The following is a 139437-nucleotide window of genomic DNA, read 5'->3' on the forward strand; positions in this document are numbered from 1 at the left end:
GACGTTCCCAGCATCTCCCACGCACTGCATGTGAAGCCCTGTCCCTCCCCAGGGCCCCCCAGCCCCCGGCCCCTGCTGCTCTGGAAGTAGGGGAGCAGGAGCCCTGGTGGTCTCTGCAGCGTGGAGCCCGGTCAGCCAGAGGCCATGTGGTAGGGCCTCGGGGTGCCAGGGCCGTCTGCCCGCTTCCGAGCACTTCTGGGCAGCCGCCGCAGCCCTGCCCCCCTCTGCTAGAGGGGCATTTGGGCGGGAGGCCCGCTCAGGGTGGGTTCCCACACCCCGCCCCCCGCAGTGGACATTCATCTGGCACAAAAGGCGCGTGCGCAGCAACAAACTCATTCTCCACGGGCCGCCGGCGCTTTGTGCGCTGAGCTCCAGGCCCCAGAGGCCATCTGGGGAGCAGTCGTCCCAGCGGGCGCCTTTGAGGCCCCGGGAAGCGGCGGCTCCCAGGCAACGCCCTGGCAGGCCCCACATCTGGCCCTCCCTTGCCTTCCTGTTCCCACAGCCCCTGTGCCCCCCACGCTCTGGCCCTGGCAGGAAAGGTGTGGAGAGGGCACGAGGGGCTGCCTGCCTCCCTGCCCCACCCTGGGCACAGCGCCCTCTCGAATGCAGGAGCTGCCTCTTGAGCCTTGGTTCTTCATCCGTGAAAGGGGCTGGTCGAGTCCCAGCGCGGCAGGCGCCTAGGACGCCAGGGTTCACCCAAAGGCTTTGGAGCAGCCTACTGTGCTCAGCTGCTGCTGGCCTGGTACCCCAGCCCCCCGCACTGCCAGGCTGCCTCTGCCTCCCCTTCCCTTGTATTCAGTTTCCTGGGTCACCATGGTCAGGCAGCTAGGTGTGGTCCTGCCCCTTCCCAGACTCCATGCCAAGAGAAGATGCACCCCCGCTCGGCCTGTATGCAGTAGGTGTTAAATCTAAGTGTGCAGTTCCCTCCCAGGCTGCCAGCCCTGAGCACCCCCATGTCTGGCCTCAGTCCTACACAGGCCTTGGGCCTGCCACTTTGTGGGCACAAACAAGACTTTCTGTTGACTACCATGGGGGGCAGAGGCCTGGGTGTCAGGTGGGCTGGGCTCCCTGCCCGGCTGCCAGCTCTCGCGGGCACCTGGGCAGCTGGGCTGGTGGGGTGCAGGGGCAGGGCGGTCCAGGGCCTCCTCTCAGGGGACTCTTCCTGGCTAGAGGACCTCTGGGGCCGGAGCTGGGAGGACAGGATCACTGTGGGGGTGCCCCTGCCCTAGCCTTGCGGTGTGGGGGGGGTGAGTCCTTGAGAGTGTCCTGCAGGCCCAGAGATAATCCCAGCTTTTGAGAGGCTGTGAGAGGCTGGCCCAGGGATTTTCCCACAGCCCCACATAAAGGGCCGGGCGCCAGCTGCTCTCCCACAAAAGGGGCCCCGGCCATTCAGGGTCTCCAGGTGGGCGGGGCCAGCAGAGCAGCAGCCACGGGCTACCTGGCCACCCCCAAGCCAGACTCGTTGACAGTGAGATGCCTCCTCCCTGCTGGCCATGGCGGGCTGAGAGCCGCACGCTGGGGTACTTCCAGCCTGGGCACTCCCGCCCTCAACTCCAATTCCAACCCCCCCCCAGCCCATCCTGCCAATCAAGGTGAGGGGCCCTGTGGGCGGCGGCCGGGCCAGGCCTCCGCTCTGGCCTCTGTTCCCTCCTCTGAGATGTGGGGCAGTGCTTCTCTGGGCTAGTGGGAGAGACCTTCCAAGGTCAGCTGTTTAAGTTACCAGGTCATAGGAGGGCTGGGGGTAGGTCCCAGCCACCAGGAATTAGGAGTCTGCAGCATCAGAATATGAAGACTGGCTCGCAGGAGGGAGGAGGCCTGGGTGCTTCCTGGAGGAGGTGGCTGCTGGGAGCTGGACTATCAGAAGGTGCAGGAGGAGGTTAAGGGGTCTCTGGGAGCAAGTGCCCCTGTGCAGGCCTGGTGGTGACTCTCCTTGATGTTTCTGGGATTGCCCCAGCCAGGTGGGAAGCCCAGTCAGATGCAAAAAGCTGGAGGCCCAAGGACAGGTCAGGTGGCCAGCCAGTGGCCAGCAGGGTGCTGGTTCTGTGCAGAGCTGGGGACGGGAAGGAGCTGCTCTGGATCTAAGCCCTTAGGGATGGTCCCTCCTCTACCCTCTACATCCTGGGTAGGCAAATACACTACTGAGACCCCCTGTGTGGTTCCTGGGCTAGACTCAGGGGCAGGGAGCCTCCCAGACAGAGCCCCACGTGTCCCCCAGCCGCCCCTCCCTCTCAGCACCTGCTGGGGCGGGTGCATCATTATCCCAGCCCAGCAAGGGGAAGGGTTGTCCAGCCCTGGTTACTGATTGGCTGCTGGGCGTGGGAAAGTGCCAGAGCCCACCCCTTTCCCCCTGCCCCCCCCCCCTGGATGCATAAAGGCACATCTCCTCTGGCCTCTGCCTGATTGCAGTCTCTTAGCATGGCTGGGAGTGGAGACTCAAGCCGGTTCGGAGGCAGGGCAGAGGCCACAGCCCTGCGGGATCTGCCGGCCCTCCTTGTCAGCTTGCAGTCCCTCCTCCTGGACTTTGTGGGCAGGCAACCTCCCCAGGGAGCACCACACTGCAGCTTGGCAGGGTTCATGGCCTGGGTGTCTCCCAGGGTGGCCGGGCCTGCGCCTCTCTGGCCTCTGGCTCCCCGGCTTGCTCCCTGGCTCCCCTTGCCCTGCAGCCTGGCCACCACAACCGCCCAGGAGGGACTTCGGGAAGTCCTGGCGTGCTGCGGCAGCCAACAAGAATCGGAAGAAACCCAGAGCAACATTGGAAGAGCCCCCACTGCTGCTCTGAGCAGCCCCACCCACAGCAACTCGCTGGCGACGGTCCGCCTTACCAGGCCGTCAGAGAGAGTGCCCTGGCTGGGCCGCATGACTCCTCCTGCTGTATGGATTCTGCTTCCCCCTATCTCCTGCCCTGCACCTGGGCAGGAGCCAAGCAATGCCCCCGTGTACAGGTGAGCTGCAGTTCCCCACAGGGCTGCAGTCTTCCAAGTGAAGGGGGGGGGTCCCGGACCCCGGCTGTGTGTTACAAAGGTTGCACACTGCCCAGGTTGTGCTCGCTGGGGGTGCAGGCCAGGGCCTTGTGGGGGTCGAGGGGGAAGGGTCTGGACGCAGCCTTGTTAGGCAGCTGCTTCCAGCCTGGGAAGAGCGCCATGCTCTCTGTTAAAGTGGGGCTGGGGTGGACAGAGGCTGTGCCCCTGGAGGCCATGGCCCAGGGCCAGGCGCTGCCGGCCATGTGGGGCACAGTGGCACCCTGGCGGGTTGTGGCATATCTCTTGGGTAATGAGCATCCAGGGTCTATTCCTCAGAGCTGGAGTGCTGTGCAATTTGAATAAAAGTGCGGGTCTGCAGTGTCTGTCTGAATCTCTGTCCCCTGCTGAATTCGACTGCAGCCTCTGAGATTCTGGGCTCCTGCTCAGAGCGTGGGGCCAGCCTCATGCCAAGGGCTTCCCTGGGCTGAACCCCCAGCCTGGCCCTGGTCGAGGCCCGGCCCCTCCCCCTGGATCCTAATGACTGGGGAGATGCTCTGAGCCTGGGGCAGCTCCTTCTCCACCCTGGGCATGTCTCAGGAGGCTTGGTTTACCCAACATCTCCCAAGAGACATACAGGGCATCAGATACCCCTGGGATCGTCTCTCCAATACCCCGGAAGCAGTTCATTTTCATTTCAGAAATGGACCTGCAGACTCAGGGACCATGTCAAAGACACAGGGCAGTCAGGGCTGGGCCCACAGCACTGGGCTCACCCTGGAGCTCTGTCCACCTCCACTGTAGCGGCCCCTCAAATACCATCTCTTCTTCCCATTTATTCCTTGGATAAGCACTGCTCTCTCCCAACCTCCTGGCCTAGCTCAGTGTCCCCCATTGGAAGCCAGGACCAGAAGGGGAGCCTTCGTGTTTTCCTGGGGAAGGGAAGATGACATTCTTAAAGGTATTTATCAAGGTTGATCTCACGAGGGCCTTCTCAAGGGACCCAGCAGCCAACGGTGACCAAGGGTTGGGCTTGCTGCACCCTGGTGGCTCCCAGCTGGCCCTGCAGCCTGGCTAGCTAGAGGAGGCAGGTCCATCTCAGTTGGGCAGGTTGCCCAAAACTGCCAGGGGGCGCACGTTGGCTGCGGGCAGCAGCGGGGATGGGGAAGCTCGGCCTGGCTTGGCCATTCCCCGCCAGGTTCTGGGAAGTTGACTGGGGGAGACGGAGACACAAATGGGAAGTGTTTGGGAAACTCCCTGGTCTCCTGGAGGTCCCCAGGGCGCAGACTGTGACCTGCTTAGGGCAGGGGAGACGTCCTTGTTCTTTCCAGAGAGAACCGGTCAGCAGCAGGCAGAGGCCTGAGCCGTCTTGGTGCCCCCACGCCCTCTGTGCTGAGCACAGCTCCAGATCACGGGGTCTGAGCTGCACCTTCTGAATTAATGGGTTCTGTTTAAACCATCGGTTAGCTCTGAGGGAGAGGACAGCCGGCAGAGATGCTGGGCTTCATAAATGTGGGCTAGACAGACAAGGGCTCCTGGGATGCGAGGCACCCTCAGGCCCCGCCGGCTCGGGGGCTTCCCACTTCCCCTTGGGGAAAGAGATGCCCCACTGAGCAGCAGCGTGCTGCAGCTGGGACAGGTGCCTTCCCCCTCCAGGCCTTGTTGGGGCCCCTGGCAGGGCTGGGCCCTGGTTGGGTCTTCCTAGGCCCTCTTCAGTCCTACTCAGGGGCAGTTGGTTGAATGGCTGACTGATGGTCTCAGGAAGCTGATCTGTTGTCTGCAGCAGTACTAGGGAGGGTGGGTGTGGCCACATATCTTATTTAGGGGCAGTCTGAGGGCTGGTTCCTGCGGGCCTTCCGAGGACCTGCACTGGGCAGGTCTGGGCTGATCACTGAGTGATCGGCCACGTCCACTGCAGAAGCGGCTCCTCACAGCTTGGGGCCCAGGTTCCTCTGAAGTCACAGGACCCATGCGCCAGACACATCTGGCCTGAGTATTCAGCTCCTCGTTCAGGACCTGCTCACAGCGATTCTCCTCTCAGGGGATCATAAGCATGGCCTTGGGGGGCTGGGAAAAGAGCTGGGAAGCCCAGGCTCACTGTCACTCCATGGAACTAGGAGGGTGGGACCCCTACCCCTAGCGTTCCCCTTGCTGGACTCCTCCAACTCAGTCCAAGAAGGAGATGGAGTGGACCCACCATGCCTCGTCTTAGACAATCTCCTCCTCCTCCTCCTCCTCCTCCTCCTCCTCCTCCTCCTCCTCCTCCTCCTCCTCTTCCTCCTCTCCTCCTCTCCTCCTCCTCTTCCTCCTCTCCTCCTCCTCTTCCTCCTCTCCTCCTCCTCCTCCTCCTCCTCTTCTTCTTCTTCTTCTCCTTCTCCTTCTCCTTCTCCTTCTCCTTCTCCTTCTCCTTCTCCTTCTTCTGTGGTGGTCCAGGGCATTCTATCTGAGCTACATTCCCAGCCCTATATATATTTTTTTGTATGTGTGGTACTGGGGATGGAACCCAGGGGCATTCTACTTCCGAGTTACACCCCCAGCCATATTTTTTATCTTTATTTTGAAGCAGGGTCTCAGTGAGCTGAAGATGGCCTCACTCAGTAGCTGAGGCTGTCCACGAACCATGATCCTCCTGTCTCAGCCTCCCAAACGCTGGGATTACAAGTGTGCGCCACCACACCCGGCATTTATTTTTTATTTGGAAAGAGAGTCTCACTAAGTCGCTGAGGGCCTCACTAAGTGGCTGAGGCTGGCGTCGAACCTCCAATCCTGTCTCAGCCTCCCAAAGTACTGGGATTGCAGGCGTGTGCCGCCATGCCCCTGCCCACTCTGCGGGTAGGAGTGTGTACGGGAAAGTGGAGTTGACCTAGAGCCAGACCGCGTGTCCACCCTCTGCTGCTGCGGCTCCGGGCTCTGGGCGGGCCCTTGGCCTCTTCCAGTGTCTCTGCCTTGTGGACCCACTGGTCAAAGCTGGTGCACAGCGGTCATCCAAGAGACTGGGCCATGACCCTTCCTCTCCTGGGACACAGATACAGGTTGTCTCCTCTGTCCCTGTCCTGCACCCCACTCCACATCTGTGCTTGCCAGCATATCTTGAGGGAAGCACCTCCTCAACTTTGCTGGATCCCAGGCCAGACGCATCGGACAACGCGCCCCATGAGGACCCCTAGCCAGAGCCTCAGGAGAATTAGCTGGTGCCCCGGGAAACTGGGGCCGCTCCGGAAATACCAGTTGAAGATTTGGGGGATTGACTCAGCGAACAAGTAAGTAGAGAAAGGAGAGAATGAATGAGGGAGGGATGGGTGCAGGCATGAATGACTGGATGGCGGAGGGCAAGTGTGCTTCTGGGTGGTCTCCTCTCTCAGCGGGGAACAGCTAGTGCACAGCCGAGGTTAGGGCATGGCCAGACACCACCACGTGACTTTATGGCGTCAACACTTTTCTTTGAAAATGAAATGCAGCCGGTCATGGTGGCACACCGTGTACTTGGGAGGCTGAGACAGGAGGATCGCAGGTTCAAGACCATTCTCAGCAACTTAGTATGACCCTGTTTCAAAAAAAAAAAAATAATAATGCCCCTGGGTTCAATCCCTCAGTACCATAAATGAAAAAGAAAAGAAAAGAAGAAAATTAAATCCAACTGTGTCTAAATAAAAAAAAAGTGACGTTGAGTAGCGTTTTTGTTTCCGCCATGATGAGCCAGTGGAAAGATATGACCCTGGTTCCTGTCTTTAAGAAGAGACCTTTCCGCAGTACCGGCACCCCAGCCCCTTCCTGCTCCTGCTGAGGGAACCCGGGAGGCAGCACCTGCTGGGCTCAGCGGGAGTCGCAGCAGCCAGTCTGGTCTGGGCCGTGTTGCTGGCCTCCAGTCTGGTCTGGGCCGCGTTGCCGCCTCGGAGGCCGGGCTGGGCTCGCTCTTGGTGGCCAGCACTGGCCGTCTCACATCTGTGGGGCAGATGTACCAGTTCTCTGTACCAGGTGCTGGGGACACAGGCCACCGTCCTGAGGGCCTTGCATTCTGACTGGAGACGGTTCTGGGCTGAAGTGGGTTCCTCCAGATTCATACTTGGAGCCCTAACCTGGCCTGTCCAGAGCCGGGGCCTTTAAGGAGGGGATTAAGGCCAAGATCATTGGGGTGGGTCCAGGTGTCCTTATAAGACACCCCCAGAGGCATGAGGGACAGGCGTATAGACAGACGGTGTCTGTGGCCAGGGCCAGGGCCCAGCCCACATTCGGCCCCAGGGCCCGAGGCCACGAGGCCACGGAGGGGAGCTCTCTCAGCTCCCTGATGGTGCTGTGCTGCTCTGAGGCAGCTGAGCCATGCCCTCCCAGCCCTCCCACCCTCTCCAACCCTGCCTACCGCGCCCTCCATCTTCTCGTCCCTCCCAAGTGCTCTGCCTTCTGGAGTTTCACATGGACACGACCATCAGGTGCGGCCCCTCTGTGCCTATTTCTCCATCGTGTTGGTGTCCAGAGCTATGTGAGCTATGGTGCGCGTCCGTCAGCCTGTTTGCCTGTCGACCGTGTTGGAGTGGTTTCTGCAAGGGTGCCGGAGCTGCTCCGGGGCCCTGCTGGGCTCCTGAAGCTGTTACAGTGAGAGATGTGGCTGCGGGCTCTTGTTCTGAGCTAGGTATAGACAACACTGCCCTGAGTTCTTTTGCTGTAAGCTTACACAATTTTTATTATTATAAAGATGGAAAGATAGAATATAGATTAAAGTAAGCACTACGCCATGAAGGGTGACATAGTGGGTGACTTGAGAAGAAGTCACCAGAGGTTTCTGGATACAGACTATCTTTATCATCAGTCTTCTGACCCTACTAGATCTGCCCTTTCTCCAGGGCAGGTCTTTTGAGGTGAGGATTCCTTCCCATAGACCTGCTCTGTCTTCCGGTACAGACCCCACGCCTTTTGTTTCACCCCAAAATGTGCCAATTGACCATCAGAGTCTGGGGTCTCTTAAAGGCTCGTGGCATCCCCCATATCCTCGAGGAAGTTCCCTTCTTTTAGACATGTAAAACCCTGGGCTTGTGGGCTTCCTCTGTTCTCCTGCTAATCACCCTGGTGCCTGGGTCCTCTGCAGCCCTCTCCCCGAAGCTTCTAGTTTTCTAATGCCAAAGTTATTTTCACATATATTTTGAAACCATTTCCTAATACTGGCACATTCATACATTTGCAAGCCCTTTCCCAAAACGGGTACAGTGTTCAGTTCTCAGGCAACACAAATTAAGATGCTACACACTTCACGTGTGTGTGTGTGTGTGTGTGTGTGTGTGTGTGTGTGTGTGTGTAAAGGGGATTGAAACCAGGGCAAGCTATCTCTGAGCCATACCCTACCAGCACTATTTTATTTTTTATTTTGAAACAGAACCTCACTAAGTTGCCAAGGCTAGTCTTGAACCTGCGATCTTCCTGTCTCCGCCTCCCAATGACTGGAACTTTAGGAGTGCACCATCACACCTGGCTACATATTTATTTTACCTAGGGATGGAATCAATGGGTCATGTAGCAGGTGCGTGTCTAACTTTGTAAGAATTTGGCAAACGTTTGTTAAACGTGGCTGTACCGGTTTGTATTCTCAACAGCAGGTCTGAGGGTCCCAGTTACTACACACCTTTGTAACTCTTAGCCTGGTTTCACCATCCCGCTAGGTGTGAAGTGGTATCTTGTGGTGGTTTTAATTTGTATTTTCCTAATGACTAATGATATGGAACATCTTTGCATATGTCATGTGTGTCTTTTCCGTGAAGTCGGATCTTTTGCTTTTTTTTTTTTTTTCAGTACTGGAGATCGAACCCAGGGGTACTCTACCTCTGGGCTATACACCCTTGGGCCCATTTTTTATCCTTTATTTTGAAACAGGGTCTCACTAAGTTGCAGAGGGCCTCACTAAGTAGCTGAGGCTGGCTGTGAACCTGCGATCCTCCAGCCTCAGCCTCCCTAGGGCTGGGATTACAGATGTGCCCCACCATGCCCGGCTCCGCTTTGATGTTTTTGTGGCTGTTTCTAAGTTCCTTCGAGCAGATCTCCAGGGGCTCTTGCCCCAGGGGTAGTCTGGGTCTCTCTGGGGTCTGTGCTGACTGCTCAAGTGGCTGGCAAGGTCTACACTGGCTCTCAGAACTCAGATGTGGCCAGTTCACAGCTTCCTTCTGTGTTTACGCGTTATATATTTTTTACACACACGGCTTATGATTCCCCGGAGACTCGGGGGCCCTGTGAAGATCTCTGGAGCTAGCTGTGTGTGTGTGACTGAGGACTGAACCCAGGGGCGTTCTACCTCTGAACTACACTCCCAGCCCCATTTTATTTCTTATTTGGAAACGAGGTCTCACTAAATTGCCAAGTCTTGTTTCTAATCTGTAATCCTCCTGTCTCAGCCTCCCAAGTACTGGATCACAAGCCCGTGCTGCCATGCCCAGCTTCTGGAGCTTTCTGTCTGTTTGGTTCTCTCCTTTCTGGAACTCTGCTTGCAGAGTCCACGGGTTCAGCGCTCCTAAGCTCTTGTCTCGTCCTCCTTAGCCCAGCAGGGGCTGCTTGGCTCCTCGGCCTGCTCCCAGCCTCGTGCTCTGTTAGCGTGTGACCCTTCTCCTGCGGATCACACGCATGCTTGCTCAAGTTCTGAAAACAGTCCGTTCAAGCATTTTCAGTTTCTAGCTTTGGGAGTAGGAGGGTAAATCCAGGCTATAACTCCTTCACGGCTGGAAACATAAGTAACCAGTTCCCTTTTCTGTGTATGTGGTGCTGGCATTTGAACTCAGGGCCATTCTACCTCTGAGCTATACTGCCAGCCCTATTTTATGTTTTTATTTGGAAACAGGGTCTCACTAGGTTGCTGAGGGCCTCACTGAGTGCTGAGGCTGGCCTCAAACCTGCGATTCCCGTCTCAGCCTCCCAAGTATGGGGATTATAGGCATTCACCACCGCCTATAATCTGTTCTGTTTCGATGAGCACTGAGGTTGTCTCCAGTCTCCTCTGTCACACCCATCTATTGGTGCTTGAATGAGTACGTTCCTGGCTCAGATTGTGCAATGGTTCAAGAATCTTTAATATATTTGCCTTTCACAGGACAGGCTACCCGGTGCACACCCTCCTGTCAGGGCACGTGTCTCCGCTGGGCCACACGGGCCTTTCCGGCTGGTCTTGGTGCTCCTCCTGGGAGCACTCTCTTCCTCACCCTCCATGACTAAGCACCCTCGTCTTCCTGTTTTGATCTGCTCAGCTGTTCTCCTCTGTCCAACAGACACCACCCTTCCCAGTCTCTGCAGGTGGCTGGCTGTGCCTGCCCAACTTGGAGTCCAGGAATCCTGAAGTCCCCAACGGCTTCCCAGGGTGCCCCACTGTTCACCCTCTAGTGACTGAGGTCAGGAGGAGCCCTCCCCCACCCTCATCCAGAACCGCCTCCTTGGTCTGAGACACGGTGGTGGTATGGAGCAGCGGTTCAACGCGACAACCACTTCTTGGGTCCAATATTCTTTTGCCCACTGGGGCAGAGGCATTGGCCTGGCTCCCAGCTCCCGTGCCTGGCTGTAAGGCGGGCGTTGATGGTACCTAGGGTTGTGACTGTGTTCTAACCTGGGCTCATCGTGATGGTTGAGAGTCCGAGTGTTCAGGGAGCGTGCCCGGCCTGGGATCCTTCTGGGTGCCCGTGTTGTTGATCCTGCAGGAGCTAGGGGCCGTCGGAACGGGTGTCCAGGCAGAGCAGAGACACGTGGCAGTGCCAAGAGGGAAAGGAGCTGGAGTACCCAGGGGCCTGAGGGGCAGTGTCTGGACCATGGGGGAGAGGAGCTGGAGAGGCTGAGGGGTGGGTGAGGATTGGAGTTGGTGAGGGGTGCGGCCCCAGGGAGCTGCTGAGAAGACTCAGTGCTGTGTGGGCACCAGAGAGTGGGGGGCAGGTACGGGCGGGGCCCAGCAGGGGCTTCCGGGGTGGCAGATGTGCCAAGCGGGGAAGATGATGTGGAGAATGTGACTGGACCCAGGGTCCTGAGTCTAGGAAGACCACCTCATCTTGGCCAGGAGCTCACCACGGGGCCAGTGGAAGGGAAGCCCAGCACATGTGAACTTAAGACACCGTGGGACATTTGAGCCAGCAACTGACACGCGCCCAGAGCTTGGGGCCCAGGGCCTGGGCTGGAAGCTGAGGCCTGGCGTCACCCGTTCCGCTCTGAGGAGCAGGCCGAGCGTCCAGCAGGCCACTGACGCTGGACAGCCCCAGGTGCCTTGGCTCTCTCAGAGCCCCTCTGACCATCTGGCCCGTGCCCAGGCTCTTTATTCTGTCCGCAGGAGTGGGGTTGTGCAGTTGCCAGTGTCTCTGCCTGCCCCGCGCCCTGCAGGTCTCACTTGGGCATCCTTGGAACACCTGGCGTCGGGTGCCCATGGTGGTGAGGTGTGCCCTCCAAGGGGCCTCGGCGGCCCCGCCACGGGGCCTGGCTGTTTGCAGTGGGTGCTGTATCTTGCTTGTTTCCGCAGCTGGAAGCTTGCAGCCTTTCCTTGAGGTCATTCCACTTTTGCCCTCTTGGGGCCGCCTGCAGCGACTCCAGCCCTGCCACATGCCGCCTGACTTCCCAGGCCTTCCTTTGAAATCTGGGGAAAGACTCCGCGGCCTCTTCTTTCCCAGCAAAGCCAGCATTCCGTGAGCTCCGACTGCCAGCAGGAGAGGTAGCCGTGCCTGCTTCAATCGTTGCTGCTGGTCTTTTCCAGTCACAGCTGAGAGCCCCCTGCATCCAAGCCACGGGGAGGAAATCGGAATGCCTCTCTTCAATGACCACAAGCTTCCCTGACCACACGCCTTTCTTCTTTATGACAACCCTCAGCTGCCTTGACGTGTCCTCTGTGCACTTCTAATCTCCGCTTTCAACTCCCTCCAGCCATCCTACTTTCTTTCGCAGCACCGTCTCTGGACCCCAGCTCTCCCCATGCCTTTCTGGCCAAACTGCACATCTATAAAGTCTCCGCTTTGCTTCCTGCTCCTGAAATCCGGTGTTTCTGTACCCTTTGTTAGCCCTTGGGCTTAATTTGTTGAAATCCACTGGACAAAAACCCAGTAGGAGGAGACACCTGGATCACTCTGAGAAGCATGAAGGTCACTGAGAAGGAGACCATGGAGGGAGAATTGGCTTTCATCATTGCGCAGGTCAGAAGCAGAGCAAGAGGGCCATGTATAATCCCAAGACCGCGTCCCGGGGCCCCTCCTAGCAGCCAGGCCCGGCTCCCAGCACGGCCTCCGTGTTCCCTTCAGGGCCGGGGGCATTATAAACCCAAACTCTTATACCAGGTGAGAGGCCGGCTGTGGGGCTTTGGCTTTACAGCCTGCTCCTCGATACACTCCTGGGCACCTCCCCATCCTACGGATGAGAGGCCGGGAGGGCAGGCACCAGGCCTCTGCCTCTGAGCCTGGCACAGAGCAAGGGAAACTGAGGCTGGCCTTGAAGCAGAGGAGTGGAGGGGGCTCCAGCGTGCCTTCGGACCCCTCCCAGCCTCCAGGACTGTGCTCAAGCCCTTGATTCCCGCCAACCTCCCACCTACTCCTCATGCCCATGCATTCCCGACAAGAGGCGATGTCACGGGGGATTTCCAGATGGGCTGTCCCGCAGGAAAGTCAGGCGAAGGGAGTGACTTGGATGGATATTCCTCCCCCCTCCTCTGTCCCAGGCACGGAGGCATGAGCTGGGACTCTGGGAAGACCCCTGGGTCCCTGGGAGATGGGGCAGGCTCAGGGAGAGCTTTCCAGTGGCCTGGCCTTGCTGTGAGGCTGTGACTTGACCCGCTCCCTTCTCAACTTGCCCCTCCTGCACAATTGCAGCCCCCACCAGGCTTCCCCAGGGCCCAGAGGCTGTGGCAAGCTGGATGTTCCGGGAGCCCTCATGGGCTCTGGCTGGGACAGGAGAGGGGGCCTCGTGGTCTCAGGTCACCACGGGAAGGTGAGACCCAGGGCGTGGGCTCCCGCTGCCCCTGCTAGAGGGGTCCCAGAAGCCACACGGAGCTGCAGCCACTCCTGTCTGCTGATGCCCCAGAACCTGGGGCTGACAGGCAGCAGGCGGCCCAGCAGGTGACAGCCAGAGTGGGGTCACCAGCACAGGGGGAGACCTGGGTCCAGGCTCCTCTGCTGGTCTCGCTTAGGTCACTGATGGCCCCGGAGCCCTGAACACGCCTGGCTGGCAATGGAAAACATCTGTGCTGGATGAACAAGGGGCCTGGGGGGTGGAGAGTGGCTGAGTGGGTCAGGCGCCCTCTTCTTCTTCCTGCTGTGGTGCAGACAAACCCTTTCCCTGAATTTGCACCAAGGGTCCATGGTGAAAGGACAAAGTTTGACCACACCAGAGACCACCTTGTAGCCAAGACATTTATTGGAGGGGCCGGTATGAAAGGAAGAAGAGAGAGAGAGAGAGAGAGAGAGAGAGAGAGAGAGAGAGAGAGAGAGAGAGAGAGGCAGAGAGACAGAGGGGGAGAGAGAGAAAGAAGAATCTGGGAAGAGAGGGAGCGCGTGCTGGGGTCAGGGTTATATAGGGGCTTGGGGTTACAGATTGGGGCCTCATGGGCTAGGAGAAATGCCCTTTGAACTAATTGGCTAGAGTCCCATGGGAGGGGGTCGTGCGGCCAGGTAATTGGCTCAGGGTCAGCGGGGAATGTCCCTTTCACTGATTGGCCAAGGGCACCAGGAGGGGGCAGGTCTCCCAGGTAAGTCACCAGGTGCGGTCAGAAGGGGATGGTAGCTTAACTGGTCAGACCAGGGCCTTTCAGGAGACTTAGCTTATGGGGGGGTTCTGAAATAAGAACCTAATTCATCTAACACATGGCTTAAACTGAGCAGTCCGCGAAGGCCTCAATAAGAGGCGACATTTCAGCAGAGACTGGCACAGAGGGCGCCCTGGGCATGGCAGCTGGGCCCCCCCGGTTCCTCCTCATGTGCATGTGACGGGACAGGGCCTGAGTCAGTGGGACAACCCCCTCCATGCTGAGCCTGGCCCTCCCCGTGGGAGCACCTGCTGGGAGCAGTGGCTTGGAAGCCTGGGTGGGGGCTTCTGGGGGCTGTGCCAGGTGCTTGCTTCTCTCCTAGGAATCCTTAGCCCCGCTGAAGAGCATCCCTGGTGGGGGTGGGGGGTACGGGGATGTTCCAGTACCCCAGAACCTGCTGTGTGCTCCGAGGCACCTGTGAGATGGCTGGGCTTCTGCAGTGCTCCCCAGAGCTCATCAAAGAAGGGGGTGCCCCATCTCTTCGCTGGAAACCCCCTCCTGGTGCTGTGGGCAGGGGCTGAGTGCTGGGACACAGGGGCAGGGCGCCCCCTCACAGGCCCACAGCCTGGGCCACGTGCCATCAGTTGCACTCTGTCTTCTCTCAGGGCTAACATGATCTACTCCAATTTGTTGTTCGACTAGGGCAAAGGCCTGACCGTTTACGAGTCCTCTTTTGGTTAGGATGACTTTGGGAATTCTGGGAAGCAGCTCTCAGGATTTGCATAAGGTATTTGCAAGTCCTTGAAGAATCTCCTTTCAGCAGAAGTGAGAGACTTGCTCTTGGGTTTGGGCTCCTGGGTTTGTTGATTAGTAAACCGATGGCTTTGTGAAGCTCTGGTCCTTCTTATTTCTGAGCCTTTGGAATTTCAGGTATTTGTCACCCCTCAGGAAACTCAGGAAACTCAGGAAATTAACTTTTTTCTACCGAGGCCTTTTCCCTATCTGCCTATTTCCTTTCTATCTCATCGCCACACTCAAGTTTGCTTTTTATCTTTTGGAAATTAATACCAGAGCAATTTCCCAATACCGGCACAGCCACCTCAAAGCTTTGCAGGCTGGGGGTGCCAGCTCTTCATCAAGGATGGAGGCCAGCAGTAGCCCCTGTCCTTGAGGGCTAAGGAAGCTTTGGCTCAACAGGACAGCTCTGCCCTACCTTCCCTGTGAAGCTTCACACCTGTCTTGCCCCTCCCCAGCCCCCAGGGTGCCCAGAAAGCACAGGGAGTAACCACTAGGATCCTGGTGGTTGTGGCCAGTGCCACCCAGTATGACCCCTGCCAGGGCAGAGTTCCCCTGGGGACACCTGGACACCCCAGCTGACCCCAGTGCCCAAAGCCTGTGGTGCTGGGAACTTCCTAGTGGGCTGTCCCTGTCCCCTGGACACTGCCAAGTCCCACTGGGGCCAGGCGGGACAGGGGTTAAACCCTGGAGAAGGACCATGAACCTGTCAGGACCAGAAGGGGTTCTGTTTGTCCAGGGCCAGGTATCCTGCTGATTGGCTCACTGGATTGGGGGCTGGGGTTGGCCTCAGGGCTGATGAGGCCGGCCCAGGGCTTAGGGCACCTGCTAAGCCCAGGAGGGTTGTGACAGTCTGGCCAGAGGGGGCAGTAACAGTTCACTGACTTTACCAGGTCTGCAGAGGGGTGCTGGGGGTAGGGGGATGGCTTATGCACCCTTCCCAAGGCTGCTGGGTTGCCTTTCCTGAACCGCCTTGCCCAGGTCCTTGCCTTGAGGGTGGCAGGGGGCTGGGGCACCTGGCAGTGGGCTGGGGTGGCCCAGTGGGAGCCACGGTGGGGAGCTGAGGTTTAATGAGCCTGAGTTTCCACAAGGGAGACAGGAAAGGCCTGGTCATGTGCAGAGCTCCCATCCACCTGAGAAGTGGGCGCAAAGGCAGCCCTCCTTCCCAGGGGACAGGTGAGCAGCCCCTTGGGTGCTCAAGGGTGGCAACGGGTTGCCCTCCCTCACCGCAGGGGCTAAGGATGGTTTCTACTCCCTGGCACTAGTGGAAAGAAAGTCGCCCAGTGGCAGAGCAGTGCTCAAGAAACAGACCTGGAACTTGTAAGGGTGCCAGAACTGGAGCGGAGCCCCATGTGTTCTTAGATAATTTTTAGGAAAAAAAAAAATAGCCAGAACTATGCTGTAAGCTTAAGCAACTTTATTATTCCAAAGGTAGAGAGAAGGGACAGAATTTTTATAAAGCATTACATCAAAGGGGTGTATCAGCGTGCCTTGAAAAGAAAACACTGAAGCCAGGCGTGGCGGCGTGTGCTTGTAATTTGGGAGGCTGAGATGGGAGGATCGTGGTTCGTGGACAGCCTCAGCTGTTACTTGGTGAGGTCTTCCGCAACTCAGTGAGACTCTGTTTCAAAAAATAAAGAATAAAAAATAGGGCTGGGGTTGTAGCCGGAGGTAGAATGCCCCTGGATTCCATCCTGAGCACTAAAAAAAAAAAAAAAAGAAAAGAAAGAAAGAAAGAAAAAGAAGAAATAAAGAAAGCAAATAACACTCTGAAGTTTTTAAATACAGGACAGTTTTTTTTATAAAGACTCATGATCATCCATCTTTGCTTAACCAATAGTCTTCTGGACCCAGCGTAGGTCTGATCGGCCTATTAACTCGGTGCAAGCCTTTTGATATCATGAGGATTCACTCTCTTGAGTCCTGTTTCTTCCTGCAAGTGTGGGCCCACCCTTGTCTCCAGTGCAAGCCCAAACCTTTGTTACAACCAAGATGTGTTACTGGATTGTCGATTGTTGAAGTCAGGGGTCACATGGTATCCACCTTCTTTGAGGAAGGCCTGTACCATCCTGCCTTGTTCTTGGGGAGTTTTAGCCTATCTGTTAGAAGTTACTTATTATATAAACTTGTCTTTAAAATATGAAGGCCCTGGGCTATAACACTTCTGTGTACTTGGCAATCACTTTTGGTGAGGGGACCCTGCATTTTAATAAGCTGCCTGAGTGTCTGCGCGGCACCCGGCCCTGGCTACTTTTACATTTTGAGATTAATACCGAAGCAATTTTCCAATACCAGAACATTCCCCATCAGAACCGATATGGTAGAATAGAAGAAATAAAATTTTAGGTATAAAGGAGACGCATTGGGAAGGGAAGGAAGATAAAGTTTTAAAATCTGAAATCTTGGCTGGGCATGGTGGCGCACGCTTGTAATCCCTGCGCTTGGGAGGCGGAGACATGAGGATTGCGCAGGTTCGAAGCCAGTCGCGCGCGCTGGTTTAGGAGACCCTGTTTCCAAATAAAAAAGTATAATAAATAGGTCTGGGAGTGTAGCCCGGAGGTAGAAGGGCTTCCAGGAACCCCAGTACCACCAAAAAACAAAACAAAATCTGAAATCTTCAGTTAACAGAGCTTGGTTATTTTTTATTATTTTATTATTTTTTTTTTAATTTTTGGTGGTACTTGGGTTCCTGGAAGCCCTTCTACCTGTGGGCTACACTCCCAGACCTATTTTATATTTTTGAAACAGTGTCTCTTATATCAGCACGGTTGGCTTTGAACCTGCGCGATCCTCCTGTCTCCACCTCCCAAGAACGGGGATTACAAGCGTGCGCCACCATGGCTGGCTAAGCTTGGTTATTCTTAAGAAGTCAGGCCCACACTTTAAATTAAAATAGGATGGCTCAGGAAATTTCTGAGGTGATTAAAACCTGAGAACTTCACCCTTTGTCAAAGTTCTGATCCCTTCCAGGAAGATTCCCCAAAAGTCGCATGTTTTATTAACAGAGCCCCACATCCCACAGCTCCTGACTTCCTGCCTCCTGCCCCCCACCCCCCATTATCACTTATTGTGAACCAGAAAGCTTCAAAGAAGGAGCCCTCCATCCCATGTGGCCTGGCCACTCCTTCTCTAGTAAGCCCTATAAGAAAGTAAAGCTCTCAGCAGCTCTGGGCATTTGGGGGGCCATCGGGGTATTATTAGGCCGTTCTGGGCCATTTTGGGCCATTTTGGGCAGCTGTGGACAAGCTGGGCAATGTCTGAGCTCTTGGCCTCTCTCCCCATGGCCGCTCTCACGCTCTCTTGAGATTCCCCTTAACACGCGTACCCTTACTCTGCTTGATCAAAATCCCTGCCTTTTTTTTTTTTTTTTTTTTGGTACTGGCAATGGAACTCAGGGGCATTCTACCTCCGAGCTACATCCCCAGCCCTGTTTTTTTTTTTTTTTTTTCCCCTTTATTTTGAAACAAAGTCTAATTGAGAAAAAAAATCTCTGCCTTTATCTTTGACTGGCACGTGTTGAAATTCTTTTTGCCCCAGAAGTCAAGAACCCACAGAAGTTGTTGCGCTGTTTATGAAGAGCCGCTTCCTTTAGTCAGGGAAATCACATGGTCCTGGCATGAACTTTGCCTCGGAGGAGGGCGGGGGTGAGCTCAGAGAGAGAACTTTCATTTTGGTGAAGCTGAGGCCGGTAGCTGGGAACTCACTCTCTGCCTGCGCTGCCAGGTTGCTGGGAGCTGCAGTGGGCCCTCTGGGTGCGCACTAGGCGGGGAAGTTCATGTTCACCGGGTGGGGGGATGCTTTCCTAGAGGGGGGCCGGATGGTGCAGGAGCAGACTTGATGGGCATCTCTGGGGCAGGCTCGGTGGCTCTGGGTTCCTGTTGTGTAGGGCTCCTCTTCTTGGCACTGCCTGCTCCTGCTTCCTGCACAGCCCACCCTGAGCCCTGACATGGTCCGTCCAGCAGGACCGAGTCCTCCCTTCTCGGCTGGGACACCACCTTGACCCCCACCACTGCTGATGGTACCCTCACATGGTGCAGCTCTGTGTGTGGGCTCTGACAGCTTGCGATGTCGCTGTGGGTTCTTGTTCTTAGCTGGTTTAGAAAAAAATAGCCAGAACGGCACGGCTGCAGGTCTAAGCCAAGTTTTATTATTACAGAGAAGAGTTATCCAAGCACTGCGTCAGAGGGCTGTGTACAGTGGGGTGCTCAAAAGGTAGACACTGAGGTCTTTGAACACATAACATTTTTATAAGAATGTATTATTTCCCTTTCCCCATGCTGTCTAGCCAATAATTTTCTCTCCCCCCGCCCCCGTTATCTCTGCTGTGTGACTTTTTCTGTTGGCCTTATTATTAATCATCACAGAGACAGGCAGATTCAACATCACTGATCAAAATGTGTTACTTGGTTAGCAAGGTCAGGGGGCTGCATGGTAGAAGCCCGCTTTGTCTTTGGTTTTGTTTTTATTAAAGTTTAAAGCATGTATTGTCCACCTGCGTCCTTGGTGAGTTCTCAGCTTCTCCTTGTCTCTGTCTGCTAGGAGTTATTATGTTGAAAACTTGTTTTATAATAGGGAAAAGAAAGACACGGGAATATAGTCTTAAAGTGTGAAGGTTTGGGCTATAACTATTTTTGTTATTAGTAATTAACATTGGGTTAATATAGTTTGCTTTTTCATCTCTTTAGTTTAAACTGTTGAGAGAATCTATATGATTTTTTTTCTAAGTGCAGGTGCCTATGTCTTTAATATTCAGTGTTTAGCTGGGCTAACAGCCAACTTTTTATTATTTATTTATTTATTTTTTGAGGTACTGGGGATGGAACCCAGGGGCATTCTACCTCTGAGCTTACACCCCCAGCCCTATTTTTTTTTTAAAAAATTCTTTATTTTGAAACAGGGTCTCACTAAGTTGCATAGGGCCTCACTAACCTGCGATCCTCCTGTCTCAGCCTCCCAAGGACTGGGATTATAAGCTTGAGCCACTACGCAGGGCTAGCTTATTCTTATTGTTAGCAGTTAATACCTATTAGCAATCAATACAGGTCCAGTCCCCAACATGGGCCTCACCTGGGGACTAGACAGCCCTCCCTGCTCTCTGGCTGAGTTTTACTCTCTTTTTCAGATACTGGCAGCGATGAGGCTGTTTGTAAGTTTCAGCACTGATGGGACTGGTCCCTCTGTTGGGGCTCCTGGGCCCCAAGTGTCTTGAGCAGAGGTATGGAGCCTCCGCTAGCCTGGGGACCTTTTCCCTGGAGCCAGGTGCCTGGAGATACAGTCCTGAAGCTGGTGAGTCCCCAGTCCTGCCTTGTCCCGGGCCTCCCAGCCCCTACTCTAACCCCTAGTCACCAGGATCCTGTCCCCAGGCTCCTCCCGTCACCTGTGTCTGGGCTCTGAGCTCTGACCCAGCTGCCTGACCCTCTGGGGCTGAGCCAGTACCTGGGTCAGGGAGGCCCCAGTACCACGTGGTGCTTCTGTGGCCTGGGGCTCTGGGCAGCCCAGGGCGGGGTGGGTCCCGGTTGGGGGCTGGAGCAGAGGCTGCTCTCCACTCACAGCCTGCTCTGGGTGATAAACATGTTTGTGCAAGGGAGATGGCGCCTGAGGGCTGAGGCTGGTGGGACCTGCTACCTTGCCGTGGCTTTCCTTCCTGCCGACCACCTGCGTCTCTCCTGGATGAGAGACCCCGAGGGCTGGCCCATGCCCCCCTGCTCCCTCCCTCAGGGGCTCGGGCTCAGCACAGACCAGCCGTGAGGCTGGGAGGGTGTCCACCCCGCGGGGCTCAGGGGAGGGTCCCTGGGGAGGGCAGACCCAGTTGCAAGGGTCCCATGTTGTCAGGCAAGGGAATGCAGGCTGGCCCAGCCCCACCCACTCTAGGCTGTGGGGACTGCCCCCAAGGGTATTCCCTGACCCGTCCAGGGCCCAGCTGGGCTGCCCCTCCCAGAGCGTGGCCAGCATTAGGGACAGCTACTCCCCTATTGCACAGAGCCCACAGGAGCAGCGGGCAGCCCCTCCTTCCTGTGCCGCCCCCTCCCCAGGCGCTGTACCTCTTTCTGCTGGAATGTCCCCGGCGGACCTGAGCCCAGCCCCTGTGCAGAGAGGAGGAGTACCCGGTGGGCACAGAGTGTTGCCCCCAATGCAGTCCAGGTAGGAGTGGTGGTGGGAGGGCCTGCCCATTCTGTCCTGCCCCAGCCCCTGTCCTCTGTGGCCATAGCTGTGGCCGGCATGAAGCCCCTGGCCCAGAGGCGTACTCCTCGAAGGGCTCAAGCCCTGAGGGCAGTCCTCTGCAGCCTGGACTCCTCGGCCCAGGGGCCAGTGCAGGGGTCAGTGGTCACGGGGCCAGGGGATGGAGAGGGCCCAGCATGACCGGAGGCTCAGAGCGGGGCCAGGCCTAGGTGTCCTGAGCCCTGCATTGTTACGGTGAAAATGTTACCAGGGCCCTGTTGGGCTCCCAAACTCTAACAGTGAGATGTAGCAGCGGGTTCTTGTTCTGAGCTATGGTAAAAAAAAAACAACAGCCCAAACTCCTGTAAGCTTAAGCAATTTTTTTTAATTATTACAAAGATGGAAAAATAGAAACAGATTAAGCACTGCCTTAAGGGAATAAATAAGTGGATGACTTGGAAGTAAGTCACTGAAGGCTTCTGGATACAGAACCTTTCACAGCAAGTCTTCTCTGGGGCAGGTCTTTTGACGTGAGGATTCCTTCCTGTAGGCCTGCCCTGTCTACAAGCCTTTTGTTCCACCCCAAAACATGTTAGTTGATGATCAGAGTCTGGGATCTCTTGAAGGCTTATGGCATCCCTGCACATCCTTGGGGCAATTTGCTCATCTTTAAGATGTAGAAGACCCTGGGCTTCCTCTATTTTCTTGCTAATCATCCTTGGTGCCTGGACCTCTGCAGGCTCTTTTCCCTGTCTGAATGCCTGTCCACATTCAAGCTTCTGGCTTTTTTAATACCAAAGTTATTTTTGAAGCCATTTCCCAGTACCAGCACATTAATAGAAGCCCTTTCCCAATACCGGCACATGCATTCTGCTAGAATTCCCTGGAAGGCAGCGAGAGGAAACTTGTGTGGCCCATGGGGCAGTCCAGGCGCCCTGGAGTCTGGGTGGTTGGTGTCATAGCTCAGGGTCAAGAGGGTGCCACGGGTGGTTCCTGCGGGCCCCCCCCCACACTGAGAAGCCCCTTCCCTGGGCTGCAGGGTACCACGTGAAGCAAGCCTGTGACGAGCTGAGGGGCACTGTGTGTCAACCCTGCCTCCCAGGGACCTACACGGCCCACCCCAATGGCCCGAGCCAGTGTCTGCCATGCTGGGACTGTGACTCAGGTAGGACCGCCAACCTGGCTGGGCAGTGGGGATGCCGGTGCACACCCCACCTCCACGGGCACACCCTGTGGGGCTGGGCTGGTGTCCTTGCCCCCCCTCCAGTCACTGCCACCATGGTGACTCACAGTGAGAGGCCCAGGTCAGAATGAGCACAAAGCGCGTGCTCCACCTGCAGGCCAGGGCTGGCAGCACACCCGCGGCCCCACACCCGGCCTCCAGTCCTGGGGCCTGTGGGCTGGGGAGCAGGACGCCCGCTCACCGAGGGAGGCTGCAATCCCTCAGTGTCAAGGGGTTGCGGTCTGGGGCTCAGACCTCAAGCCGCCCCCACAGATATCTGACCACACGCTGCCCCACACGCTGCATGGGGGAGCACCGTCTGATTGTGTTGAAGGTGGTGGCTTGGGGAAGGCATAGGCCTGCTGTTTCTGCCACACAACCGACCTGACTCACACAGATAAGAAGAGAGTCTGAGTGTGGCTGCCAGGGTGGTGGGCCTGGGGCTGCTCCTGCCTCCGGGGACCCGGCTCCGAAGCTGGCACTGCAGTTCTCAGTGCCCTCTCTGGGCTGGTCTGAGCAGAAGGCCTCAGTTTCCCCACAGGCCAGGCTCCCCTCTCAAGGAGACCTGCTGGCTCCTCCTGCTAGCCCGTTCCCTACCTGCTGCCCGGGCCCTCAAGCCTGTGGGATGAGACCACCCAGGTCAAACTGGCATGGGGGTCTAGGTTGGAGCAGGGTATCGGGTGCCCTGAGGTGCAACCTGTCGCCCAGTCTGCCCATACCCTAGGCTGAGCCCACAGAACCCATTCAGTGCGTTCCCTCCAGCCGGCCCGGCAGCCCATGCGGCCCTCAGCTCTCTTTTGGCTTCCAGCCATGGGCATGGACACCAGGCAGAGCTGCTCCAGCACCCGGGACACCGTGTGCAGCTGCCGCCATGGTTACTTCTGCCAGGATGAGGACAGGGACCACTGCAGCATGTGCTGGCCCCACACCACCTGCCCCCCAGGCCAGAGGGTGCAGACGAGAGGTGAGTGGGCAGTGGTGGGCACCCTGCCCCGAGCCACCCACTCCCCAGTGACACCAGGGCCAGCCAGTTCAGGGATTGTTGGAGGTTCAGAAACCTTGTCCAGCCCAGACCACCCCTCCCAGCCCTGTGCTGGCAGCAAGAAAGGAGAGGAAGGCCACGAGGAGGGGGCAGGGAGGGAAACCAGCTCTGTGGTCACCCCCAAGTCCTCCTGGCTCCTGCTGGGCACCAGCCAGCGAGCTCGGTGGATGGGCTGGGCTGTGGATGCCCCTGCTCACCTTGAGCGTGACCCCAGCTCCCACCCAGAGCCTGGCCAGGGCAGCCCCCAATATGGTTATGGAGAGAAGCCAGGGACCCCTGGCTCCTTATATCCCTGCCTCTTGATGGTGTTAACACAGGTCCTCAGTGGTCAACACAGCTCCCAGGATTCTCAGTGGGTGTTGGCCACCTTCCTGGGGTCCCTCCACCAACCAGCAGAGCCCCAGAGCTGGGGGGACCAAAAGAGACAGACCCCAGGGAAGCCTGGCCCCTCGCCCTGCCGGGAGCCCATGGCCCCTCTGCCCCCTCTCTGCCTCCCAGGCACCCTCAGCCAGGACACAGTGTGTGCTGACTGTCCACTGGGGACTTTCTCACTCAGCAGAACCCTGGAGCAGTGTCTGCCCTGGACCAAGTAGGTGGTCCTCAGAGCTGCACCTTGCCCTGGGGAGGGGGCTTCTCTGGGAGACGATGGTCCTCCCTCAACAGAAAGCACCTCAGGCCCTGCCCTGGGTGGCACCTCTGTCAGGAGTGAAAGTAGCTGGGAGCCTGTAGCCCACAGATAACGGGGCCTTGGCACATGGACGGATAGCTGAGCCCAGCTCCTGGAGGCTCCGGGGCCCTGCTGGGCAGGATGCTGCGGAATACTCCACCTCTGTGGTCCTGGGCGCCTGGGCGATGGGGCCCTGGGGGACTCTGACTCGTGGATTGGAGTGGGAACAGATGCAGGGAGCCTGGACCCCTTCAAATGCCAGCCCTGGATCTCAGAGCTAACCCGGGTCCTTGGGTGTCTGGGGGTGGGGAGCCTGGGTGCCTGGGAGGAGGATGCAGGCCCTGCCTTGATGCTGGCCTGTGCGCTCCCTCTCTCCAGCTCTGGCCGCGCCCTCTACCCTCCCCTGTACCCCTGGCCTCTCTTCTTTGCTGTCTCCTGTTCCAAGTGTCTGGCTTCCTCTTTCTCTCTCTCTGCTTCCCCAAGAGGCTTGGGAAAGAGGGACAGACTTGAGGTCACACCCCAGAGCTACCACCTGCCTGAGCTGCGTGCACCGGGACTCTTCTGGGGTCGGGGGAGGCCGCCAGCTCCACGGCCTTGTCCCTCGCTCCTCTCTCCTAGATGCAGGGCCTGGTTGGAGGTAGAAGCAGAATCTGGGACCAGCAGCCGCGACGTCTCCTGCTCCTTCTCGTGGAACTTTTATCTTCTTTTGGTCATCCTTGTCAGTACTCTGCCTGTGTTAACAATAATATGGATATGGATGAGAAGGAAGAGGCGGACTGGTAAGCGACACCACCCTCGCCATCGGGCTCCAGGCTCCGTAGCCCCAGGCACAGTCCAGGGGCCCAGGCACCACACACAGAAATGGAAAGGGGCAAGGTGGGCCTTCTTGGGCCCCGAGTCAGCACGTCTGTGTGTCCTCGCACCAGGATCCCCAGCTGCTGGGTGTTCTGGGGGCCTCAGGTGCGGAGGCAGGCCAGGTGTGGCTGGGGGTCATAGGAATGGGGGTCCCTCCTCTCCCCGTTTCCACAGATTAGGGTTAAATCAGTAAGTCATGGGCCGTGTGTGGCACATGTTATGCCCCTGGGGGACGGGCCTGACCAGGAGGCGTGCCCACAGGCCATCTGGCCTTGTGCGTCCCAGGGAGGGCCAGTCTCTGGAGCCTAGACTGTGGGTCCCTGCCCTGACACGAACACCCTGTGTTGCAGGCCCGATGGGCACGGCGAAGGCTGCTCTCCAGGTATGCTTATCTGCCCCTGCTCCGGGTGAGTGGGTGGCCCGGGTCCTTCTCAACAGCAGTGCTAGCCCGAGAAGCACAAGGCCCCTGAGCGAGGGCCTTCATTTTGCATTTACCCGGCAGTGGAAGAGGAGGGCCAAAGCGGGAGAGCCTGCGGTTACTGAGGCCCTGCAAGACCCCCCCCGTATCACCACCGTGGCCGTGGAGGAGACAGCGCCAGCTCTTTAGATTTCTAAGACAAGCGTTGCTGAAAGCCGCCAGGTACTTGGCGGGCCTGTGGCACCTGCCCTGGGCTGACTCCAGCCTCCAGCAGCAGGAGAGATGGATGGGCCCATGGCTCTGGGCACTGGCGAATACCACACACTGCCCCCGTTCACCGTGCGTGGTCCGAGCCCTCCCAGCCCTGGTGTGGCCCAAGCTCCCTCCAAGGGCCCAGCATCATGGAGAGACCGTGGCCCCGGCCTCACGCCCCGCTGCCCAGCCCTCCTGGCCCGAGCCCAGCTCTCTGCCATCCTCCATCCTCGGCTTGCTCATCTGGAAAGTGGACCATGGGCACTACCTCACAGGGCTGGGGCTGCACTGCGTGGCCATGAATGTGGCATTAAATGACTGTTTCATGTTTGCCTTTCCCGTTTGTCCTACAAATATAGATATATTTTTGGTTAGCTGTTGTATCACTCTGTGAATACCTTATTTCTCGCCAGACTCTCATTTACAGGCGGTTCTTGCTCGCCCCATGGTCGGGATGGTGGCGCCGCTCGGGGACGCTGTACCTGCGCCGCGTCTCTCCCTTAGCGAGCGGTGCCCCGGCAGGAGGGGCCCCTCTTCCGGCCTCACACTTGCTGGTTGGCATCACGATGTCCCGATTTTGCTCGTTTGCCAATATAGTCATCGATTTGGGCCCCGGTGTTCCCATGGACATCCTTTCTGGCAGGTTTCTGGATTCTTCTGACATTTCCCACCATCTCATGAGAACATCTTTAACTTCTGGCCCAGGAGGATGCTCTGGGCTCATCTTGCTCTTCCCCCGCCCCAGGCCTGGCATCAGCCATTTCTCTAAAGAGCCCTGGTGGCTTTCATGGGGAACAGCACTCAGGGGCCGACAGTGGGGGGTAGGTGTGCTCCTAGTGACGGGCTAGCCCAGTGTCATCACAGACAGACCTGGGCACCCTCCTTCCACACGTGCAGAGATACAAAGAGGCGTGGCAGCGCACACTTGCAATCGCTGAGACAGGAGGATGGAAGATTCGCAGCCGGTCTCAGCTACTTAGTGAGGCCCTCTGCAACTCAGCGAGGCCTTGGTTCAAAGTAAACAGCAGCAGCGATGGGCTGGGGTGGAGCTTGGAGGCAGGACGCCCCTGGGTTCAATCCCAGCACCACACACACACACACACACACACACACACACACACACATACACACACACACACACACACGTGTGCATACAGACATGCGTACAGATGTACTGATAGCGGTCCAAACGCAACTTCACAATGGTATCTGTGGTTCCAAGCACACGTGGCCGTGGGCATCTCGACTAACCCTTTCTGCCTGTGTATCTCTTTGCCCGACAGAGCCCGGCTCCTGTTGCCCAGAGCACACTTGCCAGGAAGCCTCAGAATTCCTGCCAACCAGCCGGGCTTCCAGATGTGCTCATGGGCCTCTCTGGCTTTATGACTCGTGGTCCAGATACTGTAGACAGGTCTGTGGATTCATTTTACTTTTTGTCTCTTTTGGCATGGTCACTTCATTCATGTAAAGTATAATTTTACTCATTGCTTGAGTTTGAATTCTGTTTTGCAGGAGTATCCCCCATTCTTGTTGACTTTCCCTCTAAAAAAGCTGGGGATGGATGTAGCCTGGAGATAAAATGCCCCAGTTCTGCAAAAAAGAAAGAAAAAAGGAAAAGGTGCTTAGCATGGCCAAAGTTCTCAATGAAGAGATAAGGACTCAGGGTTGAAAGTCTAGTCTGCGTCTCAGTGGCTCTGACCCTTGGCCCTGAGGAGGCGCCCCAGGAGCCTTGGTCCAGGCCAGGCGGGTGGACCCTGAGCACACCCCCCCGCAGGCAGGGAGGAGGCTTTCCTCTCCGCTGCTGCCTCCGTTCTTTGGGAGGAAGTGGGCTTTGGCCCCACCTACTCTGAACAGACAGACTACAACTCAGAAATGCGTGTAGAGTGATCTTCGGTTTACAGTAAATGGATGAGAAGATACAGAGATACAGAGATTCCCCACAAGCTTGCTGTGAAATCGATTGTTAACCTCTTCCTCCCAGACGTGATGAAGTCACAGTGTCCTTTGGGAAAATGCAAGCAAGACCCCAGGGGCCACCTGCCAGGTGAGGAGCGAGACCCCCAGGGGACCACAAGGATGTCCTCTGAGAGCTGGGCATGGTGGTGCACACTTGTAATCCCAGCATTTGGGAGGCTGAGACAGGAGGATGGTGGTTTGAGGACAGCCTTAGCTACTAAGTGAGGCCCTTTGCAACTCAATGAGACCCTGTTTCAGAATAAAGAATAATAAAAAAAAAAAATAGGGCTGGGAGTGTGGCTTGGAGGTAGACTGCCCCTGAGTTCCATCCTAGTACTGCAAAAAAAAAAAAAAGAAAAAAAAAAAAAAGAATGTCCTCCGAGCTGGCACAGGTGTGCCCTGCCTGACCCAAGCAGGCGACACGCTTGCTGTGCTGGGGGACCAGCTCCATGTGGGAGAGGCAGTGCTGCTCAGAACTTGGGGTGTCTATGGGTCTGCCCATGGGCAAATGGGCAGTGTAGAGTGTGTGTGTGTGCGTGCGTGCGTGCGTGTGTGTGTGTGTGTGTGTGTGTGTGTGTTGGTGATCAGTCGGGGCTTACTTTGCTTGTGCTCAATACACGCTCGACCACTAAGCTACATCTCTGGTCCCCTGGCTCACACTGTTGGTGTGTGTGTGCAGTAGACGTGAGGAAAGCCACCTGCCTTCGCTGGAGGCCTCTGGAGTCTGCCCAGCTGGTGCGGTGCCCAGGCTTGTCTCTAGTGGTGCCCATCTCAGGCCTTGCTGGAGGGGGACGGGGCAAGGGCAGGTGCAAAGAGGAGTCCTTTGGCACCCTCGGGGCCGCGGTGGGCCTGGTCTCCTGCTGCCTGGGGTGAGGGGAGCTTGCTCAGATGCTGAGGACAGAGCGTGTGGTCAACAGAAATGGTCTGTTTCATGGAGGAGGCTCAGAGGAGGTGCAGGTGACTTACCCAGCGCGACTCAGCAGGAGGCGCACGGGCCAGGACCCCCTGCCCTGCACACACTCGCTTCCGGCTCCTGAGCACGGCGCCCCTGGTGTCTGCCAAGGCCCGTGAGAGCAGAGACACAGGTGTGCAGGAAGGCCTGCCCAGTAATCCGGGGGAGAGGCAACAGGAGAGAGACGGTGGGTGTTGACGGGGTGCCAGCAGACAGAGACAGAGGAGGGGACTCACTACGGATACCACGTTGACGAAAACAGAGGAAAAAAGCATAAAAGAGCCACAGATGAGGATTTCCTGGTGGTCTGCCACCTGCCGTTCGGCTCTTTCACTTCCCAGAATAAGGAAAAATAGCAACAAGAGAGCGGGATGGCCTTGTTGTGAGATAGCGGTAAGAATGTTTCCCCAAACTGGTGAAAGACTTCCACCCATGGACTCGAAGGCTCCGGAGGACTTGTGCTGGCCGCGAGGCTGGGACCGGACCGATTCACCCGCCTGTTGGTTTACGGTGAAACCCAGTCCCCAGCGTGGGGGGTTCGGAGGAGGTAGATCATGACAGCAGTGCCCTCGTGATGGATGGGATCCGAGCCCTTATCACAGAGCCCAGAGAGACCCTCACTCTGTACTGGTATTGGGAAGAGAGTTTAAAAAGTATTAATGTGTCAATACTGGGAAAGATGTCCAATCTTAAAATATGTCTTCTTTACTAAGAAAGCCAGGGTTAAGCTAACATGTCCTTGCATTCCTAAGAACAATTTAACACATTTTGGGGGAGAAGACGAAAGGTAAAAGCCTGTGTCTGGAGACAGAGATGCCTCCCTCTCAGGCCATAAATCTGGGCCTGTGTTTGGAGACAGAGATGTCTCCCCCTTTCAGGCCATAAACCCAGCTGGAGAGATAACAGAAGCAGAGCCGGGGCTGGCGATAAGGTGTAACATGATCTCCAAAAATCAAAGGGACCTGCTGGACTTAGACAGGATAAAAAGTCAGTGAAACGGGAGTTCTTTGGCATTTTCGTTCGAATTGCCCCCCTGTGTCTCCTCCGGCACAGGGCTGTGACTATCTCTATATTTCTATCTTTTAATAAACTTCTTTAAATCTGCAGCAGCTGTCCAAGCGATGAATACTTATTCTTAGCTTAGGACAAGAATCCACGGTTTTTCTGTTTGTCTCTGTGTGTCTGGGGGTGGTGGGGGGATTATTTCACACCACACACCTTTCCCCCCCCAACCTATCCCCTGCAACAACTCTTCACCGCGAGAGGTGTTTCACCTGTGAACCAAGCCCTCGCCAGACACTGAATCTGCCGGTGCCTTGAGCCTGAATGTCCCGGCCTCCTCCAGAACCGAAGAGGGTCGATTTCCATTGTTCATAAGCCACACCGGCTATGGCTGGGGATTAGCAGCTGGAGTGGACCCATCAGCAGAAGGGACCAGCTAAACAAAACTGCTGACGTCAAACACATGCAAGCAGGCCGCCCAGGGCAGTGACCCCAGCGAGGCCACTCTGTGAGATCTCCTTGGCTTCTCATGCCCGTGAGGTCTCCGTTTGGAGGGCCTCTCTCAGGCCCTCCACGTCCTGCAGGTGTGCCAATAACGCGAGGCCCTGAGCACCCTCCACCAGAAGCCGCTCAGGGTTGAGTGTGCCCTAAGAACTCTGGAGAGACAGAGAGAGCAAACTCTCTACTGCCACAGCAGACTCGGGCTGCCCAGCAGCAAGGATGCCCAGTGTGTGTGTGTGTGTGTGTGTGTGTGTGTGTGTGTGTGTGTGTGTTTTCACGCGCGTGCGCATGTGCAGCCCCCGCTGGGCCCACCCCTGGACTGTGGGGCAACACACAGAGGCCCAAGCTGCCTACAGCACCACAAAGGATGAAGTCCTTTGTCTCTGACCCAGGAGCCCCGTGTCCTCTGTCAGCACCCGTGCCACGGTAACGGGTTAGCGTATTCCCACACGGGGCAGCGCCCTCAGAGGAAACACACTTTCTTGTCTTCCCAACACTCACCTGAGCACACAACTACTTCTGGCCAACGGCACGTGAGCAGAAGTGCTGTGTCCCAGTTTCTTCTGCCTTACCTTTCTGCCAGGAGAAAGGCATGTTTCAGAGAGCCCTGGCTCCCTTAGCCTGGATTTCAGAATGAAGGAGGCAGAGGAGCAGAGCCTGCTGCCACTGAGCAGGAGGTCACATTTGGTTGCTGATTGACTGAAGCTCGGGGTCATTTGTTACTGAAGCAAAACCCAGCAAAGCTGACTGATACACCATGGGTAGACAGGTTTGTGGATGGATAAAAGGAGCTGTCCTCTGAGGATGCTTGTACTTTTCTATTTATATGTTACACTTTAATAAAAGTGGATACATTTGCCTGTTTACCTTTAGTTGGATGCCATGTTAAAATTAAAAAGATGTCACACCAGTCAGGCTTGGTGGTACAGTACTGGGGGGTTGAGACAGAAGGATTACAGGCCAGCCTCAGCAACTTAGAGAGACTGCTTCAAAATAAAAAAAGAAAAGGTCTGGGGTACTTGGAGGAAGAATGTCTCTGGGTTCAATCCCCACTAAAAAAAAAAAAAGAAAAAAAAAGAAAAAAGAAAGAAAGAAAAAGGGAAAAAGAAAAAAAGAAAGAGGAAAAATAAGAGAAGATGAGGACTGGGGATGTAGCTAAGGAATTTGACAAAGACCGTATTAAAATTGCTCTTCTCCCTTATAATTTAGCTGCTGTGTTAAGTGAGGTTAGTCAAGCACAGAGAGAAGGGACATCTGTTTTCTCTAATATGCCCAAGCTAGGGAGCAGTGGTAATACCAGAGGGCCTCCAGATGATGGAGGGGAAATCTCAGCAAAGCTTGGATGGAAGGGTAGGAGAGGAAGAAAGCTGAGGTTGTTCAATGGAGGAGCTCCATACGAGTATGTGTAATAGCATAAATACAACACGATTAACCTGGACACTCTCTATTGGGGGGGAGGGAGAGGGAGGGGGAAGGCATGAAGCACAATGTAAATGTACACCACTCTCAATATGTTCCACTTATAAAAAATAAAATTAAAATAAATAAATAAATAAAATAATTTAGCGGCTGTCCCCCAACTTCCTATTCTTTGTCCAATGAAACACATCCCAGCCTCTCGGGGGCCGGGATGGAGCTCAGTGGCAAAGCATCTGCTCTGCAGGTGTGGCGCTCTGGGTTCGATCCCCGGTTCCAAAAAAGACAAAAAAAGAACCCCTTAAAAAAAAAAAAAACTAAGAACAAACAAATGGCCTCTCGTTTCTTTGGGTCTTCATTGCCTTAGGAGTGCTCCCATGCCCCATAAAAATTTGCAGTAGGCACAACTGAATGTTTTTCTCCTGTCGATCCATCTTATGTCAGTTTAATTTTTGAGTTCACCAAGGATCCCAAGAAAATAGAGGTGTTTTGCTAAGAATCTTGCTAAGTTGCTGAGGCTAGCTTCAAACTTGTTGCTTGGCCTGTGGGCTTCCTGTTCTGCTCCTGCAGTAGAAGGTGCTGCAGGACCAGGGGCAGCAGAGGGGGGCCTTCCACCTCTTAGGTACTGGGGGTTAAACTGTACCCCAGCTCCAGCCCCTCTGTAGCCGCAGCCGCCGCCTCCTCCTCCTCCTCCTCCTCCTCCTCCTCCTCCTCCTCCTCCTCCTCCTCCTCCTCTTTTTCTTGTACTGGGGATTGAAACCAGGGGCATTCTACCTCCGAGCTATACTCCCAGCCCTATTTTATTTTTTATTTTGAAACAGGGTCACCCTACCTTGCTGAGAATCTTGCTAAGTTGCTGAGGCCGGCTTCAAAGTTGCCATCCTCCTGTCTCAGCTTCCCAAGTCCTGGGATCACAGGTGCACGACACTGGGCTCTCACTTTCTTCTGAGATGGCTGCCTGCTTCCTGGCTTCTGAGAGGGCGGCAGCCCTCCTCCACAGACCTGCCTGTCCTCTGGCTGCTGCGCTGCTGGCTTCTGGAGCTGCCGCCTCTCCCCCAAGGCCCTGGGTCCTCGTTCCTGCTCCTGCTGCTCAGCCTTCCTGCTCTTCCTGCCTCCTTTACCTGGGAGGTGAGTTCCCTTCCCCTTTGATCTAAGAGGGCTCCTGCTTTCCTGTCTGGATCTTCAGCCCCCACGGCTCCTGGGTCAGTCCCAGGCGCCCTCCTCTTTACCATCTGCTTTACCATCTCTTCTGGGGATCCTGTGGGCAGTGTGGTGAAGCCCTTTCTTCTTCTTGCTGGGCCCCTCTGCAGGTGTCTGCGGCTTAGAGGAGATGCCGATCCCAGCGGCAGACACCCTCTGCCTGTCTGGCCGGGCTGCCCTGGTGGGATCTGCTCGGGGTCAGGCCGGGCCTGGCTCTGGTCCGAATTCAGTGACATGAGAGGTATCACAGGGCCAAGTGACAGAAGGAGCAGGACACCCGCCCCAGGAACCACATGAGCAGCACTTTTAGTGTGGCCTGCCCTTCTCTAGGTCCATCCAACCCCAAAGTTTGGGAATTAAAAGCTGATATGAACCTGGCATGAGACGGACACTATTTCATGATTAAAGACAAATCGGGGCTTGTCCTTGAGACAACGCTACCAGGGATTTTCAAGTAGCGCCCCAACAAAGTAAAGAGTAGGCCGGCTCAGGGCACTCTGCGCAGGCGCTCTGCGCTCAGAAAGCCGCCCCTCTCTGCCTGCGGCGCCATTGGCCAGCGGCTCATGCATATGCAAACGAGAGACGCCCAATTGCATCCGGTCCTCTGCTTTGGGACCGGCGTCGGGAGGCGGGGTCGAGCCGATCTAAGAGCGTACCGGATGGGGGCGTGGCCCGGACCCCGCGTGACCTCTGGGGCGTGGCCGGGGCGTGGCCGGGGCGGGCCGAGTGAGTGAGCTTGGCCCAGGAGCTGAGCGCAGCGGGGAGATTGGGCCGCGATCCCCGGCATTTGACGGTCGCCATGAGCACCGTGGACCTGGCCCGTGTGGGCGCCTGTGTCCTGAAGCATGCTGTGACCGGGGAGGTAGGCCCGGCGGTGGGGGGTCCTGCGGGGTCCAGTGAGGCCGGGGGGGGGGGCGCAGAGCCGGGAACCCGCGGGCGCGGGGAGGAGGCCGGGCCGCCCCTGACCGCGGCGCCCGCAGGCGGTGGAGCTGCGGAGCCTGTGGCAGGAGCAGGCGTGCGTGGTGGCGGTGTTGCGGCGCTTCGGCTGCATGGTGTGCCGCTGGATCGCCCGGGACCTCAGCGGCCTCCGGAGCGCCCTGGACCAGCACGGCGTGCGCCTGGTGGGCGTGGGGCCCGAGACCTTGGGCCTGCAGGAGTTCCTGGACGGAGGCTACTTCTCCGGAGGTGCGACCCTTCTCCCACACGGGCGGCTGCCCTGGCCAGCCCTGGCCGGCCCTCTCCAGGTGCATGCGCAGGGGCCCTCCTCTCCTGCAGCCTCCCCGCCCCATATTGTGCCCCGCATTCCTGCTTTTCCGGCTCCGCGGGTCACCTCTGGGTCTCAGCCCCTCCTGGACAGTGGGGACACGGCCCTACCCTACTACTCTTGGTCCTGGGTGGCGAGCTGGGCAACCCTAGTGGGCAAGGGAGGGGAGTCAGGGTGCACGATGGCGACCCTGGGTGTGGCCAGAGTGGGGCCTAGGGTGCACTACTGTGGCTTCCCTTTGCAGAGCTCTACCTGGATGAGAACAAGCAGGTTTATAAGGAGCTGGGCTTCAAGCGGTAAGCTGTGTCTGTGGGGGGCAGTGGGGGGCAGAGGGGCCTGGTGTCCACCGACCCCTAATTCTTGCTCTGCCCTCTGCTCACTCTGCCCCAGGCAAGCTGACCCTAGTGTCTTCTTGGTGTTAGTGCTTGTAATGGGTTTTCCCACCCAGGCCTCCACTCAGCGGGCAGCACCCAGATGGCCGGAGGGGTTTGGAGCCCAGTCTCTCTCAGTGGCTCTCCCAGCCCTCTGGTGCTGCACACTGCCAGCCCTGATTGGCAGCACCAACTGAGCCCGATCCCTGGGCACACTCAGCCCGACCTGCTCCTTATGCCCCAGATCTTCTGTGGGGCCCCGGGCCAGTCATTCCTGGGCTGGGTGCCCTTTGACTCCAGCAGCTGCTCCTGGTGGGGCTGGGTGCTGACCCAGCAGTCTGGTGCAGGTTTTGAACTCCCGGTGAGGTGAGTGGGTGGGGCAGGGCCCGATCTGGAGCTGGTCTGTGCATCTGCTGGGGAACAGGGCAGCTTTGGGGCTTGGCCGACACCAGAGTGCGCGGACCAGAGAGCCGGTGTCTTTGCAGGTACAACAGTCTGAGCATCTTGCCAGCCGCCCTGGGGAAGCCCGTGCGTGACGTGGCGGCCAAGGTTTGTGATGGCTGGGGTCACACAGGAGGTGGGGGGTGGCGGGGCGTCCTCCAGGACGGACTGTGGCCCTGTGATCTTCCTTCCAGGCCAAGGCTCTTGGCATTCACGGGAACCTGTCTGGGGACCTACTGCAGAGTGGAGGGCTGCTGATTGTCAGCAAAGGTGGGTGCAGAGGGGCTCCGGGGCCGTGTCCTCCGTGCGAAGGCCTTGCAGAACTTGGCGCTGCACCTTGGCAGTGTGGCCCGGCCCTGCGTGTGGGCTTGGCACGGTGGGGCTGTGGCTCGGCTGGCTGGCCTCCCCTCCCTCCTCCCTGACACTGGTGTCAGGTGTGGTGGCCTCCCAAGGGGCCCTCACCACCTGGCTGCTTCTCCAGGTGGAGACAGAGTGCTGCTTCACTTCATTCAGAAGTCCCCGGGCGACTATGTCCCCCAGGAGAACATCCTGCAGGCTCTGGGCATCTCTGCAGAGGTCTGCAGCAGTGAGCCACCCCAGGTGAGCAGAGAGGAGGCCGCCGCCTGCTGCAGACAGCCCCCGCACTCCCCTGGGGCATGGGTGGCCCTTGGAGGTTTGTGTCATTACGCCCTTGGCAGCCCCAGGATGTATGTTACAGGAAGGCAGTGTAGCCAGCCCGGCAGAAAGAGCTGGGCCCTCCCTTGCGGGTGGTGGGCTGCACAGGGCTGTAGGGTGGAAAGAAGGCTATCTTCTAAGAGGGCTGAGGCGTCCCTGCTGGGCTTAGGGTGGTCCTGTGGTTGACCTGGAGGGAGGGGAGGGGCCCAGGTCAGGCTTGCTCCTGTGTTTAGCATGCCCCCTTCTCTGTTTGGGTGGGCGGCCCCTGGGAGTGTGGCCGGCCTGACGGGGCTCCTTGTGCCCCTGCAGTGTGATGAGGAGGTGTGCAGGAGGTGATAGCCCTGACCTTTGTGGAGCTGGGGGTGTCTGGAGTGCCCTCCTGGAGTGCTGGGCCTCGGACCAGAGGAGTCGTGGCGCTGCTGGGCCAGGACTCTGGACCTCAGCTTGCTCTCGGGGCAGCAATGAGTCACTGAAACTAAAGTCCCTAGCTGAGCGTGGTGCTGCACGTCTGCAGTCCTGGTACTTGAGAGGCCAAAACAGGAAGGTTGGAGGTTCAGGACCCGCCTCAGCAATTTACTGAGGCTCCCAGCAACCAAGTGAGATCCTGTTTCAAAATAAAGAATAAAAAGGGTTGGGGTCGGAATGCCCCTGGGTTCAATTCCCAGCACCACACAGAACAGAACAAAATAAACAACAAAGCTGGTTTCTCTGCAGTGTGTTTCTTCCCTGGCTCAGCGCCTAGAGGGGCAGCCCCGAGAGGGCGCGGTGCAGCCTTCCTGCCGTGATTTGCTGCCTTCTGGAGGGGACTTAGCCTCCCTGCAGACTTCAGGCCCCTGACACGCTGGGCCCAGGGGCACACTCAGCTCTCACGCCCAGCCGTTCCTCTCATACGGCCTCGGGTCTTACCCACTTCTGACTGAGGCCCAGGACGCAGGCCAGGGAGATGGAGGGGTGGGACAGGCTGTGGCCCCAGATCCCAGCACAGCTGGCGACATGGGTAGGTGGGAGTGTTTGTGTTTGGGGGACCTGGGGGGATGGTTTTGACTCCACCTGGTAAACTTGGTGGACCTTGAGACTCAGGAACCATGCCCTGCGGCAGAAGGTCTTTTTGTGTTTTTGTCCAGAGAACCATTACACTCTACTGGAGCAGCCTGCTGGCTGGCCTGGGAGTCCCGTTCCCAGGATGGGATGCCTAATGGGTCCAGAGCAGGACTCACCAGCTCTCCCTCCCATGTGGGGGTGGCGGGGCCCCCTCTGTCCCCCCTTCCTCCTGTCTCAGGACTCTTTGGTCCCAGTGGGCTCTGATGACCTCAGCACTTCTGTGGTCCAAGCTAGGTGACCACAGTGTCTTCTTGCCCCTCCCACCTGCAAGCCAATGGTCGTTGACCAGTGCAGACAGGTGATGGGCCCCTTTGCAGTCCAGTCCCTCCTCTGGCTTCCAGCTTCCCCGCGGCAGTCCCCAGGCCCCTTCAGCCCCTCGGCCACCTCCAGCCTCAGCCTCAGCCTTCCCCCCACCCCCCCAGCCAGGCCCCCGCCCATGACACATCTGAACCTGAAGGTCACGGCCAGGCCCCAGCCCTGGGAGGCCTGCCCGGAGCTCCCACCTGGCCTGTGTGCCCGAGGATACTGCCCCGGCTTCCTACACAAATGAGGCAGAGGCAGCCGCCTTTCAAGTGTTTACTTAGCTCAGGTCTGAAGCTTGTAGACATTTGGTAACAACTCGCTTTAGAGAGCAGGTGGAAGACAGTGGACCGCGTCTACAGGGCTGCGATGGGCCCTGACCCTCGTGGGTGGGTGCAGAGGGGGCACCGTGCTGGGCACCACTCGCCTGGGTGCCAGGTGGTGACTGCGCTCCGGGCTGGCGCGGAGGGTACAGCAGCCACCCGGCACAGCGCTCACTGGGTCTCCGTGCGCTGTGCCCTCTTGGTGCGGACACTCCCGGGTGGAGTACGGCGTGGCTGAGCCTTGGCTACCAGACTCGGCATCGCTCCTTGGGGTGCATGGGGGTTCCTTTGGCGCAATGGAAGGCCTTGGCGAAGGCAGCCAGGTTCTGCAGCGAACCTAGCACCCTGCAGAGGGGCGATTAAGCGGGGCGGCAGAGACGGGCTCGGGGCTGGGGCTGGGGTGAGGGGCTGGGCAGGGCCACTTGCCTGTACTCGGGGCTGGGGCTGGGGTGAGGGGATGGGCAGGGACCACTTGCCTGTACTCGGGGCTGGGCTGGGGTGAGGGGATGGGCAGGGCCACTTGCCTGTACTGGGGCTGGGGTGAGGGGATGGGCGGGGCCACCTGCCTGTACTTCAGGGGACTGTGGACATCGGTTTTGATGGACTGGAGCGCGAACTCAGGCCGGTAGGACCCGCACCACACCTGTGGGAGCATGGGGACGTGGCTACAGGGCTGTGGGGCTAGAAGGGGCCCCGCGGTCGGGGCTGGGTTGGGGAGCAGTCCCCACCAGCCCAGGCTGTTCTTCCTGGGTGGGGAGAGGGAAGCCTGCAGGCCCATTGGTCAGGTTCTGGGGGCTGCCAGCCCGTGGGGGGCTCTCTGAGGTCACGGGGGTGGAGTCGTGGTGGGGCCAGGGCAGTGGCTGCTACCTGGGCATAGTTGACGAAGAAAAGCTGCTTGTAGGTCAGATCCAGCCCGGGCAGCTGCTGGTCCCTGCCGCCTTCAGCTCTCCACTTGAGGTAAGCCTGCGGGCCAAGTGGCTGCTGGGCCTGGCCAGGCGCGAGCCAAGCCTCTGGGGTCCTGCAGTCTCCATGGAGTGGGGGTCTGGATCCGGGGCCTAGCCCAAGTGGGGGCGCTGCTGCTGCAGCTGAGGACACTCAGCACCTCGATTCCTCAGCGTCCTTGCAAGTGCTCACACCAGCAGGGTCTTGTGGGGCCTCGGATCACCCACCCTGAGTGAGCTGGTGCCCAGGGCTCACCCGCTTGTGAGGCTTGAGGGGTTGCTGGGGCTGGTGGACATGTGGCCTCCCCACCAGCCCAGGCTGGGAGGCGCCTGGGGGCGGCGCTCCTCCCTGTGCAGTTCCCCTGTGCACGGGCCCTGGCTGCTGGCACCCACCTTGTACGCCTGGCGCACCCCACCGTTGTCCGCAATATTCTCCCCGAGAGTGCTGAACCCATTCACCTGCACACAGGAGACAGGATGGGGGCAGCCCCGGCCAGGCGCCCGCTGTCCCATGGTGTCAGGCCGGGAAGGAAGCGCGGGGCAAGCACAGAGCTGGCGGCACTCACGTTCTGCTGGTCCGCCAGGTCCCAGGAGTAGTTGCTGTACTGGTAGACCATGCACTCCGACTGCTCCCGAAAGTGCTGGGCCGAGAAGTTGCTCCACCAGTCCAGCATGTTGCCGTTCTTGTCGAAGTTACGGCCTGGCGGGCATGCGGGAGCACCGTGCCCACCCCGTCCAGCAGAGGCTGGCCCAGGGTCCCGCTCTCCTCACACCTCCGCCGGCCAACCCCGCATCGGGAGCTAGCAGTTCCCGGGCAGAGACCAAGCCCCGCAGAACATCAGGGGGCTGGTGGGGATACCATGTCGAGGGGCCACTCAGCCCCCACGGAGGGCCAGCTCCCGTGGTTTCCTATGCCACCATCCCCTCCCAGCTCTGGAGTCTAGGTCCTGGGGTTCCGAGCACTGGACACAGGGCTGCCCTTGGGAGGTCCCGGGTGCTCCGTGGAGGCTCAGGGTGCGCGTGGCCCGCGGGTGCAGTGCTGACCTGGTCCCCGGGCAGCCCTTACCGTTGTCGTCAAAGCCGTGTGTGATCTCATGGCCGATCACCATCCCAATGCCCCCAAAGTTCAAGGCCTGTGGCTGCTCCTTGCTGAAGAAGGGCGGCTGGAGGATCCCAGCTGGGAACACTGTCCCCAGGAGGGGCAGAGAATAAACTATGAATGGGCACATCTGTGTGCCAGCCCAGGTGGGCACCTCCAGGCGTCCCGTCACCTGCTCGCGTGGCCTGGGAGGTGGATGTTAGGACTCCCGCCCACTCGCCATGTAGAGATGGGGAAACAGAGCCCGAGAGGGCAGGGCCAGATGTGGGGCCTTGCTGGCCCCCTTCCCGTCTTCTGCACGGCCCTCGGGGAAAGGCCCTTGTGGGCCCACCTGCGTCCCTCCCGACCTCCTCTGAGGGGGAGAGGCTGGGCCTGCCCTGCTCTGGGGACAAGCCGGGTGCCCCTGAGGAAGGGGTGGGTGGGGGCTGCGCGGTGCCTCTGGAGGGGCCGTGATGGGCAGGGGGAGGGGGTAGCGTACCAATCTGGTTTCGGTTTGGGGAGTAGAACGCGTTGACCACGGCGGCTCCGATGATCCAGCTGCAGTGAACATACAGGTAGCTTGGAGCCCGTGTCTGCAGAGGCCTTCCCTCGGCCCTCCCTGCCCTGGCTGACCAGGGCTGCGCCCAGGAGGCCCCGTCACAGTAGTCTTGCCCAAGCAGGGCCCTGGCTCCCCTCTGAGACCCCAGGAGCAGGGCAGGCTGGGGGTTTCTGGGACAGGCAGGTACAGTGTGCCTGGCTGGGGGCATGGGCCAGCCTCAGTGGGCACACAGCCCCCTGCCCCGCGGGGAGCCCTGCAGGCCACACCACTCACAGATTCTGGTCCACCTTTTCCCGAAGCTTCTTGAGGCTCCTCTGGGCGCTGGCCCTGAGATTCTGCAGCCCATTCTCAAAGTACAGGTCCTCCGAGAAGTTCAGCTACGGGAGAGGGGCAGTCATGGCCAGTGCTGGGGCTGGGTCCTCGGGGGCCAGGGGAGGGCTCGAGGGTGGCTGGGAGGGGCCTCAAAGCTGGCCAGGCAGTGGGGCATGAAGCCTCCAGGGTCTGGGTGCAGGCGTGCGGGTGGGTGGGGGGCACCCTGGCCCTGGGTCGATGTCACTCAGAACACCCTCCTGGCCCTTTGGGACCTGTTCTCCCATCCACAGACAGGTGGTGCTGGAGTGGCCCCAGGGCTTGGGAAGGTGGCCGCGGGGCACCTAGCACAGGGCACCCCTCTGGGCCCGTTTCCCTGGGGTAGAGGGTAGGCACAGCTGCGGGGCACTGTGGGTGGGGCGCACGCTGGAATACTCCTCGTCCAGGTGCACGTTCCGCTCCTCCAGGATGTAGTCGGGGTAGCCGATCTGCTCCCGGATGTTCATGGCCTGGGGGAGAGGGCGGGCATGTGGGAAAGGGTAAGGCCCTCAGACCGCCCTGCGGATACCAGGGCCTGGCAGCCAGGCCCCAGCGGGGTCATGTGATTGCTATTTGTCCCTAGGTCCACAGGACAAAGGGGATGGGGCCTTGCCCCGGGGCCGCTGCGGCGACATTGGTTCCTGGGGTGGGGGCATTTCCCAGCCCTGGCTGCTCTTCTTTCTTCCCTCCACCCTCAGCTTCCCTCTCTGGCTGGGGGTCCTGACCACAGGACTCCCGCGGGGACTCTGGCCCCCGCGCTCACAGGACACTCACCTTCTCCCGGGCCTTCTTCTTGGACTCCTCGTCCATCCAGCTCAGCTCGTCCAGGGTCTCCACGAACACTGTTCGTACTTTATTGATGAGCTCTCTGACCTGGGGGGGCACCCTGTGTCCCAGGCTCTTCCAGGGGACCCGTGGCCAGCATTTCTGGGGCTTTTCTGCGGGGCTGGTCTGGAGCACCTCTGGGCGAGGCTGCCCAGCTGGGGGCCTCCCGGGGGTTTGGCGTTGGTGTGGCAGTGACCCCGGTTCAGTCCTTCTGATATTTGGATCCTTGTAAGATGAAGGGATTCCCTACGTACAATTGTGTGTGTGTGTGTGTGTGTGTGTGTGTGTGTGTGTGTGTGTGTGCGGTACTGTGGATGGAACCCAGGGGAGTTCTACCTCAGAGCTATACCCCCAGACCTATTTTTTACTCTTTATTTTGAAACAGGGTCTCACTGAGTTGTAAAGGGCCTCACTAAGTAGCTGAGGCTCTCTGAGAACTGCTATCCTCCTGCCTCAGCCTCCCAAATGCTGGGATTACAAGTGTGCGCCACCACGCCCGGCTCCTACCTGTACAATCTGTGCCCTCCCTGGGGCGCCTGCCGTGTCCAGGGCTGGGGGCCAGGGGTCAGGCATAGGGTGGGCCCCCTTTGGCCTCCCCCTATCTGGTGGGCACTATGGCTAGTTTGTGCCACTCTGGGTGCCACCGGGCATGGACCTCTGCTGAGGGCTCATGGCCTGGGTGCAAGCGGGAGTCACAATGTGGGCAGGCCGCCGTGACTCGCTTCCTCCAGTCATGGGCCGGTGCCCCTGCAGGAGGCTGTCCCAGGCAGCAAGGCACCCACCATGTTCTTGCTTTCTCCGGGGAAGGCCTCCTTGACGTAGAGGAAGCCCACCGCGCTCTCCATGTTGCTGTTGACGTAGCTGACGCACTCCCGCCAGCGCGCCTCCTCCACCGTGGTGCCGTACAGCGCCTGGCGTGTTTGATGCCGGCTTGCTCACTCCGTACTTCCCAGGATCTGCTTCCCTGGGCCCTAGGTTCATGAGCTGAGCAGACCTCCCACAGCCCCTTCGCCCCACGCCTCAGGGTGCCCAGCAGCCAGAGGGGCCACGCCCGACTCAGAGACATCCCTCTGCCTGCTGCCAGGATGCAGGGGGCGGCTGTGGGGTTTGAGAGCGCGCCCACCCAAGCTGGGAGCTGGGCCCTTACTGGAGGGAGTGCTCCTTACTGGAAGCAGTGCGGTGGTTCTACTTGGCCCTGCCCTCCCTCGATCTGGGGCACGCTAGGGACCATGCCCATCCTGGCCACCAGTGCCGGGGCCCGTTTCCCAGCGCTCCGTGGTGATAAGGATGCCTGCCTGCCATCCCCAGCAAGGCGAGGATGCAAAATGGGACCCTGTCCCCATCAGACCTGGCCCCAGATGCCAACCGGCCCAGAGCGGGCTCCGCCTGTATCCAGCTGCCCCTTCTGGGCTGCGGGATTCCCTGCGTCAAAGAGGCAGGCGTGGCACCCTCTCTGGCCCAGCCTCTGGGCCTCCTGCCTGCTCCTGCTTCTCGGCCTCCACACTGGACGTTTCTGCTCCCTGGACCTTCGTTGCCTCCAAGGGCAAATGCCGCAGCAGCTTGCCGCCCTGTCCCCGCTCTTGTCGCACTTGCTGGTTTGAATGGGGCAGGCTTGGGCTATCCCAAGAGGGCAGGTGTGGGATGGTGGCTCTGCCCCCAGCGCTGGCCTCGCTTAAACCGAATGATCGAAGGCCTGGCCCGGCCAGGGCAGCAGCCTCCACCGTGGGGCGCTCACCTTGCGATAGTTCACCCGCGCCTCCTTGAATCGCCGGCTCAGGCTGCTGATGCGGTCCAGCACCAGGCGCCAGACCAGGTAGTTCTGCATGGTCCTGGGGCGGGAGGCAGGGAAGGGGCACAGGTGGGCGCTCTCTGCCAAGTGAGGGGCCATGGCCCGGCTGGCAGGTTCTGCCTTGTGCCGAGGTTTGGGAGCAGGAGAGGCCTCTGAGAATCAGCCTGCCTGTCCCCCACTGCGTGGTGCCCTCACACCTCCACCGCGGGCCCCACTGGTTACTGAAGTGCAACCTCCCCGTCCCTCGCCCCCTGAGAGTATGTTCTGGGTGTGGTCCTCGCTCTTGAGCTGGAACTGTGTGTGGAGGAGTGGGGCAGAGATGCTGAGGCCCCGGGGCCCCTCCCCGGCCCCAACCTGGCAGAGTAGATGCTGATGATGTCTTCGAGATTCTGCAGATAGGGGATACCGTAGACCACCACCTCCTCGTTTGGCCGCAGCTCTATTTTGACGGAGGACAGCACGGTTTGTATGAAGAGAGTCCAGTTAAATCCCTGGAGGAGGAGGAGGAGGGGTTGGAGAGAGACCATTCCTGGGCATCCAGGAAACCCAGCCCGCGGCGAATACTCAAAAAAGTGGGAGAGGACTTGCACGCAGATCAGGAAATAGTGGTGACCTTTCTGCGGGGCCTGCAGGCTGAGAAAAGGGCAAGTGCAGATGCCAGTCGGTCGGAGAGACTGTGATGGTGAGCATTTCTGCAAAAGCCCAACTCAGTCAAGAAGACAAACGAAGCAGAAGATATAAATAGTTCTAAGGCAAAATAGACTGAATCCTCAATTTGAAGTGTTCCACAGAGATTCCCCGGTGTGTCTGTCCATAGCATGCATTTTTTTTATTTTGCGGCACTGGGGATGGAACCCAGGGGCATTCTACTTCCGAGCCACACCCCCCCCCAGCCTTATTTTTTATTCTTTTTATTTTGAAACAGGGTCTCACTAAGTTGCAGAGGATTCACTAAGTAGCTGAGGCTGGCTACGAATCTGCGATCCTCCTGTCTCAGCCTCCCAAGTACTGGGATTACAAGTGTGCGCCACTGTGCCCGACTTCATATCATGCATTCTATCTGACTTTTTTTTGTGTGTGTGGTACTGGGGTTACTGGAAACCCTTCTGCCTCTGAGCTACACTCCCATACCTATTTTTATATTTTTTTTTATTTGGAAACAGGGTCTCCTAAGCCAGCGCGCACGGCTGGCTTTGAGCCTGAGCAATCCTCCTGTCTCCGCCTCCCAAGCGCAGGGATTACAAGCGTGCGCCACCATCCCCGCTCTATCTGACATTTAAAAACATTCTGCCGCCGGGCGTGGTGGCCCATGCTTGTAATCCCGTGGTGGCCCATGCTTGTAATCCCCACGCTTGGGAGGTGGAGACAGGAGGATCGAGCTGGTTCGAAGCCATCCGCGCTGGCTTAAGAGACCCTGTTTCCAAATAAAAATATTAAAAATAGGTCTGGGAATGTAGCCCAGAGGTAGAAGGGCTCCCAGGAACCCCAGTACCACAAAAATAAAATAAAATAAAATAAAAATAAAAACATTCTGTCAATCTTACTCAGACTTTCCAGGGAGAAGAAAAGAGGAAATCCTTTTCAACTTGATTAATGAGGCCAAGAGAAGCATAATGCCAAAATAAGAATGTTATAAGAAAATAATAACCAGTGCCATTTATGATCAGATCCAGAAATTCTAAACAAAGTATTAGCAAAGAAAATTTGGCTATACCAATATAAAATCACAATCATACACACATAGCAATATAAAATCACAAGCACATTTATTTAAGGAGTAAAGTTGAATGCCACATTTTAAAATAAAACCAGTATAACAAACCAGCACAATGGAATAAAGGAAGAAAATTGCATGATAATTTTACTAGATGCAGAAAGGGCATTTAGTAAAATGTGTTAGTTGGGCATGGTCGCACACACCTATAATCCCAGTACTTGGGAGGTAGAGATAGGAGGATCACATGTTCGAGGCCAGCCTCAGCAATTTAGTGAGACCCTGTTTCCTAATTTAAAAAAAAATAGAGCTGGGGCATAGCTCAGAGGTAGAACACCCACACACACAAGGAAAATCAATGAATATCTGTTGCAGTGCCAAGCCTGAGGGCCACCCAGGCAGGCACAAGTCTGGCTCAGACCAGAGTGAAGCTAGCCTGCCCTAGCAACGACGCACACACAAACTGCACCGCCACAGAGTTGGATGGGGAGGCTGTGACTGCCGTCTCCTCTCGGGACCATCACTCTGTTCACTGTCATGACTTCGTGGCTCCATGCAGTAAGGCACAGGGCGGAAAAAAAATCAACAGGGGTCGGCAGGGAAACCTTCACACAGTCCTCACAGATGACACGATTTCGTGTGGATACAGTCTGAAAGGATCTACAGATAATCGTGGGAGTGATAAGCAGGCTGAGTGGAATTGCTGTCTACAAGGTTGGCATTTCTGTGTGTCAGCCACAAGAGCGAAGATAAATCACACAAGGGTGCCATCTGCAATAATATAGAAAAAGCAAACACGGGAGGATAGACCTCCTAAGAGCTATGCGAGACCCTGGAATAACCGCAAGACCCAGAAACTCAAGAAAACATAGATAAACCTTAGCACATAGCAGACTCGTGGGTCGAAGACTCAGCGCCAAGGGCCAGCCTCGCTCAAGTCATGCGCAGATTCAGGGCAATTCCTATCAGAGTCCCAGTGGGTGTTCTATGGAGTTGGCAAGTTGATTCTAAGTTTTATCTGGAAATGCAAAGGTCCCGGAAGAATGAAGACAATCTTGAAGAATGGAGTTGTCAGTTGTCAGACACTGAAGCTTATTAGTGACCTGTGGCAAAGAAGGTGGCGGCCCAAAGATAGACAGACAGACAGACAGATGATAGATAGATAGACAGATAGATGATAGATAGACTGACCAATGAGACAAGAGCTCAGGAGCACGCACGCACACACACACACGCACACGCACAGGCACAAACACACCTGATGTACAGTGGCACACAGGCCAGCGGTTAAGGCGAGTGTCTTATCAACAAATGGTTGTTGGCTTATCTGGAATCCGTACAGAAGAAGTCCCTACATCTCACCATATCTGCGAACTCAACTCAAGGTGAGCCAGGCATAGTGGCGCTCACCTGTGATCCCAGAACTTGGGAGGCTGAGGCAGGAGGATCACAGGTTGGTGGCCACAGCAACTTAGGGAGGCTCTCAGCAAGTTAGCAAGACCCTGTTTCAAACGGAAAAATAAAACAGGGCGAGGGGTGTGGCTCCGAGCTTCACTATCACCACCAACAGGATAACTCAAGGTGGATGGCAGGCCTAGACGGCCCTGAGGGTAGGCAGAGCTTCTGAAACAGAGCACCAAGAACACTGGCCGCAAAGGAAGGCTGCTACGCCTTTGATGTTGATAAACTGGACTGTTTCAAAACCTCCTTGCAATCGCGCAGGTTCGAAGCCAGCCGCGTGTGCTGGCTTATGAGACCCTGTTTCCAAATTTAAAAAAAGTATAAAAAAATAGGTCTGGGAGTGTAGCCCGGAGGTAGAAGGGCTTCCAGGAACCTCAGTACCACCAAAAACAAAACAAAACAAAACCTCCTTGCATGCCGGGCGTGATGGCGCACGCTTGTAATCCCCGCGCTTGGGAGGTGGAGACAGGAGGATCGCGCAGGTTTGAAGTCAGCCACGCTGGCTTAAGAGACCCTGTTTCCAAATAAAAATTATAAAATAGGTCTGGGAGTGTAGCCCGGAGGTAGAAGGACTTCCAAAACTCCCAGTACCACCAAACAAACAAACGAACAAACACCTCCTTGTAAATACAAAAACAGCCGGGAGAGAGAAAGCCAGGCTGACCCTGGGGAGGATGCGAACACCTGGCCAAGGGCTAGCATCCAAAATAGATACGCCAACAAGAAAAGGCAGACATTTCGCAAACAACTGGGTGAGACCTCACACGAGAGGCCAGCCGCTGGGCAATCTCCAGGAGTTGGTGCCAGCATCAGCAACGCTGAGTTGACTCCAGATGAAAAGACACCATACACCCACTGGAAGGGCCAAGGAAAATGGTGGGCGTCACGTAGGCCTGGAGTGTGACCTTGTGAACGACTCTGGAGAGAAGGGTCTGGCGTCACCTACGGCAATCGAAGGCAGCACGTCTGCCCTGGGCACCACTCCTGGTACACCGCGGAATGCACCATGGGCCCAGACACAAGGGTCAGAGTGACCGAGCTTCATTACCCAGGAAAGTATAGAACTGGACCCACCAGTTGATTGCTAATAGGGGCAGTATTAATTGCTAACAGGAACACGCTTTCATACTCAGACAGAACAATAAAATCTTTCTTTCTCTAAGCTGTCAGCCAAGAGCTGCAGCCAAGGTTGACTCTGGTCAGCTAAAAGTTGACTATTATTCCTATTAAACACTGAATGTTAAAACACAGACACCTACACTTGGAAAAAAGAACTATATAGACTTTTTTTTCCTCGGGTCTGGGGATGGAACCCAGGGGTATTTGACCTCCAAGCTACACCCTCTGCCCTATTTTTTATTCTTTATTTTGAAACCGGGTCTCACTGGGTTGCAGAGGGCCTCACTAAGTAGCTGAGGCTGTCCGCGAACCATGATCCTCCAGTCTCAGCCTCCCAAATGCTGGGATTACTATATAGACTCTTAACAACAGTTTAGACTAAAGTTAAAGGATAAAAAGCAAGCTATATTAACCCGCTATTAATTACTAATAACACAAAACAATTATAGCTCCCCAAAGCTCCATACTTTAAAGGACTATATTCCTGTGTCTCTTTTATTATAAAACAAGTTTTCAACATAATAACTTCTATCAGGGAGGAGAAGCTGAGAACTCGCCAAGGACACAGGTGGACAATACATGCTTTAAACTTTAATAAAAATAAAGCCAAAAACAAAGCGGACTTCTACCATGCAGCCCCCTGACCTTGCAAGCCAAGTAACACATTTTCATCAGCAATGTCAGGCCGCTGTCCCTGTGAGGGTGGGCAAAGGAGGCCAAGAGAAAAGGCTCACACAGCGGAGATAACTGGCTGGCCTGCACCTGCTTTTGGTGGGAAAAGAGGACTACTGGCTAAGCAGGATGGGAGGAAGGAGATGATGCGTTCTTATAAAAAGTGTCCTGTGTTCAGAGACCTCAGTGTCTTCTTTCAAGGCACTCCACTGCGTGCCTCTGATGGGGTGCTTCCACTGCTCTGCCCCTTTCTACCTTGTAATAATAAAACTGCTTACGCTCGCAGCAGTGCATTTCTGGCTATGATTTCTAAACGAGCTAAGAACAAGAACCCACGGCGACATCCCAGACTGTTAGGGCAGCCCAGGTGGAGTGAACTGGGACAGGAGGTTCCGTTCCTTCCTGCACTGTCGTTCTCCCTGGCTCGGTTTCCTACATGGCTGCTATGCTCAGACCTGCATAACTCCTACCCCTCCTGGGGAGGAGGCCCTTGGAGCAGTGGGCCACTTGGGCAGAGCCAGAGTGGGCTGAGCCACCACAGGGCTGGGGCCAAGGCGGGCAGGGCCCACGTGGCTTTCAGGGAGGGCGTGGGAGCTGTCACCCTGGGGGTCAGAGAGAGCGGCCTCTGTTTCCTGATAGACTGGCGTTACCAACACATCTCATGGACAGGATGGGGCGGCTGTCCCGGGTGGCAGGTGGTGCCTGCTGTCCTCCTGGGATCAGCTATCACGCCACAGGTGTCTGTGGCATGGTTCTTTCTCAGGCTGGAGCTGCAGGAGAGGGCAGTCCCTACCCGGCCAGCGCGAGCCTCCGGAGTGAGCCTGGGCCTCACCTTCAGGTCAAACCTGTACTGGAGCTCCTCCAGGTCCATCCTGTGGTATAGGGCAGTGACATCGTGCCTCTCCTCCTGGGGCGCCGTGGCCTGCATGGGGGCTGGGGGTCACATAGGGGTGGGCAGCCGGAGCCCGGCCTGAGACCCCTGGCCCCGGCCCCAGCCCCGCCTCACGTTGGCCAGGTGCGTCTCCAGCTTCAGCACCTGTACCATGTCCTCCTGCACCAGCTGGCTGTCCTTGGGGAGGTTCAGGTCGTTCCGAAGCATGGTGGCTACCGACATCATGAACTGCAGGTAGGCCTCCTGCACCTGGGCCAAAGGACGGTGGGTGGGGCTGGGCAGCCTCCGCCGCCGGGGCCACCACGGAGCGCTCTGTGGGGTGGGTGGGCGCGTGACATGGCGCAGGCCCCAGGAAGCTGATCTACCAACCTCAGCGGGGCTCTGGGACTCAGGCAGTGCTGAACGGGAACTCCCTGTCCCCTAGACCATGAGCACACTCCTGGAGGCACCCCGCATAGGGTCTGTGTGCTCCCCACACCCTGGCCACCACACCAGACCGCTCAGGGCTGCACTCTGGTCCCAACTCCACCCCTCTGTCCCGGTGGCCCGTTTCCCCCGCCTAATGGGAAGCTGACTGCAGGAACCAAGAGCCAGGGATGAGACGGAGCACTGGGCCCAGCAGGCCCCGCGTTGTGGGAGGGGGCTGGGCCCAGCATCTGGGTAAGGCCCCGCTCACCTTCTGGTTGTTGCCCTCATTGAAGTAGTACTCGCGGGACGGCATGCCCAAGGTGGGCTGGTCTATCTGGAAACACAGAGGGTGTGACCCTGGGCCAGGGGCTGGGGCTCCCACAGCCTGGCTGCTCCTCTACCCCCGGACCATGCCTAGCAGGACACTGTGTCCCTACAGGGTGGCCGTGGCACCGTGCTACCCTAGGAGCGCACGCCTGCAATGAAAGCCAGGGAGACGCGGCCTGGGGAGGGGCTGGAGCTTCCTGCAGGGCCTTCTCAGAATGGCGCCCACAGACGTGTGTTTCCCTGAGCCTTCCAGCTGTGGCTGGTGCATCCCTTTGAGGTCAGGCTTCCTGCTCTGGGGCCAAAGGCTGCACTGTCCAGGAGAGCCAGGCTGGGCACGGCTGCCCCACTGAGCAGAACACGGTCCAGGAGCCCCAGAGGAACCCTACTCAGCGCAGCCTGTCCCCCAAGCCTCAGACACATACAAGGGCCAGAAAGCCCAGGCCCTGGGAACACACTCAGGGTCCCCTGACCCCTGGCCGCCACTCTGGTCTGCTCAGGCCCCTGCGTTGTGAGCTCCTGGCCCCCGGGCGCGGCTCATACGTAGATGATATGGCGGCTGGAGTTCTGGTCGTCGTTCCAAATGAAGAGGTCGATGAGGACACGTCTGTTGAACTGCGTGTTCAGCACAGCCAGCTGCCGCTCCAGCTCCCAGTGGGGGCCTGGGGAGTCAGAGCCCACTCTGGGGGACTGGCAGGCCCCGGGGTTTCCGCCCAGCCCATGGCAGAGCCTGCTTCTACTTTGTAAGCCTGGAGCTCTAGGGCGCAGGGGACTGCCCAGCCCAGGGCCACGAGCTCACAGCGAGCCTTGGGGGCTGTGGTTGGCAGGTATGTGGTTGGCACATACGTATGTACAGATGTACAATAGGAGCTCAGAGGTTTACATCATATACACATGAATGCAAGCCACAGACTACTCCATGCATCACTTCAGCGCCCAGGTTGGAGGTAGTCAGGGAGGTGGGGACTCAGAGCCGGGGAGCCCCTGGGCCTGGGAGACTAGGGGCCCAGGAGGGACGCCTCTGCTGAGCCGCAGGGACAGCCCAGGAAGCCCTGTCATGATCTGCGCTGGCTCCCTGGCTCAGGCTCCCGGGACCCTGAGGTTGGCTCTGGCAGGGATGGGCTTCCTGAGAGCTGCAGCTGGAGGGGTGGTCAGCGGCCTGGAGCCAGGTGTGCAGCCTCCCTTGGAAGGCCAGGGCCCCAAGGAGTCCCAGGCTCAATGTCCACTTGTGTGTCCAGAGGCTGCCACCAGGCCTGGCCTTACCTATGGTCTCGTTCCACTTGTCCATGGCCACTGGCCAGCCTCCCACCACCTCTAAGATGTCCAGCAGGGGCTGAGAATCTCGCTTCTCGATCACACCTGAGAAGGTAAGAAGGGCGGCGGTGGTTCCCCAGGCTCCATGACACAGACCCAGGGGTGCCACATGCCCAGTACACGCCTCACACCGGCTCAGCAGCTTAGACGGCTGGACACTGGACACAGGCCTGAGAAGGGGCTGGCGCTTGACAGCACAAGTGCCCTGGGGATGGGAGGACGGGGGCCTGGGAGCTGGCAGCAGGTGAGCCAGCCTGGGTCAGCAGCAGGCCAGGCCAGAGTGACCAGCTACTACCACGTGAAACTCTAGGCAGCTCTGGGCGCACTGGGGGGTGGGACATCGCAGCGGTGAGGCTGCTGGCGGAACGTAAAATACAGCTCCTCCTGGGTGGTGCTCATTGAATGAGCAGCTTGGGAGAACTGCAGTTAAAAAAAAAAAAAGTACGGAGCCGGGCATGTGGCGTAAGCTTGTAATCCCAGGCTTCGGGAGGCTGAGACTGGAGGATCATGGTTTGTGGCCAGCCTCAGCTACTTTAGTGAGGCCCTCTGCAACTCAGTGAGATACTGTTTCAAAATAAAGAATAAAAAATAGGGCAGGGGGTGTAGCTCGGAGGTCGGAGGTCGAATGCCCGTGGGTTCCATTCCCAGTATTGCTAAAAAAAAAAAAAAAAAAAAAAAAAAAAAGTACTGAAAGCTACTGTGGAAATAAAGGAAAGCCGCCAAGCAGAGCGGCAGCGCCGGGGCCGGGCCAGCAAGTGGCTCGGCTGCAGGAGAAGAGGAAGGTGCCGCTGAGCCCCTGGGGACACCGTGGGGGCTGAGGAGGAGCAGGCCTCTTGTGGACCAGGGTGGGAGCACTGTGGCTCTCTCTGGAAGCAGAAACAAAAATTAGGGCAGGTGTGAGCCATAAACCAGCGCGGGGGTGAGCATCTGACCTGGGCCGGGTGGAGTTCTGGGCGCCGGCTGTGGCTCAGAACTCTGTTCCTGTACATGGACTGACCGCAGTCCTTTTGTGTATTTGGACTCTCAGGACAAAAACCAAAGCAAGGTGGGAACACAGGCGGCGCCTTTGCCTGGCAGGTGTCCACCAGACACGCCAACTTTCCCTTTCCGTGGGAGAGGACCACGGCGTGCCGGGCAGGGCCAGGGAGACTCTCCCACAGAGCCAGGCTCCAGTGGTCACACAGGTTCATCAGAGCACACTCTGCCTCCCAGGAGAGCTCGGCTGGACTGCGAGCCCAGCACAGGACCCCAGGTGCTGGTGCCCATGGCCAAAAGAGCTTAGTAAGAACCAGTACTGAAAATCTGCTCGCCACACACCTCCAATGCGCGCGCGCGCGCACACACACACACACACACAAATGCACATACACACACGAGACAGAAACATACTACACACATCCGCCATCCTCATATATACACATGCACACGCATGTATCCAGGCACAACACACAATCACACATCCACCACATACCTACATACACACAAAGGCACACACATGCACACACATGCACAATGCACATGTGCACACGAGGTACACACATGAGCATATGCACACATACACAATGCACACGAGCACTGCCTGTGTACACATACACTAGGAACACATAGGTATACATCATATACACATATAAATGCATGCCCTTACACATAACACACACACTGCACATGCCTGCGCTGTTTACTCATACATATGTGCACGCAGTTCACACACACATATGTGTATATACACACACACACACTTTCATGGACTTGCAGGCTTTCTGCTGTGCAGGACTGTGGCCTGGGTGTGAGCGATGTCACAGGGCAGCGGCAGTTACTCTGCTTCCCGGGGGCCATGGGGGTACAGCCCACAGCCCCGCTGTGCCGCAGGGGCTGCCGGGGTCCCGGGGCAGGATGGGCCCTGGCAGGCATGGCACCCGCTGGCCGCCCTCCGCGGCCCTTCCTGGCCACTCACTCTCGTTCATGCAGGAGCGGTACAGCATCTTGGCCTTCTCCACGGCCGGCCGGTCATGGACAGTGGAATTTTCCAGCACCGCTGCGGGCAGAGGAGGATGCTGGGCAGAGGCCTGAGGTGGCGGCTGGGGCCAGGGCCAGGGTCAATGGTCCCATAACCCCTGTGGCACCCGACCGGGGGGGCCCTCCCCGCAGCAGCTGGGCCGGCACCCCAGGGTTCCCAGTCCTCAAGGAGCTGGAGGCGGCCTCAGGGGGCGACACCCGGCCAGCCCAGGGAGGGCAGGCGCGCTCTCCACCTTTGAGGATGACCTCCAGCTCGTCCCGAAGGATGTCGAAGACGCTGTAGCGGGAGTTGGTCTCGGGGATGACGTGGCGCCGCAGCCAGCCTCCGCACGCATACTGGTAGAAGTCGTGACAGGGGTCGCTGGCCGGGTCCATGTTCTGCAGGATCCGTGCGGCTGCTCGCCCCAGGGTGTGGAGGAGGAAGAGGGGAGACCGAGCTGCAGATGGCCCCACAGTCGCTCTGGGCCTAACAGTCTCAGCCCTGGGGACTGGCTGTGGGAGATTCAGCTGCTGCTCTGTGCCCTGGGAGAGCGCGTCGCCCTCTCTGAGCTGCACTGGGGCCAGGAGCAACGGAAGTCACCGAGCCGAGCGGAAGCTCTATTTATATGCTCCTGTGGCTTCTCTGAGCCTCATTCTGGGGACTCCAGGTGTTAGGCCCAGGACCTGGACGATGGGTGCAGAGGGCGCCTGGCCCCGCCGAGGGCTCCGCGGTGGCCTGCCTGCCAGCTGGCACCCAGCACTCATGGTGCCCAGTCCCTGGGGAGGGGTGCTCTTACCTACCATCTGGGGCTTGTTAGGGGGTGATGCCGTGTCCTGGGAAACCAGAGTTTGGTGCTGGGGCTGGGGGCTCATGCTGGACCCCTCCTGGGACCCCCTCCAGGACCCTCCCTTGAATCCTGCTGGCCCCGGCCTGGCACCTTTGAGGCTGGGGCCTGGCAGAAGTTGCTCCGTGGGCTGCGGACCCAACAGGGGCAGACCCTCTCTGTGACCGCTCAGAAAATCCATGGCCTCAACTTTAGATACATTCCCAGAGAAAACATAACATGCTCATTTGGCCTTTCTGTAGCCGCAGACCAGAGCGCGGGGTCCTGGGAATCGGGGTGCAGCCCCTGGGCTTGGCAGCTGCAGGAGGAAGGCTGGCCCCGGGAGCCAAGGTGAGCCAGCCTTCCACCCCATGGTGCTCACCCAGCCGGGATGCCTTCTTTGGTCTCAGGCCGGTCTGAACCCCCAAACCTTGAGCAGGGCTTCCAGGCGTGGGGGAGGGGCTCACCTGCCATCACGCAGCCAGGGGTGGTGCAGACTTCGGTGGTCTTCCTGGGTTCTTGGATGGCTGCAGGCAGGAGAAGGAGTGGGGCGGGTCAAGGCGGGTCAAGGCGGGTGGGCGTGGCAAGGCATCGTGATGGGCGTGGCTGGGCGGGCTGGGTCGGTCCTCACTCCACCCGCAAGGATGGTCTAGCCCCTGCCTCCTCCAGTCCCTTCCAAGTGTGGCCTTAAGTGATGAGCGTCTATTTTGCTGCCCTGCAGTGACCCAGGAGCCTACAGCGGCCAGGGCCTCGGGCTGGCCTTGCCCCCCACTTTGCCTGGCAGCTCTCATGCCGTGGAGACCAACTTGCCGGGCCGCCCCCACCGGCCCAGTCCTACACCGGAGCACCTGTCAGGCCTCCAGGGTGGCGCCCAATGGTTCCCCAGGGCCAGTGAGCACCCCGCCGCAGCAGGCGCTCCCTCCCGTGGCAGGCCCAGTCCGAGCCCACCTTTTTGAGACTGGGTGTCAGGGAAGGCAAAGGCTACCTCGGGGTTCTCGTTTTACAATGGTCCTCTCTTCCTGGGAGAAGCGCAGCCGGCTAGAAAAGGGGGGCAGCTGCTTCCCTGGGGAGAAACACAGTACTCAGCTGCCTCCAGCCGCGGCTCCAGGTCCCCGGGGCTACCTGGACACCACGGGGGCCCTACGGTGCAGGGCTGCTGCGACCCTCACCCACAGTGAGGCTGGCCGCCAGGGAACCCGAGCCTTCTGGGGTCTGAGTGGGAGGAGCCTCTGCCCGCCCACAAGGCCCCACCCATCCTGCAGGGCCACACCCACTCCAGGGCAGCTGCTCTGCCTCCCACCAGGGAGGACCGGTAGTCTCAGTTAGGGTAAAGGAGGCCCTTCCCAGCCAGGCTGCCCCACCCTGCCCTGCCCACCCTCCCCAGGTGTAGTTGTGCAGCTGGTCAGCTTGGGGCTGGTCAGCTTGGGGTTCTCTGGGCTACATGTCAGCTGGCTGGAGGGGGCTGTGGGGAGCAGCAGGGGACTGCGGGCCAGGCCTGGCCTCCTTTAGACCTGGCTCTGGCTGGTCCCCCCCCCGCCCCCCCCCCCCTCCAGGCACACCGTCCTGGCAGGAAGGAGGGGCTGAGGGAGGGAGGCTCATCTGCTCAGCCCCAGGCCAAGAGAGGGCTTAGAAGGTGCTGGAAGCCATGAAAAGGTTGGGTACCGTTAGCGGAACCTTTGCCGATGTTAGGAGCCAGCCGTGGCGCTGGCTCTTGGCTCAGGTTTGAGGCCTCGGGGAGGCCCACTAGTGGGAACTGGAGGACGCTCTGCCTGATGGTACCCAGAGAGAAGTCTTCAAGCCCAAATCTGACTTCAGAGTAAGACAGCCTCTCTCAGGCAAGAACTGGAGGAGGAAATGGAGGGGCGAGAGGGTGCAGAGCCAAGGCACCCTCCCCCCAACTTCAGGAGCCCGGAACCTTGTGCTTCCGAGGCCCATGCCACAGGGAAAGAGTGGGCTAGGGCCAGGTGACCTCGGTGGCAGGGGTGAGCAGGGTGGGAAGGTTCCTGCAGGTGGCGGCTCCCACCTACCAGGACAGAGCGCTGCAGAAGCTAGGGTGCCAGGGCTTTGAGAAGCCCCCAGGGAGCTGGGGGTGTGAAGGCACCTGAAGGGACCCGATCAGGACGGATGAGCCCTTCCTGGGAGAGGAGGGGCAGACACACACACAAGGAGAAAAGGCAATTAAACGGAGAAAGGGTCAGCTTGCTTTCCCCTTCTTTCCTTCCTTCCTTCCTTCCTTCCTTCCTTCCTTCCTTCCTTCCTTTTTTCCAGTACTGGGGATGGAACCCAGGGGCACTCTACCTCTGAGCTACACCTCCAGCCCTATTTTTTATTATTTTAAATTGAAACAGGTTCTCACTAAGTTGCAGAGAGCCTCACTAAGTAGCCGAGGCTGGCCATGAACCTGCGATCCTCCTGTCTCAGCCTCCTTAGTACTGGGATTACAAGCGTGCACCACCACGCCCGGCTAAGGCTCGTCTTTTCAATAAGTAGCCCTAGGTGTCCACATGTGTGAACCGACTCAGGCATAGACCTTTCGCCTTACTCCAAAATTAACTCCAGATGAGCCACCACACGAGCTTCAAATGCAATACTATAAAATGTCTGGAGAACACAGAAGACCGTATTTGGACTTTTAAAATGTGACATAGTGCGCCGGGCGTGGTAGCGCACGCTTGTAATCCCCGCCTTGGGAGGCGGAAACAGGAGGATCGCGCAGGTTCGAAGTCAGCCACGCTGGCTTAAGAGACCCCGTTTCCAAAATTAAAAATAGGTCTGGGAGTGTAGCCCGGAGGTAGAAGGGCTTCCAGGAACCCCAGTACCACCAAATAAATAAGTAAATAAAAAAAATAAAATGTGACATAGTAGCATGGTAAAAAAAAAATAAAATTACAGATGAAAAATTGATATTAGATGTTATCAACTTTAAGAACCTCTGCTCTGAGAAAGACCTGTTCAGAGAATGAAGCCGTAAGACGCAGCCTGGAAGAAAGTGTGCAAAGCATACATCTGACAAATCAACAGCAGGAAAACAATATGGATGAAAATGGGTGGAAAGATCTGGAAAGACAGCAGGGAGAGGCCGCCACGCGCCGATTGGAATGGCCGAGCGAGAGCCAAGCCTGAGGATGTGGGCCGGCGGTCAGGAGCAGGGCCGCAGGAGCGCCATTGTCCTGGGATGCAAAAAGTGGGTCAGCCAAGGGTGGTGGGTGGCACAGGCCCAGCGTCCCAGTACCAGGAGGCGGAGGCGGGAGGATTGCAGGTTTCGGGCCAGCCTCAGCAATGTAGCAAGACTCGCAGCACCCTACCAAGATTCTGTTTCAAAATAAAAAAATAAAAAGGGCTGGGTGTGTAGCTCAAAGGTAGAATGCCCTCAGGTTCCATCCCCAGTCTCCCCTTTACCCCAAAAAGGTACAGTCGCCTTGGAAGGCATTTTAGTCTTCCAAGTCTACCAAACTAAACATACCCTGAGAATATTATCCAGTAATCAAATCATACCCCAGGTGCTGCTTGCTCAAGTGATTTACACACACACACACACACACACACACACACACGCAGCAGCGATTTTTATAATTTCCATCAACTGGAAGCAACCTAAATGTCCTTTAGTAGGTGAATGGAAAAATAAATGGTGTCACATCCACACAATGGAATGTTATTTGTTCAGCAATAAAAAGAAATAAGGTATTAAGCCACAGAAAATACAAGGACCAACTTTAGATCTATATTGCTAAATTAAAAGAAGACAGTCAAACGAAACTCTGTGTGACGCAATTCAATATGGCACCCTGGCAGGAGAGGTGATGCACTGCACAGCGGGTGCTGAGAGGCCGGGGAGGGTGCCGAGTGGGCAGAGCACAAAGGATGTTTTTAAGGCGGTGAAGCTATTCCGTATGATACTATAATGGTGGACACAAGGTACTGGGCATTTATCAAAACCCATAGAACTTTACTGCACAAAGAGTAAATCTTACTATATGCAAATTAGGCAGCCAGGGATCCCAGAATGAAATACAGAAGGAGGATATGGGACTCTCATGAATGTACAATCTGACCTCACACTTTGAAGTGGGTTAGGGGCTAAGGTGCTCGACCAAGCGGTTCTGGGCAAGAGTGGAGACTTGAAGACTAAAGGCAGAAGGACCTGCCCCCAGGTGCTGTGTCATGGTTGGCAAAGCGGTTCCTCGTGGGAGCCCAGCTCAAAAGCTCTGGACACCATGCACATCCCTTGCAACTGAACGAGGCCACAGAGGCTAGCGTGTGGCCAGGCTTGTTGCTGCTGCAGCAAGGAGTCAGGACAGCAATGCATGGTGAGACTCGATGGCTGGAGTTGGAGACATCAGCCCAAGCTCACACTCAGATGAGACAGCTACATACAGAAATGTTTACGGGCCCGAGTGTATGCACAGTGGGTGTATACATGTCTCCTGGCTGCAGCTGAGAGAAGCCAGAAGAGGCACAACCAGGAGCAGTGACGCGGCAGAGAAGCAGGCAGGTCTGAGGTTCTAATATCATTATCCAACAAGAGAAGGTGGGTTGATTCTATAATTGGGGCAGAAAGAGACAAGATAACCCGGAACATTGTGTGTGTGTGTGTGTGTGTGTGTGTGTGTGTGTGTGTGTGTTTTACTGGGGATGAAACCAGTAAACTAGTTGGAACCAGTAATACTAGAACTAGTATTCTAGCTCTGAGATACATTCCCAGCCCTATTTATTCTTTTATTTTGAAACAGGGTCTTACTAAGTTGAGGAGAGCCTCACTAAGTTTCTGAGGCTGCCTGTGAACCTACAATCTTCCTGTTGCAACCTCCCAGGTATTGGGATTACAAGCATGTGTCACCATGCCCAGCTTGATGCATCTTATAGTGCCAAGATGTAAGAAAGTGAACGCTCCCCCCATGAGATCCCCTGGTATAGCCGGGCGTGGTGGCGCACGCTTGTAATCCCCGCGCTTGGGAGGCTGAGATAGGAGGATCACGCAGGTTTGAAGCTAGCCTCAGCTATTTAGTGAGGCTCTCAGGAGCTTAGTGAGACCCTGTTTCCAAATAAAATACAAAATAGGTCTGGGAGTATAGTCTGGAGGTAGAAAGCCTCTGGGTTCCACCCCCAGTACCACCAAAAAAAAAAAAAAAAAAAAAAAAAACCCCTGTTATGGTCTAGATATAGACTGTCCCCAAGAGCTCATGTATTGGTGTTGAGAGTTGATATAATTAAACCACAAAGGTTGTAAATCCATCAGTGGATAAATCTATCAAAATGGATTGATTGAGTGGTAATCTAGGTAGGTGCAGTGTGGCTAGAGGAGGGGTGTGGCCTTGAGGACTGTGCTTGTAACCTTGAATTCCTTTGCTTGCTGTCTTGCTTCCTGTCTTCATGATGTAAGAGCATAGTTCTCTCTCTCTCTCTCTCTCTCTCTCGTTCCTGCCCCCTCCTCTGTGCTTCTCTGATGTAATCTGCCTTAAATGGATTGAACCCCTGAAATCTCCAGACATGTGAGCAAGTCTTTCTTCCTCTAGGTTGTGACAGTCAGTTGTCTTGGATTACAGCGGTGAGAATGCTGATTAAAACACCCCAACTTACAGCGCCGGGACTAGGTCAAAGGGCCATATTGGAGAACTGATGACGTTCTTGATGGCCAGAGATGAAGATTCTATACAACAAAATAAAGTAGAACTGGATCATAACCCAAAGTATTAAATAGATATCCAAGAGCCCACGCTGATAGAAATACTGGGTAAAGAAATAAATAGGAGAGCCGGGCGTGGTGGTGCACACTTGTAATCGCTGCGCTTGGGAGGCAGAGACAGGAGGATCGCACAGGTTTGAAGCCAGCTGTGCTGGCTTAAGAGACCCTGTTTCTAAATAAAAATTATAAAATAGGTCTGGGAGTGTAGCCTGGACGTAGAAGGGCTTCCAGGAACCCCAGTACCACCAAAAAAAAAAAAAAGAAAGAAAGAAAGAAAGAAAGAAAGAAAGAAAGAAAGAAAGAAAGAAAGAGGAGAGGCAAATCTCTCATACAGAAGAATTGCACATACTATATGCAGACACTCTGCCCTGTGAGTGTGAGCCCAACTTCCTTCTTTTTCTGTGATTAGTGCTGTTAGATTTCCCTCTCGGAGGAATTTAAATTTGAAAAGGAAAACCTCCTGTATTTTGTAGACACACACGGCAGTAAGGAGCTGTTACTTCTATACTGCCTCGCACATTTCAATATCATCTTTTTGTTCCGACACAATCACAAAATGATCATCTCTGCGACATTTAACCAGTAACAGAAATTTCAGTCTGTACCCAGTCCAGGTTGGACGACATTCGTAGAAAGTCACTGCACTTCAGGGTGCTAAACGGTTCATGAGAAAACTGTGATCGTCCTTATTTAGAAGCGAAGCTTTAAAATGTTTAATGATGGCTCAGTCAAATGCATATTATTTTCTATACAGAGTTTAAGCTACCAAACCTAATTAAATTTGGTAACATAAGCCGGATGTGGTGGTGCTTGTAATCCCAGCATTTGGGAGGCTGAGACTGGAAGATCGCGGTTCCCGGACAGTCTCAGTTATTTAGTGAGGCCCTGTTTCAAAATAAAGAATAAAAACTAGGGCAGGGGGTGTAGCTCGGAGGTCGAATGCCCCTGGGCTCCATCCCCAGACCCCCCCCCACATACACACACAAAATTGGTAACATACTTTTTCTTATCAAATTGATTAATAATTGTTTATTTGTTGAAATGAACTTTCTTCTCCCACGTCCCATGGAAAACAAGGACAAATTTTCCCTTTGGTTTGTACTTTTCTTCAGTACCGACCCCAATTCCCTCGTCTTAAGTGAGGTGAGTCTATCGTGACTGCCTCCAGTGGGTCCAGAACACCAGGGAGGGAACAAAGTACTTAATGACGCAGAAACAAGACAAGTGCCAAAGACCAGGCGACTGCGGCTGCATCGACAGTAAAAGGGCATACTCTTGATCTGTAGTGATTCTCCATTAACGGTGTCACCTCAGCCTAATAAAAAAAATCATAAAATTCCCAAGTAAGGGGAAGTCCACAAAAACCTGGCCGGCACTCTTCAAAACCACCAAGACCGCACAAACCAACCAAAGCTGGGAAAGTCAGAGGAACTGGGACGGCCACGGGTCGCTGAGGAGACCTGGCCATCAGGGGTGATGTGGTAGGAACCCGAGCAGAAGGAGGACACGAGGGGAGGCTGCGGACTCTGGAGAAAGCCTGGGCTTTGTTTCCAGTAGTGCACCAACCCTGGCGCATTACTTGGGACAAATGTTTTCTGCTGACTTAAGACATGAACAGTAGCGGAGACTCGACGTGTGGCATGTGGGGACTCTCTGTCTTTGCAATGGTTCTATAAATCTAAATGTGTTTTTTCAATTGTATAATATTACTTAACTACAAACAGAGGATTGAGACTTGTGGGACAATGTTAAACCACTTGACAAATATGTATCTAGAGATTGGCTAGAGTTCCAGAGAGCAACACTTGAAGAGATCATAACCAAGAAATTCTCAAAATTGGTAAAAGACACAAGCCAAGAAGTACAGGACACATACAAAGAAAACCACGCCTACGGCACATACGCAAACTACCGAGAACGGTAGGTAAATTCTCAGAAGCACTCAGAGTGACAGCGGTACTGTGTCCAGGTGAGCAGGAGCGAGGGTGATGGCCAGGGGCTGAAGGAAGAGATCCTTCATGCTTCAAAGAGAAACAAGTCACCGGCCTAGGATTCTACGCCCAGAAAGAAGAAATATTTTCAAAGATGAGAATAAACTAAAGACATGTCAGGCAAAATCAGAGAGAATTGGTCTCCACCAGACACGTATTAGGAGAAAGGACATGAACCCAAGTGGACACCCAGTGTGGTGATGGGCACAAGGAAGACAGAGGGACCAAAGGTAAACGGAGGCTTCTGGAGAGCCCGGCGAGGCTCTGACTAGTCACGGGAGACTCTAGTCAGAGGTCAAGGGAGGAGTTTGACTTTAACTCGCTTTTGTAAAACCACCATTTTGTAACCTTGCGTGCGCTTCTATTCTTTTTCTGTCGGTCTCCGTCTCCTGAGAATTGCAAATGCCAACCTCTCCCTGGCATCTCCTTCAGCTAACGGGGAGAAGACTGTGTGGCTAAGCTCCCACCAATAGGCGTCTTGCGCTCAAAATAAAATCCCCAGCAGTTTTCCCCCGTGGTGTTCTTGTCTACCTGCCTATACTGGAGGCAGGATCCCTTGTTTTACAAAAAGTAAGCTCGCCTTGCTCAGCCACTTTTGAATATGTGTCTTTTTTTAAGATATCATGGAAATATATTTATTTACTTTTTGCGGTACTGGGGATGGAACCCAGGGGCATTCTACCTCTGAGCTACACCCCCTGCCCTATTTTTTTTTGTGTGTGTGTGTGTGGGTCTGGGGATGGAACCCAGGGGCATTCGACCTCCGAGCTACCCCCCTGTCCTATTTTTTATTCTTTATTTTGAAACAGGGTCTCACTGAGTTGCCGAAAGCCTCACTAAGTAGCTGAGGCTGTCCGTGAACCGTGATCTTCTGGTTTCAGCCTCTCGAATGCTGGGATTACAAACATGCGCCACCATGTCTTGCTCCTATTTTTTATTATTTATTTTGAAACAGAGTCTCACGGAGTTGCAAAGGGCCTCCCTAAGTAGCTGAGGCTGTCCATGAACCGTGATCTTCCTGTCTCAGCCTCCCAAATGCTGGGATTACAAGTGTGTGACACTGTGCCTAGCTATGGAAATATATTTCTGATAGTCAGAAGGCTGGAACTGATTGCTGGAACTGAAGAAGGGAGTTCACATCTCCACAGCTCCAATATGGCGGCCATAGCTTCCTGATGGAGGGACACGCTGGGGGCTCGGGGGTCATTAGGCAGTGCCGCTCACCAGTGTCCTGAGGACACCAGGTTCTGCTGAGGCAATAGTTCCAAAGCCAAGTTAGAAGAGAGACTGAATGCAGGGTCATTCTATCTATAAGCTACACCTCCAGCCCTTTTTCTATTTGTTATTTTGAAATAGAGCCTTGCTAAGTTGCTGAGGCTGGCCTCGATCCTCCTGTTTTAGCCTCCCAAGTCCTAGAATTACAGGCACCCATCGCCACACCGAGCTTGCCCTTAATCCTCGACTCACAGTGTCTCACTAAGCTGCCATGAGAAGCTGGCGGGGTCTGTCAGAGCCCCTGCCTGGCTGGGAAAACCGCTGGGCGGTGGGGACCGGCACCAGTCCCCAGGAGGTGCAGAGTTTAGACTTCCAGGCCCCCTATTGCCATTCAAAATCTCTGTTCTTCCAAGAAAAAAAAGCAGAGCAGCAAGACCCCGGGTGTGAAGGCCCCCGGGTGAAGTGCTCCTTTGTGGCTAAAACAGTTCAGCAGAAAGCCCAGGAGCAGAAGACTGCAGGATCGCTTCTCCTTCTTAGCTTCAGAAGGAAGGGTCTTCCCTGAACGCCTGGCGGACGTGTAGCTTCTCTCCATTCTTTCACAAGTGCTGAAATAACTTCTAGGACATGCCAGCTGTCTTCACTGATTCTCTGTTTAAAAAAAATCGTTTCCACTTTCCTTCTGAAGGTGTTTTTTCCCCTTAAATGTTTCCAAATGTCTTGATTTGAGGCCCTAAATTAAATAATTTATGTCTCCTCCTCCCCACTCCTCCCCTCCCCCTTATCTGTCTGTCTGTCTGTCTGTCTATCCATCTATCATCTTCCCTGCTCTCCCCAGATCTACAAAGAGCTCTGTCTGGTGGAAAGCCCCGTGATCCCCGAGCCCATAACCACAGGCTGGTTGCCACGCAGGTGTGGGGAGTAAGCGTTGTGTCCCGTGGCCAAGGAGACGCCTGTGGAGACTCAGCTGGATGCAGTCCCAGGCTGGTAGCGTCCCCAGGTGCGAGTAAAAACAAACATCCTCTCAGGGGGAAACGTTCTCGGTCCACACAACACAGGAGGAGTCCCGAGGACACAGCCAATGTGGACATGGGTTTATGTTTGTGAAAATCTCCGAGGGGTTTGCACGTCTCTCTGCTGTGGGCAGCTGGCGTGGCCCGCTCTGGCCGGCGGAGTGAGCCCGGTCCGCGGGGTTCTCTTTCTGGCCTCGGCCCCAGATGGGCTTGTGCGCTTTCACTTGTGTGCTTGAATTCCTGCCGCTTCCAGAGAGAAATGTGCCAGATCCTCATGGTGGGTGCAATTCCCAGAAAACATAGCTGTCGCAGCTGAGCTGGACCTGGGTCAGCTAACCCCAGCCCAACCCTGGGTGTGGTTCATGATCAAAAACTGGTGCTTTAAGCCACTGGGTTTTGGGGTGGTTTGAAGGCATCCATAGCTCACTGATGCAGGACGTAAGAATGTTTGAAATTCTTAAAGAAAATAAATGAACTAAAAATAAGGGCAAGTAATGAGAAGTAATATATAAACACACACACACACACACACACACACACACACACACACACGAACACACATAAACACACTCCCTTTTTTTTTTTTTGCGGTACTGGGGATTGAGCCCAGAGGCATTCTACCTCTGAGCTACAAGCCCAGCCCTAGTTTTTATTTTTATTTTGAAACAGGGTCTCACTAAGTGGCAGAGGGCCTCACTAAGTAGCTGAGGCTGGCGGTGAACACGCCATCCCCCTGTCTCAGTTCCCCGAGTACTGGGATGACATGTGTGCACCACCACGCCCGGTTGAACTCTGGTTTTGAAGCCTCCCAGCCCATGGCTTTAGTGAAGGCTGCCTGAGCTGACGGCCCAGGGCCAAATCTGGGTTTTTAACAGTTGCCCCAGGTTATTATGATAATTAGGCAAATTAGTAGCGCCGGGCATGGTGGTACACACCTATAATCCCAATACTTGGAAAGCTGAGACAGGGGGATCGTAGGTTGAAAGCCAGCGCCAGCAATTTAGCAAGACTCTCCACAAATAAATAAGACCCTGTTTCAAAATAACAAATAAAAATGGGGCTTGGAGGTCGAGCGTCCCTGGGGTCACTCCCCAGCACCTTCCCCCAAATTGCTTAGTAGTTCATTAAGTTAAATACATGCATACTCATTTTTAGGTAGAAATTTCAGTTCTGCTTTCTACCTCGGACCTCAAAAGCCACAGCGGAATATCACTTTCTTCCTCACAACAAGAAACAGCCAGATAGATGGTCTGCAGAAATCACCACCTTCCTGGATCCCACTCAAAAGTCATGGTTACAAGATAACCAGGAAGAAGGAATTCCAGGGAGCATGGAGCCCCTCCAGGGAGGAGGGGTGTGGATGGCGCCCCGTTTGGCCAGGCTCAGGAGTAAGAGATGCCCCCAAAAGATGGGAAGGAGAGAGTGAGCTATGTTTAACCATGCTGTGGGCTGGCACATCAGCTGAGGTGAGGGGCCCTCCGAGCAGGGGGCTCCCGCGCACGCACATGCTCTTCCCATTCACCAGGTGTCTACAAGAAAACAAGGCTGGGCCTCAGAGGACTGAGTGATGGGAACTGGGCCTTCCTGATTGCTAATAGGGGCAGTATTAATCGCTAATAATTACGAGCTTTCATACTCAGGCAGAACGATAAAATCCTTTTCTCTGTCTCGAAGCTGTCGGCCAAGAGCTGCGGCCAGGGTGGACCTCAGTCAGCTAAAAGTTGGCTGTTAGCCCAGCTGAACACTGAATGTTCAAACACAGACCCCTGCACTTAGAAAAAGAACTATATAGACTCTCAGAACAGTTTAGACTAAAGCTAAAAGATGAAAAAGAAAGCTATATCAACTCAAGATTAGTTCTAATAACACAAAATAGTTATAGCCCCCAGACCTCTATACTTTGACAGACTATATTCCTGTGTCTTTCTTTTCTTTATTGTAAAACAAGACTTCAGCATAGTAACTTCTAGCAGATAGAGACAAGGAGAAGCTGGGAACTCACCAAGGACACAGGTGGACAATATATGCTTTAAAACAGAAACAAAAAGAAAGCAGGCTTCTGCCCTGCAGCCCCCGACCCTGCTAGCCAGCTGACACATGTTGACGAGTGGCGTCAGACCTGCCTGTCCCTGTGAGCTTAAACAAAGGGGGCCAGCAGCAGGCGCACACAACAGCGGTAACTGGCCGGCCCGCCCCAGCTTTTGCTGGGAAAAGAGGACTACTGGCTAGGCCGGGTGGGAGGAAGGGGTACTTATACAAACTGCCGCGTGTTGGGAGATGTCGGTGGCTTACTTTAAGGCACCGCACCGCGCCCCTCTGATGTAGTGCTCCGGTTGTTCTGACCCTTTTTCTACCTGTAATAATAAAACTGCTTACACTTACAGCGGTGCAATTCTGGCTATGTTCTTTTAAACTAGCTAAGAACAAGGACCCACGGCGGCACCCCAAACTGTAGCACCGAGGGCGCCTCCCTCGGTGGCACAGAGAGGCAGGGAGCGCTCTGCCCCGGTGGTGGTGTGGCCTTTAAACTGCTCCTGCTTGCCTGGGCTCTTTTCTGTAGGAAGCAGGAACCTGAGACTGCTGGTAGAAGGGGAGCTCTCTCATTCTCAGGGACCAGGAGAACCCCCACAGCTCTGCGGGACGTCAGAGAACAAACTCTCTGTCCCCTGGAGAAAGAAGGGAGACCTTGTGGGCCCCGGAGCCTAGAATGATGACCTCAAGCAGAGGTCTGCTACCACAGAGGAGGAAGGGCACTCAGACACAAGGCTGATGTGGGGATCAGGGCAGGGATGCGGGGAGAGCTCGACTCCCTGACCTGAGCACAGGAGGCCTGTCTACTGCTGAGAGTCAGCTAGCCCCGAGGGCCCCCACCTCCAACATGAGCCCAGCGCTAACCAGCAACAGCAATCCCCTGCTAGTGGTGTGTATTAGTCCATTTTTTATTGCTATAACAAAATGCCAGGGGTTGGGTCCTTTATAAAGAAAAGAGGTTTATTTAGCTCTCAGTTCAGGAAGCTGAAAGTCCAAGATCAGGCAGCCCCGTCAGTTTGGCCACGGGTGAGGACCTCACGGCAGATGGCATCAAGGTGGAATTTTTTGCAAGAGGGGGAGATGGAGCCCAGGGAGGGGCCAGTTCTGCTGTTTGGTAACAACCATCTCATGAGAAAAGAAGAGAGAAAGAGGAGGAAAAGGGAGAGAGAAAAAGGGCAGAAAGTATTTGAAAATACGATGGCTTATAGTGGAAGGCTGTGAAGCCATAATACGGCAGAAGACCCAAGCAGCATAAATATCCAGCATCCACACACGTGCACGCGTGGGTGTATGTGCACACACACACACCTCACTGTACGCACCGCAGCCACATGGTGGTAAACCAAAGAGAAATTCATCGAGGCACCAGAGAAAAAAGAAACTTAACAGCTGGAGAGACAGCGGTGGAATTTCGGTGCACTTTTCACCTGCAGGTAAGCCAGCCCAAGGCCCTGGGCGGCTGAGGGAACCACGTTGCCAACGGGATCCTGTGGCCAGAGAAAGTGTCTTTCAAAACGCGCGCGAAGCAAAGACTTTTTCAAACAGAAGCAGGAGTGAGCATGTGTGGTGAAAGACGCCATCAGGAAGGGGGGGGGCGACAGGAATTTGCTTCCAACATGCAATGAAGGCATCAGACATGGTCGAGAAAAAGAAAAGCTAGGGAGTGCGGGAGCCTGGTCACATCATTAGAGGCAGGGACTCCGGCACAGACCATTAGCGCCTCACATCTGGGAGCCGCCAGCAACGCCCTCCCTTCTAGCGCCTTCCTGTAATTGCTAGGTGGAGAAGGTGACGAGCCCTCTGGGTGCACAGGGCCAGACCGCAACACAGGACAGAGTCGGCTGCGTTTCAGGTTGGAAACTGTCAGGAGGACCCCTTCTAATTTGTGCTCGGAGCCTTTTGCAGCTGAGAGACAGTAAATTATGAGGAGGTGTGTGAAACTGAGAGATGTTCGCTTTTGAAAAAAAAAATTGTTTTTGGAGAAAAGATCAGAAAGGTTAGGAAGAGAACTGTCAAACTGAGAGATGTCGCCCGGCGTCGGCTTTCACCCGGGGTGACTGGCAGCGGACCCCACTGTGAGGTACTGCCACCTGGTCTCTAGATGCTTGTCCTGGCTCCCCACAACGGACCAAAACCTGTTTTAAAAACCATGAGGTTAGCCGAGCGTGGGCACATGCTTGTAGTCTTGGCATTTGGGAGGCTGAGACAGGAGGATCACAGGTTCAAGGACAGCCTTAGCAATTTAGCGAGACCCTCAACAACCTAGTGAGACCCTCTTTCAAAACAAAAATTAAAGAAGGGCATGGTGGCACAAGCCTGTCATCCCAGTACTTGGGAGGATGAGACAGGAAGATCACAGGTTTGAAGTCAGTCTCAGCACCTAGTGAGACCCTGTTTCAATAATAAAATAGGGCTGGGGATGTAGCTCAGAGGTAGAATGCCCCTGGGTTCAATCCCCAGTAAACACACACACACACACACACACACACACACACACACACACACACACACTAAAAAGGGCTGGAGGTGGTAGAAATATTAGCTCAGAAGTAGAATGCCCCTGGGTTCAATCCCAGTATCACAAAAAATAAAAGTACCAGGTTGCTGGGCATGGTGGTGCATGCCTGTAATCCCAGTACTTGGGAGGCTGAGACAGGAGGATCATAGGTTTGAGACCAGCCTCGACAATTTAGTGAGGCCCTGTTTAAAAAATTGGACTGGGGGAGTAGCTCAGAGGTAGAATGCCCTTGGGTTCGATTCCTAGTTCGAAAAAGCAAAAACAAACAAACAAACAAATCACATATTTGTCACTTGAGACAATCAAGAGAGACTGTGCAATGAAAATGGGGCAGACAGAAAGGGCAACTCTTCAGCACGGTAGTTACTAATGATAAGCAACAAGTAAGAACAAACACAAGAAATGCACTCCATCCTCCTCCTCCGTTCACACAGGACACAAATGGTGGATGATGGAGCCAGTGGCCAGGGCTAGGGTTTAGCTACTGACCATCTGACGCCACTTTTCCGATCGTGACTGATGTATTAAGTCTTGGCCCCTCAAAGGAGGCCGGCTGCGCACCTCCTGTCCTTTCCTGAGACGCAGAGGTAGCACGGAAGCCTTCCGAGCTCACACATCTGGGGTGAGGGGAGCTGGACTACCCAGCCAGGCCTCCCGCTTGGGAGTCTGGGTGCTGACCACGGCCACCCCAGGCTTCCTCCTGGTCTACACCGAGGCAAAGACGACAGGGTCCGAGGCCTCAGATTCAGCAGGAGGCGCCCCAGTGCACGGTGGCAGTTTGTTTCTGTGAAGGGCCAGACAGATGTTTCAGGCTCTGTGGGCCACATAGTCCCCATCCTGCCTGCCCTTGCAGCAGGTCCTCGGCCCCTGCCTGTTTTGTAAATAAAGTTTTATTGGAACAGGCAGGGGTGTTGTTTGAGGATCTCTGCGCTAGACAATGGATACGGCTCCTTATGAAGAGCCAAGCTCCAGGATGGGCAGGTGTGGGGCCTAGGACTGTGAGCGTGTGAGTGTGTGAGTGTGTGTGTGTGTGACTAGGGATTGCACTTGGGGGCATTCTACCTCCAGCTACACTGCCAGCCCTTTTTATTTTTTGTTTTGAAACAGTATCTTGCTAGGTTGCTGAGAATCTTGCTAAATTGGTGAGGCTAACCTCCAATCTGCTATCCTGTCTCTGCCTCCCAAGTGCTCTATTACAGGTGTGGGCCACCATACCTGGCAGAACTATAATTTCTCTCTTTCTCTTCCGTGGTACTGGGGATTGAACCAGGGGTATTCAATCTCTGAGCTGCACCCCCAGTCCTATTTTATTTTTATTTTGAAACAGGGTCTCACCAGGTTGATGAGAATCTCACTACTTGCTGACTCTGTCCTCAAATCTGTGGTCCTCCTGTCTCAGCCTCCCAAGGACTGGGGCTACAGGGGTGTGCCAGCATACCTGGCTCCAGAACTATAATTTGACTTTCTAAAAAAATTAATCTGTAACCTTTAAAATAAGAAATAATTAAAATAAAAAGTCTAAGATAACCATTCAAAAGAAATATGAAAGTCCCAAGCGAGTCGAGGGAAAATAGAATGAATAATAATAGATCACCCCAAAAAGAAGGCAAAAGAAAGGAGCAAAAACAGGTGTCAGACACCAAAGAGCACAAGGGAAAAAATAGGCACATTCTGGTAATCACAGCCAATGCAAAGAGACACCCCCCCAGGTGGAAGGCAGACAAGCCAAACCCCAGCTCCGTGGGCCGCGGGAGGCTCCGGGCACAAAGCACAAAACGGCTCCGGAGAAAAGGATGGGAAAAAAAATAGATGGAGCCAGCACTAATGAGTACCTAGCATTCATGCAGAGGAAGAGAAGCTAAAACAAAGCGGGACGAGGGCAAAGAGCCCTGCCAAGACAGAGAAGGGCGCCACTTAGGAGCGCGCGGGGAGACAGGTTCATCTGAGAGCTAAATAAGAAATTGTGTTACAGCTGAGAAGCTAGGGCTATAATTTATGTCTAAATTTGTATCCCTGCAACAGTACAGCCTTAAACATCGAAGATAGGTAAATTAACACTTCATATGGCTAGAGGAAATTCATGCAGTTTTTTTACACACACACACACACACACACACACACACACACACACACACACTTTCATCTAGCGAGCGGGAGTGGGTGTGCCCCACATGCACACCTGGACTACTGAGCAGACTGACCAGGCTTTGGCCCTAAGACTAGCTTCAGCACGCATCTGAGTCTCATGAATAACGCAGGAGTCAGGGTTTCCGACAACCTGACTAAATCCGAGACCGCTAATAATACTGAGCGGTAACTAAAAGCTCACACGCATCAGGAAATAAAAAACAAACCTCATTAACGCAGGAGTGGAGAAAAAGAACTCAGAATGTAAACGAGGGAGAGCTTTGAAATGAAGGATAACAAATCTACTTTTGCAGATGAAGTTTTCTCTGGGTCAGCCGGATCCTGGACTGAGGCCAGGTTAGTTAGCCACAGGCTCATTGCTGGGGAACAGGGCCTGGAGGGGGGGGTCCAGGAGAGCTCCGTGAGATCTCACTGGGATCCCAAGGAGGAGGAAGAGGGGGAGGAGGAGGAGGGGAGGAGGAGAGGAGGAGAGGAGGAGGGGAGGAGGAGAGGAGTAGGAGGAGAGAAGGGAGGTGGGGAGGAAAGGAGGAGGGGGGGAGGAGAGGAGGAGGGAGAGAGGAGGAGGAAAGGGAGAGGAGGAGGGGGAGGAAGGGAGGAGGAGAGAAGGGAGGAGGAGAGAGGGGAGGAGGGGAGGAAGAGAGAGGGGAGGAGGGGAGGAGGCGGGGATGGAGAATGAGGAGGTGGGTGGTGTAGGGCATCGTCCCTGTTCCTGGAAGCCTCAAAGCCAGGTTTCTGGAGCCCAGCGAGCCCCCAGCAGAGGCTCTCTGAGCCCTGGGCTCCCCACGTGAGCGAGCCCCTCCACCCCAGTGACTCCTGCCCCTAAAGGTGCAGTGCCCATCTACCCCGAGGGCATGCCAGCTGTGGGGCAGCAGCTGCGCTCCCTGTGGGTCTCACCGGGGAGTCTTGGGCATTGGACGCCCATGCCATTTACGTGCAGCACCCACTTCTGTCCCATGAGAACAGCTGCCCAGCAATGGGTGGGCGGACAGCGCACTGTCCACTGCGTGGACATCGAGTGACACTGGCCAAGTGAGGACTTCACTTTCAGCTTCTGAGTCCGGTGCCCACCCCTGGCAGGAGCGCAGCTGACCCCAGGTGTGTGAGTACCCCCACATGTGCTTAGGAACCCCAGGCTCAGAGGAGATGAGGAATGGGCAGCTCTAAGTTGACCAGGAATGCCTTGTGCCCCCTGGCTCCTGCACACGGGCCTCCGCACGGCACAGCCAGAGAGGAAAGGAGGAGGCTCCTGCAGCAGCTGGAGGCCCAGGGCGCCTCCCGGCCACGCCTCTGTCCTGCTGGGTTCCCCAGCCCCCTGCACAGCTTGTCTCAGGGTGGACCCTGGCAGACCCCTTTCTCTAGGCAGCCAGGTGAGCCGGGCCCAGGGGAGGGACCCTCAGCTGCGGAGCACGGGCTCCAGCTGCTGGGCCGGCCGGGAACTGCAGCCGCACTCTCGCGGGGCTGGGCAGGCAAGGCCAGGGAGGGGGCGGCCGAATTGGGGGGCCTGTCTGCGGCCTCCAGGAGTCCTGAGGAGGCACGGAGGGTGGATGCGGGGCCACAGAAGCAGCTCGACAGAGAGCCAGAGCCAGGCAGAGCTTTGTGGAAGGGGCCGCCGGTTTCCTGCAGGTCAGTGTCCCTCCTGCAGCCTCTCTCGAGTCTGCGGTGACCCTGTGGGGCCTGGGCAGACCCTCTGCCTCCTTGACAAGCTGGCTCCTCCTGGGCAGGCTGGGCGGGGCGAGCAGGTGCGGCGAGGACTCCCGCTTACCTCTGCTGTAGAGGATGCCCAGGGCCACCAGGGCCCCTGTCAGTAGCAGCAGCAGCAGCAGCAGCCCCCGCTCCAGGACACCTCGCAGCTTCTGCCCCGGCTGGCCGGCTCTCTCCACCACCCCCATGGGGCCTTCTGACTTCCCCATCTGTGAGGCTCTGGACAGACAGGAAAGCGCGGTGCTGAGCAACCCCAGGCCAGCCGAGGGGAGAGGTAGTGCAGAGCTCCGGAGCCCTGTCCTCGGGCTGGGAGCTGGTGCTTTGGGGACACTCAGGTCCCGTTTCCCCTTCCAAGCCCACAACCCTGGCCCTGGGCGCCTGGGTCTCGGGCCTGTCATAATAGCCCTGGGCTGGGGTCCCTGAGCACCTATGGACCCCCCATGGTGGGGGGGAGGCCCTGCTGGCTGGCCATGGTCCCCTTCTCTCCAGACCTAGGGAGGCTCAGCTCCTGTGCTGTCCAGGAGACTCAGCAGCGGAGCCTGCTGGGCTGCTGTGTCCGGGGAGCCTGGTCTATGGGCTTGGGCACCGGGTCAAGGACGTAGTCAGGGAGGCAGCTTGAGCTGCCAGACTCCCTGCCCATCTTTCTTGTTGGAGCCGAGGAGTGTGTGTGTGTGTGTGTGGGGGGCAAAATGCTTGGTAGCCATGCAGGTGGTGATCACTCAGGCCAAGAATGGACCAACAGGGCCGGGCTGCCATGAGGCCCAGCCACAGAAGTCAGGAGGCTGGGGTGAAGCTCTGATCGACCCTGCTCCTTGTCACCATCGAGGGGACACCATCCTGAGCCAGACAGGCGTGGGCAGTGGTGGGAGACACACAGGGCCGGACACCGGCAGCTGCCACGGGAGGGCTGCAGGGACGGCGACAGCCGACTCCAAGGACTCCTGTGTCTACGTGTGGGAGTGGGAGTGTGTGCACGTGCTCCTGTGCATGCAGGCATGTGGCTGTGTGTGTGCGTGTGTACATACCCTTGCCGGCACTCAGCCCTGCCCTGGGCGCTGCTGGGCCCTGTGGGAAAGAGCTGGCCACTGGCTGTGCTTCCAGCCGCAGATAGCCGCACCCCAGATGTGCCAGGGCCTCGTGTGTGGGCCCCTTGCGCCCGCAGGTGGAGCGTCTGGGAGAAGTAAGGGGAAGACAGCTGCTGCCTGGCTCTGGCCAGGGGGGCCGGCTAGCTGAGCCAGGCAGCAGCTGGGTTTGCTGTTTTTACCCACCTCCCTCCTGAGTCTTTGCGCTGACTCTCTGGGGGTCTCAGGTGGTCAGCTGAGGGTCACTGGGGGTCTCAGGTGGTCTCCTGGGTTCCCTACACCGGGGCTGGGGCCCGGCCTCACTCCTCCACACCTCCCTCGGCTGCTTCCCGCAGTCCTGGGGGCCTCCTCACCCACAGGTGGTCCAGCCCTCACCTGGCACCTCCGTTGGGGAACACCAGAGCCTGGTGCCAATGTGCCCATGCCATCAGAAGCTACCTCTGGGGTCCCTGGTTGCCCCCGGAAAATCCCATCCCCCAGTTGTTACACCCAAAGCTGGGAGTCACCCCCACTGCTGTTTGGCCCACACCTGTCCTATCCTAGTCTCCACTTCTGGAATCTTCTGCCGGCAGCAAGGGGAGCCAGGCTAGGGGGGCTGTGGCCCAGGTGCCGGGGGGGGGGGCAGAGAGGCCCTGCCCCGTTGTGCAGCAGTGTGACTCCGGCAGGCTTGAGGCTCAGGGAGAGCTGGCTGGCTGCCCTCGCCCAGCAGGCCTTACCTTCCTACCACTCCGGAGCAGCCCCAGCACAGGTCCCCGAAGGCCGGGCAGGTTTCCAGGGCTGGAGAGAGCCTGGCCTAGGGGTGGGCTCCAGGTGGAGGAGCGGCTTCGGCTTCGGCTGTGAGGGCTGGGCTGGAACCCGGCTCCTTTGTGATGCACCAGGACAGTGGGGGATTCCGAAGGGGAGGGGCAGATGCCGCTCCTGGGCCTGGCGCCCTGCCAGGTGGGTGCCCCTTCCCTGGGCCTCTCCCTTGACCCTCCCTCCAAAGGCTGCTGGGAAGGAAGGCCTCACCCTCTATCTTCCTGGTCCACTTGTCCTGAAAGATGGGCCAGGGGTGTCTGTCTCCCTAAACCCATGAGAGCTTTGCAGGCCCCTCTGAGGAGGGTGGTGGGTTCTGGAAGCCTGGCCAGGTATAAGGGCTGGGGTAGCCCCTGTTCACTATGGTGGGGCAGCGAGGCCTAACTTGGAGCACGGCTACTTCCCTTGGGCCATGGGACACTGTGAGGTTCGGCCTCTAAGCCCCCTCACCCCATGGTGGGACACATGGCTGAGGGCTGCGAGTGGGGCTTCCGGGCCTTGGAGCTATGCCCCAAGCCTTCGGAGTGTGAGCAGCCCTCACAGCTCTGCTTGGGGGTGGGGGAGGGGCCTGTGAGCAGAGCAGGGCCAGCGGGGACCAGGCTCCTCCTCCGGTCTGACTCAGTTGCCAGCCTCTGTCTTGGAATCCCACGGGACAAGTCCTCCTGTCGGGCCCCTGAGCAGACATCTGGGTGGGGCTCCGTGGCTGCCCCTCAGGCCCCTTCACCAGAATGCTCGTGCTGGGTGCTATTGGAGGCTTCTAGTCGACATGGCACTTGAGGGTGACCCACGCCCTGGGCCGAGGGTTCAGATCCCAAGCCTTCCCCTCTCCCCAGCTCCAGGAAGGCTCTGGCTGGCTCCCTGGCTGGTCCTGGCAGCCCCTGTCCTCAGCCAGATGGCAGCCCAGAGCAGGGTCTCACTTTAGCCTCAAGGTTACCTGGACTGCTGGTCCCAATGGGGATGAGGTCAAGGTCAGGAAGGGAGAAGCGGCGGCCCGGGCAGGCTGGAGTCACCTTCCTGGTGGCCCTGGGAAGTCGCCAGTGTCCTCTGCAGTCTGCCTATTCTGGCACCTGCTTGCCAGTATGGTTGGGATGTCATAGAGCCTCTGGTGCCCAAGGGGCAGAGACTTGGGTGACCCCTGAGCACCAGGGCTGGCCCTGCACACCTCCCCTCCCCACACCCAGGCGGGTCCCTGCTCAGCCCGGCCAGAGCAGCCCCGGGACCCAGAGGCTGGGCTATCTCTGGGGCTCATTCCCATTTCCCTCCTTACCAAACTCAGGGCTATCCTTTTCCCTGGTTCTCCCCAGTCTCCATATGAGCTCAGGCTTGGGGTTCTGGTGGGGTCCTGGCTATAAGAGAAGCTAGAACAGGCTCCCACAAGCTCAGGAGGCTGCAGACCCTCAGTCTCAGGCAGGAGCCTCCGTGTTCACCCACCTGCAGGAGCCAAGGTCCGGTCCCTTCTCTTAAGAGGAGGTCGGGGATAGCAGGGGCCCCCTTGCCCACCCACCTCGGGCAATATATATAGGATGTGGAGACATGAGGCCCAGGCCCAGGCCACTCTCCCCAGTCCTGGGACCAGTGAGTGGCTGGAGCTGGCCTTCATGCACACTGCTTGAGGGACCACCCCCAGACCCTGCGGGCACTGTCCCCACCACAGCCCGGGGTCTCACTGAGCTCAGCCCCAAGGACGGGCACTTCAGGCCCCTGCCTTGTAAAAAGGACTTTTTTGTAGGTTTTCAACAGAATTAAGGGCGAGACACACATGCCCCCTGCCAGGCACAAAGGACTGGCTGAGATTCCCCTGCAAAGGCCGGGGTCCCCTGAGCTGGGGACTGCAGTCTGAGAGGCTGGCAGTTTGCCTCTGAACTTTGCTGTTGCTACTTCCACAATTTAGTTATTTTATTTTATTAATTTTTTTTATTTTTGTGGTACTGGGGATGGAACCCGGGGGCAGTCTACCTCCGAGCTACATGTCCAGCCCTAATTTTTAGTTTTTTTTATTTATTTTATTTATTATTTTTGGTGGTACTGGAGATGGAACCCTTCTACCTCCGGGCTACACTCCCAGACCTATTTTTTATATATTATTTGGAAACAGGGTCCCTTAAGCCAGCACGGCTGGCTTCGAACCTGCGCGATCCTCCTGTCTCTGCCCCCCCCAAGCACAGGGATTACAAGCGTGCCTGGCTTACTCCTTTTTTTATTTTTTTGGTGGTACTGGGGATGGAACCCTTCTACATCCGGGCTACACTCCCAAACCTATTTTATATTTGGAAACAGGGTGTGTGTGTGTGTGTGTGTGTGTGTGTGTGTGTGTGCGTGGTACTGGGGTTCCTGGAAGCCCTTCTACCTCTGGGCTACACTCCCAGACCTATTTTATACTTTTATTTGGAAACAGGGTCTCTTAAGCCAATGCAGCTGGCTTGGAACCTGTGCGATCCTCCCATCTCCGCCTCCCAAGCGCGGGGATTACAAGCGTGCCCAGCCAGTCCTTTTATTTTTGAACCAGGGTCTCACTGAATTGCGAGTGCCTCGCTAAGTAGCTGAGTCCACCCCCAAACCACGATCTCTGCTTCCTGAGTGCTGGGATTACAAGTGTGCACCACCATGCCAAGCCCATTTAGTTATTTCTGCTCTGGGTATACACCTCACAACTCTGTGATGATTCATCAGTGAATTGGTGCTCTTGGACACATGGATACGGTCCCCGCCCCCAGAGTGGGCCCTGCTGGCTCCACACCAGTGCCAGGAGCATCCTGAGATGGGCTCCCAAGACGAGTCAGGTGGCCTTGGGTCCTCCTGGGTCTGACTGCTAGCATCTTCCAAAGGAGACTGGATGCCAGCCGGAGGCCGTAGGGGGCCTCCCGACCCTGAGGCTGGCCCCAGCAGGCTGTGAAGATCCTGGCGGCTGAGGGCTGCTGCAGGCGCTGTGTGCGGCCCCGAGCGTCCTGCAGCTCCAGCAGGAAGGAGAGACAGCTCAAGTCTCTCTGCCGGCCACCCTGGGGAGCCCGGGGCCAGGCAGCCTCGGGGCTGATGGCGCTGAGTCCGCCAAGCACCCTGTTCTGCCAGGTGTGTGACTTCCCTCTGGGCACAGACTCAGCCTCACCAAGTCCCCTGAGAGAAGAGAGCAAGGGCACCCAGGAGGAGGAGGCTGGACTCTGGAACTTGGAATGGCGGTGTGCGGGTGGGCTGAGAAGCTGAGAACTTGGAACCCCCAGCCCTGAGCCCCCTCCTGGCCTCCCCTGGCATCACAAGCCCCGAGACAGCTCACTTGGGTCAGTATGCGTGCAAAGAAAGACGCGCACCCCAGCCCCTCCCCCTGCAGGCTCAGGCCACCATGTCCTCCTGGGTGTGGGCAAAGAAAGAAATTGGACCCAGGGAGAGATACCAAAGTCTTTACTGGCGAGACTCCATAGCTCACACCCAGCCTGGGAAACATGTGGGAGGGGAGTCTAAGCTTATTAGGCCCGCTGGACGGCGGCTTGGTTGCCAGGGATTCTGAGTCCAGGGCTAGCTTGCAATCACTGCGGGAAGTGGCCAGCAGGGTACTTGGTTGAGTGAAATCAGGACTTGGTGATGGTCTTTAGTCAACCAAGGGGAGAGGCTAGTATTTCCCCAGTGGAGGACCTGAATCTAGGATGTCCCCGGTGGGGCACCCCCCCCCAACCGGGTTCTCAGCCTCCAGCTGAGCGGTGAGGAGCTAGCAAGCTGGGGGGTCACCAGGGAGGTGGGTGGACTTGAGCCCAGAGAAGTCCAGGAGGCAGGCCCAGGCCCCAGGGGACACGATCCTGGGCTGCAATTCTGGTGCTGGTCAGGTGGAGGTGGGGGGCAGGGGGCGCCTGTCAGTTCATTCAGGGGACAAAATGCCACCGACGGGGCGGCCTGTGAACGGCCAAGGTTTATTCCTGTCAGCTCTAGAGGATGAGAGCCCAAGACCCTGGTGCCAGCGGTGTGGCAAGGTCTCTGCCTCCTGAATGTTGGGATTACAAGCGTGCACCACCATGCCTGGCTGGGTTTTGTTTTTAATGCAGGCATTAATCCCGTTCCCTAGGGTCCTACTTCCATCACCTAGTCGCCTCCCACAAGCCCGCCTCCTGACGCCACCCAGGGTTTAGGGTCTAAACATCCTGGGGACGCAGAGCGTCAAGAAGCCAGGGGAGGAGGCCGACTTGAGACCTGCGAGCTGAGCCGGGGACGTGGTGCTGCCTCTTGGGGAAGAAGGATGGTCGGGAGGCCCTGGAGAGCTCTGGCTGGATTTGGGGGGCATCCGTGGAGAGACAAGCTCGATGGTGTCCTTGCAGGTCAATGATACAGATACTGGGCACAGAGAGCAAGGCGCCCCAGGCGACACCTGCTCACTGCCTCTGCTCCCGCCCTCCCGGCCCGCCTGAGCCCCCCGCGCTGTGTCTGAACCTGGCCCCTGCAGCTATGGCAAGAGTCTGTTGAGCTCCTGAATGCACAGCCAGACACTGGTGGACTGGGCAGGCGACAGGGAGGCTGAGTGTTGGGAAATCTGGGAAAGCAGGAGGAGTGGAAGGTTCTGCGTAGGGGAGGTAGGCTGGGGAACCAGGAGACCAGACCTGAAGCTGTTTGAGGCCAGAACTTCATAGTGACCAGCAACCCCAGCTTTGGGGGTGAAGGTGCCCAGTGGGGAAGCTGCCAGCCAGCTGGGCAGCCCCTCCATGCAGCAGGGTGGAAGGTGAGAGGCTGGCCCCCCAACACCACTCTGTCCTGGGGCTGTGGCTGGCACCCCGCGGATCTGGGGCGTGGGGCACTTTAGGGCGGGAGGCAGGGCGCCCTGAGATGGGGCTGGAGAGCGTGGGCGAGGGTCAGTGCAGCCGGCAGCCGGAGGACGCCTCCCGGTGGGTTCTTGCCTTCAGCCTCCTCAGGCCGCGGTGGCTGGGGTCCAGCAGGAGGCCGCTCTGGGCGGCTGTCCAGGCCTCTTGGTAGCACTGCTCCTCCAGCCGGCGCTGCCCAAGTCGCAGGAACATGCTGGCGGTGGGGGCCTGGCCCAGTCGTACCCACAGGGGGCTCTGGGCCAGGGCGGGCGACAGCTGGAGGGCCTGGACAAAGGCCCCCGCAGCCCCCTCTTCGTCTCCCAGGCTCAGCAGCAGGTGGCCCCGGAGGCAGAAGTCCTCTGCCTGCCTCGGCAGGTCATTGTCCCCCACATCCTCCTGAAGCACGCGGTCCAGGTCCCTGATTGCGCGGTGAAACTCCCCCAGCTCGGCCAGGCAGGTGGCCCGTACACGCAGGTGACAGGCGCTGCCGCCCCCGGCCAGCACGGCCAGCGAACAGAAGCCCAGGGCCCGGCCGGGATGCCCTGCGTCCAGGAGGGTGCTGGCTTCCTGGACTGCGGCCTGCATTCAGGACGTGAAGGGAGAGGCCAGCTCAGCCGGAGAGCCCACCAGCTTAACTGCTGAGCCACTCTGGGGAGGAAGGGCTGTGGTAGACAGAGGGGCTGCACTTCTTTCTGGGGGGCTGGCTACTGCAAGGGCAGGGAGGCCCAGGGCAGAAGACCCCTCCTGGGAACTCCCATGGCCTGTGAGCTGGGAGGCCAGCCACCAATCTCCCCGGCCCGTCCTGGCCACCTGCGTCTCCCTCCCCTGGCCCCACCTTTGGGTGCAGACTCGGCCTGAGTGACTGTGAGCTCCTCCTGGCAGGCCTCTGGCAGCCTTGCGAACCCCTTCTCCCCAGGCCTCTGACCCTTAGCATAGGAGCAAAGCCATCCTCTGCCGGGTCCTGGGGTGCTCTCCTCCCCAAGACCAGGAAGGGAGCTGGGTGCGCACCACTGGGCTTCTCCCTGTCCTTGCCCCCAAGTCCAGGCTGGGGACAAAGCACGCTGTCCACCTCCGCTCCTCCCGGCTCTCACTGCTTTTGGTCCCAGAATCCCCAGGACCATGGAAGCCTGGGTACTGGGGTCACTGAGCCCGGCTATTCCCAGCCCCAGTGGGCTCGGGGGCAGGGCCAGACTCAACCAGTGGGAGCCGCCCACCCAGCTGTCCTTTCCTGGGGAGAGCTAGACCGGGGCTGATGCTGGCCAAGCCGCCGCCGGCACAGCTTCCTTGTCCAAGTGGAAGCTGAAACCCACACTCAAAAGCTGCCAAGCGGCTTATTCCTCTTCTCTGATCCTGCGGCTTCCATCTCAGGCCACACACTACCCCTCCATTCCAAGTCCTCCCCACCCCTAGGACCGCACAGAGCACCCTGGGTGCAGCAGGGCGCTGCCGCAGGGAGCAGGTACCTACGTCGACAGGATGTCCCTGCAGGGACGGAGGGTCCTGGGATCACGGGGCGCAGGAGCCCACCCTCCCGAAACTGAGCGCACCAGGGCTTGGAGCTGCCCAGGGCCCCTGCTGTGTGACCCTTCAGAGCCCCGCACAGTTCCAGGGAAAAGAACTGCAGCGGACATATCTGTCCGCGACACCAGGCATGCACCTGCCTACCCAGGCACCTGCCGCAGAGCGCCAGACCCAGGTCGCCACGGGAGGGGGCGGGGCGCCGTTCAGGAAGTGGGGTCCGCACTTCCGATCCGCTTCCGGGTCGGGCCGCGTTGCCTGGCAACTACGGGGCGACTTGTAGCCAAAATCAGCCTCTGGAGTCGTAGCTCCCCGCCGGGCGGCACCAGAGGTCTGAGACCCCGACACACCTTTCGGAGCTTTGACACCCACTCCTAGTGCTCCACCCCCACTCAGAGCTAGAGGCCCCCCAGCCTCCTTGGAGCCCCAAGACCCCTGCCCAACACCTCCCTGAGCTTGAGACCCCGGCCTGACCCACCCACTGGGCACTGAGACCTACTCTGAGCTCCCCCTCCCATATCTGGCACCCCGGCCCAGGCTCCTGGGAACTCCAGCCTTGAGATCCTCATTTAGTCCCCCAAGGCCCCAAACCCCACAGACTTTTCCATGAGCTCTGAGCCTCCCCAGCCCCCATCCAGCTCAGACACCCCACCCCAGAGTTCTGAGAGCCCAGCCCGGCTGCTCTGAGTCCTAGGTTCACCAACACCCTGTTCCTGCAGCGCTGTCCTCTGCACCTGGAAACTCCCAGCGTAACCCCTCGGTGAGATCCCCTCTCTGCAGCACCCGAGACTGTGGCGGAGGAGAGGGAGTAGGCAGGCACCCCTGCCCGGGCACATTGCTGACCCCCTGGGCTCCGAAGCCCGAAGCCCGTGCTTGCCTAGCCGGCTCTAGGGAGGGGTCCCTTCCCTCCCATGCCCAGCCTCCAGCTGAGCGGTTGGTGGGGGTGTCTGGCCAAGGTGGCCTCTGACTTGCCCCACCCCAAGCCCAGCAGAAGAACCAAGTAAGAGTGGGAGTGAGGAGCCGCCCGGACTCTCCGGGCCACCTCGGCTCGGGGCTCACCTGGGCGAGGTGCTGCCGCTCCGAGCCCTGCAGGAGATGCAGCAGAAAGCCAAGGTCCTGGGCGTCGCTCTCGGCCAGGCACTGCAGGTCCCGGGCGCCGGCTGGCAGGTCTCCCTTCTTGAGGCAGAGCAGGCCCCTCCGGGCCCGGGCGGCCTCTGGTGGCTGGGCGGGGTGCAGGGTTGGCTGTAGCCGGGCGCCAGCCTCCTCATAGCTGCCTGTTAGAACCCGGAAGGATGGTGGGGTGGGGCCAGCTGATGGACAGCCCCAGGAGAGAGCTAGGAGCTGCTCACTCAACTCCATGCTAGCTGCACGCCCCGTCCCACCTGGGAGCAGAGCAGCCAGGGCTGGGAGTAGCCGGGGTGTGGCAGGTCCTCCTGAAGTCTGCGGAGAGCCCCCTGCACCCGAGGGCCACGGTGGTCCACCCAGCAGCAGGGTGGTGTGGCATTGGCAGGAGAGCCCACACTTGGCAAGCTCAGGTGCCCAAGGTGGGGCTGGCATCCCCATATGTGCATGAGTGGGTGAGGGGCAGAGGCCCGTGTCCCCACTCCTGGGCCCACACATACCCAGAACCATGAGGATGTCTGTGAGGAGGATGTGCCAGCTCAGCTGTGTGGCATCAATTTTGATCAGAGCCTCCCCTACGGCATGAAGGCCCTGGGCGTCCTCGTCTCCCAGGGGGGCCTGGGTGCTGGGCAGCTGGCTCAGGAGGTCCCGGCAGCGGGAGTAGAGGCCTTGCGTGAGCAGCACCCGGGCCTCCGGCTTCAGAGAGCAGATCTCAGGGACCACGGCCCCTGGGTCAAGCTTCAGGGCAGAGGTAATGTCATCCACGGCCTCCTGCAAGGGAAGAGGCAGGTGGGTGCAGGAGTTGTCCCAGCTGGAGGGACAGTGGGCAGGGCATTCGCTGTTCCCAGGTCCTAGGGAGTCTGCCCCTCACCTCCCCGCCCTCCCCAGCTCTCTGTGGCTGTAGACCTTATCCCCATCCTGAGTCTGGCCGGGACCCTCTCCAGGACCCTCTCCCTCACAGTTAGCAGGCCCCAGGTCTACTCGTCAGCCCTCTGGTCGCAGCCTCAGCCCTCCCGGGAAGCTGCTTCTTGCTGGCACTTCCTGCCCATGCCTGTCTCTCCCAGCAGGGGATATGGGCGCCAGTGGACAGGCAGGCTTCCCCAGCGCCTGGGCGTTGGGTCGGGAATGGGAGGCCCAGTGGGGGAGGAGGAAGTCTCACCCTGATGGAGAGCCCACCACGGGACAGAGGTGGCCTTGGGCTGAAGTCTGAAGGGCAGCGAGCACTGGGTGGGAGAGGGGAGGGCTGGGCGTGCAGAGGCCGGGCAGAGACAGGACCCTTGAAGAGGGTCTCGTGGTCCACCGAGTGCATCTGACCTGGCCAGCCTGGGGGCCGCCAAGGCCATCTGACTCCTATTAGGTTTCTCTAGTTGTCTGCCTGTCCACATACTGCTGTCTTCCCTTCCTACCATTTCTGAGTTGGTCGAATATCTTAGGTATTTCATTTCCATGCCGCTCTGTTGGCCTTTTAACTACGTCTTTTCAGTATTTTTTCATACTATTTTTTTTTTTTTTTTTTTTTTTAGCATTTGCTCCTCAGATTGTAGTATGACCCAGGCGCCTGGTCCATGCAGGTTCTTGTGTTTCCCCGACCCCTAAGGTGAGACCACACCATAGTAAATCCCGTCGCCCCATCCTTTGTGTGACTGTGCCTTAAGCAACAAACGGACATTTGATATAGCCAACTTTGTTCAAAGAAATCAAGGGAGCAGCTGGTGCCCAGAGGCATTCTACTTCTGAGCTACACACCCCAGCCTTATTTCTGTAATTTAATTTTTAAATTAAAAAAAATATGTATTTGAGGGTCTGGGTATGGAACCCAGGGACATTCTACCTCTGAGCTACATCTCCAGCCTTATTTCTGTAATTTTATTTTTTTATTTTTTATTTTTTTTTTTGCGGGTCTGGGGATAGAACCCAGGGGCATTTGACCTCCGAGCTACACCCCCTGCCCTATTTTTTATTCTTTATTTTGAAACAGGGTCTCACTAAGTTGCAGAGGGCCTCACTAAGTAGCTGCGGCTGGCTGCTCGAACCAAGATCCTCAAGTCTCAGCCTCCCGAATGCTGGGATTACAAGTGTGTGCCACCATGCCCCGGCTTCTAATTTTATTTTTTTTAAATTTTGAAACAACGTCTCATTTAGTTGCAGAAGGCTTCACTATGTTGCCAAGCCTGGCTATGAATTTATCATCTCCCATGTTCCTAGTACTGGGATTATAGGTGTGATTTACCACACCCTGCTGGCTTATTTTTTATTTGGAAACAAGGTCTTGCTAAATTGCCGAGGGTCTCACTAAGTAGCTGAGGCTGGCCATGAACTGCTATCCTCCTATCTTAGCCTCCCAAGCACGTGCTGCCATGCGGGCTCCAGGTTCACATTTTAATGCACTGTTTGCCCTCCCTCCTAGCAATGGCCTCCTTAGTCCTTGGCTCCTGACAGGCCTGGCCGCTCAGCCTCCCTGTGTAAGCAGGCCTTTCACTCCACCCTCAATTCCAAGGGATATTTTTGTGGGACAGAGAATTCTGGCTTGACACTTTTTTCTTTCAGTGCTGTAAAGATAAAGATCCCGCCGTCTTCTGGTTTCCCTCATTCCTGGGACAAATGTGTTTGCCCCCACCCCATGTCCTGCCCCCCGGCTAAGAGGTTCTGTTTGTTTTAGAAATTGGACTGAGGCCGGGCATGGTGGCGCACGCTTGTAATCCCTGCGCTTGGGAGGCAGAGACAAGAGGATTGCGCAGGTTCGAAGCCAGCCGCGTGCGCTGGATTAGGAGACCCTGTTTCCAAAAAAAAATGTAAAAATAGGTCTGGGAGTGTAGCCCGGGCTTCCAGGAACCCCAGTACCACCAAAAAAAAAAAAAAAAAAAAAAAAAAAAAAAAAAAAAAAAAAAAGAAATTGGGCTGAGACCTGGCTTATTGGCCCCATACTTTCTTCTCTGCCTCTAGGACCTCCAGTGACACACAGCTAACTGGTTGGAATTGCCCCACAGGTCTCCCAAGGGCCCTTCATCTAAAAGTGTTATCTACGCTGGGCGTGGTAGTGCATGCTTGGGAGGCTGGGACCGCTGGATCGTGGTTCGTGGACAGACTCAATTACTTAGTGAGGCCCTCTGCAACTCAGTGAGACCCTGTTTCAAAATAAAGAATAAAAAATAGGGCAGGGGGTGTATCTTGGAGGTCAAATGCCCCTGGGGTCCATCCCCAAACCCGCAAAAAAAAAAAAAAAAAAAAAAAAAGTTTTCTTCCAAGCCATTCTCCAAATGATTTCTGATGGTTCCTCCTTTCTCGAATCCTTCTGTGGCGGGTCCCCACCTGCCATTTAGCCCAGGCAGTAAGCTTAAAATGTCAGATGTGTCTTTCCACTCTGGGGTCAGTGCTGGATGCTTCCTGATACGAGTTCCCATTTCTCTGCTAGGATCCCTTCGGGTACACTCAGCACAGGAAAAACCTCCTTCCGCGTTTACAGTTGCTGCTTAAAGCGTTGGGCTGTACATTCCAAATGTCAGGGCCAGCCCGAGGTCTGCTTCTACTGAGCGCTTCGTTTCTGAGTGAGCAGCATGTTTAGGGTTTGAGTCTGTGCCAAACTCTCGGGCACTGGACTGTGAGGAGTCTGGTGGCGCTGCTGGGTGTCCTTCCGGGCGGCATCTTGGCTGCTGGCGGGCCGTTCCGGTCCTGCCAGGTGTGGTTTTGTTTTTTGTTAGGGAAAGTCTGTTTCCGTTTTGAACTGAGTCTTAAGGTAGGACTTTGTTGTAGGGTACGGCCTTCACGGGTCTCAACAGAGCACCCACGATGTTCAGAAAGGCTCTCGGCCCTGGCTGGGCTGGAACTCCAACCTTCCTTGCCTGACCGTGGGCTCACTCCTCAGTGCTCGATCCCACCAGAGGTGAGGCTTTGTGGTGCAGGCGCAGCCCTGTCCGCAGGCGGGACCCGTGTTATAACTGTCTGCCCTGTGCCTGGGGGTGTGGGTCCCTCCCACCTCTGCCCTGCTTCCTGATGGGCCCGAGCCCCGAGTCCTGTGCAGGTGGCTCAGGGTGGCACTCCAAAGGGTGACGTCCCTTTTATTCTGGCTGATTATGGGGAAGAGGCCAACACTGCACCCTCCTGCATCAGCTTTCATAAGGGGTATTTGTCTGTAGTTTCCTTTTCTTGTGGTATCTGCCTTGTTGTTGTATGAAGGTACTGCTGGCCTCAGAATTCCCTCTTCAATTTTTTAAAAAAAGAAACGCTTAAGAAGAATTGCTCATTCTCTAAGCATTCAGTAAATTCACCAGTGAAATATCAGATCCAGGGCTTTTCTCTTTTAGGAGATTTTTGATCACTGATTCAGTCTCCTTACTAGGTCTATTCAGAGTTTTTCTATTTCTTCATGACTTAGTCTTGTAAGCTTTACTTATTTATTTTTCTGGCTACAAGTTTCTTCAACAGGAAACAATCCCCTGCAAGTCTCCTGAGGTGGATGACCATGTCCATGACTGGACCCACCTACAAATGAGCTGGGTTGCTGACCCAGCATCAGGTTGTTTTCTTCTCAGTGCCAGGGAGCAGGGCACTTCACCTCTAGGTGTCTGTCCGCTTCCCCTTGTGAGCCCTGCAGGTCGCTTGCCCTCCAGACCTTTCTGCCAGTCTGGAGACGGCAGAGACACAGGTGGCAGGCGTGGCCTCAGGAGGCTAGTGGGGGTCATCGTGAAGATGCTGGGTGCTCTTGCTGGTGAGGGACGGGTAGAAATGTCTCTAGGCAAACTGTCTCTTCATCTAGCCTTGAGACGTGAGAGGCTGCGTGGCCTTCATGATGTGAAGGTGGGGCTCGTTGTTGTCTGCCAGCTCTGGTGCTTGGGCGTGTGGACACCCTTCCTGGGGACATCACTCCCTCTTTCAAAAGGAGTTCATGAATGGGGGCCCAGTTCTTCCTGGACACCAACATCACTGAGGCTACAGGGTCCAAGGCTGGGGCTGGAAAGGAAGGTGCATGTGAGGAAGGTGCATGTGTGGCCGTCTTGTGTTATGATTCTTTGTTCAACTTTGTTCATCTGGGATTTCCAATTTGTTGGTGTACACAGTGCTTGTTGCCACTCCCCTCAGTACTGGGGAGTGAATCCCAGGGAATTTTACCTCCGAGCCACACCCCCAGCCCTTTTTATTTACTTTAGTATGACAGATAGTATTGCTAAGTTGCTGAGGCTGGCCTCAAGCCTGCAATCCTCCTGTCTCAGCCTCCCAAGTACTGGATTATAAGCATGGGCCACCATTCCTGACCTCACTTTCATTTCTGATTTTAGAAATGGGAGCTTCTCTCCTCTCTTCTCTCTTTCCTCTCTCTCTCTCTCTCTCTCTCTCTCTCTCTCTCTTCTTGCAATGCTGGGGATTTAACTCAGGGACATTCTACTTCTAAGCTATATTCCCAGCCCTATTTTTAATTTTTTTTATGTTGAAGCAGGGTCCCACTAAGTTTTGGAGGGCCTCACTAAGTTGCTGAGGCTGGCCACAAACCTGTGATCTTTCTGTCTCAGCCTCCCACGAAGTACAATTACAAGCATGTGCCACTATGCCCCACTTTCCTCCTCCTCCTCCTCCTCCTCGTTGTACTGAGGATTGAACCCAGGGGGATTCTACCTCCAAACTACACTCTTTTGAGACAGAGTCTCACTAAGTTGCAGAGAGTCTAAGTAGCTGAGGCTGGCTGTGAACCCACTATCCTCCTGTCTCAGTCTCCCAAGTACTGGGATTACAAGCGTGCGTCACCACGCCTGTTTCTCTCTTCTCTTTTTAAAGCCCATCCAGCTACAGGGTTAATTTTTTTTTTTCAAGGACTCAACTCTGGCTCCACTGGGTTTCTCTATTTTTCTATTTTTAATTCTGTTCGCCTCTGATCTTCACTATTTCTTTCCTAATGCTCGCTTTGGGTTTCATTTTCCCCCCTAGATCCTTAAGTTATTGTTAAGTTAGATTGGTGACTTGATATCTCTCATTTTTTAATATCAGCCTTTATAGCCGTCAAGTTCTCCTGTAACACTCCTTTGCTGTGTGTTGAGGCAGCGAGCTTTCCATTTTATTACTCTGTAAGTATTTTCTAGTTTCCCTGTGACCTCTTTTTTGGTTGCTTGCTTAGCACCCCCTCCTATGGGAGAGGAACCAGGCATGGCAGGTGAAGCGATTCGCTGAAGTTGCCATGGACCTGGACCACTGTGTGGGCTCCAGCCCATGCCCAGCAGCAGGCTGGGGTGACGTGGACACTGTGTGGCTGCCCCAGGCTGGAGTGTCTGGCTCATGGGCAGGAGAAAGAAGCAGGGTCCGCAGAGACATAAAAGAAAAACAGTCTTCCCAGTACACACCCCACCCCTGTGAACAGGACAGCTCTGTCAGCCTGGTTCTCCATGTTTTATTAGGAATTGGAGCAGTTTCTGCAGAAGGTCTTAAATGTAAAAATATCCTCCCCTTTTTTTCTTGCGGTACTGGGGATGGAACCCAGGGGCATTCTACCTCCGAGCTCTACCCCAGTCCTATTTTTTTATTCTTTATTTTGAAACAGGGTCTCACTGAGTTGCAAAGGGCCTAAGTAGCTGAGGCTAGTTGCAAACCTGGATCCTCCTGTCTCAGCCTCCCAAATACTGAGATTACAAGCGTGTGCCACCACGCTTGGCTTATGTATCCCATTTAAAAGCAGGTAAGCTCAAATTTGAGTTTCAAGGGCTCTATTGCTGCTCCCATGGCAGACATGACTAATCGATGGCAGCACTGTTCTTTCTGTACCTGTCCTGGAAGTTCCTTCCAACACTGGGGTCTTTGCAGTTCCTACCAGGGCAGTTGAGGGGATGCCTTGTGGCCTGTACCCCTGAAGAGGGACACTTGCTTGTCCACTTAAGAATTATTTTCAGTTGTGGAGGCCCCCCACCACCATCCAGAAGGCTTGCACATCCATCTATACAGGCCGAGGCTGGGAGATGTGGAGGGGCAGGACTCCCCAAAAGTGGGTCTGGGGCTCCTGCTACCCACAATGAGGTGGGGAGGAGCAGAGGGTCCGATGGGCACCTTGCTCAGATGGCTGGCACTGCTCTTGCCTCAGGGTAAATGGAGGCAGAGCCTCCCCCACCCCCGCTTGCCTAGCTCTTTAGGGTGGGGCATCCCAGCACCTGCAGTTGGTCCAGGGCCAGGTGCACAAGGGCCCGTCCACACAGAGCCTGCACATTCCCCGGCTTGGCCCGCAGCACGGAGTTGAAATCGAATATGGCGGTCTTCTTCTGGCCCAGGAGCCCGTAACAGCGGGCACGAGTGAGGAGGGACTCGCTGGCCTCAGGCCCTGCGGGAGGCGGTTGGTCAGCAGGACATGGCCTGGCTGGGCCCCTGGTGCAGTGGACCCCGGGTGCCTGGACTGCGGGGCTCACCCTGGGAGCCACAACCCTGGCTGGGTACCAGGGCTAAGCAGGGCACTGGCCTCGGGGCAGGGGGAGCGCCTAGAGGTGGGCCAGTGAGGGGTGGGGGAAGTTTGGGGTGGGTCAGGAATGGCAGTGAGGGACAGGGTATGAGGCTCAGGGTGAGACCCCAAGAGCCGGCCCCTCCCCAACGAGGACACTACCACCACACTCTTCTGGGCGTCTGTCCAGTGCTGGACACAGGCAACAGCCTGCTTGGTCTGCAGACCACTCCCAGCCCTGTCCCTTCCTGCCACCACAGGCAAGGATGAGTTTCCCTCATCCCCACCGCGACCTGTGAGGGCTTCTCCGTCACCTGCTCTGAGGGCCGAGAGGGCGTAGCCCTAAGCACATGCCTGGGACCCATCACAGTGCGGTCAGAGGTCCCCACTTACCAACAGCCTGCAGCTGGCAGGACCATGGGCCAGGCAGGAGGTGCCTACCTGCAGCAAAGATGGCCAGAGAGAGGTAGGTGATGGCCTCCCTGGTGTGGGCCTCGCTGTCCGGCCTGTCTGGCCTCGCTCGCAGGATTCTCATGGCCCGCGCGTGGCAGGTGCCTCGCAGTAGCTGCCGGTCCTCATGGCTAAAGACGTCCAGGGTGGACTGGAGGCAGGCCGTGTCCCCAGACTGGACCACCTTCTTCACCAGCTGGGGCAGCGGAAGGCTAGTCGCTGTCACCACTCCACGCTCAGGCTCCCCCAACCTCCCCCTCTGCTTCCTGGCCCCTGGGCCTCACTTTTTGCCTATGTTGAGTGCCAGAGAGTTGGCCACAACTTGCGGCTGTGGCCATTTGTGTCTTGGAAGGTATTTCTGTCTCCCTGTCTATGGGGATCAGTGACCAGAGGACAGGGACAATCCCTAGCTTGGAGCAAGAAAAGGGCAGGCACAGAGGGGGGTCTGGGCTGCCCTTGGAGCCCATTCTCTGCTGTGTGGCAGGGTGCAGTAGGGCTCTCAGGTCCCTGAGCCTTGGCCTCCTCTACCAGTGGAGGTAGGCGGAAACCACATCTCAGTGTGGGGCTGGAGGGAGGTCCAAATGGCAGGATGAGGAAGGGGCTTTCGTATCAGATGGCAGAGGCTCAAGGAGGTCCCTCAGAGGCAGAGCGGGAGCCCAGGACAGGCCAAGCAGGGCCATTCTGTGCTTTGGGCAGCACTGACCCCAGGCCCATATAACCTCCGACGAGCTCCATGCTGCCCCCTGCCGGCCACTGGGGTGGACAGGGGTTCCAGGCCAGGGAAGAAGGATTGCAGGTTCCATTAGTCCTTTCCACCCAGAGAAAGGGGATAAGGGACCCCAAGCCAGGCCAGAGGGGAGGGAAGGAGCTGGAAGATCCCCATCTCAGACTCCCTACAACACAACCTGCTGAACCTGCTTCAAATAGGAGCACCCACAACCTGAGGCAGGTGAGCAGCGGGGTCTCAGGGGCTGGCAGGCAGCGGTCCAGGGCCCCGGGGAGGGACTCTCCGCTACCTACTATGCCGCCCCAGGCAGGACCATGTGCAAGCCTAGTTAAGGTAGGAGGCCAGGGGAGAAGCCTGCTCTTTGCCCCGTCTTCATAATCACAACCAAAGCAAATATGAAGCACCTACTGCATGCAGGAAACCCGCCAGGGCCGAGGGCAGCTCCAGCTCATGATCACAACCTGCAGGCCGGGGCAGAGGTGGGGGACCTGGCCAGAGGGGTATGTTGCAGGTGGCAAGGCTGGGGCCCATCAAGTCTGGCTCGCTCCAAAGTCCAGGCTGAAGCTGTGGGGGCCCACAGAAGGCCCGGTGCCCGCCACAGAGCTGTGTCCACTTGCACCTGCCTTTCTCACCTGGTTGGCATCATAGGTGAAGCCCCTCCGCAGCTGCAGCAGGGCCAGCCGTACCAGCACGGCGGTCGACTGAGGCCTCTGGGCGAGTGCCACCAGCAGGCACTTGTGGGCTTCGTCCAGGCGACCCAGCCGGTACAGGGCGTCGGCCGCCAGGAGGCGCGAGGCCTCGTCCTCCACATCCAGCTCCATCAGCAGCATGGCCAGCTGGTACACACCCTGGGCATCCCTGCGGAGAGAGCAGCTCAGGGCGGCCAGCCTCTGCCCCATCCCCGCCACCTACCCAGGAGGTCAAGCCTCAGGTGAACACTGTTCCGGTGAGCCCGGCCTGGACACCCTTCCTGTTGGGCTGCAGAGGAAGTCCCAGAACCTGCGCTGCCCTCTCCAGGCGCCCCGTGGCCCTCGCCCTCTCACCTGGTCCTAGCACCCCATGGGACAGGCACTTCGCAAAAAGGAATCCGGGCTGCACCATGGTCAGTGGGAGCATGAGCCCCAGCAGACCCTGCCTCAGTTTCCTTTTCTGCAACAGCATGGACTGACGGTTTGGCCCGGCTGGGCTCAGGGGTGTGTTCTTTGAGGTGTCCACGTGGTAATGTTAATGAACCCCCTCTGGGAAAAGGGGCCAGTGCCTCAAATTTGACAGTTCCCAGGGAGAACAAATATAAACAGCCTGACATCACACATTTCCTCCTCAGTGAATCAAAGCCACAGCAATTAAGAACCTGGAGGCAGAGGAAGCTGGAGTGTAGAGCTTTTAACGTCTCCACGTTCCTTCCACCTTCTAGCAACTGAGAGTGCAAATCAAAACAGCTGCAGCTTTGCCTGCCCGTGGGACGGCAGGGAGTTGGTGTGTGTGTGTGTGTGTGTGTGTGTGTGTGTGTGTGTGTGTGTGGGCCTGGGGCTGCTCCTGAAGTCAAGGACTCCATGGGGCACTGCACATCTGTCTCCATCTCAAGGATAAAACATCTGGAGATGGGTTGTTATTTACCAGGCCTTACAACTCAGAGCAAAGTAACCGAACACAGGAACCTATAAAGGGCTCTGAGTGGCAGGCCGCAGCAGGGGCATGTGCCGGCCTGGGGCCTGTTTAGCAACTCAGGGAATTTCCATGCTTCTCTACTGAGTTTTTAAAAAGTAGGATAGCTGGGCGTGTGGCCACGCTTGTAATCCCAGCGCTTGGGAAGCTGAGACAGGAGGATCATGGGGCCACGCCCAGTCTCAGCTACTTAGTTGGCCTTCTGAAACTGAGACCCTGTTTCAAAATAAAAAAGAAAACGGAGCTGGGGGTGTAGCTCCGAGGTAGAATGCCCCTGGGGTCAATCCTTAGTACCAAAAAAAAAAAAAAAAAAAAAAAAAGGAGGATATAAAGTACATGTATAAGCCGGGTGTGGTGGCGCAGGCTTGTCATCCCAGTGCTTGGGAAGCTGAGGCAGGAGGATCACACAGGTTCTAAGCCAGCCTCAGCTGCTTAGTGAGGCTCTCAGCAACTTAGTGAGGGCTTGTTTCCAAATAAAATAGAAAATAGGTCTGGGAGTGCAGCCCAGATGTAGAAAGCCTCTGGGTTCCACCCCCAGTACCACAAAAACAAACAAACAAAGAAACAAACAAAAAAAAAAAACCCCACAAAAAACTACATGTAAAACAATGTAGTCTGTGAGGTACATTTGATATGCACAGAAAGAAATGTCTAGCCGGGCGTGGTGGCGCACGCTCGTAATCCCCCTTGGGAGGCGAAGACAGGGCGATGCTCAGGTTTGGAGCCAGCCTCGCCGGCTTAAGAGACTGTGTGTGCGCGCGCGCGCGCGCGCGCGTGTGTGTGTGTGTGTGTGTGTGTGCAGCCTCGCTGGCTTAAGAGACCCCGTTTGTGTGTGCGTGTGTGTGTGTGTCGGGGAGTGTAGCGCGGAGGTAGAAGGGTTCCATCCCCAGTACTGTGTGTGTGTGTGTGTGTGTGTGTGTGTGTGTGTGTGTGTGCAGCCTCGCTGGCTTAAGAGACCCCGTTTGTGTGTGCGCGTGTGTGTGTGTGTGTCGGGGAGTGTAGCGCGGAGGTAGAAGGGTTCCATCCCCAGTACCACCGAAAAAAAAAACCGTCTAGCAGCCCTGGCAGGAAATGCTCCCTGCGGGCCACCGTGTAGCTTTCAGGATGGCTACTTTTTCCTCTCGAGGTTCGCGCTTCTGATTTTGCGCGGAGAGCCCCTCCCCGCCCCAGCCGAGGTCCGGGCCGGGCGGGGCGCGGGCTCACCCTTCCCGCGTGCCGGCGCCGAGGGCCTCCGCCGCCGAGCCGGGGCGCAGCAGCAGGGCGCGGCCGCCGTCCCGCAGCGCGGCGAGCAGCAGGCCGCGGTGGTTCCAGGGCACCAGGGCCTTGGCGGCCAGCAGCGCGTCGCGGGGCCGCAGGCGGCAGGCGGTGACGTAGTCGAGCGCGCCCAGGAAGGCGCGGCCGGCCAGCGCGCGCAGCAGCCCGCGGCCGCACAGCGCCTGCGCGCAGCCCCGCGCATGCGCGGCGCGCGGCCCCAGCGCCGCCCGGAAGGCCCGGCGGGCGGCCGGCGCGTCGCCCGCGTGCAGCGCGCAGAAGCCGCGCAGCGCCTGCAGCTGCGCCGCCCCCGGCCCCGGCCCCGGGCCCGGCCCCGGCCGCAGGAGGCGCTCGCACAGCGCCCGCGCCGCCGCCGCCTCCCCGGCCAGCAGCAGGCACTCGGCCAGGCGCGCGGCCAGCGCGGGCCGCGCCGCCCGAGGCGCCAGCCCGAGCAGCACCCGCAGCGCGCGCGCCGCCGGCGCCAGCAGCTCGCGGCCCGCGTCCCCGCGCAGCTCGGCGCGGCCCCGCACGGCCGCCTGGAAGCGCGCCCAGCCCGCCGCCGCCGCCGCCCGCGCCTGCGCCAGCACGCGCCGCCGCTCCTCGGCCGCCAGCGCCGCCCGCAGCCGCCGCCGCGCCCCCGCGGGGCTCTCCGCCAGCGCGTCGTGCAGGTCCCGCAGCGTGTCCCCGGCGCCGCCCAGGAGGAAGGCGGCGGCCGCGCGCGTCACCAGCAGGGCGGCCCGCCGCTCGCCTGCGGAGAAGCACAGCGCGTGTGGGGAGGGCCGGCCGGCCGCGGCTGGACGCTGCCCGGTGCCCGGCCGCCCTCCAGCCCGCCCTCCAGCCCGCCCTCCAGCCCGCCCTCCAGCCCGCCCTCCAGCCCGGGCAGTGCGGGCCGGAGCCGGGCCCGCCCGCCTTCCGAGCCCACAGAGAAATTCACTTGCAGGCGGCCTTCCCCCAGCATTTAAAAACCCGGCGACATACACCCTTATCACACACTCTGTTCCCTGCGTAAAAATTGTATGTGCCTTTTTTTTTTTTTTTGGGTGGTGGTACTAGAAATTGAACCCAGGGGCGTTCTACTTCTGACGTGCACTCCCAGCCCCGTTTTTATTTTATGCTTTACTTTGAAACAGAGCCTCGGTAAGTGGCCGAGGGCCCCTCTTGTCTCAGCCTCCCAAGTACTGGGAATGCAGGCGCGTGCCACGATGCCACCCACGCTGTGCCAGGCGTCCAGCTGTTGGCAGCCTGTGTTTGTAGCCCCATGCACACCGGTGCCTGTGAGTTGTGCATCGCACCCCGATTCACAGCATCTACGTGTCTCCAGATGTTGGGAAGTTTTCAGCCCCATTACAATCTCTCTTTTCAGGGCGATGGGTACATTGTCGTTATATATCACAGTGAGATTCAGTGATGTACTTGCGCACATGCTCAGTGGGATTCCCTGGTAACCCAGCCCCCTCCTCCCTGCACATGTTAGTGAGGCTGGCCATGATACCTTCATATATGGGCGTCACACGGTTTGCACTGTCTTCATCCAGCCTCTTCCCTACCTTCTTCCTTCCCCCATGCCCCTTCCTTTATTCTACTGCTCTCTCGTCTCATTTATCCGAAGGCCCTTCTGTTTACGATGTTCTCTCTAGCTTCCACGTGAGGGAAAATGCAGGGCCCTCGGCTTTCTGAGCCTGGCTGATCTCACTTGGCATAATATTCCCTAGATCTGTCCATTTTCCTGCAAAGAGACATAATTGGATTCTTCTTTATGGCCGAGTAAATTCCATTGTGTGTATACATGCCACTTTTTTTTTTTTTTTTCAGTACTGGGGATGGAACCCAGGGGCATTCTACCTCCAAGCTACACCCCAGCCCTTTTTAAAAAATTATTCTTTACTTTGAAACAGGGTCTCACTGAGTTGCAAAGGGGCTCACTAAGTAGCTGAGGCCGTCCGCAAATCGTGATCCTCGGGTCTCAGCCTCCCGAATGCTGGACTACAAGTGTGCCCACCATGCCCGGCTTCCCGATGGCATTCAAATGATGGGCTTTAGAATGCAATGTCCTCTTCAGGGACTTAGCGTCCTGCCCCGTGTTAGAGCTGAGTTTCTGACTATGTGACCTTTGTGGGTGGGTTACTGCTCCTGGGCCATCCTTGTGGATAAAGGCCATTTCTTCCTTTTCTGGGCTTCTTGGGACCTGAAACGTCCCTCTGTGAGCCAGAGACACCCCCCTCAGGTGCAGGAGAGAGAGAATGTGCACCCAGCACTGCTTACCAAGGGGCCAGTACTGAACTTGACCATCTGTCTCCTCCTCTGATCAGGGGCAGAGGTGTTCATGTCCCACGCTCCTTCCCTGCTTAGGATGGGGTAAGCTTCGAAACACAGCCTCCAGTCAAATGAAGCAAACATCTTGCATCATGAGACTGACCAACCAACCAACCAACAACAGGGTCACCCTGTCATAAAGAGAACATCTTGCACCATGAGACCAACCAACCAACCAACCAACCAACCAACCAACAACAGGGTTGCCCTGTCAAACAAACAAAACCATCTTACACCATGAGACTAACCAACCAACCAATCAAACAACCAACCAACCAACAACAGGGTCGCCCTGTCAAAAAAAAAAAAAAAATCTTACACCATGAGACTAACCAACCAACCAACCAACCAAACAACAACAGGGTTGCCCTGTCAAATAAAACATCTTGCACCTTGAGAGTAACCAACCAAACAACCAACCAACCAACCAACCAACCAACAACAGGGTCGCCCTGTCAAATGAAAAAAACCATCTTACACCATGAGACTAACCAACCAAACAAACAAACAAACAAAGAACCAAACAACCAACAACAAGGTCACTCTGTCAAATAAAACATCTTGCACCATGAGACCAATCAACCAACCAACCAACCAACCAACCAACCAACAACAGGGTCGCCCTGTCAAATAAAAAAAACCATCTTACACCATGAGACTAACCAACCAACCAACCAAACAAACAAAGAACCAAACAACCAACAACAGGGTTGCCCTGTCAAATAAAACATCTTGCACCTTGAGAGAAACCAACCAACCAACCAACCAACCAACCAACCAACAATAGGGTCACCCTGTCTAGTTCTGGCGGCCAAAGCAAAATAAATGCAGCCTTTCCTGCCAATTATTGATTCTTAAAGAATAGCAATTGTAGCTCTGAATTTTGCAAATGTTCCTGGATCCTCAGAGTGCACAGCAGGAGGAGAGCTCTGGGGTCTTCAGGAGTGGTTGTTTACTTACACAGAACGTGGCATCCCTTTTCTGCTAAGACTCCAACTATACACACCAGACAATAACAGCAACAACAACTCCTCCTCCTCCTCCTCCTCCTCCTCCTCCTCCTCCTCCTCCGCCTCCTCTTTCTGTTCCTTCTCCTCTTTATTTTGGTATTAGGGATTGAACCCAGGGACAGGGACAGTCTACCTGGGAGCTACATCCTCAGTCCTTTTTACTTTGAAACAGGGGTTCTTGCTAAGTTGTTGAGACTGACCTTGAACCTGCAACTTTCCTGTCTCAGCCTCTCAAGACCTGGGATTACAGGAGCGGGCCACCACACCTGGCCACGTTAGGCTTCTTGATACTGTCTTACAGGTTGCCAAGGCTCTCCTCATTTTTCTCCAGTTCCTTATATAATTTAGAGTCTACCTTCAATTTTATGGACCCTTCTGCTGTCTCCATACTTTCATTCAATTACTGTGCTTTCAACTCTAGGATTTCTATGTTCCTTTCCCCCTTGCTTTTCCTTCCCTCAAATTCTTAGACTCAAGACACCCTCCTGCCTCAACCTCCTGGCAGCCGGGACTGAGCTGTCTAACGGCATTCCTAGCTCCAGCATCTCCACTTGGTTTCTTTTTACAGTTTGCATTTCTCTGCTAAGATCCCATATCTGTTCATTCATTCTGACCGTAGTTGCTTTAGTCCTTGAATATATTTACATCTTTAAAGTCCTTAGTCTGTTCATTTCAGCACCGAGATTATCTGGATTTCAGTTTCTCTTGACTTCCTTTTACCCTGGCTGTGGCTTTGATATTATTTTCCTATTTCTTTGTATGCCAATTTTTTTTTTTTGCTAGACACGTGCTCTATTACTGACCTATATACCCAGCTAGTATTTTTTAAATTATACACTAAATTATTTTTGTGGTATTGAGGATGGCACCAGGGGCATTCTATCTCTGAGTGACACTCCCAGCCCTATTTTTAATTTTTATTTTGAAACAGGGTCTCACTGAGTTGCAAAGGGCCTCACTAAGTAGCTGAGGCTGTCTGTGAACCGTGATCCTCCAGTCTCAGCCTCCTGTATGCTGGGATTACAAACATGCGCCATTATGCCCGGCTACACTACATATTTGATTAATGCTTAATGAAGACTCTGGACTAAATTATACTCCTCTGAAGAGGGCTGATTTTTTTTTTAAACTGGAGATTAAACCCAGGGACATTCTACCTGAGCTATAACCCCAGCCCCCCCCCCTTTTTTTTTGTACTGGGGATGGAACCTAGGGGCATTCTACCTCTGAGCTATACTCCTAGCCCTATTTTTGAGTCTTCATTTTGAAACAAGGTCTCACTGAGTTGCAAAGGGCCTCACCAAGTAGCTGAGGCTGGCCGCAAACCATAGTCCTCCTATCTTAACCTCCCAAATACTGGGATTAAAAGCTCCCCCAGTCTTTTTTTATTTTTTCTTCTGAAACAGGGTCTTGCTAGGTTGCTGACGCTGATCTTGAACATGCATTCCTCCTGCCTCAGCATCCCAACTACGAGGATTACAGGCGTGCACCACCATGCCTGGCCTGAAGGTTGAATTTCATTTTAGATGTAAGTAAGTAAACAAGACGAAGAAAGCACCTTGCATCATGAGACCGACCGACCGACCGACCGACCAACCAACCAATCAACCAACCAACAACAGGTGGTTGACTGGGTTAAGCAGTTTTGTCGACAGGGTTCAAACTCCAAATCCTGCCTCTGCACTCTGAGCTGAAGTCTCCAGGTCCCCCTGCAGCCTCCGTCCACTGCTTTCCCAGAGCACTTAGCCTTGCTCAGTGGTCAGCCAAGGACCTAAGTGGGTTTAACGTACACATCCGGGCTGCCCTCCTGGTCTCCTCCAGCTCAGAGTTCTGCTGCTCACTGTCCACCTACTTTCCTCAGCCCTCATCTTTGTCCTGCATCACCTCCAGCCAGCAAAACTGCGTCTTTCTGCTGCGCCCCGACAGACAGATCGAGGAGTTACCTTAGCCAATAGCTGCCCGTGTGCGAATCTCGCCGGACGCATACCCTGTCTGCCAAGGGGCAACTTTCGCCTTCTGGCTGCACATGGCTACTGTCCAGCATCTTCTCAATGCTGTTTTGATAGTCTGTCTACATTTAGTCATTGTTACCCCCGGGACGCGGATCCAGGCAAGCTGTTCCGCTCTTACTGGGAGCCAGAATTCTATTGTTAGATTTAAGAACTTTTACGATCTGGGGGTACATAAAACGCCGCCCCTTTGCTGTTCTAATTTTTATTTTCCTGGTTACTCGTGAGGTTCATTAATTCATTTCCCTCCAGTCCGGCGAGCAGGAAGTATATTTCTCATTGTTTTAATTTGCGTTTGTCTCATTACCGTGACGTTGAATATTTTTCACATGTTTTATTAGCCATCTGTGTTTTCTCTTTTGGGAAATGCTTTTGCAATTCTTTCGATTCTCCCCCCCCCTCATTGGTATGTAGGAATTCTTCAAATACTCTGCATACTAATTTTTTGACTGTTTATTTGGAAAGTATTTCTTCCCTGTTTGTGAATCATCCTCCCATTTTCTATAGCTATAGGCAAAATGGAAGCCTTTACATTTTAATTTCCTCAGATGTATTAAAAATTTTTTTTTAGTGTTTCTACTTTTTCTGTCTGAAGAAGTCCAACTGTACACAGAAGTCTTAAAGATATTCTTTTATATTTTCTTTCCCTTTTTTCTGGTACTGGGGTTTGAACCCAGGATGTTTTACCTCTGAGCTACACCCCATGTCCTATTTTTAATATTCTTATTTTGAAACAGGGTCTCACTAAGTTGCCGAATGCCTCATTAAATTGTTGAGGCTGGTTTCGAACATGTGATTGTCCTACCTCAGCCTCTCAAGTGCTAGGATTACAGGCGTGCATCATCACATCTGGCTTATATTTTCTTTTAGAAACTAGAATTTAGCTATTCATGTAATATGCCAAGAATTAACATTTTTTTTTGCACAGAATGAGGCTAACTACCTAGATTTGATCATTTACTTTGTGAAAATATCCTGCCCCATAAATTTGTACAATTATTATGTGTCAATTAAACAAAGAAACTGGTGTTTCGACCCTTAGCAGTTTTGCCAGCTAACTACGGCTGCATAACAAGCCCACAACGTAAGGGCCTAGAGCCACAGCCATTTATACTTTCTCTTGATTCTTTTTCAGTTTGGGCTGAAAAAGACCTGGGAAGCTCTTCTGTTGGTCTTACCTGGGGTCCTCCCTGTGGCTGCACAGACCAAGCAGGAGGGTCTGAGTGGATTTACCCACATGTCCAAGGCCCGTACATCTCAGCCTGCAGCAGCCTGGGAGGTGGTGGGGCCTTTAGGGGGTGGGACCTGTTTGGAAATCCTCCAGTCCTGCGGGCCACGCCCTTGGAGGGATCTGGGCACGCTGGCCCTCCTCTCTGACCCTCTGCAATGGCATTCCGCTGTGATGTGCCGCCTCACCAAGGGCCCCAAAGCAGCAGTGACGATGACCATGGATTCAAGCCTCCAAAACCTTTCCTCTTTTTAAGTTGACCAGCTCAGGTGTTTTGTTACGCTAATGGAAAGCTGACTAGAACAGTGCCTTTCTGCGTGTTCTCACCGGTCACGAGTCATCTCCCTCATATGGCGCTGAGAGGTTTCCAAGGGGAAGGGGAAGCTGCAGGGCCCTCGAGGCCTGGACCCCAGGCCCCCACGATGCCAATTCCATCCTGATCTTTTGGTCCCAGCAAGTCCCCAGGCCAAACCAGCCCTTCACTTGCTGATAGTGCAAAGCTTGGCTGTGTCCCCTTCACAGCAGTTCTCAGTGAAGAGGCTGGAGGAGCGAGGGATGGTCACTGGGGTCCATTTGGAGGAGAAGCCCTTAGGGGACCACGACATCTGGACGCTTCACTAATGTTCACCAGGGAAACTGAGTTAAAGCTGCTTCTATTCTGTGTCTCATCGCCGTACCTGTGTGTCTGCCTACTAAGAAGGGCAAAGAAATGTCCCCAAACATAGAGGGCTTTGCTGGGGTTCCGGTGTTTGTCCCTCCGGAACGCATGCTGGAACCTCATTGCCACTGTTGCGGTGTCCGTCCCCAGCCCTTCCTCTCGTGCTCTCTCTCTGCTTCCCGGCTCTGTGAGCCCAGCAGCTCTGCACCCTGCCCTGCTCTGCCTTGGAGCTGGCCAGCCATGGGCTGGACCCCTGAAACCACAAGCCAAACAAACTCCTCCTCTAAGCTGTTCTTGGTTGGTATCCTGAGCACGGCGATGAAAACCCTAACAGGCCCCATCCTGGGGGCGCCGAAGCCCCTCACCAGTCACTGTGAGTTTGTGCTTTGGTGCCAAAGCTTAGTCCTCTTTCTTTGTTACATCGCTGAGTATTTTCTGATAATTCATAGTGTGTGTGTGTGTGTGTGTGTGTGTGTGTGTGTGTGCGCGCGCACACGTGTGTTTCAGGATCTATTTTTTTTCCAAGACAAATTTCCCCTCGCTTTTCTGTTCATCCCGTTATGTTCCTCTCAGCAGCCCTTGGCTGAGGTCATTAGGCAACGTGGCACCGTGTGAGCTCTATCTTGGGAACATCCCTGGGGCCAAATGATCACAGACTGAAACCTCCAAAACTGTGAGCCTAAATAACCTTTTCTCGTTATAAGTCCATTACCCCAGGTATTTTGTTACAGCAACAGAATGCTGGCTCACACACCGGGGTCACCTACTGGCACATGCGGTGTCAGTGCCTTGACATCCCTCTCCGCATCTGCCCTTCCCCGTCCCATCCAGGTTCCAAGTAGAGGAAGCACGGCTGAGGCCACAGGACTGAGCTGCGGCTGCTGTCTGCAGCGCTCCCCTCCTGCCTGCCCCCCAGCAGCCACCCCGGCCGTTCAGCACTCAGCTTTTCAGCTTGATGCTTAGCCAGTTGTGGTGGCACACACCTGCAATACCAGTACTTGGGAGGCTGAGGCAGGAGGATCACAGGTTTGAGGCCAGCCTCAGTAACTTAAACCCTGGGCAACCTAGTGAGACTTGTTTCAAAATAAAAAATGGGGCAGGGGGCAAAGCTCAGAGGTAGAATGTTGAATGTCCCTGAGTTCAATCCCCAGAGCCGCTCCCCAAAATCGACCCTTCTTCTCTTGCCTCTTTCTCCGCCATCAAACGCGTCTACACCCTTGTCATTTCCAATCCAGTGACATTTCTGGTCATTTTGTTGCAACTCATTCTCTCTGATCTAAGATCCACTGTCTCTTGACAGCAAGGTTGGGGTCCTTCGCCACTACCTCTGGGCCTGGCCCAGCCTCCCAGCCTCCCAGGCTCTCAGCCTCCCGGCCTCCCAGCCTCCCAGCCTCCCGGCCTCCCAGCCTCCCAGCCTCCCAGCCTCCCAGGCTCTCAGCCTCCTGGCCTCCCAGCCTCCCAACCTCCCAGGCTCTCAGCCTCCCAGCCTCCCAGCAGGCTCAGTCCTCACGTTGGCTCATGCACCCTTCGCACACCCCACATCCAGGAGAAACGTGACTTGCTCTCCTACCTTGGGGTCTGTTGCCCGCCGGGTCCGACTGTAGGGCCCAGCTGCACGCTGCCAGGCAGTCCTGATATCTGCCGCTACGGAGCAGAACTTCGGGGGATAGGGCATTGCTCCAGGCATCCCCGGGGTCCAGGGCATCCAGGAGACCCTGGCATCTGGTGTCCTGCTGGCCACTGCTGTGGGTGGCCTCCAGCTGTCCTGAGATGTAGGCCCGCAGGGCTCCGAGCAGCGTGGAGAGGTAGGGCCCCTGGTGGGTGCGGATGAAGGCCACGGTCCGGTCTGCGCTTGCGGCAAAGGCCTGGAGGTAGCCGGCCACGCCATCGCCCACCTGGGCCTCGGACAGGACCCAGGCCAGAGCACGGGTCAGCTGCAGCTCCAGGGCCTGCTGGGAGTGGGCGTCCAGCAGGGCGCTGCAGCGCTGCGCCACCTCCTCGTGCTGCCCATGGGCCAGCAGCCCGGCCAGAGAGTGCAGGACAGCGGCTGGGTGGTCCGGGCACAGGGCGCCAAGGAAGGCGGAGGCCAGGGCGCCCGTCAGGGACACCACGGCCATGCCGTCCCAGTGGATGGTGGGGATCTGGCTGTCCCCGCGGCACCAGGCCTCCAGCGTGGTCACCACAGGGGAACCCTGGGCTCCGGCCAGGGCTGTGCGCACGCTCTGCAGGGCCGAGGGGGCATGGCAGCTGAAGGCAGCCAGGTAGAAGGCTGTGGCCAGCGGCGGTGACCCCAGGGCCAGGTGCCGGTCCCCCTCCCGGCAGAGGCCGGCCACCAGCTCCTGGGCTGATGTCATGGCCACGGGCCCCGATAGCTCAGGGCCAATCTTCGCAGGCCCCTGTTGGAGGAGATGGGGGTTAGTGTCCAAGCGGTGGCCTGTCCATCAGCTCTCCGGCCGCCTATGCCTAGCTCAGAGCAGCTCAGAGCAGCCCCATCGCCACCTGAGCCTCCAGTCTTTTTATCTGAAGGACTAGTGACTCAGGACCCTGTCTGCCCCCACCCCCAAGAGCCCACACACAAGTACCCCAACAGACTCTCCCCGGCTCACGCAGACCTGGCGCTCACACCCAGACACACCCGCGGTTGTCGGTGGCTTTGGGCTGTGCTGGATCTGTGCTGGAGGAGCAGCTGGCCGTGCTGACCCCAAGGCTCTGGACACACCCGGCTCCCGCAGTGGGCTCTGGCTGTGTGTGGGCAGCCAGGCTGGGATGGCAGATCCTCCAGGTTGCCGGGGAGAGCATCAACACCCTGGGGTTGCTTTGCTGCTCAGCAGCGCCCCCTGTGACCGGCTGAGTCCAGGATGACTGTCTCCACCTGTCCAGCCTGCAGGCACACTTCTCCCTGAGCCCAGGGGCCGGGAGGGGAGAGAAAGCACTTGCAGGGCCAGGTTCCCCGGGGCACTTCAGGGCAAAGGACCCTGAATCCATGGGGCTCAGAGCGTGTGGGCCCTCTGGGTGCCAGAGAGGTGCCCACATCCGGGCTGACCCTGTCCAGCGCATCCAAGGCTGTTTGTACCCTAGAACTCTGCCTTTGCTGCCAGGGGACCTCCCGACCCCCTGCTCCTTTCTCCTTGAGGCCCCAGTGCACCCGGGCCCTGTGCTTCCCAGCTGGCTCCTGTGCCCACAGGCAGCTTCCTGAGCTGGACGGTTGGGATCAACCCTTTTCTGCCCACAGCCTGTTTCCCTGCGTCTCCCTTCCCCGACCCTGGCAGCCCTGCCCTCCTCCGTTTGGATGCCCGGGTGTCAGGACTTAGATTAGGAACGGCCCAGCACAGGGCGCTATTTGAGGACCCCACCCTCACCTCTGGAGCAGGGAGCCGAGTGGAGGCTCAGCTCTGAGAAGCGAGCCCAGGGCACAGGCAGCTGCCCCGTGGAGTTGCTGGGCAGGGGAGACCAGCTTCCTGCCCTTGAAGAGAAGATCTGCTTTGGGCAGGGCCCCTCCCAATTCCAGGTGCCCAGGTACCCAGGTTCCCGGCCAGCGCTGGCTCTTCTGGGGGCTCAGGGAGCCTGCTGGGGGAGTCAGGCCCTGGGGGTGGCTGCTAACCTCTGGGTCTCAGTGGCCAGGCCTCCTGGGATGTGGCCCACTTGCCCTGGGGCAGGGGCTGGAGGGCAGCAGCGGGGGCGTTTGGGCCGAGTCTGTGGGCGCGGGGGGCGCCTCCCTGTCGCACCCTGCTCCAGCTCCTCCCCGCTCACCAAGGCCCTGCGTGGTGCCATTAATGTAGAGGTGACAGTTTATGAAGAGATTTCCCATTACTTTGCTTTGATTACTTTCATTTTAATTACACTCATTAGGCGGGAGCGTTAATGGAGGGGGCTGTCGCACGGGCTGGGGGAAGGGCCTGGGGCGCAGAGGTGGCAGTCACATTAGCCCTGCGCCTCTGCCCAGGTGCGGGGCTGGGCCCCGCAGGCACCTTCTAGAAGGCGGGTCCTCGCAGGCTGTGGTGGGCAGCCCCGCACCTGGGCAGGTAGGCCCCGGTACCTGCTCCATGCCCCTTCTACACCGTGCCCTGATTTCGGGTTCTGCTAGTGGCCGGAGTGGGGTGGGGAGGCCCAGGGCCATGGCCGTGGGGTTTCGGGACCCAGGCCGCGAGCAGACTTCCCTGTGTGGATTCAAACGCTTTAGTCTCTGTCACTGGAGAGAGTTCCCCCATGTCTGCCTCCATCAGCCCAGCTGGAGGAGATTGAAAGCGTGCCCATTCTGTGCTGTGCTTTTAAAACTGTGAGAGGAAGTCGGGTGTGGTGGTGCACACTTACAATCCTAGTACTTGGGAAGCGACACAGGAGGAGCTCAGGTTTGTGGCCAGCCTCAGCTACTTAGCGAGGCCCTCCACACTTAGTGAGACCCTATTTCAAAATAAAGAATGAAATAGGGGAGCCGGGTATGGTGGCACATGGTTGTAATCCCAGCATTCGGGAGGCTGAGACAGGAGGATCGCGGTTCGAGGACAGCCTCAGCTACTTAGTGAGGCGCTTTGCAACTCAGTGAGACCCTGTTTCAAAATATGGAATAAAAAGTAGGGTTAGGGGTGTAGCTCAGAGGTAGGATGCCCCTGGATTCCATCCCCAGTACTGCAAAAAAAAAAAAAAAAAAAAAAAAAAAAAAAAAAAAAAGGGCTGGGGGTGTAGCTAGGAGGTAGAATGCCCTGGGTTCAATCCCTAGTACTGGAAAAAAAACCCCAAACAACAAAACAACAAAAAAACCCCACGAAGCTGTGAGAAGACATTCCGGGGAGGCCACGGCTCGCCACAGCTGCAGGGGAGGCATGTTTCACGGTGAGGCTCTCAGGGATCACACCACCACTCACACCCGCAGAGCTAGGGGCCGGGAGGAGTCTACTCTGCCCCCCGGAGGACAAGGACTGGGGGTGCTTCTGACACCTGGCCTGCTCCTCTGCTCAGGCCCCAGGCCGTCTCGGCTGTTCTCCGCTCTCCACTGTGAGCCCTGGGCTCCTTACAGCCCCTTCTCTGCCCTCAGTGTCTCTCAGAGAGGGATGGGCCAGAAGAACCCAGAGCACACACCACCCTCCTAAAATGGCGCTTCTCTCTCGCCCGCTGAGCAGTGGGCACCCCGGCCCATCCAGTCGCTCAGCGCCCTGAAGACCGAGCCGGATCCCAGCGCTGGGCACCGCAACCGGGCAGTGGGTCCCAGGCCAGTCCTGCTTTTGCCAGCCCTGGTGTGGCCCTGTGAGGCCCAGCAGCTCAGACTCCAGCCAGGCCTACAACCCCACGGGCAGCTGATCGGGCTCTGCACACTCCCACCCACGGCCCACCAGGACAGGAGGCGCGTCCACCCAGCCCGGGGCCTGGGCTCCCTTCTGCCACGGGGTCCCCCCAGGAGCTTCCTACGGGCAAGTGCACGCCTCCATCCCCTCTTCCATGGCGATACACCCGGGCACAGACTCATTCTGTCTAAACCAGCCCTCGTCAGGAAGGAGAACCGCATAGGACTGCAGCCTCCGCCCCCTGAGGGCGACCTTGGGCCTCCTCAGGCCTTCCTTCTCCCCCAGCTGACCCAGGAGCCCGGTGCGGCGCCTGCCATCTCTCCTGGTTGGCTCCTGTCCCCCGTCCACCAGTGCACCTCCTTCCCACGCGCCCCAGTGCTCAGCCTGCCTGGGCCCACCCACAGCCTCCCTGGCTGCTGGGGCTCCGAGTCCCCCAAGGCTCTGTGCCCTCAGCCCAGGGAGCCACCCAGGCCCAGGGGCGTTTACCTGGTGGCAGCATCCAGGGGCCTTGGGAGGTCCAGAGCTGGGGGCCTTGCGCTGCAGAGGAAATTCCAGCCTCCAGCAGTGAGCAAGGGACGCAGGCCTGCACGTGGGCAGGGAAGAGCACTGTCCTCCGGAGCCCGGGTCCAGGGGAAGCCTGGACCATCCCGGGAGGGAGCTCAGCCTCTTGGGCCAGGCAGCCCGGGAAGGGGCGGGAGTCGCACCTGGCACAGTCTCCTGTTCCCTGGGGCTCCTGTTCCATCCCTTGATCAATAATGCACGTGGAGGAGCGTCCCTGCGGGCCCGCGCCGCCCGCCTGCTGCTCCCGTGCCTCACTGGGAGCATCCTCTGTGTCCCCGGGCTTGGCGCCTCTGTGGGAGCGAGCAGGTCACAGGGTTGGGTCCCGGCACTGGCAGAGGCTGCCTGTTTGGGCAGAGGGGATGGGGTCCCCCAGGCAGGAGCGTCCTGGAGAGCGGGCCAGCTCAGAGGGTCCTGGCTTTCAGGGAGGGAGGGAGGGGCTTTCCCAGTGCCCGTGGCTGGCTCCTGAGGCCCCAGCTGCGGATCGGGGCCAGGAGGGTTTGACTACGGAACATTCGGCTTCCAGCCACCTGGCCACAGGCACGGCCAGTGAGGAGGCCACTTCAGCCCACCCTGGCTACACCCGCACTGGCCTCCTGTGTGTAATGTGAGCACCGTCTCCCCTCTCACCTCCGTGAGGCCTCCCTCTACCCACTCACCCTGTGACCTGTCCCAGGATGTGGACCCTTCCTGGGACATCTGCCCCGGGGTAGGGTTGGAGTGCTCCCATCCTGCAGGTGCCTGGCTGGCAGCAGGTGAACAAAGGTGGGAGGGGTGGGAGGGAGGAAGGACTGTGGGTGCCGTCTGAGATCACTGATACACTGCTCTGGGGAGATCACAGCTCCCCGAGAGATTGACGATGAGTCACAGATCTCCCCAGAGGCAGCACTTTAAATAGACACTATCCTGCCAGGCGTGGTGGTGCACGCTTAAAATCCCAGCATTCGGGAGGCTGAGACAGGAGGATCGTGGTTCGAAGACAGCCTCAGCTACTACTTAGTGAGGCCCTTTGCAACTCAGTGAGACCCTGTTTCAAAATACAGAATAAAAAAAAGGGCTGGGGTGTAGCTCGGAGGTAGAATGACCCTGGGTTCCATCCCTAGTACCGAAAAAAAAAAAAAAAAAGGACACTATCCGCCATTGCCGGGCATAGTGGATTCTGGGAACTGGCTCTTTTTAAATTGGGAAGTTCCAGAAGTTTGCAGCCCCACAGCTGCCCAACATTCTCCTTTGCCTTCTCTTTCCCCTGAAACTTTATAACCAGCAGGGAACAGGGAGAGATTGATGGCGCTGTGCCGGGAACCTGGTTTGTGTACACGGCCTATATTGGTTTGAACTAACGAAGTTTATCAACCAGGCAACCAGGAACCATTAATCACGCAGAAAAATAACATAGCAAAATGACTTTTCAAAATGCCATTGGTGTAATTATCATCTTGCCCATTACACTAAATGCCGCCATTTATATCTGTGATTCTTATGTATGCAAACAGTAATTAACGTGGTAATGAACCGGGGGCCCCAGAGCCTCCCTTCCCCAAGCTAATTTGCATGTTAATTATCATTAGCGACCAGGGAAACAAGTTATAAACAGCCTAATTAGCAGCCGGATCATTTTTACAAGAAATCTCGTGCACCTTGACACGCGGGCAGGCCTGAGATGGATGACGTGGGGCCAGACGCCCTTCCTGCAGGGTGACGGGTGGGGTGTCCTCCGCGCGGTGGCTGCCATGTCTGGGTGACCCTGTGAGCAGGGTGCTGCCCACTGCGGAGCGTGTCTGTGCTCAGGGGCCGCGCACGATCTCCTGCTTGACGGGGAGAGTTCCAACTATCTTGGGTTGGCTGGACCCAGGAAGGGCGGTTGGTCACTGGTAAAGAAAATGATCCAGACCTTTGTTGAAACCTGGGGGTGGGAGGGGGGGCTTTGTTCAAGACTGATGCGAGAGTGAGCAGTGGGGTCTCTGGGTCCTAGGACCAGTGCCGGCTGTCACACGGGAGCAGGGGTGGATGGGAAATCCCAAAGAGACCGTGTCAGGGTGGGGTTTCTCTCTACACTGACTTGGCAGGATTCTTGCTGCTACTGGACTAGGCAGGAGACAGCCGGGCCCAGGGAGGAGGCCTGACCAGGAGGTCTCGGAGGAGCCTGACCAAGTTAATCACTGTCGGGTCGAGAGTGTCCCCAGAATGGAGAGTTCTGGGCCAAACCTGGGCACGGCTCCTCTTGAGGGGAAGCCACCATGTTCCTGTGTGTGCCGGCTCCAGAACAGCCCTGCAAGGTGCTAAGGAAGGCAAGCGGCTTCATTTCAGTAGAGAGGAAACCCAGGCCTGGAGCGACGGCAAAAGTGCTGGAGACGACGGCGCTGCCGAGCCTCAGGCTTCCGGCCGCACCCGCCTCCCTGCTCTTTCTGCCTGCCCCAGGTCCTTCGCACCTGACATTTCACAAAGTGTCTTTCCCCACACGCTGGTGTGGTGTCTGCTAAGGTGGCTCCCCTTCAGAGAGACCCATGCCTGCCTGCCCGAGCCCTCCCATTCTGTGTCTCCACCTTATCTTTATTGGGCTCCAGCCTAGCATCATAGGGCTTACAGTCTCGGGGCTGGAGTCCGGGCTCCCCAGAGTGGGGCGCTTTCCTTTGGGGGAAAAGGCAAGGGGTGGCGGCGTTTCCTGCAAGGGTGGCTGGTTGTGGAGTTGACACTTGGCCGCCAGATGGTCTCTGCCGAAGCTTTCCAATCTTGCCCTTGTGGAACAAAAGAAGCCGAGACAACAGGGACAAACAGCCCTGCTCCCGGCGCCTGGGATTGCTCCTAAAGCCAGGTGGCTGACGGGCACCTCCCTCCTCCACCAGGCTCCCCAGCGCCTCTCCCGAGCTCCCCCAGTTCCACGTGGGCCTGGTGACATCATACGGGTGTCACCTGATGGGCAGAGCTGGCTGTCGCCTCCGGCCTGGGCTTCCTGTTAACGCTGCTGCAGGGCCGTGCCGACATCCCAGGGGCTGGAGGGAGGCAGGACAGGGAGGACGCACCTGTCCTCTGCTGTGCTGGGTGAGGCCCCAGTTGCTGCCCGCTGTTCCTTGGGTCAGGCGCACTGTGGGGCACCCTTGTGGTAGAACTCGCCCTGCCTCTTCACCAGTCCCTGGATTGTTCTCTTAGTGAGATCATGGCTCCTGGGCCTCCCTATGCACCTGTGCTTTCTGGGGAGCCCAGACCAAGGTGGTCCTGGAGAGTGACCCCTTAGGGTGAGATTGGTCTGAGGGTCCCAGGGCTGTGCTGGCTGGACATGGGGTGGTGGTAACCTTGCTGGGCAGCTTTGAGCTCTGGGGCTCCCACTTGGATCGACTGAGATGAGGTGTAGTTAGAGTGAGAGCTGGGGCCACACGGTCACTGTGGGAGACACACGTGTGGGTTCCTGTCGGCCAGGATCATGGTGGGGCTGCCTCCTGCTTCCTGTTAAAAGGAAATCACCAGGTGTGCCTCTCTGAAGGCTTGGGTGGGATTCTTGTCAATTTCCCTCCAACTGCAGGGCAGATCCTGCTGAAAATCAGGCCCGGGATCTAATGGCAGGGGCAGCAGAGCCTCATTGCTGACTGGGTGCTGAGACTCCTATGGTGATGTCAGGGTCCCACAGCAAGAAGAAGGACCCCGAGACATGCTGAGAGCTAGGGACAGGGCTGCAAACCCACCCAAAACTCTTGGCCTCAGGCACCCCTGAATCCTCTGGAGCACCATTCCTTAGAGGGACATGGCCCGAGCCCAGGCACGGCCTGAGCTGAGGCAGGCTCCTGGCGAGGTGGAACTGTTCTCCAGTCTCTCCCTTGCCAGCCTTCATCCTCTCAGGCTTCTGGGCCATGGGGGGCCTTCCCATGCTGGGGTACCCGGGGCATGGCAGTGCAGCCTCACCTGGGATGGGCTGCCACCCTTCTGCCCACTGTTATCTCCTGAGCGGGACCAGAACACAGTGGCAGAAAGCCTCTGGTGACCAGGGTGCTTCTGCATGCTGGCCAGGGCACGCCCACCTCACAGGGCCGGGCACGGTATCCACTACCCAAGGACACAAAACCAGGAGGGGAGGGTAATCAGGAGCTGCCCCGGGCCTCAGGGAGCTGCGGCTGTAGCCTGGGAACAGGGAAAGGGCCCGAGACCTGCGGAGGATGGTCAGGAATTCAAACTGCTGTAGTGCTTCTCCCTGAGGCAGCAGGTCTGGAATCCCCACATCTGCATGAGCGAGGATCTCCAGGAGCCCAGAAAGGAGCGACGGAGGCTCTCACACTGAGACCCCCAGGCCTGCCCTGTGGTCAGGGGCCAGGTGTCACGGAGAAGAGCTGATTCTGTGGAGGGTCTGGGGAGTTCTCAGTGGGCAGAGGGGAGCCCAGCTCAGCACCGGCGGGCCGTCTCCTGAGTGGGAGATACATTTGGGGTCCACGACTCTTCTTTTAGGGGAGACTTTGGCGAGGGGTGGGTAGGAGGAGGTGCGTAAAGACATCAGTCACGAGATGATCCAGGTGTTTGGTCATCTCTGGGGTCCTGATGGGGCCTTCTCTATTTTGTCAACAGGTATCTTTTTGTTTAGCTATTTAAGGGCAGTTAAAAAGGTTCCTCTTTTGTGTGGCCTCTGTGCTTGGACCAACATATCTCCCTCCTGCCCAGTTCTCTCTAGTCGGGGAGTCGGGAGCTCCAGGCATTTTGTGAGTGCGTTTCTAGCTGGGCGTCCAGCCTCCCTCCTGGATCTTTAGAGTAGTCTTTGAGGATGGTCGACAGTGCTCAGGGTAACTAACAGAGACTTGTACATCCCTAGGGAACTTGAAACTCACAGGTCTGGCAGAGGAGCGGGGGATGGGGAACGTCGCCCCAGGCTTCCATGTTAAAGTGACGTTTGTCTTCTCTCTTTCTCTCCTGTCTACACACCCATTACTCCTCCCTGTGTTGCAGGCACACACCACCTCCTCTGGCACCGGCCTCTCCTGGCTAGTTTCCTTTCCTACAATCTCCTTCCACAGCCGAATCCCGGGGGCCTGGGGTTCGGCCAGCCACACACTGCCCCGTGGCTTGCGGAACACTGCGTGCTGCTGGCTGTGTGCGGAGGAAGGGCCTCAAGGCAAGGGCTGGAAAGGTAAGAAGCGGGCTCTCCCTGGGGCCCCCAGAGTGCCCTGCCCCACCTGGATTATACCCAGAGACCCACCTGGACACTGACCTCCGGAGCCGTGACACATTTGATAGGGAGATGTCAGAGGGGGGCAGGGCCCTCCTGCAAGTGGGCCTCAGGTGTGGTTTGCAGGGTGCCAGACGCCACTCCAGGTTCACATTCCAGTGGCCGGAATGTGCCCCAAGTCCAGGGCCGGGAAAGTCTGCCGGGAAGCCGGCAAAGGTGGAGAGAACTTTTGCACGAAAAATAGAACTTCCCGTCCTGTCCAGGCAGACGCGAGCTTCTCTGACGCACTGAACCCCCAGCCCCATGAGTCCATCGGTCACAGCCTCGTGCCCCAAGCCCAGGCTCTCGGGGTGGACGCCTTGCCCAAACGTGGCTCCCCTTCACCTGGATGGGCCCAGAACACTTAGGAGGAGAGCAGCCTGTTCCGCCCAAGCCAGCTCAGCTGCTGGACTGGACTGCATTTTTTCTGGTCATCCACTGTCCTTCAAAAGGGGCTCAGCTGCCACAGGGCTCTTGGCCACATCTCCCTCACTGGTGTGGACATGCTGCTTGAAGAGGCCCCGGCACTTCACCCTGGGTGGGGCTCCCCTCTGCGTCCTGGCCGCGGCTGCAGAGCCTGACGGATGTGGCCTGCCCCGGCTGAGCTCAGCCTCATGCACAGCCTGCTCCTGCTACCGAAAGCCGGGGTCCAGGTGTTACTGGGACGTCCCCAAAGGCTCATGTGCTGGCGGCTCGGTCCCCGGTGCTGCGGCATCTGGAGGTGGGTTTTGGGGAAGTGACTGGGTCAGGAGGGGTTAACTCATTGGTAGATTCATAGCAGAGTGGATCGCTGGGCGTGTGGAGCCGTAGGTGGTGAGGCCTGGATGAAGGGAGCGGGCTCGTAGCGACATGTCTTGTCGCAGGCCCCTTCTCACTCCTTCCAGGCTGCCATGAGCTGAACGTCTCTCCTCAGGCCACAGCGATGGCACCGGCCGACTGTGGGCTGGACCTCCCAAACTGTGAGCGTGAATAAACCTTTCTTTCTCTAAGCTGGTTTTCGCTCATACTTTTGTCTCAGTGCCTAAAAGCTGACTAATACACACCATGGTTGTATTCAGCCTTGACAGTTGTCACCTGTGTTGATCCAGGCTGCTGGCCCTCTAGTCAACACTGTCTATATGATATATATTTTGATATATATGATATATATATATATATGATATATATGATATATATTTTGTGGTACTGGGGTTCCTGGAAGCCCTTCTACCTCTGGGCTACACTCCCAGACCTATTTTATATTTTTTTATTTGGAAACAGGGTCTCTTAAGCCATCATGGCTGGCTTGGAATCTGTGCAATCCTCCTGTCTCTGCCTCCCAAGCGTGGGGATGACAAGCGTGAGTCACCACGCCCAGCAATATATATAGTTTTAAGTTACTATGATTAAGTCCGCCTGTGTCCGAAAGCCTCACAGACTCTTCTCCTGACCTGCTATTCTCTCTGGCCTTACTTCAGGCGTATGCAGGAGCTGGATGCTAACAGGGCCTCACAAGGGCATGAAACTGTCCCCTGCTTTGACCTCTGTCCTGGGCTGTGTCCTGACTGGAAAATCTCCCGGCCACCGTGGGAACCAGTGGCATCCTTTGACCCAGAGTCCCAGAACTTGTGGCCGTCCTTTCTTTTTATGCCCATGTAATAGGCGGCCTTTCCCTCAGTGTCTGAATGAAGCAAATAAAGCCAGACCACACTCCAAGACCTATTCCAGAACCTCCTCCAGAACCGCATCACCCTTGGGAAAGTTCTGCCCTCTCTTGTATTGGGCATCCACTTTATGAGGTATTTGTCCACTTTGTGCCCCAGGTCCTCAGTGCTGCTAGCCCCCTGTGAGTTTCCCCCACAAAAAACCAGCGTCACGACACTATTTTGTTATCCCAGAACCCTCACTTCTGGCTGTGATGCATTTTGCGTATCAGTCAGCTTTTGCTGCAGTAACAACTGGGCCCAGTATCTGCTCATTTGCGCTCCAGGAGGGTTGCTTGAGGACAGTGAAAGGCAGGTGTGAGCGGGTGGAGCTGGCCCACCCCAGAGTTGACAGAAAAGATGTTGGCTCCGAGTCCCTCAGCTGAAGTAGGGGAGATGTCCAGGCCCCAAGTCAGTGGGGTGAGGAGCCATGCCAGCAGAGATGCCCGGGAAGGTGAGGAGGGAACAGATGACTGTGAGCCAGTCTTCAGAGGGGATACAGGAAGGCAGCGTTGCCACGTAACACGACTGGGAAAATACCAGTAAGTGCGTTGTGTCAGAACAGGACTTCTCAGGGCCCTTAATAGGCTAACGTGTGGGGACGCTTCTGAACAGGACCTGAAACACATTCTTTGCTCAACGCCTTCCCGCAGAAAACTCTCCCCCAACCCAGAGAACCTGGTAGGGCCCCGCCCAGGGGAGATGCCCCTTTTACTCTCGGAGCCTGGCCTTGTGAGCTTTGTGACCGGCAAGATCACACCCACGTGCTCTGCAGAGCTGTGTCTCGTGTTCCAAGGCCGAGGTGGACTTCAACCTCGTGCCATTCATCACCAGCGGAGCTGTGGTCCCTCCGGACGGGGCAGGGGACACCGAGCAGGCTCAAAGGAGCTACAGGAGAGATGAGAGTGGCGAAGGAGGTAACGGGTGGCTTTGGGGTCTGCAGAGTGGGCGGAGAGATGTCTGCCTGTGTTACTAAACCCGTCAACTTTGCTGTAGCAACAAAGAAGCCCGGCTCTCAGCAGCTCCCATCAACCGCTACTTCCTGGATTACCTCCACGAGGACGGCGGTGGCAGTGCCGCTGCTGGGATCGCCGGTCTTGGCTGGGATCAACTCGATTCCAGGGAACAGGGTCAGCCCAGCCCCTTGAGGGTGGCGGGCTTCCCGGGGGGCGCTGAACGATGACCGGATCTAGACCCATGGGCGGGGGCCGTGAGACCAACCCCTCGGTTCGGGAACCCGGCACCCGTTACACAGTGATTATAAAAAGCTCAGCCACACAGACCATGAGAAAGGTCACTTGGACCAGATCATCATCCCTGGAGAGTAACTGTCCCTGTCCACTTGGAGAACGGGAAGCAAGCCCAGAACTGGCACAGACAACGAAACTACCAGATTCGGGTTTTGTCGTTACATTTAGAAATAATCTCTATATTTGGTATCCTGAAGTACTTGGGGTATTTGAGCAGTTGGACCTTAGACTGACGGATTAGCCTTATGAGTCTAGTAAAAATATTTACTAGATTGTTTCAGGTTGAGTTAAATAGCATAGGATAACTTTACTAAGTGTGTGAACAGCGTTGGCACGTCTGGGGATTTGAAGTTTTTCCTGTGTTTATCAGTTTAACTCCCTAGAATGACTGGACTTAGTTAACAAGTACTTGGGAAGTCTTGTGTATGAGACAATGAAAGTCTTGAAAAAGAACAGAAAATGGACTCAATTTACAAACATCTAAAATGTATAAAAGACGTTCATCACCCTCCAGCCCCTTAAAAATGATTGCAGAGCCAGACGTGGCGGCGCACACTTGTAATCCCAGTGCTTGGGAGGCTGAGACGGGAGGATCGCAGGTTCGCAGGCAGCCTCAGCTACTTAGTGAGGCCCTCTGCAACTTAGTGAGACCCTGTTTCCAAATAAAGAATAAAAAGTAGGGCTGGGAGTGTATCCCCAATACCGCAAAGAAAAAAAAATGGTGGTTGCAAATTTTATTTATTTATTTATTTATTTGTTTATTTTGTGGGTCTGGGGATGGACCCCAGGGACATTCAACACCCCCTGCCCAATTTTTTATTCTTTATTTTGAAACCGGGTCTCACTGAGTTGCAGAGGGCCTCACTAAGTAGCTGAGGCTGTCCGCAAACCACGATCCTCCTGTCTCAGCCTCCAGAATGCTGGGATTACAAGCGTGCGCCACCACGCCTGGCTTGGTGGTTACAATTTAAAAGATTAAAAACAAACAACATAGTGGGTGTCTGTGAGCTGCTCAGAGGCGTAAGGGAGAGCTGGGCCTTTCACTCCCACGAGCCCAGAAGCCTGGCGGTGGCAGCAAGGTTGGAGCAGCTGGGTGGGCTGCAGGCCGGGAGGGCCTCCCGGGCTGGGGATGCCGTGGGGCAGGCGCCTCCCCTGAAGTGGGCTGTGTCCCCGGGCTCCCTGGACTGTAGGCCGGGCTGACCCCTCGCTCGTCCGCCATCCTGAGCTGTGACCTCAGGTCGGTAGGGTGTGTCCAAGTCCGCAGCTCAGAGCCTCAGCGGCGCTAACTGGGCAGGAGGGTGCGGGCGGGGTCTGGGGCGCGTGCTTGCCGACCTGGGAGCTCTTTGCATTTTGAGTGTTGTCGAGGCTGTGATAGTGTAACCACAGAGACACTGCAAAACAGGGGTCCTAGTCACGTCTTCCCCACAATAATGAAGTATCGTATTTTAAAGGAATCCGGACTTCATTTAAAATGTCAATGAAAGTAAATATTTGGTTCTTTTTGGTGGTTCTAGAGATTGAACCCAGATACACCCCTGGGCTACACCCACAGTCCTTTTAATTTTCTTTTTTTTTTTCCAACAACCTATTTTCACTAGGTTTCTGAAAGACTTGCTTTACTGTGGAGGCTGTCCTTAAACCTGAGATCCTCCTGTCTTAGCCTCCCAAGTACGGGAATGACAGGTGTGTACCACCACACTCGGCTATCTGCCTCCATCTGAAGTATAAAAATGCTTAAGTGTATTACAATTGTCAAGAAAAATGTAACTTTTTAAAACTATAAATGGCACATATATATATTTATCCTAAAATAAAGTTTTTGCAGATAAATGAATCAAAGTATTTTGTAAAAAACTAAACCTTATGTGCTAGAAGAGAAGTTGGTGAGAGCCCAGTTTGACTCTCAGTCCTTTACGGGATGGGCAGGAGGAGTTTCTTATTCCTCCAAATCGTTCGATTCTTTTGTTTTCAGGGGCACCATCTGTACCAGTCAGCTACAGCTGCGTAACAAACCACCCTGGCCCTCGGTAGCTTAGCGCCACCTGCCACCATCACTGATCTTGAGTCTGGCCGGCAGACTCAAGACTGGTGGGGGAAGGGCGGCTGCAGGTCCCGGCTGGGCCTTCCTGTGTTTGAGGTGTGGCTGGCTGTGGGTGGGGCACTGCACGAACCTCTCCTCCAGCTGATCTCATCTTCCCACGAGCTGGCTTGAGCGTGCCCTTGTGGGAGAAGCAGGGTTCTTAGAGGGGGGGAGGTCAATGGAGGGCTCGATCAGAATACTTTGAATTTTCGAGCGGCCTCTCCTGCTGCGTTCAGTGATCTGCCCACATTTAGGAGTGGAAGGGCAGACTCTGTCTATGGTAGGGAGATTTGCAAAGCCACCTTGCAAAAGATGGAGCGAAGGCGGTAGGAAGAGTCGCCCACGCCACCTCGCCCTGCTGTTTGGACCTTAGATGCTCCTTTTGAAGACTTTTTTTTTTTTTTTTTTTTTTTTTTTTTTTTGCGGGTCTGGGGATGGAACCCAGGGGTATTCAACTTTTGAGCTACACCTCCTGCCCTATTTTTTTATGCTTTATTTTGAAACCGGGCCTCACCGAGTTGTACAGGGCCTCACTAAGTAGCTGAGGCTGGCCGCAACCGTGATCCTCCGGTCTCAGCCTCCCGAAGGCTGGGACGACAAGCGTGCGGTACCACGCCCGGCTTGAAGACTTTTGAACGGGACCGGCCTTCCGTGCTAATAGGAAGCCGCACTGCTATTTAGCGTGAGCATCTCTGAGTTGTCTCTGAGCTCTGAGCTTTCACCCCGTGCAAGGCAACTCTGGGGTGACTGTTCGCGGATCGACCCCCACGCCAGGCCACTCTCGGACACCCTGGGACCACGGTGGGACCGTTCTTGCCGGCGGCATCGCCATGCTGACCCTGGCTGTTCATCACGGACCACGCACGTGGGAATCCGCCTGGCATCCCAGGCGGCTCTGCTGGGGTTTGTCTTCTTGAATAAACAGAGCAACTGAATCATTGATCCCAGTTTCATCATGGACAAGATTAGGTTTTTATTTCTTCAAAATACTGAAATTGTGCCGGGCATGGTGGCGCACGCTTGTAATCCCCGCGCTTGGGAGGCAGAGACAGGAGGATCGCGCAGGTTCGAAGCCAGCCGCGCGTGCGCTGGTTTAGGAGACCCTGTTTCCAAATAAAAAATGTAAAAATAGGTCTGGGAGTGTAGCCCCGAGGTAGAAGGGCCTCCAGGAACCCCAGTACCACCAAAAAAAAAAAAAAAAAAAAAAAAATATATATATATATATATATATATATATATATATATATATATATATATATATATATACTGAAATTGTGGCAGTATACCAGCAGGTCCCCGAGGTCTCGGCTTTGAGAGGCATAGGATTATGGCAGGGCGTGGAGTCCTGCAGATGGGTTGCTGCCTGGGCTGTGTCCACGTTCAGCTTCTGGCCTGCAGAAGCCCGTCCTGTGCCTTGTGGGTTCCGCTCCCCTGCTCAGCCCAGCGTGGTGTCTCCGGCAGCCCAGGGACAGGCCACACTGTCCAGGCCTCATGTCCCTGGTGGCCTGCTGCGGCCACCCTCACCTTGACCCCGCGGCTCTGTGCGGGCCCGACCATCTGAGCCTTCTTTCTTGGTCTCAAACAAAACCACCTCTTGTCTTCCTCTGGGGACTCAGCGCTCACCCTTCCTGCCCCCACGGTGTTGCGGGGGCCTCCAGGCCCTGCAGGACTGAGTACGTGTGTGTGTACGTGTGTGTGTGCATGCTATGTGCACGCGCACACGGGTGCACACATACATGTTGGTCATTTGATTGCTGTGTGTACCTGAGTGTGTGCACATGTACACACGTGTGAGCATGTGTATCCAGGCTGCTAAGGAAAGCTGAGCCTGCTGGCCCCACACAGGCTGGCTTGTCCTTCCTGCTCTGCACCTCTGATGCCAAGGGTGCCTTCCAGGGACTGGTATCACCCACCGGGCAGTGCCAGCCTGGGGGTCCTTGCTGTCATGCCCCCTTCAAGGTGCTGTGCCTAGTGTCCCCCAGTTGACAGGCCTCACACCCCACACACCTGGTTCCTCCACTCCCATTTACAATGGAGGAAATTAAGACGCTAAGTTCAGAAATTGTGCGTGGCCGGGGACAGTGCCTGCGCTCTGGGATCCACCCGCTTTCCCGGGGACACCGGCAGACTCCAGGACAGATGCCCCTCCTCCTGTGGCCTGTCGGCACCACACCTGAGCCTCACGGTCCCTCCTAGAGGACGCAGGCAAGGGGATGTGGGGAAGCTGCGGTACTGGTCCACGGCCACTGGACTCGCATCAGCTGCAGGGCCCAGCTTCCCCCGAGGCCGTGACCTCGAGCACACGGAGGCCCCAAGAGTTACCTATGTCCGGTGCCAACCAATCCGCTCCCGCCGCACACGGCTCACAGGTGGGGCTCGGGGGTCAGGCAGGGGTTGGGGCTGGGAGCTGAGGGGACTCAGGGTGCCCAGAGGCTGGGGACAGGGTCCTGGGCACTGAGGGTCCAGTGGGGTGGACCAGAAGTGTCCACTGGAGAGATGGTATTCTTGCTGAGGGTGGACAATGGGCTGAGCGGTCCTGCGGCAGAGGGCTGTCTCTCTCCTGCGCCAGGGATCCTGGTGCCTCCTGAGGGCCCACCCCGCTCACAGGGGATGCGCAGGAGGGGGCTCGCTCAGCCCCTCAGGCCAGGTGGAGGGGTCTGTCTTCCCCACCTGGACAGTCCCCAAAGCGCCCTCCATGTCATTGCACACCCACACCAGCAGAGGGCGTCTGCGCTCCACGCACAGCCAGGTCTGTGCTGGGAGCACTCCAGCCCTGCTTCAAAATAAAAAATAAAAAGGGCTGGGGGCGTAGCTCAGAGAATAATGCCCCAGGGTTCAATTCCCAGTACAAGAAAAAGGAAAAGTCGGATGTGTATTCGTTTTCTGTGGCTGCTGTAAAAGAGGCTACAACCTTAGGACTTAAGAACACCCGCGCATTTATTACCTTAGAAACCCAGAGGTCAGAGTCCTAAAATTAAGGCGTGGCAAGCGTTCTGCTTCTTGGGTGGTACTGGGGATCGAGCCCAGGGACATTCTCTCTCTGAGCCATACCCCTAGCCTTTTTTATTTTTATTTCTATTTATTTATTTTTGAAACAGGGTCCTGCTAGGTTGCTGAGCGGCTTGCTCTTTCACTGGGACTGTCCTTGAACCCGTGACCCTCCGGTCTCAGCCTTCCAGGTGCTGGCGTTGGCCCTTTTCAGCTGCTAGAGGCGGCCATGCCCCTTGGCTCTTGAAGCCCCGCCCCGAGGTTGGGTCTCCTAGGACAGCCCCTCCCAGGGGCGCTGTCTCTGGCCTCAGCTCCGTCCTCCATCTCCCCCTCTCCCTGGCCCTCCTGCCCCCTTGGGTGTTCCAGTGATTGCCCAGGCAGCCACCCTGAAGAACCAGGAGGACTTCCCACCTCCCGGCCCCGCAGCACCCCGTCAGTCTGCTTTGCCAGGCCAGGCCGAGGGCTTCTCTGGGCCACTGGGTGGTGGGCATTTGGTGAAATGATTCCTGGTGTGCTGGGCTACCTCAGAACCGCCTTCACCCCCACAGGCTCGGGTGGGTAAGGGCCCCATAGCACCCTGACCGTGGTTTGGGGATGGAGTCTGCCCACGCCTGTCCATTTCCAGTGGAGGTGGATGGGTCAGTGTGGGGAACTTTGGCAAGCACTCATGGACAGATGTCCACTCGTGGACACAGATATTCATGTCCTCGTGTTCCTGGAGGACGAAGTCCAGGGCTGAGGTGCGCCAGGCAGGGTCCTTCAAGGGCTCCGTCCTGGGCTGGTGACGGTGTCTCGTCCCCACGTGGTCCTCTTCTGTGTCTGCATCTTGAACTCTTCTTATAAGGACACCAGGCACACTGGATTAGGACCTTGTTGTTCTTGGTGACCCCTTTAAAGACCCTGTCTCCAAATGTGGTTGTGAACCATGTAATGCGAAGTTGAGTTGGGGGTTGCAGAGGAGGTAAACACCAGCCAAGTTACTGTGTGAGACCAAGCTTCTGTAGTCAGCTGGCACCTTTGGGCGAGGTCTGCTGGCTGTGGCTCTGCTGGCCAGTCATTGGTCCCTTCCCCACAGTCGGAGGAGCCGGGGGTCAGGACTCAACACAGAAAGTTGGGGACACAGTACAGCTCCGGCCTCCGATGGGACTTCCTCTCTCGGGGCCCCTGTGCCTGCAATAATGCTGAGGGGCTGGGGGGCTCTCTGCCATTCTGGGGACCCACTAGCTGATGGGCCCACACCAAGGCCGTGTTTCACTCTCGGGGACATCTTTGGACCACAGCAGGACTGTTCTTGACCAGCTGGTGGCTGCTCATCATGGTTCACACACATGGAACCTGCCTGGGGCCCGGGTTTATCTCTTTGAGTAAACTGAGTAACTGAATGATTGGTCCTGATCTCCTGATGTAAGAGATTAGATGTGGATTCCTAAAAATACTGAAATCGAGCCGGGCGTGGTAGGCACGCTTGTGATCCCTGCGCTGGGGAGGCTGAGACGGGAGGATTGTGAAGGTTCGAAGCCAGCCTCAGCTGGCTTAAGAGACCTTGTTTCCAAATAAAATATAAAGTAGGTCTGAAAGTGTAGTCTGGAGGTAGAAGGCCCCTGGGTTCCATCCCCAGTACCACAAACAAAACAAAACAAAACAAAACAAACAAACAGAAAAAACCCTGAAATCTAGCTGGGCGTGGTGGCACATGCTTGTAATCCCAGCATTTGGGAGGCTGAGACAGGAGGATCACAGTTTGCAGCCAGCCTCAGCTACTTAGTGAGGCCCTTCGCAACTCAGTGAGACCCTGCTTCAAAATAAAGAATAAAAAATAGGGCTGGATATAGCTTAGAGGTAGAATGCTCTGGGTCCAATCCCCAGTGCTACAAAACAAACAAACAAACAAACAAATAAATAAACAAAACTGAAATTGTGGCAGTATACCAGCAACCCCCCCCCCACCCCGAGGTGCTTGGCTCTTTGAGTGGCATAGGATTATGGGATAGCAGGGCGTGGAGTCCTGCAAGTGGGTTGCTGCCTGGGCTGTGTCCGCGTTGAGCTTTTGGCTCGCAGAAGCCCATCCTGTGTCCTGTGGGTTCCGTTCCCCTGCTCAGCCCAGTATGGGTCTCCGGTGGCCCAGGGACAGGCCAGCGTTGTCCAAGCCTCACACACTCCTGTCCCCTGGTGGCCTGCTGCGGCTACCCTCACCTTGACCCTGCGGGTCAGACCTGGGCGCTCTTCTTGGGAGTAGTGCCTGCTGTGCTTGGCTCTTTTTTGGTGGTACTGGGGTTCCTGGGAACCCTTCTACCTCCGGGCTACGCTCCCAGACACCTATTTTTTATGTTTTTATTTGAAAACAGGGTCTCTTAAGCCAGCAAGTCTGGCTTCGAACCTGCGTGATTCTCCTGTTTCTGCCTCTCAAGCGCAGGGATTACAAGCGTGCGCCACCACGCCCGGCAGTGTGCTTGGCTTTTCTGACCAAGGGCAGCTGTGCCTTTACGAACTCCAGTGGTGACATCCTCATGGAAACCTTAGACCCGGGGGAGAGGAAGGAGGCCCGTGCACCTGCTGCTGAGTCCTGCAAGGTGCGAAGGACCTCGTCAGCCTCTGCAGAATGCCCATCTTCCCACTTGGCTGGATGGAGGGGGTCCTTAGCCGCTGCTGCAGGCCCTGTGAGGAAGAGCTGTCAGGCGGTCCTTGCATTTCCAGAGGGCTGCGCTCTGCACCGGGGCTCCAGGCGGAACAGAGGCCGGAGGAATCTCAGGTTAATCCTGGGTCACTTTAGCGTGTCTCTCTGTGGATGTACCTGTGCTAAACAATTATTCCTTGCCAGCCTGATTCAGATTGAAAGGGGCAGCCTGTGTTTGACCTGGTAACGCTGTCTGCAGTGTCCCCTCCACCCACCGGCTAGCTGGGAGCCCTGTGTCAGGACTCCCAGATGTCCTGGGCCCCAGCACTCGCCCGGAAACTTGCTCAAGGGGCCAGGCTGTGTGAACCAAGGGGGGGCCTGGAGGGGTCTGGAGGGAAGGGAGGAGGGAGGAAGGAGAGAAGAAAGAAGGAGGAAGGAGGAGGGAGGTGAGAAGGAGGGACCAGGAGGCTGTAGGCCAATGACTGCCTGAGTAGCCCGTCTTTTTCCTTGGCTTGGTGTTTAGCAAATGTTTGTTGAGCGCCTGCTGAGGGCTGGGCATTGCCCTGCTCCCCTCCCTGGGAGTCCTCTTTAGCCGGCTTTTCTCATTTCTTCTGGGCCTCAGCATGGCTCCCGCTGCCTGCTGTGACGAGGTCTGTTGACATCCTCTTACCTGGCCCCTCGGCCACCACTGTGAATGGACACGGGTGGGCATCATGTCCCAATCACTGGGAGTGTTCAGGGGCTCTGGGTGGGTCAGAGGGCACACCTGGCACCCCGGTGGCCATGCTCAGGGGCCTGTCGTGGGCACAGAACCGTGGCCACACTCTGCAGGGGGCCGCCAGGGGTCACTGAGATCACAGGAAGGTCACCAGGCCCTGGCCAGACCCGGCCCTTCCCCGCAGGTGGGCATCCGAGGTGGGGGGAGGGGCCTCTTCGAAGCTTCTAGTCCCTGGGGACCAGACGAGCCGGGTGGGGGCACCGCCCTGTGCGGGCTCCGTGAAACCAGCAGCAGGCGTGGCTCCCGGCTCCGGTTCCGGCACGTTACACAAGGCCCAGAGGACTGGTGTTCTGTGGCAGCCAGAGAATTGGTCCCATCCCCCCGCGCCTGCCGTGGGGTCCCCACCACAGCGGCCAGGTCCTGGCACCAGGGTTTGCCGAAAGCAGCTAGGGAGGTGCAGCGGGGCCATGGCGGCGTGTGACCCGAGTTTGGGTTTCTATCCAAGGGCGGGAACAAGCGTGCGGATTGAGAGACGCCTGCCTGTAGAAACCATTAACTACCAGGTAACAGATTTGATTAATTTTGTGCCTGGAGGTTTTTCTTTTCTTTTTCTTTTTTTTTTTTTCCTTTTCCCAAAGAATCAGAGAAAACAAAATATTTTTCTAATTAAATAAATCTACGGTCCACGCTAATGGAGCCCGTCTGTGGGCTTGTGACAGGGCCGGGGAGAAGTGGAAGAATGATTTTATTTTTTCATTAAATAGAATTATAGGCAGTTACTCAAAGCAACGCTGAGCCTAATTGAAAGAAACCCATTTCTCCTTAATTTACTTTCACGGTTTTGGATGATAAAAGACTATGTTCGTTGGAAAATTAAATAAAAAACACAACACAGGGCAGGGACTTTGTTGACGGTCTCTCTTCCCCTTCGGCTTCCAGCAACCTCACGGGCTCAGGTGAGCACTGGGGCCCGGGACCCGTGGGACTCTCTGGGGTGGAGGAGCACCGCCGCGGAGGACCTGAGACTCCTAGGCTCCCGGGGAGTGCCTGGCACCCCTGCCCTGCTCCTTCCTGAGGGCCACTTGCCTCTGGAAAGGATTTCTGCTCATCAGAACCGTGGAGGGAGCGTCTGGCTCGAGGCGGAGGTCCATCAAAGCCGTCCGCTGGAGACTGTGTCCTGGGGCCTGTCTGTGTCTTCCCGTCCCCTCTGAAAGTTGCTGCCTGAGGTCTGAGGGCCACGGTGCAGGTCCTGGCTGGCTCCCTCTGCAGACCTTTTCCTCGTTCATCCACCCCCAGGCCCAGGCCCCACCACCTCCAGGAAGCCCGCCCTGAGCAGCCCGTCTTCTAGGCCCATCAGCTGTGCCCAGCGCTAGGCCTGCCTCGCTGGCCATGAGGCGGCCAGGAAGCTGGGCCGAGTCAGTATCCTGAGAGCTGACATCCAGACCACCGAGGCAGCGGCTGGGAGCCCCCCTTCAGCACTGCGGGGCTCCACCGCGCCAGGCACGTCCTGGCAGATCTGGTGTGGAGGGAAATGGAATATTCATTTCATTTATGGCAATTAATGGAAACTTAAATACCCATGCCTGGCCAGTGCCTATGACACTGCGTGGTGCAGGATGGTCTCAGAAACCAGTGACCACTCAAAGCCAGTGCAATTCCCCAGGCCCCAGAGGGACACACAGGGTCTCAGTAATGCCACGATCTTCTTACCCGGCGCTGGGGCAAACAGCCTGCCTTGGCTGGCAGATACCTGTGGTCAGTCAAGTGTGAGGGGTATATTTTTAGTTAAATAAAAAAAAATTATGCCAGTTAGCCAGGCATGGTGGCGCCTGCTTGTCATCCCAGTACTTGGGAAGCTGGAACCTGGAGGATCATAGTTTGCGGACAGTCTCAGCTACTTAGTGAGGCCCTCTGCAACTTAGTGAGACCTTGTTTCAAAATAAAGAATTAAAAAAAAGGGCTGGGGGGTGTAGCTTAGAGGTAGAATGCCCTCAAGTTCTGTCCCCAGTACTTAAAAATGCTGGCTGCAATCCCAGTACTTGGTTAGGGCGGGACAGGATGGCAGGTTCGAGCCAGCCTCAGCAAGACCCTGTTCAAAACAAAAAAATAAAAAAGGGCTGTAGCTCAGAAGCAGAATGCCTCTGGGTTCAATCCTCAGTAACAACAAAACAAAACAAAACAAAATTTAAAATACAAAATTAAGAAATCAAGCCGGGCGTGGTGGCGCATGATTGTAATCCCAGCATTTGGGAGGCTGAGACAGGAGGATCATGGTTTGCAGACAGCCTCAGCTACTTAGTGAGGCCCTTTGCAACTCAATGAGACCCTGTTTCAAAAAATAAAGAATGGACAATAGGGCTGGGGGTGTAGCTTGGAGGTCAAGTGCCCCTGGGTTCCATCCCCAGTACTGTAAAAAAAAAAATTCTTCTGGCTATCCGGGACCGGTGTGAGCCCATGTCTCCCCTGGGGCCATGAGGAAGGAGTGAGGCGGGAATCCATGGAGGACAGGGTGGCTCCCGAGACGGAGCAGAGCTGCCGATGACTGGCATCAGGCAGCCCCAGCTCAGCCCCTGCACCCAGGTGACGCCGGCTGTCCCTGCAGGTGCGTTTCTAGGCAAGGGGCTGGGTGGCAATCTGCGAGCCAGTGTACCAGCCATGCTCCCTGCCCCGTAGCGAGCTCCTGTGGAACAGGGGCCTCCCGGGATGCCCGGCACGCAGGGGCACCTGTGCCAAGGTCTCAGCGGGCTTTCTTTGGGAGTTTCTGACTACGCTCCATTCTAGTTGGCGCCAAACTGCCAGGCCATGAGGCCTGGCCAGGCTGGTGCTCACGCCCCTGTCTGGAGGGGCTGGAGCAGGCTTGGGGGTGAATGGTGGGCCACGCGGCAATCGTGGGGCTCCGTTGTCCACACGGTTGTGGCCAGGGGCCACCTTTGGGTGAGGTCATGGCCCACGCCCCGTAGGGCTGCTTCACTGGGAAGATCTGTTTCCACTCATGGCTCCTGCTACTTTTTACACTAACTGCTCCCCAGGAAGGCCCGGTGGCCGCAGCTAATGTTTCCCGTCTGTGCAGCCTTCCCGGGCCGGGCGGCAGGCGCCGCTGCTCCAGCCTGCAACCAGCAGACTAGGAAGCTGTGCACGGGGCTGCCCCTGCCCCGCTACGGCCCACAACCCCCCCGAAGGCCCCTCGCTCTCCTGGACGGCAGCCCAGGACCCCGGGCTGGGCAGGCTTCCTCCCCGGCCGCCTCTACGCAGGGCTCTGGGGTCTTCCTGGGGCTTAGAGCTCTGCTTTGTATACAAGGTTGACGCTTCAGGAGGTCTTCTTACCCAGGGCTGGTTAGAGCAACCCACAGACATCTATTAAGCACCTGCTGTGTACCCAGCCCTGAACTGGGTCCCAAGAAGGGTGTTACGTGTGCCCAAGTTTGCGTGAGATCTGCGTCCTTGCTTCCTTCTGAGGAGGGGCTGAGGACTCCTGCAGCCCCTCTCTCCGCAGGCCCCACCACCCCCAGGTCTCGGGCTAGCCTCCGTCTCCTGCCTGCCCTGGGAGGACTCAGTGCCCTCTCTTCCCGAGGATACAGCTCTCCCAACATGGGTCCCTGTGTGGCTCGATGGATCCAGGGATGTGAGGTATGAACTCCTTCATAAACCGCCCGACTTGTGCGTTGCTATGGCGTCAGACTCACCAGGACCTCGTCCCTGAGTGGATGGGCGCGGTGCCGCGGGGCCCCAGGCCTGGTCACTGGTCCTGTTACCAACAACGCCTTCCCCACAAACACTACTCACCAGAGCTGTGTATGGAAGGAAACTGTGTGTGTGTGTGTGTGTGTGTGTGTGTGTGCGCACCTGTGTGTGTGGCACAGAGGTGGCTCTGCATGTGGTAGACACCAGGCTGCACCACAGGGGAGGATCCTGGAGCCTGCCCCTGGTCTGCTTCTGCCTCGGGGCTGCCTGGCCCAGCTGCCCTGTCCTGGGCTCCAGGGAGGGAGGGTGGTGCCGGACAATGACCCTGCTGTCCTGCGGCCCCCCATGGGCGGCCTGGCCACCTTGCTGTGCTGGCCCCGGCTGCCATGGGTCGCCCTGGGCCTGCACCTTGCTCGTCCCACTGCTGCAGAGCGAGAAGGGCTGCCGGCCAGTGTGCGGTGACGCCACGGCTCTGGGCCCCCCTTCGTGGGACGGGGTGGTTTGGGCCAGTGCTGATTTTGGGCTTGGCGCCCTGCCCCATCTGCACATCCCCCACCGCAGCCCAGACCCAGGGCCGTTGTGAGGCGCGGCACCGCTGGCCGGCGTGGGGCTTGACCGTGGCATGATGGATGGGCTGGCGTCCTGCAGGGCGGTGACAAATGTCCCTCTCGCATGCAGGCTCTCTTTGGAATCCTCTAATACTCCTCGAAGGTGAAGTCCCATTTTTCCCCTGTAATCACAGTATTAAACTTTAATATCCAATATTAATAAAACATACTCTCCTTAATAGAGCAGTCGAGGTTGGGGGTGAGCGCGGGCTGAAGATGGTCCCTTGGTGGCTGTCTAACGCTTTTCCTGCCAGGGCAGGGGGCAGAGGGGGCTGGTGGGGGTGGGGGTAGGGGGCAGGGGGCAAGGGGAGGGCCGGGCAGCACAGTGGGGCCCCGGTGGCCCTGTTGCCCCTAGCCGGTGATATATATTTCCTCCTAGCCTGTCTGCAGTATGGGTTCACCAAGCGGTGAGCAGGGCTGTGGCCTCCGGGCCCCGGGCACGGCCCCTCTCCCTGGGGCAGGGCCTATGTGGTGACCGAAGCCCACCTGGAGAGAGGGTGCCCCCACTTGCTCTGGCCCTCCTAGGCCTGACTGCGGGGGCCTGGCTGTAGGTTGCTTGGGAGCTTCTGAGCCCAGGGGGAGCCCAAGGCAAGTGGTGCGTGTTGGCTCCCCAGCCCCCTGTGGGAGCTCGGCCCCTGCTCACCTTCTGGCTGTCTGGCTGTCTCCCACTCCTTGCCGCAGCCCGGCCACCGGCAGTGCCGCCACTCACTGAGCTGGCCTGCTCACCCTGGAAGGTCACATGCTGTCTGCGGCCGCCGCATGGCCCGTGGTCAGGGGACGGGGCAGAAACAATGGCTCCTTCTGGGTGGCCTCACCCTGCTCCCAAGATCAGGGGGCCGGTGAGCCGAGGGGACCACGGCCTCTGTGTTGGCAGCAGGAGCTTCTGGGCACTGGGGATGCCGCGTTTCTCCCAGACAGGGCTGCACGCCTTTGCTTTGTGTTTAAGACGCCAGCACCTTTTGAAGTCCACTCGCCAGCCATTTGGTGGCTCTTTAGTTCAGCGGATTCTTGTTCTCCCGGGGCCCCTTATTTGCAGACTTGCCTATTTGCTAAAAGTTCTTCAGGGCCCCAAACCAATACTCCGGGAGCGTCCCAGGTCGTTTGCCCCGTGTGCACAGTGGAGATGAGTTTGAGCCGCCCAAGCCCTGGGGCTGCAGGGGGATGCTTGGCTCGGCCTGGGACCCGGGTCCTTTCCGTGCCTGTTTAGTGCCACGCATTTTGCATTTTGGGGCTTCTCACGGGCAAGTTCACTGTTAATTTATCTTTTATTTATTTTTGCGGTACTGGGGGTGGAACCCAGGGGCATACATCCAAGCTACACCCCTATTTTGTAGTCTTTTTTAATTTTGGAAACAGGGTCTCACTGAGTTGCAAAGGGCCCCGCTAAGTAGCTGAGTCTCTGTGTGACCAGCGATCCTCTGATCTCAGCCTCCTGAATGCTGGGATTACAAGCGTGCGTACCACTCCCGGCTGGCTTCACTGTTTAAGTTTAAATGGCCTGGATGTGGCATTAGGGCGCTGTCTCTCGGGGCTGGTCCAAGAACGGAGTCTTCTGTGGCAAAGCGTCACCACATGCCACGCCTCCAAGTCCAAATGGCCCCAGAGGGGGACACCTACTCCCTCTTAAAGATGAGGAAAGGCGCTCGGGGGGCTGTCTGAGCCCCCCAAGACAGGGGGCCAAGGAGCGCGTTGTCCTTGCCGCAGCCTCTCCTAGGTCCCCGTTCAGTTCTGCTCCCCCCAAATGCTGGCTCCTCAAGGGACCTTTGTGGGCGCAGAGGGGGAGCAAGAAGAACCCACAGCCCCAGGGGTCAGGGGCCGCTCAGGCCGGGCCTTGCCAGGAAGTCACGGACAAAGAGGCTTTGCTGGGAGCCCCGGGATGGGAGCAGGCCCAGGCAATGCGATGATCTCCATGGAAAAGCTGAGTCCGGCTGAGATGTGCCCTGGAGGGGGCGTGGGAGAAGACAGTGGAGGATTGTGCCCCCTGATCTCTGCCCACACCAGGGCGAGCCTCCCTCCGCCCCGTGCCCACTGCCTGGAGCCTTCTAGAAGCTTGGCCTGCCTGGCCCGAGCTGGGTGTGTGGTTGGAGATGGGCCCTGGGATCCCAGCGTTCTGAATTTGAGGCTGAAGCCCAGGTTTACAAGGCCACATCCTGGCTGCTCGATGGGTGGGCGGCTCTGGAGCTGGACTGCAGAGGGGCAGTCAGGCGGTCTAGTTCTTGGAGAGTTATTAATCTCAAATGAATACCCCCAAGAACCTGTGGGTCCCCTGGAAAAAGCCAGGCATCCCCACTGCTGGGTTGAACGCGGGTCCCATTGCGCCAGGTGGCTGGGTTCCCGGGTATTGTTCACGGTGGTCCTGCACCTGGCTGGGTGGTCCCCCTGCCAGCGTGGGTCACACAGCAGCCCCCCGCCCCCAGCTCTGCCACCCAGGGCCCCACAAATAAAAACCAGAGTGCTGTAAACCGGCCTCCCCAGGGTGCCTGCTGCGCCCTCCTGCGCGCTCCACGGCCGGAGCCCGAGACCGACCCCAGCGCCTCCCCTGTGTGCCGCCGCCGCCGCGGCGTGGTTTTGGATGACAAAGCGCTGGAGCCATTTGGTCGCCATCTACTCACTAATGTGAAATTGAAGATTAATTGTGATTTCCATGCAAGCCCCATTATGCAAATAATAATCAGTTTCTTCTGAAGGTCTGCACCAGGGCTGCGAGGCCCGTGGGGCCCATAGATCCATCTCCCCCACCCTCAGGGCGTTATCTGTTCTGAAATTTTATCAAACATTGGCGCCCAGCCTCCGGAGAAGTCCCTTCTTAAAAACAAGAAACAAAAAACAAAAAAGCAAAAACCAAACAAAACAAACAAACTCAGGAGCTCTGAGAAAAACCAATGCCTCGTTCAACAACTGCGAAAAGCTTTTCAGGTTTACGCGGAAGACCTTTGCGGCTGAAGGTCGAGAAGCAATTAGAATCCAGTAGAAACTACACAATGGGTGTGCCGGGCCGCAGCTGAGGCGGTTGGGAGGCTCCTGCCTGGGAGCAGGGTGGGGCAAGGAGAGCTCGGGTGCGCTGCGGCACCAGGCGGGCAGGTGGCCGGCTGCCCGGGCGTCCGCCTGAGCTCGGGGGCCCAGCAGAGCAGGTGCCGGCCCCTCTGTGGCTCGGGAGGGAGCTCGTTCTAGTGTCCCTGGAAATGAGATAGGAGCAAAGAAATGCCATCAGCTGACCCCGCTTGGGGAAGGCCACCGCAGCCGGGCCAGCGGCGGCCGTGCAGAGGCGGGAGGAGCCCGGGCACGTGAACCGCAGCCGTTGGCGTGAGCGCAGGAGGCAGGCAGGACCTCCTGGTCCTAACACAGAGCCGGAGAAACATCCAGAGAGGCTCAGCGGGGGCGCTGCGTGTGTCAGGCGAGATGCTCAGGGATGGGGCGGGCACGCCGACAGCCCCGCCCCGCGCCGTGCGTCCTGCGGTTGTGTGGAGGGAGGGGATGGAAGAGCGTGTTTTAACCACAACAGATTAGAAAGTCTTATTTCTGTGATGCTCGGCATCTGGCTTGAGGTATATTGCATAACGTGAACAGCTACGCTGTGTCAGGGATGGAACAGAACTGCTTTCTTTTCCATCTTTGTTGGAGGCATTTTTCTCTTTGTTTTTTCTTTTCTCCTCCTCCTCCTCTTCTTCTTCTTCTTCTTCTTCTTCTTCTTCTTCTTCTTCTTCTTCTTCTTCTTCTTCTTCTCTCTCTCTCTCTCTCTCTCTCTCTCTCCATATTGGGGACTGATCTCAGGGACATTCTACCTTTAAGCTATACCCCAGCCCTAGTTTTGTTTTTTTTTTTTTTCAGCACTGGGGATGGAACCCAGGGGCATTCTTCCTCCAAGCTATACCCCCTGCCCTATTTTTTATTCTTTATTTTGAAACCGGGTCTCACTGAGTTGCAGAGGGCCTCACTAAGCAGCTGAGGCTGTCTGCGAACTGCGATCCTCCGGTCTCAGCCTCCCGAATGCTGGGATTACAAGTGTGCGCCACCACGCCCGGCCCTAGTTTTTTATTCTTTATTTTGAAACAGGGTCTCACTGAGTTGCAAAGGGCCTCACTAAGTAGCTGAGGCTGGCCCTGAGCCTGAGACCCTCCCAGGTACTGGGATGACCAGCGTGGGCTACGATGCTCAGCTCGGAGGGTTTTTAATTGATGTGTACGCGTGGACAGAAAGCTCAGAAAATCAGCACTGGGATCTGGAGGCAGCGCGTCCCTCCCCGACCGCTCCTCAGGGGCAATGGCCTCTTGGCTGTCCGCACTCAGGTTGGCTTGGCATCTCTGTGCACTTCCAGGGAGTCAAGTCACAGTGCGTGCCCGCCTTCCGCCTGGCTTCCTCCACTCCACCTCTTGCTGTGAGATCACTCCATGACACGCTGGGCTGTAATTTGTTGCCGCCTTCTGGTACCCAGAATCCGTATTGCAACTGGTCCACAGTATTCTTATCCATCCTTCCACCAATGATTTTTTTTTTTTTTTTGGTATTGGGGATGGAACCCAGGGGCATTCTACCTCCAAGCAACACCCCCAGCCCTATTTTTTATTCTTTATTTTGAAACAGGGTCTCACTGAGTTGCGGAGGCCTCACTAAGTAGTCGAGGCTGTCCTTGAACCACGGTCCTCCTGTCTCAGTCTCCCGAATGCTGGGATCACAAGCGTGTGCCACCACGCCGAGCCCACCAGTGATTTTGGATCACGTCCTCCTGAGGGCTGAGAGCATCCTCCCTGGAGCCTGGGGCCGCTTCCTGCCTCGGCGGCCACAGGACCCTTGTGGCCTCGCTCCAGTCTCTGCTGGCCGCCGGTGGCCTTTCCTCTGGCTCCCTCTGTTTCCCAGCCCAACCTCCCTCTTTCAGATCTCACACACTTCATCCAGACCCCCAGCCTCTGTGGAGGCCGGCTCAGCCTCCCGCCCACTAAGGTACTGAGACTACAATCCTCACGCATCCTCCTGCCATGGCTGGACCATGGGCTCCTTCATGTCTGGGTTTTACTGAACCAGGTCCATCAGAATCTGTGTTGTGGAGACCGAGCCCACGCAGAGCCCAGAGGTTCCGGCTGGGGACGAGGCTGGGGTGTGCGGGGAGAGCGTCTTTCTTTGCCCCGAGCTGTGAAGTCTCCTGTCCTCCTGCCTGGCGCTCTCCAATGAGTCCAGGGCCGAGCGAGGTACCCCAGCCAGGGCTGCTTGCTGAGGACCAGCAGATTCTGCCACCGATTGCTTTAGTCTTTCCAATGTGGCGATGCCGTCCTACAGGCTGGGGTGGCTTGGGGGTAGAGGCTGTGACTTTTTCTTAAAACAAGGAGAAAGATCTTCACCAACTGATGGGTCGAATCATGTCCCCAGATTCATACGCTGACGTTCTAACCCCCCGACGTGAGAACGTGACCGAAGGCAGCATCTGTACAGAGGTGACTCCATTAAGTGGGTTCACGCGGATGGATCTGAATCCAGCGCGCTGGTGACCTTGTAAGAAGAGACAATCGTCTCACAGACATGCGGAAGGACCCGCGCGTGAGGACGCAGGAGAAGACACCACCTGCAAGCCAAGGATGGCGGCCTTGGGAGGACCCAGACCTCAGGCTCTGCTTGCAGACTCCTGGCCCGCCAGGCTGGGGCTTCAGCCACGGGTCTGCGGGGCTGAGCTGCAGACGAAGACAAGAAGCCGCAGAAGAGTCACGGTGGCCCTGCCAGAATGTCCGATCTCGGCGGCGTCGATTACAGAATCGATGTCCCGGTTATGTCTGTTCTAAAAAGTGAGAAAATCAAACGTGAACACCCAGACGTTGTTCTTCAGGGAAGCGACTTCATATTTAACCTTAAAGTCCTTTTTCAGATGGGCAAATCACAATCGTACGCACCAGGCAAACCGTGATGCTCTGAGGCGCGGGTATATCGAGGACTGGCCAGAGCGCTTCACAGGGCCATGAGCCCACAGACCTGCCAGTTTCTGGGGCAGAGAATTGAAGTGGGCTCTCCGCGGAGGCTGAGACAGGAGGCTCACACAGGTTCGAAGCCAGCCTCAGCTACTGAGTGAGGCTCTCAGCAACTCAGTGAGACCCTGTTTCCAAATAAAATATAAAATAGGTCTGGGAGTGTAGCCCAGAGGTAGAAAGGCCCTGGGTTCCACCCCCAGTATTAAAAAAACACAAACAAAAAACAAAACATGACATGCTGTTGTCGACAGCAGTCCCTGTCGGCTGTACAACAGGTCTCCTGAGGTTAATTCCTTCCGACTGAACTTGTGTGCCCGGCGAGCCCCGTCTCCCCCACCCCTGCCTGGTCCCTCTACGTCCTCCTTCTGTGGGGTTTCACATCGAGGCGAGGGCGCCTGCTTGTCTTCCCGTGCCCGGCTCACTTCGCTCGGCCTAATGTCCTCCTGGTGGATCGCCGTGTAACTGAGATCTCCTTCTTTTTACAGGCTGAATACTACTCCACTGCACAAAGGCATCCATTGCATCATTGAACTTAGCTCGATTCCGTACCCCGGCTCTTGTGCCCGGGGCTGCGATGAGCCTGGGGTGCAGGCATCTCTTCCACATACTGATTTTATTTCCTTCTGGGGTGTACCCAGAAGTGGGGTTGCCGGGTCAAGTGGCATTTTTAGTTTCTTGAGAAACCTCCACGCCGTCGTCCCTAGCAGCCGCACTAACCTCCTGGAGGTTAGAGGAAGAGGACCTGGAGGACCTCTAACCTGGAGGTTAGAGGATGTGGAGGAAGAGGCGCCGGGGTCTCTTCCTCCACGTTCTTACCCATCCACGTTTGCTTTCGCCTCGGTGCCCACTCCGTGACTGTGCGCGGCGGCCCGCTGTGGCTTAGCTTGCACGTCTCTGCTATTAGTGGTACCGGGCTCTTCCCGTGTGCCCGTGGGCTATCCGTATGCCCTCTTTTGATCGGTACTCACTGCAGCCCCTTGCCCACTTTCACGCTGGGTTGCTTTCTTGTGCTCAGGTGGTTTGAGTCCCGTCTCCGTTGCCGCATTAGTCCCCACCGGTGTCCGGCTTGTTAACTGTGTCGCCCACTGCGCGCACAGGCTGTCCCTGCCTCTGGGGGCCCTCCCCTCGGTTGCGCACAGGCCGTCAAGGGTGACGTGGCCCCGTCTGGCTTGTTTAGCTTCAGTTGCCTGTGCTTCTGGTCCCCAAAAGTCACTTTCCACCCCGAAGCCACGGTTCCTTCCCTAGGTTTTCTTCTAGTAGGTTTAAAATTTCAGATCTTAGGGTTCCGTGTGTGTGTGTGGGGGGGGTACTGGGGATGGAACCCAGGGGCATTGACCCTCTGAGCTACACCCCCTGCCTTATTTTTTATTCTTTATTTTGAAACAGGGTCTCACTGAGTTGCAGAGGGCCTACTAAGTAGCTGAGGCTGTCTGCGAACCACGATCCTCCTGTCTCAGCCTCTTGAATGCTGGGATTACAAGCGTGCGCCACCGCGCCCAGCTCTCAGACCTATTTTTTTTTTCATTTTATTTGGAAACAGGGTCTCACTAGGTTGATGGGAGTCTCACTACGTGCTGAGGCTGACCCTCCTGCCTCAGCCTCCCACGGCCTGGGGTCGTGGGCCTGCAGCATAGGCCTTGAGGTCAGGCAGTGTGGAGGTCCAGCTTGGTCCTTTTAGCTCGAGGGTGTTTTGGCTCTTTGGGGCCTGCTGTGGTCCCATGTGTATTTTTGATTTTCTCCTGTTTCTGTGACTTGTGCTGTGGGAATTTTGATAGGGACAGCGTTGGAGCCGTGGACGGCTCTGGGGAGCGTGGCCCTTTCTTTCTTTCTTTCTTTCTTTCTTTCTTTCTTTCTTCCTTTCTTTTTTTGTGGGTCTGGGATTGGAACCCAGGGACATTCAACCTCCGAGCTACACTCCTGCCCTATTTTTTATTCTTTATTTTGAAACCGGGTCTCATTGAGTTGCAGAGGGCCTCACTAAGTAGCTGAGGCTGTCCGCGAACCGCGATCCTCCAGTCTCAGTCTCCCGAATGCTGGTATTCCAAGGGTGGCCAGCCCATCCCAGTCTGCTCAGGACAGTTCTGGTTTTAAAATAGGAAGTACCCCTGGTGTGGTGGCGTCTTCTCCGTCTTTTATTTATTTATTTATTTATTTATTTATATTTTTGGTGGTACTGGGGATGGTTCGGGCTATATTCCCAGACCTATTTTTTAATATATATTTTATTTGGAAACAGGGTCTCTTAAACCAGAGAGGCTGGCTTTGAACCTGTGCAATCCTCCTGTCTCGCCTCCCAAGCGCAGAGAGCCACCACGCCTGGCTTCTATTTAACTGTAGCCCCTGGGCCTGTTCATCGCTGCTGTGACCAGCAGAGGGCGCAGCGTGGGCAAGCCTGGGGAAGGAGGCTCTGCCCTGGGCAGCTCCCAGCAGCCTCGGCTTCCTCCTCAGGAGGCAGGGCAGGGGATCCCTGTCTGCCACATGGAAGGGGGCCATGAGAGCTACCACCAAGGGCTGCCGGGCCTTGTGCCAGGATCCCACCCGCCCCAGAGCAGCCCAGCCTCAGTGACAGCAAGCGTCTCCCCAGTGGGCAGCTGCGCCTGTCCCAGGAGCTCGCCTGCTGGGCTGGGAGGATGTGTGGGTGGACATCTTTCTGTCCTCACCCTCTGCAATTGCAGCCTCCGCAAAGGTCCAAGGCTTCGGCTGAACACCGGGCAGGCAGTACCTGGAGTGCGGTTTTCATAGCAGGTGCCAGAGGGGCGGGGACCCGGGGCTGGGCAGCTGAGGGTCAGTATTAATCAGGACAAGACCTGGGACAGAGGCCAAGCGTTTTACTTCATCTTATTTTTTTTAAATCGAGGCAAAATTTACATGTTCAAAGCATCCATTGAGCCCGGCGTGGTGGTGGTGGCGCAGTGGCGCACGCTTGTGATCCCAGCATTTGGGAGGCTGAGACAGGAGGATCTGGCTTCACAGACAGTCTTAGTTAATACTTAGCGAGGCCCTCTGCAACTCAGTGAGACCCTGTTTCAAAATACTGACAAATAGGGCTGGGGGCGTAGCTCGGCAGTAGAATTCTCCTGGCTTCCATACCAAGTACCGCCCCCCCCCAAAAAAAGCATCCATTAGAAGGTATTTTATTAGGATGCCTACCACCAAACAAAAGAACGAAATAACCACAACAAGCAAACAACAACAACAACAACAACAACAACAACAACAACAACAACAACAGTCAAACAGCAGAAAGCGCAGGCAAGAGTGTGGAGACGCCCATTCTCTCGCACACTGTCAGGAGAAGGGCGGGGCTGCCGTCGCTGTAGGAAGCAGCCTGGCAGTTCTTCAGCGTCGAACATAATGACCGCATGACCTGCAGTTCCACGCTGTGGCATCTACCCCGCAAGTCTGAAAGCAGAGACTGAACAGTGTCGAAAGGGAGAAACAACCCTATGTATATGGACAAATTTATGAACAAGCAGAATATGGTTGATTCATACAGTGGAATATTATTCAGCCTTAAAAAGGAAGACAAGTCTGTCACATAGTACAACATGGCTTGGTTGACCCTTGAGGACCTGCTGCTCCGGGAAGTGGTCCAGTCACAGAAGGACAAATAAGGAGTCAGATTCCTAGGCTAGACAGTGGGATGGAGGGCTCCCGGGCTGGGGTTGCGGGGAACGGAGGGCTAGTGTTTACAGGCTGTGGAGTTTCAGCTGGGGAAGATGTAAGCACTCTGGTGCTGGGTGGCTGGTGGTGACGTCTGGCCACAGTGTCAGTGTGCTTAACGCCACCGAGCTGAATGCTTGAAAACGGTCAAGATGGCCAATTGTGTGGTACGTAGGCATACTTCACCACCATTAGAGGTGACGCCTGGGAACACGTCAGGGGCTGAGGTTTGCAAATGTGTCACCCAGTACGACAGAGCTAGGCATTTCCCCTGTGCTTCTACCGCAGGCAACCCACGGCCCGCCCCGTGACCACAGGTTTAGCCTCCCCGAGGCCTAAGCGAGCGGAGGGTCAGCACGTGCTCGCTGGCTGGCTGCTTTTCCTGCCAGTGTTCCGCAGTACGCTCACGTTACTGCATGCAGTAATGGTTCGTCTTTTTGTTTTATTTGGAATGCTGAGGACTGAACCCAGGGCTTCATGTGTGCCAGGCAAGCACTCCGTCTCCAGGTTATATTTCCAGCCCTTTTTAGTTTTTATTTTGAGACAGGGTCCCACTAAGTTGTCCAGATTGGCCTTGAACTTGTGATCTTCCTGCCTCAGCCTCCCCTGTCGCCCCCTAGTCCCCAGTTATCAGGCACTGCTACGGTTTACCTTTTGCTCCTTTTAATAGCTGGGTAGAGTTCTGCTGTATATATTTACCCATCCATCCATTCACCTACTGTATGTGTCTATTTCTTGTGCCATTGACTTGTGTATCTATCCCTCCACTGCGGGCATCTATCCACTGTATCCACTGTACATGTCTGTTGTAGAGATGTATGGCTGGCCTACTCTGCCCTGCATCCTTTATCCCGCATCCGCTGTGCATGTCTGCGGTACAGAGGTACCACTGGGCTTGTCAGCTAGCCGTTGGCTGCTCGTTTGGCTGGGCCCGCTGTGGATTCGCTGTTAGCAGTTAGCGCTTGCCTGCAGACTTGTGGCGGACCTGCTTCAAGAGAAGACCCGGGTGTGGACTGGCTGGGTCCTCTGGGTGCTGTTTGGAAAGTGTTGTGCCAAGAGGCAAGTTCCGTCTGCTCCGCTTTCTCCTCAGTACCCGGCATCGTCTGCCCCCTTCCCGGGCCATTCTACCTCTGGACACACCCCCAGCCCTCTTTATTTTGAACCAGGATCTCACTAAACTTCTGCGTTTTAGTCTTGAATCTATGATCCTCCTGTCTCAGCCTCCCAAGTGCTGGGGTTTACGTTCATTTTTAAAGATTTTCATTGACAAATAAAGATTGTATATATTTATTGTGCATCCCACATTATTTTGGAGTATGTATACGTGGCTAATTTTCCTTTCTTTTTTTTTTTTTTGATCAGGCTCCCTGCTGGCTTTATTTAGCTTCCTCTACCTGACTCCCCTGCCGCACACCTTTGCATCCAGGTAGTGACAGGAGCCAGAGCAGGGCCAAGATGCAGCTTTGTTCCCAGATCCTGGGTGCTGAAGACACAGTCTGGATGGATGGCTATGGGAAAGGATCCTGGGTGGAGGATGCCGGGTGGAGGGTGCCAGGTGGAGGATGCCGGGTGGAGGATCCTGGGTGGAGGGTGCTGGAGGAAGGCCGGGTAGAAGACACAGCCTGGGTGAAGGGCTGCTCCTGCAGCTAGGGTTCACTCTTGTCGGGAGCTGAGACACTGTGCGGCCCACCAGAGGCAGGAGCAAGGCAGAACCCCAGAGGCCAGAGAGGAGTCTGCTGGACGGTGGAGAGTCAGTGGGGGATGGAGTGTGCCCCCCTCAGGCCGGGACAGGCAGGGAGCTCCTGGACGCCACTCCCTGTCCTCACCTGACCTGGGGAGGGAGCTACAGCTCCGCGTGAGAGGTGAGCCAGCCAGGCGGAGCAGGTTGGCACCCTGGGCTTTCAGGGAGCGATGAGGATGTCGAGGGATTGGAAGCAGGCATGAGCAGCCAGCTCTCTGGCTCTGGGGTCCAGGACCTGGTCTGTAGGGCAGCAGGCACCGAGGACATGAAACCAAGGAGGGCGGCGCTGTCCTGGCCACAGGGCAGCCCTGCCTGCAGTTGCACACCTCCGCCGGGACAGTCAGAGTGGAGGGACAGCAGCCCGTGGCGGGGACTCCGTCCTGCCCTGGATGGACAGAGGGGGCGGGGCTCCCAGGGTAGACAGAGGTTCCCGCATAGTGAGGCTTCCCGGTGGGGTTCCTTTCCGTTCTGCAGCTCCTCTGGAAAGGCTCTGGCCTCCAATGAAGGCATCAGTGGGGTAGAGGTGGGTAAGGGCTTTCCACACCTTCAGCCTTCCGCAGACAAATCATCAGCCAGGACCAGCATGGCAGACCCCTGCCCAAGACCCTGCGTGGCGATAGAGCCTGTATAGTAATAGACCCAGGACCCTGCGTGGTGATAGGCAGAACTTTGAAACTCGGCTTGGATTGGTGTCTGGGGCTCGGAGCTGGTCGGTCACAGGCAGGGTTGGCTTTGACCGCCCTGTCCTCTGCCCGCCCTGCGGCTTTCCAGCGTCCCATTTCATGGTTTCTCTCCTGTAGTCCCAGAGTTGGGGACGTAAAAACAAAAAACAAAAAACAAAAAACAAAAAACACAAAAACCCTGCCTTCATTAAGTAATGATTATTTCAGTCTCTTTTAAAAAATTAATCAGAGACATCCCCAGCCGCCAATCTGAGGTTTGATCAGCTACGATAACCGGCGTGCCCGTGCGGCGGTGGTGGGATTCCAGCCCGAAGCACGGAAACTTGACGTTCTCGACAGCCTGGAAATGTAGGATTTCCGTTCAGCTTGTTGTAATACTGAGCCCAGCTCGAGGGACCCGTCTCCCGCTTTGCAGCCCCAGCAGGGGGCCGGCAGGGGCCGTGCGGCTTGGCACGGGGCAGGGTGCTCTGTGGCCGCCCGCCGCCCCTCCTGCCGCTCGGGCCCTCCAGGACTCGTCCAGGGCCCTCCTCGGCTCCCTGGTGCGCGAGTGCCAGCAGGAGCCCCCGGGCCCCAGGCCGGCGCTGCCGGCCCCCTCGGCCCACGGAGCTCACCGGTTCTGCGCTATCATGCTCTCTATCGCCTTTGTGCGAAACGTAATCCACAAAATGCTTTCGTGGTAACCTTATCCATCGGCAGCCAGCGATAGCATCTCTCGGCCCCGTGACGGGCAGGAACTCGCAGGCATGGAGTTAATAATGCAGACTTTCAAAATATGAGGCTGGCAGAGAGAGAGGAGGGCGGGAATAAAAGGGGCCGGTGTGGCTGTAATTGGGACCATGTGAATTTCCTTGGAGGAGGATTAGGAGGAGAGACAGGCCTTGCCCGCGAAGATTAGTTTCAATTAGACGGGCTGGAGGCGAAAGGCCGGGCTCGGTGAAAGATTAAAACAAGAAGGAGAAAGTTTCCGTGGCGGAGGCTCCGGGCCTGCAGCGGGGGCCGGCGAGATCCGCTAATTGAAGGCAAAGCGTGCGCGGGGTTCGGAAGAGCGCGCATTAATTGATTCGATGCCGGCTGGCTTCTTGGCCTTGCCCCGTGCAGCCTGGCCCGCCAGGCGCTTCCAGATACCGGCTTGTGCGGGCGGGGCAGGGAGGCGCCAGCCCGGCAGGTCAGGGGAGCGGGGCCGTGGTCAGCGGGCCCCCAGCCAGGCACCGGCCGGGCCGCTTGGGTTCTCGTCCTTGGCCGGGGCCACAGAGTGACCCATGGTGTTAAGGTTTCTGCTGGCTGCGTGCTGACCACCCACGGCCACGCATGACCTTGGCGGGGATTTGCCGGCACCTCCGAAGGGCTGCCAGGCCTCGGGGTTCCTTCTCTTTCCAGCGTGAGCCTGTGCCTGCCTGCATTCCTTTCCTCCTGCCTTCCCTTCCTCCCGCCTCCTCTCTGCAATCACCCATCTCCCCTCATTCATCCTCCCCTCTTCTTCTCCTTCCCACCTCCCTTCCTGGCCGCTGGTCTCTGCTACTCTGAGAACAGTTTTCTCAAACAAAAACCTTGGACGAGCATGCCCGCAAGATGGCTGTTCCTGTGCCCGCGCTCTGTGTTTCTGGGTCTGGCTGGCGGCTGGTGTCCTGCAGCTCAGGGACAGCGGGTCCG

The 139437-nt window shown here is 56.7% G+C and overlaps 3 protein-coding genes across 4 annotated transcripts; 1 reads left to right on the plus strand and 2 right to left on the minus strand.

Annotated features, from left to right (window-relative positions):
* Positions 1–32862: 32862 nt before the first annotated feature.
* Positions 32863–35159, plus strand: PRXL2B (peroxiredoxin like 2B; the record flags this gene model as incomplete). The annotated part of the gene is made up of 7 exons (XM_080693132.1): positions 32863–32925; positions 33044–33248; positions 33572–33623; positions 34184–34247; positions 34334–34409; positions 34621–34739; positions 35124–35159. 7 exons carry the CDS (start codon positions 32863–32865, stop codon positions 35148–35150), a joined length of 606 nt encoding a protein of 201 aa, XP_080549258.1. The 3' UTR covers positions 35151–35159.
* Positions 35160–36783: 1624 nt separating this feature from the next.
* Positions 36784–71310, minus strand: MMEL1 (membrane metalloendopeptidase like 1; the record flags this gene model as incomplete). 2 transcript variants are annotated; one of them, XM_080691837.1, is made up of 23 exons in its annotated part: positions 36784–36883; positions 37105–37181; positions 37406–37501; positions 37873–37938; positions 38046–38179; positions 38546–38665; positions 39057–39115; positions 39390–39493; positions 39851–39934; positions 40239–40337; positions 41072–41200; positions 42025–42118; positions 42433–42569; positions 47877–47966; positions 48051–48185; positions 48613–48678; positions 49212–49330; positions 49932–50027; positions 51937–52017; positions 52232–52393; positions 53269–53328; positions 53787–53864; positions 71163–71310. In XM_080691837.1, the coding sequence occupies 23 exons, from the start codon at positions 71308–71310 to the stop codon at positions 36784–36786; spliced, it is 2334 nt and encodes a 777-aa protein (XP_080547963.1). The 2 variants fall into 2 exon arrangements, with proteins under 2 accessions (XP_080547963.1, XP_080547964.1); XM_080691838.1 differs by lacking the exon at positions 53787–53864.
* Positions 71311–77804: 6494 nt separating this feature from the next.
* Positions 77805–101463, minus strand: TTC34 (tetratricopeptide repeat domain 34; the record flags this gene model as incomplete). The annotated part of the gene is made up of 8 exons (XM_080692720.1): positions 77805–78332; positions 80331–80545; positions 80894–81164; positions 87518–87684; positions 88240–88444; positions 89608–89833; positions 91844–92639; positions 100680–101463. 8 exons carry the CDS (start codon positions 101461–101463, stop codon positions 77805–77807), a joined length of 3192 nt encoding a protein of 1063 aa, XP_080548846.1.
* Between the last annotated feature and the right edge of the window lie 37974 nt (positions 101464–139437).

Source organism: Muscardinus avellanarius, assembly GCF_963383645.1.
Source record: "Muscardinus avellanarius genome assembly, chromosome: 3".
In the NCBI taxonomy this organism is placed as follows: Eukaryota; Metazoa; Chordata; class Mammalia; order Rodentia; family Gliridae; genus Muscardinus; species Muscardinus avellanarius.